Consider the following 131042-nt stretch of genomic DNA (forward strand, 5'->3'; position numbering starts at 1 on the left):
TTTTACGGTGTAGAAAGAACTATTTCTCAAGTCATTAGCAACTCCATCAAAAGTTGTGTAAGTGATGGTAGAGATGGTGAAATTGAAAATCTATCATCTCACTGCCCTTTCCAGTCTTTGCCTTCAAAATTCTACCCATTTTTTGAGACCCAGCTTAAAGACTTCCTCTTCCACGACATCTTCTCTAACTTCCCCCACTCATGAAAATCAAATATTTCCCTCTTCCGCTCTCCCAGCATTTTCACCAAACCTTGTGCCCATGACTCACCTGATTGTAACCCCCTTGAGACAGAATCTGTCCTATCTATGCCCTCATTCTCCCTCCCAAGATCCCTTGCCTATAGTTAATACTTACTAAATATCTGCTAGGTCACATTGAAGTTGCTCTTTATTGTAGCTCTAATCTCAGTCAGTCTGTAAACACACATTTGATCTCTGTTTTTTAATAGCTATGTCTAGAATCTAGTCCTCTGTGGCAGGACCTTTAATACCTCTTGTCCATCTCCCCGCTTAAGTCTCAGCCTCCTTGAGAGAGATCTTTCTAAGACACAGATATGCTCACGAGACTCCTCTGCTTAAAATCCTTCCACAGTTCTTCATTCATTCATTTATTTATTCATTCATTCATTCAGTCATTCCCCAGATATTTACAGAGCATGAGCTGTGTGCCTTGCATTGTGTTGGGAGCTGGGAATTCAGCAGTGAACAAAACACTCCAAAATCCTGCACTTGTGGAACTGATATCTGTGGGGGAAACAAACAATACATAAAAAAGTAAGTATACAGTATGTCAGATGGTGATAAGTACTACAGGGAAAAGAAAACAAGTGAGGGGGATCTGGAGCGAGCGAAGGGAAGGCCAGCACTACCCTGGCTTGGTCAGGAAAGGCTTCTGGGCGAAAGCCAATGAGTAGGGACTAGGGGAAGTGAGGGAGTGAACCAAGTGGAAACCGGGGCGAGGAAAGCTCCCCGGGTAGAAGGAACACAGAGGAAGGAAGGCACTGCGGTGGAGAGGAGCACACCAGTGTGCTTGGAATCGGAGGCAGAGGTCGGGAGAGATCACGCTGGATTTGGGGGGCATTGTAAGGACTTTGGATTTTACTCTGAGTGAGATGAGGAGCTTTGAATGATTCTCAGCAGAGGAGAGTTTTGATGTAACCTCAGCTTTGAAAAGATGACTCTGGCTATCCTACGTTACGTAGAATGCTGGGAGGGCTGCATAAGGACAGAAGTAAGGGGACCTGTTCAGAGGCTATTGCCACAGTCCAACACAGATGACAGTCACCTGGGCCTGGTGGGTCATACAGGTGGTGAAAAGTGGCTGGACTCGCTGTCTTGTAGAGGTAGAGCCAACAGGAGGACTTGCTATTAGAAGGGATGTAAGGGGGCAGGGGGAAGAGAGAGAGAGAGAGAGGCCTATGGACTTTTCATCGCAGTCTTCTATTTGGCCCACCTTCCAGTGCTGTCAGCTCCCTCTCGCTTTCTGTATTCTATGCTCTGTTCACACCCATCTTCTCCATGTCCCACACTCACATTCTTTCACATGTCTGGGTCTTTGCTCATAATAATCCATCCTACTGGGTGCCAAAATGTGGTCATTTGTTCACCAAGCAAACTCCTCTTCTTCCTTCAAGACTTCTGAACTGAAACATCCTCTGTGAGGTCTGCTTTCTTTTACACACACACACACACACACACACACACACACACACACCTGAGCAGGTTCATCCACAACCACCTCTCTTTCCTATAGACTTTTACAAATGCCTCTCCTCCACAAAGCTCACTTATTTGTTCATGTTTCAGGCTTTTGGGGCCTCCTGGAGAAAGTGTGTTCCCTGAGGGTGGGACTCTGTCTTCTTTATCAATCTTGCCCTTCCACAACAAGTGGAACATAGTGGAGCTTCGTTAAGTGTTTATTGAATCAGTGAATGAATGTGAGTCATGGAGGGATGTGCCTCTTCCTCTGACTCCCTCTTCCTCCTCTCCTTTCCGTGCAGAAAAATGTTTTGTTTTTTCCCCCCCTCTCTGTAACCACATAAGCACTCATGCTACCTGGCAGGGCATGTGACAAAAGGACTTGATCGGATAAACACTGACTTAGCTTGGAAACTCAGGAATAAAATTTTATTTGCATCTTAAATATGTTTAAAAATATCAAATGAATTTAAGACTGCTTTAACTATCCACCAAATCAGGCTGTGTTGTAAGGAATGACAGCCTCTAATTTCACTCCCAGCAAAGCTTTCTTAGAGGTCATGGAATAGAAAGGCTCATGGACCAAATTAAATTTCTCGAATAACATTATTTATTGAATCTATTTAAAACACAGAATGGGAAACAGGGGGACATAGATGGGGGGGAAGTTAACATCCTTAGGATGAGGGCAAGCAGCATGGAAGGAAGATCAGTCTTCTCTCTCTGCTTGTGTTGTAGTTAGAAGGACCAGAGTTGAGTTTGGACAAGGTAGGGGGGTTCAGTAGAAAGAACTCACCTAGAGCTACCCCATGCTTGCTTTATTGGAAAGACACAGGGCAAGTACACCCACACAGAGTCAAAGCGTGCCAATTAGTTTACTAAAGCTATGAGTTTCATCTGCATTTCTGGGGCAGAGCACACATGGGGCCATAAAGGATGATACTGAGATCACTGAAAGGTTACTGATTTAGCGATGACATAACTACCAGCCTAGAGGTAGCATAATCCATAACGTATGACATGTCTTTCTATCCCTTTTTGTCTATGAGTAACACTCTTGTTGATCTTTTTTAACATATAACATATTTTACAAGTTACCAATTACTACCTAATACTTAGCACATGTTATGAATTCTATGTTTCATAGGCTATTTGCTCACTCATGTGTACTTATCAGATCCTGTTTTCTCATAAACTACTCATTTACTTTCTATCTATGCTGAATCCTTCTTATGAGTTTTATCCACCTTACGTGTTTTTCTTTCTTCTATAGTAGAATTGGATATTCTCAAATAACGCAGCAAGCACATACACTATAGGCTGGAAAAGAGAGATTCTAAAATGCCAGTTTAGGTGTATCTGTGCCCTAATGCAATGTCTAAGGGAGATAATTACACCCAGCAATTTATGCCTCTCACCACCTGCAGTGCATCCCCATGATTGGCTTATTGAAGAACATGTTTAAAGGCAAAAGAAAATGAAAGTCATAAAACCTCTGGGATCGTTAATTACATAAACCCATGCTGGCTGGTTAATAATCATAATAGTTCATCGGAAATTTTTGTTTTCACTCATCTTAGTAACTCAGAATCTTTTTATTTTCTTGCTTACTCTCAAGAAGTCCTAAACTATTTCCGAAATGGTATTGCTCAGCTGAAAGAAAGGAATTCCAGGGGCAGTTATTTATTTGTTTGTTTATTTTGGATTCACTCATTTTTTATTGTGCAAATTGCTTTTTAAAAGTAAACTTTTTTGAGAGGTATACTTTGCATCCAATAAAACACACCCATTTTAAGTGTACAATTCGATGGGTTTTGACAAATATTTGCACCCATATAAATACCACCACAATCAAGACATAGAGCATGTCCATTATTCTCCCAAATTTCTTCATTCCCTAGCAGCAGTTTGACACAAAAAGGAAATCTCCGAAGCGCCCATTTTTAAAGGATTTCACTTTGCTTAAAGCCCAATTCGTGCCTTTGTGGGCAAATTGAGATAACTTTGTAAAACATCATTTAGCAATTTCTTTCCAATAGGCGCTGAATAGTGCTTATCCAACACATTGTTTTTAATTACTGGTGTCAATTAGGAGTACAGGTGCTTCTGATAATTGGTGTCAGCCTTGCCTTCTGCCCCTATCTTGAGAAATGTTCCAACCACCTTTCCAGCATTACTTCTTCCCACTTCTGGACCCACAGCCATGGTCAGACAGTATGTGTGATTACCCTTTACATGTACCACATTCAACATGCAACACAATACAACCTCTGTGCACTTGCTCATGTGACGTTCCAGCCCAGAAAGCCCTTCTCCAGGGACCAGGTCAAGCCCTGACTCTCTGAGAAGCCTTTCACAACCCACCCAAACTGTTGATCACCTTCTCTCCAGCACGTCCACACTGTACACGCTCAGTACACATGGTTAGTGTCGCCAGTTTAGTGTCTTTTGTGTACATGTCTCCTCCACAACTGGATAGTAGACTCCTCAAGGGCAGGGACCTCCCTTTACCCCAGTGGTGTCCAATGCCCAATGAATAGTCACTGAATGACTGAGCCCATGAGACTTTCCCTGGCAGGATATATTACATTTGAATAGGTCCCAAAACACTGCTTGACTCACAACAGATAATTGGATGTCTAGCCCATGCTCTAGCCCACAATCTCAGAGGGACACAATGGGAGTGTTGGGTCCTACACTCTAATATAGAAGCCATTCTGCCTTAAAGAAACCTGATATATGACAATCCAAACTTACAGAGTATATAAATCATGCATATTTTTTGGAGAGCAGGAAAGGGGTTGCACAAAGGGGAAGGAAGAGGAGGAAAGAGAGAATGTCCATAATTACTTTCCTTACAAATTGTTGTTTTACTGTACAGAAAGCAGTCATCACAGGGTTCCTGGAGTGCTTGATTCTGTCCTCCTATGTGCTCCAGTGGGACTTCCTCCATCATGCATCTTCTCTCTCTCCAATTCCAAACTTCTCCTTTCTACTGGGTCTTAGCCCCCATGCCATGAACAACTCCAGTGTTCTTTAGTTAAAAAGAAAAAAGAAAAAAAATGTATCCTACTGAGGTCCTTGATCTCCTCCAGCTGTGAATGTATCTCCCTCCTTCCCTTCTCATCCAATTTTCTGAGTCCCCTCCATTCATTGTCTTTACTTGCTCTCTGTCTTTTCACTCCTAAACCTGTTCCAGCCTGGCTTCATTCCAGACCACCTAACTGACTTTGCTCTTGCAAAGACCACTGAACTCATAACTGCCAAGGCAAATGGTCAATTTTCAGTACTATCTTTGTTTCATTCACAGAGCTGATCATTCTTTTCTCTTCCAGGTTTTCTTCCAATTCTCCCAAAGCTCTTTCTCAGTCTCTTTTTTGTACACCTCTCTCTTTATCTGTTATCCTCCAATATGTCATTACTCAAGATTCTGCCCTTGACCTACTTTTCTTTTCCTTTATATTCCTTTATATTTCTCTTCCTAATTACATTTATTCCCAAGCTTGAACGGTCACCTGTACAATGATAACACTGGAATCTGTTTTTCCAGCCCAGCCCAGATCTCTTTTCACAAGATTTAAGTTATCGTCTATCAAAACTTCAATGTCAACATGCCCAGATTCTACTCATGCTATTTTAATAGCACCACCACCCCCCCCTCCCTCAACACCCAAGTCAGAGACCTGGACATCATCCTGACTTCTTTCTCTGCTTTCTTCCTGCCCCTCATTCATTCAGGTCCCCCTCCAGGTAAACATTCCCCCCACCCTCCCCAAATTTCCCCTATAATCTGGACTGGAGTTGCATTTTACTTGGCGGAGTTTGAATCCCAAAAACAGTGAGCACAGTGACAATTGGAAGAGTTAAAATTAACCTGAAAGATTTTTGTTTCAGTCTATGAAGGATTAAATACTACGGGAATTTCCTTTTACCATAAACAACTGGAAAACCAGACAAGATATTTGAAACAGTTTCCTGACATTGGACAACGGGTTATGAATTGTAATCCCTGAGAAAAGGGAACGAAACAAGGAATGCCTTATCAGCACTCTGGCTCATTGTCTGGATGCAAGAAGAAGGAATCTAAACAACCTGATAATCTTGCCAAGTTGAAAGACAGAGATCAGAGTTTGGGGAATTTGTGGTGTACAGTACCAGAGTGGAGGGAGGTAAACAGAAAGAGAGCTCCAGAGAGCTCCAGGGGAGCCCCTTTGAGTCTTTGGCTGAGTACTGATCTGAACATGTATAAGAGGAAACCCCCCAAGGCCTGGGAATAACGGCCTTGCAAAAACGGTAGGGATGATCAATGCTCAAAGCCCACACAGGGCTAGGAGTAGTTGTATTTCATCCAGTCAGAATAGAGACCTCAGACAGAGTGCTTGCTCTTGTAGAGGGGCTAAATTAACTCTACAATAATGAGTCCTATGTAGTGCAGTTCTGCTGGTAATGAATTTTCCAGCTTTTGTCTGTCTGAAAACACTTTTTTTGTGGTTTGCGCAAAGATATTTTTGCTGCATGTAGAATTCTAGGCTGACAGTTTTTTGGGTTTTTTTTTCGGTACTTTAAAGTGTTGTTCCATTGTTTAACTGCCAATGAAAAATCTGCTGTCATTTTAATTGTTCCTTTGTATACAATGTATATTTTTTTTCCTCTCCTGCTTCTAGGATTTTCTCTTTATCACTGATTTTCAGCAATTTGATTATGATATGCCTTGGAGTAGTTTTCTTTATGTTTCTCATGCTTGGATTTTATGTTTTTGTTTTGTTTTGTTTTTAGAGCTCCTTGGATCTGTGAGCTTGTAGTTTTCATCAAATTTTGGAAATTATTTCTCCAAATATTTTTCTGTACCCATTCCCTTTCTTTGGAGGCTTTAATTATGTGCATATTAGTCTGCTTGAAGTTGTGCCACAGATCACTGATGCTTTGTTCATTTTTTTTTTTTTAATGGTAGGTTTCTGCTTTTAAGATTTATTTATTTATTTTTATTGATTGATTGATTCGTTGCTATGTTGGGTCTTCATTTCTGTGCTAGGGCTTTCTCTAGTTGCTGCAAGCGGAGGCCACTCTTCATCGCAGTGCGTGGGCCTCTCACTATCGTGGCCTCTCTTGTTGCGGAGCACAGGCTCCAGACGCGCAGGCTCAGTAGTTGTGGCTCACGGGCCTAGTTGCTCCGTGGCATGTGGGATCTTCCCAGACCAGGGCTCGAACCCGTGTCCCCTGCATTAGCAGGCAGATTCTCAACCACTGTGCCACCAGGGAAGCCCACTCTGTTCATTTTTTAAATTTCTTTTTTCTCTCTATATTTCATTTTGAATATTTTCTTCAATCTCACTAATTTGTGATGTCTAATCTGCTACTAATCTCATCCAGTGTATAATTTATCTCAGGTTTAATCTCTAGATTTGGGTCTTTTAAAACACCTTCCATGTCTTTATGTAACTTTTTGAACATACGGAAAATACAGTTTTAATATTTTCTGTTAATTCTCACATTTCCTCTAGTTCTGGATTGGTTTCAATTAACTGATTTTTTTTCTCATCATAATAGAGCATATTTTCTTGTTTCTTTACATACCTGGTAATCTTTGATTGGATGACCGGCATTGTAAATTTTACCTTGTTGGATGATGGGTATTTTTGAATTTTTATAAATATTCTTCAACATTGTTCTGAAATGCAGTTAAGTTACTTAGAAATCATTTGCTCTTTTGGGGCCTCGCATTTATGATATTTTAGAGTAAACTAGAGCAGTGTTTAGTCCGGGACTAATAATCATTCCCCATTATTGAGGCAAGACCTTCTGAGGACTCTACCAATGCTCCATGAATTATGAGGTTTTCTGTGCTGGCTGGTGGGAACAGACATTATCCTTAGCCCTGAGCAAGTGCCAGGTAGTATTCTCTCTGATCCTGTTAGATCGTTCTTTCTTCAGCCTTGGATCATTTTTCCACATGCTTGTGCTGATAAATACTCTTGAATATTTGAAGGTGATTTTCTGAAAATCTCTGGAGTTCTTTCTTTGTTCAGCTCTCTCTTCTCTGGCACTCTGTCCTGTGAACTTTAGCTGCCTTTATCTCCCCAGACTCTCGGCTCCATCTCCTCGATTCACGGGTCCAACAGGATCCACATGAGTTCGAATTTTCTTTGCTGTGGCCTGGGAACTTTTCAAGGCAGAAAGCTGGGACAATCATAGGACTCACCTCATTTGTTTCCTATCTCTCAGGGATCACTGTCCTTCATTGCCTGATGACCAATGTTTCATACATTTAACCTGATTCATTATTGTTGTTTCAGGTGGGAGAGTAAATCCAGTCCCTGTTACTCCATCATGGCTGAAAGCAGAAGTCCTAAAGCCTCCTCTAAATTTGCCCTAAAGAAGCTTAAAAGAAAGCATTGACAGGATCAAACTCAAATAACTTAGCTGCACGTCAGAACAAAGTCCCAAGCTCTTTAAGAATACAGCAAAATCTAGTGTCCAACAATGTAAAATGCACAATGTCTGGCATCTGATAAAAATTACCAGCCATACAAAGAAGCAGGAAAATATGACCCACACCAAGGAGAAAAATCAACCAGTAGAGACAGATCCAGAAATGACAGAGGTAATGGAATTAGCAGACAAAGAGCTTAAAACATCTATTATAAATCATACAGGTATATTTGACAATGTAAAGGAAAACATGAGCATGATGAGGAGAGATATGAAAGATACTTATTTTAAAAAGAATCAGGTGGGAATTCCCTGGCAGTCCAGTGGTTAGGACTCCATGCTTGCACTGCAGGGGGCACAGGGTTTGATCCCTGGTGGGGGAACTAAGATCCCACAAGCCTTGCGGTGTGGCCAAAAAACAAACAAACAAACAAAAAACATAAAAAGAATGGGAGACTTGGATTGTAACATTGATGCTTCCACAGGTTGGCTGTATGACCCTAGAGAATGACCTCCCCTCTCTGGGTTAATGACATCCTGCTAATACTCTCTTCCTCTAAATCTCTTTCTCATCCCAAAAATTCTCTATCCTAAATATCTACATGTCTCCGTCTCTATTTCCCAATCATCTCTGCCTAGACTATGCAAGTCTCCTCTCCTAATCATCACCAATCCTTTTCTCCCACAATTGCCGGAGAGATTTTTCTAAGATGAAAAATGAACCATGTCTCTCTCCTGGCCTTTCACTGCCCTAAGGATAAAGTCCACAGTTCATATTGCAGACTCAAGGCCCTTCCTGGTCTGGTCCCACCCTTCTTGCTCCTTTGAGCCTTTCTAGAAACCATTCTTTCCTTTCCTTCATGGCTCCACTCCTACCCTTTCATCTTGAGGCTTCCTGCCTAGAACATTTCCCCCAGTGATTTTTCAGTCAGTTAACTTCCGATCCTTCATTAAACTGCCAGGGTAAACTCTACTTCCTCACGGAAGGCTTCCCTGACCACCTGTATCCCTCCCCATGACTCTGTTAAGTGCTGCTCCTGCTATGCACTCTTATATGTCTCTGGTTCAATGGTCACAGCACTTATCTCACTATATTATAATTGCCTAATTGTCTCTCCCCATCCCAGCCTCTGTGCCTGTTCCCCATATTATCACAGCACCTAACCCAGTGTCTGGTTCTAAAAAGAATGAATGAATGTTTACCCTCCATAATATATTTCGGTTCTGCTCCTTCCATCCCACGCCCGGAGCCCTGCTCTAGGCCATGCGCCTGTAACCCTGCATTCCTGGAATAACCTCAGATCAGCCTCCTGGCCTGAGAGTCTCCTTCATCTAATCCACCCTGCTCACAGCAGCAAGAACCATTGTCCTCAAGCATCGTTTTGATCATATCACTCCCCTTCTTAGAAGCCTGCAATAGCTCCAATTGCCTCTTGAATTAAATTAAAACTCCTAATCATGGGTTTCAAGGGTCTCTACCAATTAACTGCCTGCCTTCCCCCACACATAACTGCTGTCATCTTTTCACAGGCCCTCAAGTATGGCTTCTCCTGCTGCCCCACAAATCTGCTCCATGTCCTCCTCTTTCCTAAGCCCGCCCCTATGACACTCTAGCCTCCTTTCTTAGCTTTTCCCCCTCCTCTTTCTTTGTCTCAAATTATATCCCTTCCCCTACTTTAAAAATATTGCTCAATAATTATTTTCTTTGTGACAGTTTCCTAAATCAACTCCACATGGCTTTGTTCTTTCTATCACAACTTGTTTTCATGTGTGTAGAATATTGGTGCTTATATGTATGTTGTTAGCATTCCATGCCCTGTGGCTTCTGCTTACTAATTTTTGGTACTGTCTGCCCTATTAGGGTCTGGCAACTCCAAGGAGAGGGATGACGTCTTTTCATCCCTTGTGACTTCTTGTTAGCCTCAGGCATGTTCTGTGCCTGAGGTCCTTGCTTACCTTTACAATAGTGATGGAGGGGAGACTGGAAAGTGGTAATTCCTAGGGAAACCTGATTTCCTTCAGGCTGATAGGTGCAGCCCTAGCTGAGCAGTAGATAGTGTGAGCTCAGCATTCCTGTCATGGGGGAAATCTTAGTGTGGTGGTGAGCAAGAGGGACAAAAACAAACATTTCTGAGTGCCTACTCTGTGCCAGACACTGTGCTAGGAGCTTTACATATGCTATTTCATTTCTGCCTCCCAATAACCTGATAAATTAGGAATGATTATTCTTGATTTACAGGTACATTCGGTGTCAGAGAGGTACGTATAATCTGCGTTGTCACTGATAAAAGTCTTCCTGATCCAAAATACATGCTTCTGTTCTCATACCAAGGAAAACATGTTTCTGGAAAAGTGGACCCTCTGGTAGAGTGGTGAAGAAGGGCACCAAAATCAGGACACGTGCTCTGACAATGCTGTGTTCATACTTCATATACAATGTTGACTATCGCTTTATGTTTGAAGAAGATGCTCACCAAGCCCACACCACATGGCTCTGTCACCCTGTTTGCTTGTCTTGGTCTTGTGAGATAAGACTCCTCCTATAAATGATTACATTTTAAATTTTAGTTAAAGATTCCTTTAAGAATTTGATGAGAGCCATGGACTCTTTCCCCAGAAAAGATAATAAACATATGACATTTATGTACAAATCAGGGTGTTTGCAGACACTTCCCCTCTTACTTCTAGCCATAGGTTTAACAAGACCCCAGTCCTACACAGAGAACTACATGTTCTCCTTATGCTTTTCCTATTTTACAGAATCCAGAACCTATTAATGGTAAAAATTTTTGAGGACTCTGTGTCAATGTCTTTTATGTACATGTTTCAAAAGATATGCTGCATAAGTCTTTAGTTACTTAATGATGCAAAAGCTAGCTTTAAGGTGGAGACCTAAGAGAAAACCTAGAGATTGAAAAGAAGTTAGAGAAGGGGCTTTTGGGAAAGTAAGCTTCAGGATCCTTCATTCTGGTTGTGCCCATATTAATCTGTGGTCCCTACTGTAGGTTTTAATCACAACACCTTAATTTCCAGATCAGCTTTTATCGTGATTGTAGAAAATATTATTATTTGTTTCAACCTAATTTTTTTTTTTTTTAATAAACATTTTCAAGACTTTTTGTAATTTTTTTTTTTTTTTAAGATTTATTTATTGATTAGCTGATTGATTGCTATGTTGGGTCTTCGTTTCTGTGCTAGGGCTTTCTCCAGTTGAGGCAAGCGGGGGCCACTCTTCATCGCGATGCGCGGGCCTCTCACTATCGCGGCCTCTCTTGTTGCGGAGCACAGGCTCCAGACGCGCAGGCTCAGTAATTGTGGCTCACGGGCCTAGTTGCTCCTTGGCATGTGGGATCTTCCCAGACCAGGGCTCGAACCCGTGTCCCCTGCATTAGCAGGCAGATTCTCAACCACTGCGCCACCAAGGAAGCCCCAACCTAATTTTTTGAAGCACCGAACTAGAGTCTGCTCTGTTTACAGGGGAAGCTCCTTTACAAACAGTAAACTCATTTCCCTGGGAAACTCTTCCCTTTGTAGTTGAGGAGAAAGGAAAAAATGAAAACACTGGCATCTTTTGGGGTGGCTTTTTGAGGCTGTTTGAGGCTGAAGAGTGACATCTTTCGGTGGAGAGATGGAAGGGGCTTCTTATTAGGCCACTTTTAATTGGGACATGTAGGAGACCAAGTGTCCATGGCTTCAGAGTATCTGGGAACTCCCTAAAGTTGTATGCAAAGTTTTGGGTGTAAAATGTGCATTTTTCTGAAAAAATGGTCCAGGGCTTTTATCAGGTCCTCTTTGATCATGAAAAGTTGGTCCACTGAGTTGGGCCTGTGTTTTCTTCAACTGTTTGAGGTCAGAAGATTACCTGCTGCAGAACCACTGGGAGGGCAGGGGGAGCGTGTTAAAAACTCAGATTCCTGGGCCCCATCTGCAATCTTCTGAATTAGAATCTCTATGGGAATGACCTGGGACTCTGATTCTTTCACAGTTACCCAGCTGATTTGGTTAAATTTTTGAATTAGCTAGGTTTCAAAAGCTTAACATCACCTGTCAGAATAAGATAAAAAATTACAATGTAGGGAAGTACTTACATTTACCTAAACAGGCCTGGGTTCAAATGCCAGCTCAGCTACTTACTAGCTATGTAACTTTGGCAAATTATGAATCTCTTTGAACCTTAGTTCCATAATCTGTAAATATGTGACTAAATAATTTATCTGTCTTGAGATAATATTGCCTAATACATAGTAGGAGTCCAAAAAATATTATTTACTGTTCATTGCTTCTCTTAAACATTGAATATTCCCCAAACTCTCCAGGTCTATTTTTTTCAAGTGCTTTATGAGGGTTTTTTCATAAAGATATTGTCAATAAACAAAACAAAACAGATTAATCATTTTCTACAATGATCCACATGCCATGTATAATGGGGTTCTCTTATGCCATCAAATATGCCCGAACTGTAAACTATAAATCGAAATTTTCTTTGTCTCAATAGACAAATTAGCAATATTCATATTCTGTAGGCTCTGCTATACTGCAGCTCTCTCTGTGGACTCGTGGTGAGTTTAGCAAATGGAAAGCATAAATACCAGAATTTACCAACAGGGGCAAAGTCTTCCATGCTTAATAGACACATTATTGAGAATGCTTGATTTAATTGAGAATCTACTTACTAGTACATCTCCAGAAGCAAAAGGAGGAAAGAAGAAATTCCTATTTTTGTAAAATTGGTTGTAAAATCCGAAGTTTGGTAAGAACACCCTCACGAACCCTTCTCACTCCCATTCCCACGCACACACACTGGACTGTTTTGAGCAAATTCCTTCCCTCTGGTGATTTTGCAGCTCTATTCTACTAGAGCTGTCTATTTTCTTTTTTTTATTTATTTATTTATTTATTTATTTTATTTATTTATTTATTTGGCTCTGTTGGGTCTTCGGTTCGTGCGAGGGCTTTCTCTGGTTACGGCAAGTGGGGGCCACTCTTCATCGCGGTGCGCGGGCCTTTCACTATCGCGGCCCCTCCCGTTGCGGGGCACAGGCTCCAGACGCGCAGGCTCAGTAGTTGTGGCTCACGGGCCCAGCTGCTCCGTGGCATGTGGGATCTTCCCAGACCAGGGCTCGAACCCGTGTCCCCTGCATTAGCAGGCAGATTCTCAACCACTGCGCCACCAGGGAAGCCCAAGCTGTCTATTTTCTATCATTAGGAACTCATTTACACAAATGTTCAGTTTTATACCAAAGAACATTTACCCTGGCTCACAATATAAGCAGAAAATCTAAAGGAAATACAATGCTTAAATAAAAACAACAAGCTCTTCTAATTCATTTTCACATAGAGCCCCCATTTGAGTAACTAAAAAAATCTAGGAGTTTGTCCCTGGTGCCTCTTCTGTGGCTAGACATTTATTTCAATTCCTGGTGGAAGAAGACTTGTTTGTTTGGAGCATAAGAAACTGTGGCTCTATGGAGAACTAGTATTCAAGAGGTCGAATGCAGTGGTGTGCCCACCTTCAATCTATCATCTTATCATTCTTCAACCAGTTGTCAAATATCTTGAATAGGATAAACTCAGGTTTCATATTCTTTGATTGCCATCTGCTGGTAATCCTCTGTACTAGAAAATAAAAATTCCCAGGAAGATTGCAACAATCTGGTTATTGCTTGGTTTAAGTAGTTCTCGAAACCCCAAAGAGAATGGTATTTTTCATGCCCACGGTGATACCAGAGAGTCATGCCAAAGTTCCAGAGAACGTACCTCTCAAAAAAATATATTTGTACATTGTGTTGTCGGTTCCTGGGAAGATGGTTGCACAGCTACCGGGCATCACTCTACAGGGCCAGGTGCTTGTTTAAAAAACAAAACAGACTTTATTGTTTAGAGTAATTTTAGGTTCACAGCAAAACTGAGTGATCGAGTGGAGTTTACAGAGAGTTCCTATGTGCTTCCTGACCTCACACGCGCACAGCTTCCCCTGCTGCCAACATCTGGCACCAGAGTAGTATGTTTGTTACAATCGATGAACTTATATTGACGCATCTTTGTCACCCAAAGAGATAAATAGTTTACATTCAGGTTCACTCTTTGTGTTGTAAGATCTATGGATTCTGGCAAATGTATAATGACATGTATCCACCACTGTAGTATCATACAGAATAGTTTCACGGCCCTAAAAATCCCCTTTGCTCCATCTGTTCATCCCTCCCTAACCCCTGGCAACCCTTGATCGTTTTACTGTCTCCACAGTTTTGCCTTTTCCAGAATGTCATTTAGTTGGAATCATACAGTATGTAACCTTTCCAGGTTAGCTTCTTTCACTTAGTAGTATGCACCTGAGTTTTCTCTTTGTCTTTTCATGGCTTGATAGCTCATTTCTTTTTAGCATTTGATAACATTCCATTGTGAGGATGTAGCACAGTTTATTTATCCATTCATCTACTAAATCTTGGTTGCTTCCAAGTTTTGACAATTATGAATAAAGCTGCTCTAAACATTCGTGTTCAGGTTTTTGTGTAGATATAAGTTTTCAACTTATTTGTGTAAATACCAAGGAGTGCCGTTGTTGGATGGTATGGTAAAGGTTGCTTATTTTTAAGAGGACTAAGTGGGCAGCACTGGCTGTAAATATCTGTTAAAATCTACTTAACCTTTAGTCCCTGGACCCATGATGGGCTTCAGGCATTCAGAAATCCCACCAAAATAATACACAAACTATTGGGTAATGTGCATTTTCTGGGGGTATGGTTCATTGTTTTCATCAGATGCTCAAAGATGCATCAGGAAACAGCTCCCTGGAAACTTTGAAAGGAGTGTAGCTGAGGTGCCCACACAGGAGATATGACAGGCCTATAGTGGTTCTCTTTGCCACCAGACATCCATTATTGGAGCTGGAATTAGAAAATAAGAAAACTAACATTTCTTGAGAACTTACCATGTGCCTGATGCTGTTAGCTCCCACATTAAAAAGAAATAATAATAATAATGCTAAAAACAATAGCTGGGACTTATTAAGAATCCACCAAGCTAAATAGTTTAACTTTATTACTATATCTACAATCTTACAATTATCCTATGTTTAGAAATTATTTTCATTTTATAAAAATGACCAAGGATCAGAAATATTGCATTGCCCAGATTTATACAGCTAATTATGGGGCTGAAATTCAAATGCAGACCTGTTTAGACTCCACTCCCAAATAACAAAGACAATAAACCCAAATTCCTGCCTTTGATGACTTCCATGAGGGAAGACAGAGCTGCACACCATCTGTGGTGAGGAATTGGACGTGGTTCCCTCTGCTGGAGTCGGGGGACCAGGGATCCCCAAACAGGAGGAGAAAATGTTGAGTTAAGTCTTCAAGAGCAATAAAGACCTGGCTAGGCAGAGAAGATGGAGGCAGAGATAGAGTTTCAAGTAAGGAAGCAGCACATGTCACGGCACAGAACACGAGAAAGAGGCTGAATATATAGTCATACTGCCTATATCACAGCAGCTCCTGACAAGAATGACATGCCAGCTCTTGGGGCAATAGGACAAAGATCAATCATCTCTGGTCTTAAAGAGGAGAAATTTCAAAAGTGAATTCAAAATAGATAAACCAGATTTCATCAAAGCTATAAACCTTTGTGTTTCAAAGGACACCATCAAAAAAGTGAAAAGACAACCCACAGAAAGGGAGAAAATATTTGTAAGTCCTATATCTAATATGGGACTTGTACCAGAGTAAAGACATTTTACAACTTAACAATAATAAGACAAATAACTCCATTTTAAAAAGGGCAAAAGATCTGGATCGACTTATCTCTAAAGAGGACATACATATGGCCTATAAGCGTAAGACAAGATGATTGACATCATTAGACATCGGGAACATGCAAATCAAAACCTCAATTAGTAGGGGGTTTCCCTGGTGGTGCAGTGGTTAAGAATCCGCTTGCCAATGCAGGGGACACATGTTCGATCCCTGGTCCGGGAAGATCCCACATGCCGCGGAGCAACTAAGCCCATGCGCCACAACTACTGAACCTGCGAGCCACGACTACTGAGCCTGCAGTGCTGCAACTACTGAAGCCCACGTGCCTAGAGCCCATGCTCTGCAGCAAGAGAAGCCACTGCAATGAGAAACCTGCACACCACAATGAAGAGTAGCCCCTACTCGCCACAACTAGAGAAAGCCCGTGTGCAGCAATGAAGACCCAACACAGCCAAAAAAAAAAAAAAAAAAAAACCCCACAATTAGTTATCATTTCATGCTCACTGGGATGACTAAAATTTTAAAAAAACTATAACAAGTGTTCATGAAGATGTGAAGAAAGTGTAACCCTTACACGTTGCTGTGTGATTGTTACCAGTCCAAGCTTATAGTGCTTGCCACACAACAGGCCAATAAATTGAGAGACAAGGGGTTGGGGCAAGGAATAGTGATCTTATTTGGAAAACCAGGAGACCAAGAAGATCGTGGACTACTGTCCCCAAAACCCATCTCACTGGAGTTAGAGTTCAGACTTCTTTTATACTAAAAGGGGAGGGGTTGTGGCTGGTTGTTGCCAACTTCTTAGTGCCGGCCAGACCCTGGGGAGTATGTGATGATCCTTTGTTCTTATAGCTGTCTGTATAGGTCTGCTAACAAGGTTTCTGAAAACCTCCAACAAGTAAATGTTCTCTGTTCCACAACTTTTTATCTCTGTATGAATGAAAAGTGTTATACCTTTAAAGGCCTGGGAGGAAGAGCCTTGAGTATGGGCTATTATGTATATTTCAGGCTATAGGCAGCATTCCTTTACAAAGCTGCAGAGCCAGCATGACTAAGCACAGGCAACAGAACAAGAAGGTTAGAGCTAAAGGACTAGATCTAATGTGGAGTCAGGTTTGTTCTTTGTTACAGAATTATAAATGGTTCAGACACTTTGGAATACAGTTTGGCAGTTCTTCAAAATGTTAAACACAGAGTTACTATATGACTTAAAAATTCCACTCCTAGGTATGTACCCAAGAGAATTGAAAACATGCAACCACACAAAAACCTATACATGAGTGCTCATAGCAGTATCATTCAGCCAAACAGTAGAAAAAACCCAAATATCCATCAACTGATTGGATAAACAAAATGTGGAATGTCCATATACTAGAATATTACTCAGCCATAAAAAGGAATGAAGTGCTGGTACAGCATGGATGAACCTTAGAAACATTATGCAAACTGAAAGAAGCCAGTCACAAAGACCACATGGTATATGATTGTATTTATATGAAATATCCAGAAAAGGCAAATTCACACAGATAGAAAGTAGATTATTGGTTGCCATGGGCTGGAGGGAGATGAGGGAGAATGAGGAGTGACTGCTATTGGTACCAGGTTTCTTTTCGGGGTGATATAACTTTAATCCCCTCAACCACCTACGAGGTAGATACCACTGTTATCCTCATTTTACTGATGAGAAAATTGAAGTAGAGAGAGATGGAGCTGATATTTAAATAGAAACCTAAGTATTATCCTTTGATAACACTTTATAACTTTTCAAAGCTCTTTCATGAAAATGGAATAATATACGCAGAAGTGCTTTGTGGATGATAAAGTACTATGCAAATGAAAGTAATTATAACTATTTTAATGTAATCTGATTTGACCTCTATGGTATTGCTGTGAGAGAGATAAGGTGTGTAATATTATACCATTCTGTAGACAAAAGCAAACACATGCAATTGTGAAGTGCAAAGTAAAGTGACTTGCCCAAGGTCACAAAGTTAGTAATGGTATATTCAGAACTAGTACCCACATTTTTAAAGTTTTGTACTTTTTTTAGGATGAAGTATTTTTCTTGCCAAGCGTATTTATAACTACATTAATTATTAGAGTTAAAAACAGGTTAGTGCTCATAAATAAATCTTCAAATTATCCCTTCTTCTGTATTTTCAATTCCACTCACCCCAGAGGTACCTTCCTTCTCCTCCCCATCCTTTCCCTATTCTCTAACTCCCAGTCACTGATAGACCTTCACATTCACACTCCAGGAATCAGGGAGGAGCCATCAGGCTTCAGATCCCTCCTAGTTAACTAACACAGGGAAGAGATATTCATCAACTTAACAGAATGAGACCAGATCTTAGCTCTTAAGATAGAGTCAGAGTGCAGTTACTAGGAGAAAGATGGATGTCTTAAGGTAACTACACAGCATTTGAAAATCACTCTTCAAGGTGATTAAATGTACTTGATTTGAGATGCTGGAGATCAGAAGGGATTAGCAATGTCCCCAAACGTAAGACCCATTAAGTACAGATGAGGGAATTCTCTGGTGGTCCAGTGGTTAGGACTCCATGCTTTCACTGCTAAGGTCACGGGTTCAATCCCTGGTCAGGGAACTAACATCCCGCGAGTGGTGCGCCCCCCGAAAAACAAAAAAAACCCCAAAAATCTAACCCTCCCCTCCCCAATCACGCACACACATAAATGATAGCATTTATTCTTCCCTTCATCCATGAGACCAGAGTTTGGCCCTTCACAGGCTATTGAGCACCAAAGCTAGAGGCTATGAGACTGTAAGATTTCAGAAAACCCTGCAGTGGGGATTTGGTTTGTGAATGCTGCCTGGGGGCAAAGTGTCTGGTTAGGGAACTGAGGATAGGTACCTTAACTACACTCCTCCCTAACTCCCATCCTCTGTAAAGCTTGGTTCTGGACTTCTTTCCTAAACCTTTGAGTAAATTACTGCCTAAACCTTCTGTAGGGATTGGAGATAAGGTTGTATCTAAAACTGAGAGGCCCCTGCTTGTAGGCATGGGAAGTTCATGGCTGACCAGGAGGGGCCCAGCCCCAGAGGAGATCAGCAGGGGTGATTTATATAATGTTCCACCCAGAAGAGCAGCTAGAAACATCTTATGAGGGACAGAAAACAGAGGGACTGAGAGCATGTCATATAAACATGGCAAAGTCATCCATGTTTAAAAAGAAGAAAACCTCAGCAATTGGTTCTCCCTCAGTCTCTCATTCCCGATCCATGCCCCTTCTTCCAGCTCTCGTTCCTGTTCCTTCCCCTCCTGACAGAACAGTGCAGATGCTGAGCACCCACACTTGTCTCTGTCTTTCCTTTTCCTTCTAATCATTACACACTGGCTTCTCCCCTCCCAACTACTCCATTGCAACTACTCTTGATAAAGTAATCCATCAGTGGCAACCATTTTGCTAAAACTACTAGACCAGCATTTCCCAAAGTGCATTTCTGTAGACCCTTGTCATGCCTATTTTTAAAAAGGAGGCAATGGTCAAATAATTTGAGAAGCCTCACCTTAGAGATTTACATTCTTATTCACAGACCAAAGATTTTGGGGTGAACTACAATCCCCTCTCTTCTCTGAGTTTTCTCTCCCTGCTTGATTCCAGTTTAGGACATCTTTATCTGACACCTTCAAGCAAGGGGTGAATCACAGCAGCTATCACATTGTATTAGTTAATCCTACCGTCCAGCAACTCTTCACTTGTTCTTACGTTCATTTATTGGAGATGGAACTCTCCATCTGAAGCACCTGGGGCTGCCCTCATCACTGGTGTTGGAACACATAGCATTGACAGCCTGAGCAAATGGACCTGAAATTCAGTCTTTTCTTCCTTTTCCCCTTTTTTATCCTCCTCATGCCCTGTCCATTTTATTAATGATATAGTCATAGAATTTGCCCATAGATTAAAGTCCAGGTTCCTTATTCTGATTTGACCTTCAAACCCTTTACAAACTGGCTCCATCATTATCATCTTAATTCCATAACTGGGTGACTTTGCTGGGCCAGAGGTGAGAGTCAGATACTCTAGGAGAAGGAAGCATGGTGACCCTCTTCACTGTGTAGTTATTTGCATTCACTGACATGTATCACAACTGGGGAGCCCTCTGGGCAAAGTACTTGAACCCTGTCCACAACTGGGGCTAAGACATATACAGACATGTCTGATTAACTGGGGGTTCCAGGTGGAAGCTAGGTTTCTGGGAAAACACACTGGTAAGTAAGAGGAATCTGGTGCAGGGAGCAAGATAGGGATTGGAGGCAAAGAGGAACATCTCTGTCCTGGAGTCAGACTGCTTGGATTCCAAACTCACCTCCACTGCTGACAACTTGTGTGTCCCTGGGCATATTTCTTTATCTCTTTAAGCCTCCCTTTTCCTCATGTGGAAAATGGGAGCACTTCTAGTACCTACTTCATAGGGCTGTTTGAGAATGAAATGAGCTAAAGTATGTAAAGTACTTAGTGAAGATTCCTGTTATCAGCCAAAAGGCTTTAGCATTAAGGAGCCAGTAGTGAGCAGTTCTGGATGGAGTGGTGGTTGACCCTGGAACTTCCACTACATTTGTGTGCTCTGGGGAGAAGGTGCCTATGTTTGTGGACTCAAGGTTCTGTGATCCTTTGGCACTCAAGAATCCTTTCTGTGGACTGCTCTGCTTGTTCCTCTATCCCCACTCTAACTTCAGAGAACTCTACTGCCATCACCAAATCCTGGACAAACAACATAGTAATACTAGGATATATTCTTTTTGCAAAAGCAATGGCATGGATTTCAACAATCAGATGCAAAGGATCTAGCATTTAGGCAATGACAGCAGTGGTGGTGAGGGCTGGGCAGTGGCCTCTCTGGGTTCTGTTGTAGTCTAAGCCTGAAGGGTTGTAACCTAATTAGCCATGGCGGAGAGCAATGAGCAAGTCCAAAATGGTCACACAAGAGAGCTCCCTCTTTTGCATGAGGCTGGATTTCCTACAGGCTGCCAAGCAGGAACGAAGAGCCATCAAGACTGGATGAATGCTATAAATGAACTTCTTTACAAACCAGAAACAGACTCACAGATTTTGAAAACAAACTTATGGTGATCAAAGGGGAAACGTGGCGGGGGAGAGGGATAAATTAGGAATTTGGGATTAACATACACACACTACTATACATAAAATAGATAACCAGCAAGGACCTACTCTATAGCACAGGGAACTCTACTCAATATTCTGTAATAAGCTATATAGGAAAAAAATCTGAAAAAGAATGAATATTCTATGTATAACTGAATCACTATGCTGTACACCTGAAACTAACACATTATAAATCAACTATACTCCAATAAAATAAAAAAAAAAAAGATTGGATGAATGAACCTAAATCTGGTGAAGCCCTGAACACTTGGGCTACAGTTGTATAGTTGTAACAATCATTTATTGAAGACCTACTGTTGCCAGGCCCTGGGCTGGGCACCTGTAATTTACTAAGCACACACACAAAGTTCTTTCTATTTCACAGATGAAATTAAGCCATTTCCCTAAGGTCACATAGGCAGTAAGTGGTAGAGCCAGGATTTAAATTTTAAGCTGATTTGGAAACCCAAGCTCTTACCTTCTATGCTACCCTGCTTTTCTCCATCTACACCCTGGCCATATTTTTCAGTATTGGACATACTCTTTAGTTGAACTTTGACTATCTCAAATCTGTCTCATCAGATTTGGTCTGCAGTTCTTTCCACCTGTGTTACCTCAAACACCATTTTTATGATGTTCACTAGGCTTTGTTGTGCCCTGCCTACATGAGAGTCACAGTCACCTGTCCCTTCTATCTTAGCTTATTTGCCATAGCTATATATACTCCTGCTGCTTTTATTTATTGACGCTAGATTTGGGGGACGATCTACAGCTTTGCTACTCCAAGTGTAGTTTGTGGTCCAGTAGCATAGGCATCACCTGGAGCTTGTTAGAAATGTGGACTCAAAGATCACACTCTGGACTTACTGAATTAGAACCTTCATTTTATTAAGATTCTCCATGGGATTCAAATGCGCATTGAAATCTGAGAGGCACTAGTCCAAATCTTTGAGCAGAATCCCTGAAGCCACCAAGCTTTGGGATAGCTCCTGATCTAGTCCAGAGCTTTCAAAAGCTAATAGGCTGCTGGCGTCAGCAGAACAAGAGCACTCAAGATCACCTGATAATACTTCACCTGCCCCAATACTTAAGTCTCCAATATTTAAACAGGATGTAGTTTTTCATCATGATGGAAAGCAACTGCATTAGGAAGAGACTGTGAAAAGTGCTTCAGTATGATGAGGGGTTTAACTTACATAAATGATTGTACTGGTTCTAAAATTTGGCTGCCAACTGGACTCACGGGGGAGATAGGGAGGAAAGTTCTGATATAATTGATATAGGGAATGACCTAGGCTTTGGAAGTTCCCCAAGTGGTTCTTACATGCAGTGAAGTTTGAGGACCACTTACCTACTGTGAATACCTTCTTCTTTCAGTTAATATGATTCTAGGGTCTATATTGTATTCAAAGATAGTTTTATTTTATATTTTTAAAATTTGTATTGGAGTATAGTTGATTTACAATGTTGTGTGAGTTTCTGCGGCACAGCAAAGTGAATCAGTTATACATATACATACATCCACTCTTTTTTGTATTCTTGTCCCATATAGGTCATCACAGAGTATTGAGTAGAGTTCCCTGTGTTATACAGTAGGTCCTTATTAGTTATCTATTTTATATGTAATAGTGTGTTTTAAAATGAGGTTTCCCATACTTATTTGATTTTAAGACTCACCTGGAGTAATTGCTAAAAATATAACAACCATGCTTCCTCCCCAGCTGTGTCAGAATCGCCAAGGGCCTGGGAGCTATAATTTTAACTAGCACCTGGGTGCTCTGCTCCTCCTCAGAGAGGAGGTTTGGAAGGCACTGCCTTCAAAGACCAGTGAATCAGGAGCTCTAAAACTTGCAACAGCTGCCTGATTTTGTCATCTTCCTGTTTCTGGAAGGGCACCTGATCCTCACCCATCAGGAACAAAATGGTTATAAAAGAACAGAAAAAGGGACTCAGCATCATTCCACAGCTTTTATTTTCTAATTTTTAAATTTCTTTTTATTTTTGGCTGCGTCGGGTCTTCGTTGCTGTGCGCGGGCTTTCTCTAGTTGCAGCGAGCGGGGGCTACTCTTCATTGAGGTGCGTGGGCTTCTCATTGCGGTAGCTTCTCTTGTTGCAGAACACAGGCTCTATGCACGTGGACTTCACTAGTTGTGGCACGTGGGCTTCAGTAGTTGTGGCACGCGGGCTTCAGTAGTTGTGGCACGCGGGCTCTAGAGCGCAGGCTCAGTAGTTGTGGTGCACAGGCTTAGTTGCTCCGCGGCATGTGGGATCTTCCCGGATCAGGGATTGAACATGTGTCCCCTGCATTGGCAGGCGGATTCTAAACCACTGTGCCACTAGGGAAGTCCCCATTCTACAGCTTTCTGAAGGGAACTGTTTTCTTATAAAATGCTCAGGCGGATGGTAATCTAAAGCCTAGCACAGATCTTGGCACAGGGTCACAAATATTTGTGAAATAAATGAATGTGTGGTTAAATAACTCTGAAAAGGAGCACCAGAGGGCTGGAGGAAGGAATCAGCAAGCAGATGGTCTCCCTTAATTCCTGACTTTTGACCTTCTGCTCAGACACAAATTATAGTCACACACATCCAACCACTACAACATATGTTGCTTCAGTAAACTCAACATATGACAAACAGACAAATTGGGAAGTGATTATTCATTGTGCAAAAGGATGATTTGATTTATAAAAATGATTCACTAAAACAGTGTGGTTTCCAGACTAGCAGCATCAGCATCACCTGGGAACTTGTGAGAAATGCAAATTTTCAGGCTGCCCTTTACCACAGCCTGATTCAGAAACTCTGGGGGTGAGGCCCAGCATTCTGAGCTTTAATGAGCCTTCTAGGTGATTCTCCTGCAACTAAAGTTTGAGAACTACTGTGCTAGAGCATTTCTTTAAATGAGAAGCTCCCCACCTGATAAAAGAATGTTCAAGATCATACTTACTGTCAAAGGAGACCTTATCTGTATTCTATGATTGAGCTTTTCTATGCATCTTCAGAAATCTTCCAGACCGTAGTTCAGTGTTTCTTTAATAAAGCATTTCACACATAAGTATAATTTATTACATATACATTTAATATGAATAAGTGTATAGTGTACGATAGAAAAATATCACACCACATTGCACATGGTGAGGGTTAAGTATTCTTTTATGACACTTGTACTGAGCCATAATGTAAAATACATCTATTGCTACGAATAATGGTCAAAAACAATTTTAAAAGCACAGCTGTATGTGGCACAAGGTTTGGTAGTTCTTCTTATCCGTACGAACAGGTAATGACATGTGAATAGGCATACAGAAGGGCTAATTATAAGGATCAAATTGGTAATCCCTGCTAAGGAAGAACATTCCTTAGGTTCTAAAAAGGCTTTTTATTTCTGTGGTCCTGTCTCAGACTCAGGCAGTGAGTTTGATTTCATAGGTTGGTTGGTTGGTTGTTTTTTCCTCAGTGTCTAGGTTTTAGTGGGAGTAGAGGTAGGCACTTGGCAAATCATGAAGACGTCTATGCTAGACTACTACTATGTGTGTAATACTATGTATACCTAACAACTGTTAAAAGCAATTCATTTAGTATTTACATAATATAGAAATAAGTGAAGATCTTCCAAATGAGAACAAACAGAGGCTATTTATTCAGACCTTGCTATAGCAAGAGATTCTGCCACCATTGTTTGGGTTTGGCAGAGACTCAAAGCCAGACAGGGGAGTGGGGAAGCTTTACAGTGAAAAAAGGGAAGGCTTCGGTGTGCTTTGATGGAGAAGCTGGAGACATGCTGACTAGGAGTTGGGTATCCTGCATGACTGATTAAGGCAGCATATTTGGCTGGTTGATCCTAATTAGCAAATGGGGGCAAAAAATTGGGAAGCTAGTCCTGACACTCTGGGCCAAATGCTGAAGAGGTTGTGTTTTGGCTTCCTGGATTGCTTGCTGTAAGGGTTGTGGGTTACAGTTCTATTGTCAGATTGGTCTGGCCATTGTCTCACTACCCATAAAGCAAGGCAACTACTGAACCTGGAAGGCAAGTTTATTCATGTATTTCATATTTATGGTCTCTAGCCAACCTGTCCAGTGAATCAGAGATTAAAATGAAGGTTGAATCTAGTCAGCCTGTAGGTCAAAGTTTCCCTTCCTTGATCTGATTAGTTAACATTGGCAGGGAGGGCAGACACCAAACTTTTGGTGAACTGGAAATGCTTGCTGATGCTGAAACCTCCTCACTGGCTATCAGTCAGCTCTAGGATGGCTACTCTGAGTCCGTGCTAATCTGACTGAGCCATGAGAGCTGAGGACCCCACAGTGACCATAACCACTCAGGCCTCTGCAGGCCAGCAGTAAGGGTAAATGGGTCTTGTCTCTACTGTTTTTGCAACTTCTTGTGAATCTATAATTATTTCAAAATAGAAAGTTAAAAGAAGAAAAGGATCCCTGGTTGCTGTGTAGAGAACAGATGTGAGGCAGGACAGAGGTGGGAACGCAGGATTGGAAGTAGAGAGTGAACAGGATGTGAAATATAGGAGCCAGCAGAGTGAGGTAAGGTATGTCAAAGAAATCTTTTTGGGGACATAACTATTGTATTAGATCTTAAGGCTTGACTGATATCAAAGAGTGGAAACTATATGCTCGGTAAAGGAGGAAGAAGAAAATAGTAGAAATCATGACCTAGTTCACCCTCTTGTTTTCTGCAGGCCCTTACTTAAACCATGCTAGTTAAAACCATTTCTTTTTTCTCTCTCTCTTTTTTTTTTAAGGTATCTAAAGGAGACTGCAATGTCTCCCACTTATGGACTCCTTTAACAAAGCTCATTAAATGGCAATATTGCTAACATGCTGCCTGTAACCTGGAAGCTGGACTTAAAAGTATTTTCCCACTTCTGTGATTGCCATTTACAACCAGACTGGACTTCATGCTATTCTTCAAATGTTCTCTGAGCTGATTCCACCTGGATTTTTTCCTTCAATTTCTATTTGAAGGCCTAGCTCAATTGCCGCCTCGTCCTTGAAGCCTTCTGATTCTCTCTGCCAAAAGAAAGGACTATTTCCTATGAACTTGGAAATAATTTTATTTGTATATTCCTTACAGCATTTATCAATTCCTTCCTCTGGTTTTTGTTACTTATTGAAAAAAGTATGTCCTTCTCATTAGACTATAGGCAAGTTTCCAGAGGTCAGAGACCCTGTCTTAAACATTCCTGTGCTCCCCACCCTCGCTAATAGTGTATGTGATTTCAATGAATGTTAAATGTTGAATGACTGATTTTCTTCCTCATAATAATCTGTATATTTGAAAGTAAGGGGGTACATTCATTTTGGAGTTAGGGTGATATTTTTATGTAGTTTACAGTTACTTCTGTGTATAGTTGTTAGCACTTCCAGGAATACTTCTTCCACCTCTACCCCTGGGGCAAACTCACTGAGCATTGCAACATGAAAGAGTGATACATCTTGATTCATGATATGAATATATTCCACTAGACCTGGTACCTGAAGTATGTAGGTAATAGAGGAGAAATATTGTTTGAAATGTACGGAGTCAGAAACTACTCTGTGGAAAATTCTTCCACTCATGAGATGTTAAAATTGTAAATAGAGAATTTGGTTGTCATTGAGCCTTGTCAAAAAGGAAAAATCTCTCTCAGTAGAAATATATTCAATATGCAGTTTATACAATTGTAAGTGTTACCATATTAAAAAGCATCCTGATGGAAATCATGCAAAAATAGAATTTATCCGAATTCTTTGTTTGTAGAACACAAACCTATAGCAATTATAATTATTATAAATATTAGCTATTTTTTAGTAGACTTTTTTTAGAGCAGATTTAGGTTCACAGCAAAACAGAGTGGAAGGTACAGAGATTTCTCACATATTTCCTACTCTCTCCCTCTCCTGGCCCCCAGAGCCTCCTCCATTTTCAACATCCCCCACTAGAGTGGTACATTTGTTACAAATGATGAACCTACCTTGACACATCATTATCATCAGAGTTCATAGTGAATATGAACTTTTGTACCTAATTTTATAATCATAATTTTATTTTTTTTTATTAATTAAGGCTCCCCAATTTTATAAACTTCAGGATCCACAAATATTTGTTTTTCAACAAGATGATTTATGTTTTCCCTTAAGTTCTAATCTCTGTTGAGATTTTTTTTTCTCCTTATTCAAATATAAACTTGAAATTGCCCATAGTGATCTCTCCTGTTTATTTATGGCCACTCTTCCAAATTATATTTCAATCTGGGCGGGAAATTTCATTAAGTGCTATTTTATGGCTCACTGTGAAACGTCAATCATTTCTTCTTTAAGCAGTTTAGATATGTTGGTAATGCATAAAATTAATTCATAAAGGAATAACCTAAGTTTGTTGATACATCGTTGACAACTGGTTTTAGTACAATAATTCTCAGCTTTGTAATCACAAAAGTAGGTATAGAACAAGAACAATATTGACAAGTCCAACATACTCATGAAAAGAAAGGAGCCAAAATGCAAACCTGCTCCCAACACTAAAGAAAACCACAGCCCTCAATTCCTCTTTTAACATTGTTTTCATGCTTTCAGAGTGGAGCATAATCCAGTTCCAATGTCTTTCTAACCCATACCTCCCTTCATATTCTCTCCAAGTGTAAGATTGGGGTTTCATTGGGTCATAAGGGCCTTAGGAAGCTAGGGAATGAAAGGATTGCGATGGGTTAGTACCTTTTACCTAGTCAAATTTCCAACATCTGGGTCATGCTTTGAAATTTCAACTGGAATAATGCTGAGGAAGTTTTTTGTAAATAATAAATGTTGTACAAAGGTTACTTTGTTGATGTTACTGTTGTCATTATGATGGGCATAACTTTTCATCTCTGTAAGATCAAATAAAAAGAATTGTTCATTTTGTATCAGAAGAGATTTAGCTCTTAATGGAGAAAATCCTGGCACTGAAACAAAGTAATAAGAGGCATAACATTAAAGATGATTTGCTAGGCTTTGACAGTGAAGGTTATTGTAGGGTAGAGAGAGGGGGAAAAGACTGGAAATAATTGCATGTACCTACTTATTAATTTGGTTCTTTCCAGTCTCTTTGAGGCTAACTACATTAAGCAGAAAATTAAATCATGTTGACTATAGCTACACAAATGTATTTTGGTATGTATAAATGTTAAGTCAACACCAGTAGCTACAAGCATGACTTGCAAGGAAGGAAAGATTCACTCTAAGGAAAAAGCAAATTATCAGGAAGAACCAAAAAATAGGCAGGTTTTCTACACTTGAGAGGAAATATCTACCTAGCAATTAAAATGAAATTGATTAAAATACTCATTTATAGACACATATAGAGAAAATGCAAAAATGCCTTTTAACATGTCCTATTAGACTAAACAAAATGTGTTTGTAGCTCTGGTTCTACCATATTCACTCAGTACTATTAAGTATTTCATTGAAATGATATCTTAAAAGAAACAACAGTTTAAAAAGCAATTAAAAAAAATCAGTCAGAAAAAATTGTGATTAATTAAAGGTATGATTCAGATTCGCTTTGGGGAATATTTGGGTGATCTGAGTTTATCTATGATGAATAACATTAAGTTCTAAGACAGACTGTGTTTACACATTTTCAAATCTTTAATCTTTTAATTTGGTTAAAAAATTCATATTTTGGATAGGTCTGGAGTTTAGCAAATAAATGTGATTTGTTCAAAATTTGGTTTCATGGTTCAGTTCTGTACAAACCACTCATATGCATGACCCCAAACTGCAGTGAAAAGATTACTCCTGCAGAAAAAAAGTCAGAAGGGGAATATTTATCATGAATAATTTATATTGACACAAGGTTATAAAACTGATGTATTATCTTTATCCAAATGCAGAGTAAAATGTATAATCAGAGTAATAAAAAACAACCAGTTCAGCATTATTAAAACAAGACTTAATAACAAATTCAACATAAACAAAAGGAACTTCAGGATCCTGCCCACTGCAGTTGAGCCAATTTTATGACAGGCTTGTTTCTGAAGCAAGGCAAATTGTTTTGGGCATATCAGCCTTGGGTGATCACAGTGCTGTGCTGACCTAATTGTCCAATCCTCTCCCCCTCACCTCTCTGTTTAATTTCTTCCCCTCTAATACAGTCTTTGAAAACTTCACACAGAAAAAAGTGAGGAGGGGGCTTCCCTGGTGGCGCAGTGGTTGAGAATCTGCCTGCCAATGCAGGGGACACGGGTTTGAGCCCTGGTCTGGGAAGATCCCACATGCCGCGGAGCAACTAGGCCCGTGAGCCACAATTACTGAGCCTGCGCGTCTGGAGCCTGTGCTCCGCAACAAGAGAGGCCGCGATAGTGAGAGGCCCGCGCATCGCGATGAAGAGGGGCCCCCGCTTGCCGCAACTGGAGAAAGCCCTCGCACAGAAACGAAGACCCAACACAGCCATAAATAATTAAATAAATAAATTTAAAATAAATGTGATTTGAAAAAAAAAAAAAGTGAGGAGGGGAATGCAGAGAAAATGATGTTCTGAAATTTTCTTTCAAAATGGGTAGTTACGACATTTGAGAGGGAAGAGAGAATACATGTGAATATAATCTATTATGAAGGAAGTCGTCACTGATTATGATAAATACTATTTTTGAGGACATGAAATAAAAGATGACATGTGACCAGATTTCGCGTCCAACAGTGGAAGGCATATTGAAAGGAACCTAGTAAATAGACTATATAGCCTTAAAATGAGTTTTTAAAAATACAGTGTAATATCTGTTTGTTGCATTGGTTTTCCAGTTTTTACTATAGCTCCCTTTAATCTTCACAACGATTCTGTGAGGTGACTCGGGTGGGCCTTTCCTTTTGGTCCCCTGAGGGGAGGGGGAGATGCTGCGATAGGCTCCAGCCGGGGCTGCCGCGGGACCGTGGGGGTCATTCACGGATCAGGGCGCCAGCCCCCTCGGCTCCCAGCTTAGCTGACACCAGCCTCCGGGATCTCACAGCCGGCGAGGGCAGAGGCCGCGGAGAGCGACTGCTCCCCCAGCCGTCTCTCCTCGCAGTGCGGATTCCTGCCCACACTCCGCACGCGAGGGCCGGCTGCTCTCAGGGAAATGCGAGGGTCGGCGACGAGGCGGTGGTCAGGGCACTGGCTTTGTGGTGTCAGCGTGATCTGGGTTTGAATCCCCAGACGTTTCTTTACTGTGTTTCACTCTAGGCAATCTCTCTCAGCCTCCATTTCCTCATCTGGAGAGCGGGCATGCTTTGATTCATTCCAAGGGGTTCGCCGATCATTGAATGATTTAAAGCAATGAAGGTCTTTGCCTACTGCCTGTGTCGAAGAAAATGCTATAAATATTATTAGCTCTGGGATAGGTAGGTCACCATCTCTACCGGCTTGGGGAATCTCCATCTGCAAAATGGGCGCAATGTAGATCGCAGTCTCTTAATAGCAAACGTTGCTTTGCCAAAAGACCCCTACAACCAAACCCCTTACCATCCCTCCCCACCGCCCTGCTCCCGCGCCCTATTCTGACGGACCAGTGTTTCCAAACTGGAGGAGCGGATCCGGAACTTAAGGAAACATTCTTATCAACCAGGGAAATTGAAAAGTGAGAGTGCAGGACAGGGTGGGTAGCGATGGGAGACAGGGGAGGCAAGGAAGCCTCACCTCTGCTTCGAATGCGTGCGACCCCGGTCGTAGTCAGGTGAACCGCCCGCGCCCACTGCTCGGCCCGGAAGCCTCGGCTGGGACCCTGTAAACCGACCCTCAGGACCCGGAGCTCGACCCTGGGAAAGGAAACTGAGGAGGGAGGGGGAGGTACTTTAGGGGTAGGGGAGGGGCCTTCAGGGAGGGTCTACCAGAGCTTGAGGGGCGGAGCTGAGGCTAAGCGGGCAGGGCCAAGGGCGGGAGCTCGCAGAGTTCTTCGGCTGCGCGCCACGTCTCTCTCAGCGAGCTGGTTGGGGAGAGGCGAGGGGCGGAGGAGGGAAAAACCGCTCGGGGAGGGAGCTATCTCTTCTCGCGAGAGCTGGGACCGCAGCGGCGGTGGCGGCGGCGTGTCCGTGAGAGTAGCGTGGGGGCGGGGAGGAGAGGCGGCGGCGCAGGAGCTACGCCACACGCGGCCGGGGCGCTGGGAGTCCGAAAGCAGAGCGGGGTCGTGGCGGCGGTGGTGAGAAGAGGGAGGCGGAGGAGGGGGTGCCATGGCGGGGCAGCAGTTCCAGTACGATGACAGCGGGAACACCTTCTTCTACTTCCTCACCTCCTTCGTGGGGCTCATCGTGATCCCGGCCACATACTACCTCTGGCCCCGAGATCAGAATGCCGGTGAGTCCCGCCGGCAGCAGCCGGTGGACCCGCGCAGGCTCCGCCGGCCCCTCGGGGCCGCGCCGCTCCCACCCTCTCCGGCCCAGCCCGGCGCGCCCGGGGTGATACCGCACGCGCTGCCGGGCCTCGAGTCCAGGCGTCCGCGGCCGGCGGGGCCCGGGCTCGGCGGTGTTTCCCTCTGTGCTTCTCCGGGTTCCTCTCCACCCCCTTCATTGTCCTCCTCGGGAGTTTCGCTTTGCACCCTGTCCCCCATTGTTCTGGACGCTGCTTGCGGCATCGTTTTGCCTCTTTGTCTTCTCTGCCTCCTGTGTTATTGGGTATTTTTCTTTACGGAGGGAGCAGGGTGGGATAGGGAGGATGGGAATTGGGAGGTGAGAGAAGAGTTGGCCAAGGAGGAAGCCGAGCGTGCAGGCTCCACTCTGAGCCCCCAAGCCACGGTCTTCTTCCCCCCACAGCCCAGTTTCCCTGTTGCAGCGGTCGTTACAGATGTTTCGGGCACCGTCTGAGCTGGGTGGCAGGTATAGGACTCCAGCTGAGCTCGCCAACCGCCCCTCCCCCCGTGCCTTTCCCCCGTTGCTTTTTCATTTGTTCACTCACACTGGGGGGGGGGGGGGTGTTGGAAGCGATGCCGTTATTACCCTTAGGAAAAATTAGGCTTTTCTCTATTTCCGTTTCTTTGGAGTTTCCTGTTGTTTATGGCGGAAAAAGTGCAAGTATGAAGGAAGGATTAAGTCTTCTAGGTAGTCCAGTTGTGAGGTAGCTGGTCCGTTTGCTTTTAGTTCTCAATCTTCACATTAAACAACATCGGGTTAGAACACAGAATTATTTAGATTCTTTGCAAGGCATTTTATGTTTGGGTTTTGGATTCCGTTTGTTGCACTCTACTAGGATATATGGCAGGTGATATTCTTATAACTGATAGAACTGCAAGGCCTTAGTAGGTTGTTTGTGGTAGCGTTAACAGTAACAAGTAGCTTTTGAGTAAGAACATTTAGGGAAGGCTTTCTGTTTCACAAGAGCTATGCTAACTTGAATAAATAGATTCTCTCAAGTTGGGTGTGGTGGGAGTCTAGGTCGTCCAGGTGGTATACTGTACTTTGGGGACATTGTTACCAGTGAAGCATGGAATCACATCGGAACTTGTTATGCTTTAAGACTGATTCAGTGCTTTTAACTACTTACAGTTTCACAGGAAAACTAAATAAGCTTCAAAAATCAAATATTAAAATATCCTGTTGTGTTATTCAAAATTACTACTACAGATCCACATGCTTTATTCAAAACGCTTGAGGACAGGTATGCTACAGAGTTTTTCAAATTTTTGAAAGATAGTACCTACCCTAACAAGCCTTTAAGGGTCTAAAACAGCACCAATAATCAAACAAATTAATATCCCAACAGCAAAATATGACTACTTTTTTAAGTGAGTTGAATAAAGATTATAAGTAGCCTTCTATCAGTCCAAGTCACCAAATTATTTTCCTGCAAACATCTAGGCATGTAATTTTGAATTTCAGAGTTCTTATGGCAATATTGACTTTTCAGGGGTATCTTCTATATGAAAGCATAAAAAGATTTACTCAGCAATTGTACAACATTAAAGTTGAGTTTAATCTTTGTTTAGCTTTTTTAAAAGATGACACATTTGGGGGCTTTCAGTTTCAAGGTTGACAGTTGTTTCAGTGTTGCTCTTTTGGAATTGTTGGGCTCTTGAGTCCATCAGAAAGCATGGCGCCATTTCAGATTGGAAAATATAGGGTTTGACAAATAGAAATAGCTTGGTCATTGGCATATTTGACGTGTTAATTGAAGTTACTCTGTTATCCAAAACATTATCATTGGACTCCTTTTGCCTTGATTTTTGTCTAATCTGTTGGGCTAAGTGCCCTTATAATTAATACCCCTTTTAGTAGTTGAAGGGTCCTATTTATCTTACTCTCTTGGTTGTTTGCAAATTGGCTGAATAAGATGACTGAATACTTTTTCAGACCTTTATGGGCGAAAGCTCTGTGTGAAGTAGTAATATGGAGGGTTTGGATTTCCTTAGAATAGTGGTTCTTAAACCTGACTACTCATTAGAATCACTTGGGGGACCTTTTAAAAACTTAGACCCATCACCAGATATTGTGATTTAATTGGTCTGGAGTGGGTGCTATGTATTGGTTTTTTAAAAAGTCCCTATATGATTGTAAATTGTAACTAGGTTTGAGTAGTGTTGCTAAAGTAGGTAGTGGTCTTTTGTTGGAGTTGTCATTTTGGGAGGTGGTGTATTTCTTTTGATATGTGCACTTTCCTGAAAACAAAAAAACCTCTAATGTCTTAGCTTTTTTATTTTACAAAGCTAATAAGTACTTACTGTAGAATAGGGCTGTAAAGTTCTTGTAGTTGAAAGTAGAATATTTTTGTTAAAGCAACTTTAATAGGTTTATAATGATATTTGAACAAGAGAAAAAGCTGTTTCTAATTATTAGAAATTCAAATAATCCAGAGAGGGCTTTTATTCTTTCCATAGGTTAAGGATTATAGATCCTTTGATTGAGATAAAATACATCACTGCTTTTCCCAGATTTTGGAGGTTTTTTTTTTTGACTCCTTGATCTTACTTTTTCAAAACTGCCTAGTTTTGAAACCTGGATCTGCCAATTACTGTGTTATCTTAGGCAGGTGATTTAATTTCTATGTTTTAGTTTACTCATTTGTGAACTAGAGACAGTAGTTATCTGTTTTATAGAATTAAATTAATAAAATAGATATATGTAAAATGTTTAGAACAGTGTCTGGCACATATGGGGGCTCTTAGCTCCTGTTGTTTTTGCTGGTTACTTAGACTTTCTGGAACAATTTGATTTGGTACACTTACGTACTCAGATTTTTTCCCCCATTGTTTGAAAGGATTAATGAAACTTTTTTTAAAAAGTTACATTCCTTTATTCTTCTTTGCTTGCTCCCTCTCAAATAGTGTACAAGTGGTTTAGCTCTCTGACTTGGTAATGTGAGTAGGAGTTCACTTTTAGTGCTTAGTAGTGAAGTAAAAAATGCTGTATTTGAAGTTAGAAGTTTTGGTTTTAAGTTCCAGCCTAGCCCCTGTTTAGTTGTTTCTGAACTTTCATCCTCATTTTCTAGGGGTGATAATAATAACCTGCCCTACCTACCCAAGAAGTGGTTATGAGAAGCAAAGAAATAAATGCATATAAACATGCTTGCTTGTAAAACTAAATGTACTGTAGAAATTCCTTCATTTTGCAAGTATTTATAGAGCATAATACTTTGTGCTAGATGCTGCTCCTAGGTGATGGATCAGGTTTTTTTTTTTAAAGCTTTTTTTTTATATTTATTTTTTTATTTTTGGTAGCGTTGGGTCTTCGTTGCTGCACGTGGGCTTTCTCTAGTTGTGGCGAGCGGGGGCTACTCTTCGTTGCAGTGCGTGGGCTTCTCACTGTGGTGGCCTCTCTTGTTGTGGAGCACAGGCTCTAGGCACACGAGCTTCAGTAGTTGCAACACGCAGGCTCAGTAGTTGTGGCTCACTGGCTCTAGAGCACAGGCTTGGTAGCTGTGGCTCACAGGTCTTAGTTGCTCCGTGGTATGTGGGATTTTCCTGGACCAGGGATTGAACCTGTGTCCCCTGCATTGGCAGGCGGATTCTCAACCACTGCGCCACGAGGGAAGGCCGATGGATCAGGTATTTAAGGGCTTATAGCTTTTTTCTTAGTAAGTTGCATATACTCAATGCAGAAAAGATCAAAGGAACAGAACAAAAACTGCTTGTAATTCCATCACCCAAATCACCCAGAAGTGATTAAACATTTTGGTGTGTGCATCCCCTTGGGATGACTTTAGACATAGTCCCTTTTCTTGTGGGGGGGAGACCCCACATCCTCCTCCAGTCTTAGATATTGTGATCCTCACCTCAGCTTTGCTGCTGTTCATTGAATGTTGACTAGCCTCAAAGATGGGTAGTGCTGAGTGCACTCACTATAGCACTTTAAACTAGACTCAAGTGTTATCCCAATTTTATTAATGAGAAAATTGAGCCCTAGAGGAGGTAACCAACTTGTCTAAAGCTGTATTGCTACTAGGTGGAAGATTGAGTGTTGGACCCAAATCCATCTTATGCCAAAGCTTCTCTTGTTAGCCACTACCTTATACTCTCTCCTGTAATTACTATAACACATTATAATAAGTATTAAAATGATAAGTGGAAAGTGCTGTGGGAGCACAGAGGAAGGAGAGAATAATTCTGTTTGGGGATTTGGGTGTTTTTTTTTAAATCTTTTATTTATTATTTATTTTTGGCTGTGTTGGGTCTTCGTTTCTGTGCGAGGGCTTTCTCTAGTTGTGGCAAGCGGGGGCCACTCTTCATCACGGTGCACGGGCCTCTCACTGTCGCGGCCTCTCTTGTTGCGGAGCACAGGCTCCAGACGCGCAGGCTCAGTAGTTGTGGCTCACGGGCCTAGTTGCTCCGCGGCATGTGGGATCTTCCCAGACCAGGGCTCGAACCCGTGTCCCCTGCATTAGCAGGCAGATTCTCAACCACTGCGCCACCAGGGAAGCCCGGGATTTGGGTGTTTAATGTAGAGGAGTTGATTTGAGATAGGTCTTAAAAGGTAATGGGAGAAGTGCGTTCCAGATGTAGGGGAAAGCATATGCAAAAGCGTGGAGACGTTCAGTAAGTGGTAAAGATTTAATGTGGGGCTTCCCTGGTGGCGCAGTGGTTGAGAAGCTGCCTGCCAATGTAGGGGACACGGGTTCGAGCCCTGGTCTGGGAAGATCCCACGTGCCGCGGAGCGGCTGGGCCCGTGAGCCACAATTACTGAGCCTGCGTGTCTGCAGCCTGTGCTCCGCAACAGGGGAGCCTGCGATAGTGAGAGGCCCGCGCACCGCGATGAAGAGTGGCCCCCGCTTGCCACAACTAGAGAAAGCCCTCGCACAGAAACGAAGACCCAACACAGCCATAAATAAAATAAAAAAAAAAAAAAAAAAAAGAGTTCTCATCACAAAGGAAAAGACTTTAAAAAAAAAAAAAGATTTAATGTGATTGGCACTTAGGAGCAAATCAACCATTTTATACTTTATCCTATAAGTTATTGGGTAAATAATGGAGGTTTTTAAGTAGGGTAATTTACATGGTCAGTTTTGCTTTTGTGGAGCTTTTAGTGGAGAATGGTTTGGTGGGAGGTGGTGGTGTCTGGGCGGGTAGAAACTAGATGGAGAAGGAGTCCATTTCAGAGGCTTATTAGTCCTTTGAGATGTCAGCATATAGGGGAATGAGCAGGTTAGAAAGAGAATTGTAAGATAGCATGGGCTGTTTGTGGAATATATGTACCGTGGAGGGAATGAGAGAGTGGAGTGCAGATTTTGAATTTTCACTCATTTCTGTTTTGTTTCTCTTCCTCTTAAAAGCTGTTTGGTGACTCGTCCAATAATAACATGCTAACTTTTATCAGTTTTAGGGTTGAGTGCAGGGAAAAGGATGGGGATGAACATTTTTATTTAAAATGAAATGTTGGCTTTATCTATTGATTTATCTAGATAATTTCTAATTACAGTAGAGTTATCTCAATCTGTTGTTGAGTGGATTTTTTAACAGAAAAAACTGGCTAGTTATCAGTTTTGTGTTCAAAGGAGTATATTTTTTGAATGTTCATATTGCAGTTAGAACATACAGTCTTCCTAAGATTTTAGATTTTGAAGGGGTATTAGAGATCTGAGAAGTTTGAGTCATTTTAAAGTAGTCATTCCCTCTGTGTTCTGTCTGGACAGAAAAGGTATCAGACGTGAGCATGTACACATTTAAGTCTCACGTCATAGAGGAAACTTGGCAGTATGAATTATAGTACAACATTTAGGTTTTATAAATGCGGTGACAGACATTGGATTAGTAAATGCATTTATAAAATTGTTTTTAAAGGTCATCTTGCATTCTTGCTTGATCTTGGAGAACCTGAAAGACAAAGATAGGCTTACTTTCATATAAAATAAAATTTTCAGATGTTCACTCCCTTACTTATACTTTACAGGTCATAACAAATATATCCATATTGTACTCAGACTTCCTTTTAAAAAAAGTCCCATTACCAGACTCTGTTGATGACAAATGTTGTTACACCATCTCACCGTCACATTGTTTGTTGAAAGGCGTTATTGTTCATTCTCTTAATAAGTGAAACCAAGTCCCCCTAAACCCCGAGTTCCTCTGCCGAGTTTATGATTAACCTCTCTATTCAAAACGTTATTCCCTTTCTTGTCCCGTAACTGTTCCCCTCAAGATTGAGTAGTATCAAAGGAAAGGGGGATTGAAACCAAGCAGGACCCTGCCAGGTACAAAAGCCCCTCCGTGTCCCCCATTTCTTGTTTGTAGAAAAAGACTTTAGTCTCCTAGGCCTTCCTTGAGTTCCAAAGAGTAGGCATAGGTAGTTACTAAGTAGGGAAGTGAGGGAATGCAGAAACAAAGGAAAAGCAGTTAAACAAGAAAAGTAATGACAATAGTTCAGGGATAAAACAGAGTCCTAGTTCCTCCTCAAGGGATATACAGAACTATCTGAAGGATCTCTTGGAGTTGTTCTTCAGGAACTAAGACCTACCCCCCCCCGCCCCCCCCCAACCCTGTGGTGACTTTGGAAGGTTGATGATTGAGATTCCTGAGACACCACCTTGTTACCTCACCACCAGCCAATCAGAAGAAAGCCATGTATCCTGCAGCCCTCACCCCCAGATGCTGCCTTTAAAAACCCTTGCCTGAAAACAGTCGGGGAGTTTGGGTCTTTTGAGCATGAGCTACCCTACTCCTTGCTTGGCACCTGCAGTAAATGCTGTACTTTCCTTCACCACAACCCAGCGTCAGTAAATTGGCTTTGCTGTGGCAGGTGAGCAAACCCAAACTTGGGTTTGGTAACATAAGGTGTTCCTTACATTTTGGAATTATATTTGTCAGTATGGATGAAGGAATTTTCTTGTATAGATTCCAGATGTTTTTCACTTTAGATTTTTGCCTGTTTAGTTAAATCTAGTAGTTATTGATTGAGCATTCACTGTTTGCCTGTACTAGGAGCAGCAGACGGTACAAAGATGAATGCAGTGTAAATATAGTCTTTTGATAGCGTTTATAATCTGGATGGGGTGGGAGAATTAGGATTAGACAGATACACAAATTATTATATCCAAAACGCAACAAAGAAAGTGTAAGAGAAGTGAAAGCAAGTGCTATGGAAGTTAGTTGGATAAAGTATTTGCATCTAGTTGGGGGTGGTAGTGGGCATCTAGAGATGAGGAAAGGCTCTTCAGAGTAAGTTGATTTTGACTGGACTGTTAAAGGATAAGAAAGATTTAATGGGTGGAATGGAGGGAGGAGGTGCAAAGAAGAAATCACATGAGCAAAAGTGTAGAGGCTGGAAAGCATGAAACATGTTTAAAGTACAGATCAAACCAGTTGCAGCAGAGTTCCCAGAGTGAAAAAGTGTGAGAAAAGGCCAGAAAACTTAAGTCATATAGAAAACCTTATATGTTCAGCTGAAGAGTGTATATGTGATTTGGTTGACAGTGTGTCATTTTGAACATTTTAGAACACTTTTGCAACTGTGCTATGTGCAAGTTAATGTAATAACATCTCATAGGATGAGACAGTATAGAGATTGAGAAGCAGACAAGAAATAATATGGGCCCAAACAATGGTGGTAGCAATAGGAAGGTAAGGGACATACTTGAGATATTACTTGATATATTACTTTTCTTTTAAAATTTTTATTGTGGTAGTATGTATATAAAACATAAAATTTGTAGTTTTAACCATTTTAAATATACAGTTCATTAGCATTAATTACATTCACAATGTTATGCAACCATCATCTTTCCAAAATTTTTCGTCATCCCAAATAAAACTGTGTACCTATTGAGCAATAACTTCTCGTTCTCTCTTTCCTTCAGCCCCTGGTAAACTCCAAGCTACTTTTTGTCTCTGTAAATTTGCCTATTCTAGATATTTCATATAAGTGGAATCATACAATATTTGTCCTTTTGTGTTTAGCTTATTTCATTTAGCATAATGTTTTCTACATTCATCCATGTTGTAGCATGTATCAGAACTTCATTCTTTTTATGGCTGAATAATATTCCGTTGTACAGATATACCACATTTTTATTCACTCATCTGTTGATGAACACGTGGGTTGTTTCTGTTCTTTGTCTTTTGTGAATAATGCTGCAGTGAACATTGGCATTCAGATGTCTGAGTTCTTATTTTCAGTTCTTTGGGGTATATTCCTAGGGGTGGAATCCAGTTGTCCAAATAGTATTTGTTGAAGAGACTGTTCATTTTTCATTGAATGAACAATAGCCTTTTCAAAAATCAGTTGGCTCTAGACACGTGGGTAGTCTCTATTTTTGTGGGATAATTTATTGAGCATAGTTTACCAGTGAGGACCTCTTAATTTTAGAATACCTCAAGGCTGAGTCCTTGACTTCTTTTCCATCCACACTTATTCCTTTGGTGATCTCATCTGGTCTCATGGCTTTAAATATCAGCTGTGTGACTCATAAAAACTTATATTTCCAAAACTTATATTTCCAGTCTAGAACTCTTTCCTTGAACTCCAGACTTCTGTATATGTAAGTTCCAGGTCCACATTTCCTTTTGCATATCTAATAGACATCTTAATATGCAAAATACTGATGTGATTTCTGTCTCCCCTCTCCCCAACCTTCTTGACCCATAGTCTTCTCCATCTCAGTTAATCACATCTGTTTCTTCAACTGTTCTGGGAAGAAGCCTTAGAGTTATTCTTGGTTCATGTCTTTGTCTCATAAGCCACTTCCAGACTTTTAGTGTGTCCTGTTGGCTCTACCTTCAAATTATTATATCTAGTCTGACCATTTCTTTTTGCTCCACCACCACCACCACCACCGTCCTGTTTTATTGCCTGGATTATCATTAGCCTTCTAACTAGTCTCATTGTTTCTACCCTTACTCCTTGCAGTCTTTTCTCAAAATAGTAGCAGAGTGATCCTTTTAGAACTGAAGCTGGCCCGTGTCACTCTTGTGCTCAGAACCCTTTAAGCCTCTCCCATCTCAATCACAGTAGAAGCTAAAGTCATTAGAGTGGCTGTGAAGTCCTTCATGAGCTTTTTGACTTCATTTCTTATACTTTCTCTCTTGTTTCTTCCATTCCAGTCATACTAGCCGCTCTGCTGTTCTTAGGGCACATGAGGCACACTTCTTCTTTTAAACCTTTATAGTTGCTGCTCCCTATGCCTGGAATGCTTTTTCTCTAGATAGCCACATTATGACCTCCCCCATCTCCATTATGTCCTTGCTCAAACACCATCTTCTCAGTGTTGCCTTCTTTGAGCACCTTATTTAAAATTGTTAAGTATTTTTCTACCTTCAAAGAAGCTCTTCCCTTTTTCTGTTTTATTTCTCTTCATAACACTTATCATCTTCTAATATACTATATAGTTTACTTAATTTGTTTATTGCTTTCTCCTCCGCTAGAATATATGGTGTGTGAGAGCGGGGTTTTTGTTTTGTTTTCTGCTGTATCCTCAGTGTCCAGAAACATCCAGGCACATAGTAGGTACCCACCAATATTTATTTAATAAAGCTGTTCTCTCTCTACATTCTATACAAATATTTATGTAGTGCTTGCTGTATTCTTGGCAACTGGAAAGGGCAGGGCTGATTATGTATATGACAACAGTGTCTGCCTCCAAGAGTTTGAGTACAGATTAGTAAAAATTGGATTTAATACCGGCTGCTGAAGAACGGCGGTGCCATTCATGCCAGCTGCTGAAAAGAATGTATAGTCCTACTTCCTTTTTTAGAAGAGAGCTGTAAAGATGTTAAAGATTTTAAATTTAGTAATTCCACTTCTGGGACAGTGTTCTAAGGATATAGTTCTAAATATTTGTAGGACCAAAGAAAGCTACTCTGATATTGTGACTTATAAAAATATATTTTGGTCATCTGAATGACCAGATATATGCTTCTTGTATATATTTGGCCTTTGTCCACAGTTCCTGCTCACAACTTCCAAAATCCTTGGAATTTCCTAAGTGTTAAGAGTGATACAGGTATCTTTTGTTATGTGAATGAGGTGACTTTTGGAAGCACTGAAAAGGGACTCTGCTGGTCACCAGGAGAACCAACCATGTGAGTAGGGGGTTGGAACTTTCAGTCCTACCCCTGATCTCCAGGAATGGTAGAGGGGCTAGGGATTGAGCTCAAATGCCAATGGCCAGTTATTTAATCAACCGTGCCTATATGAAGCCTCTATAAAACCCCAAAAGGATAGGGTTCGGAGAGGCTTCTGGGTTGGTGAACACATGGAGATTTTGGGAGAGAGGTGCACCCAGAGAGGGCATGGAAGCTCCTCGCCCTTTCCCCAAACCTTGCTCTATGCATCTGTTCCATTTGGCTTTTCCTCAGTTGTATCCTTTTATAGTAAACCGGTGATATAGTAAGTGAAATGTTTCTCTGAGTTCTGTGAGCCACTTTAGCAAATTAATCAAACCAAAGGAGGAGGTGGTTGGAACCCCCCCAGTCTATAACCTGGGCTTGCGACTGGCATCTAAAGTAGGGGGGCATGGGTGTGCAGTCTTGTGGGACCGAGCCCTCAACCTGTGGAGTCTGATGCTAACTCTGGGTAGATAGTGTCAGAACTGAGTTGAATTTTCGGACACCTAGCTGGTATTCCAAGAATTACTTGTCGAAGGTGTGGGGACCCTCCCCACCCCCACGTTGGAAATTGAGTCTCAGAACACCCTATTTAAATGCCCGTAATACCAAAAAATCAGAAACAATTTGTATGTCGAATTATAGGATGGTAGGTATATTATGGTGTCAATTCATTTGGTTATTAGTAGTAATTAAATGATGTTTACATTGAGTTTCTAAACATGGGAGATATTTAGAAATTAAAAAATTAAAAATTACAGGTAATGTGATTTTAACACAAACTTTAGCTTTATGTGTTTGTGTCTGTCAGTTTGTACGCTGGTACATTATAGAGTGCTGCCCTTAAATTAGCATTTGTATGTCCTGCTTGTTCTTCTGTCTGAGAAACTATCTCTTGGGCATCTGCTGCACTGGGGAGAAGTAGTAGATGTCATCATTACTGCAGAAGTGTCCTTGAGGGCCTTGATTGAGGCAGCCCCGCAGCCCTCTGATTGAGGGAAGCACATTGCCCCTAGAAATTAGTTGCTGGAATTTCCTTGTTCTTAGAGAAGTCTTTCCTGAGTATGTACCCTCAACCTTGCCAACTTTCCTTTCTTCCTTCCTCCTTCCCAGATGTTCTCCGAAAGAGGACTACAAAGGAAACACATTAAAATGTTATTATTGATTATTATCTGGGTGTCAGAATGGTGAATATTTTCTTCCTTCTGCTCTTATGTACATGCTGAGTTTACTGTATGAATTTGTATTAATGTCTGAAAGCTTATTCAAAGAATCTCTGGCTAGATTGGCTATGATGGAATGAGCCAATCATAGCCATAGAAGGAGGAAGACATTCTCTGTACCTCTTATGTCTGCAGGCCCTTTCAGCTCAGTGAATTGTTTTTACTTTGGGGTATGTAGTGTTTAAGGTCCCAGTGGGACATACATCCTTGTGTTTTTTGGGTTTTTAAAAATTAATTTATTTTATTTTTTATTTTTGGCTGCGTCGGGTCTTCATTGCTACATGCGGGCTTTCTCTAGCTGCGGTGAGTGGGGGCCACTCTTCGTTGCAGTGTGCGGGCTTCTCATTGCAGTGGCTTCTCTTGTTGCAGAGCACAGGCTGTAGGTGCACAGGCTTCAGTAGTTGTGGCTCGTGGGTTCTAGAGCACAGGCTCAGTAGTTGTGGCTCACGAGCTTAGTTGCTCCGCAGCATGTGGGATCTTCCCCGACCAGGGCTTGAACCCCTGTCCCTTGTATTGGCAGGCGGATTCTTAACCATTGCCCCACCAGGGAAGCCCCATCCTTGTGTTTTAAATTGCCATTTTTTTTAAAAGCTAGTATTTCTTTACTGTAACAGTATTTGAGTTTCTCTATTTCTTTTTCTCTTGTTTTGTCTTAGAAATAATTAACCTTTGACTTGGGCTATGGATTATCACTTGGGATAAAGGTGAAAAGAAGGATAGAGTGGTAGTGGTAGAGGATTGGATGAAGAGTAAGGTAGCTAACGGTAGCTGTGTTGTCGGCTGATGAGATGGCAGGGTAGAGAGGACCCTTTAGTAGGATCTTGGGTCATGTTTGAGAGTATGCTAAGGAGACATAGCATCCTTCTCAGAGACCCACTTGCAGCACACTATAATTCGTTTAGAATTCTCCACTATCTTGCATCTCTAGTTCAGTTTAAGAAATGTAACTTGAGGGACTTCCTTGGTGGTCCAGTGGTAAAGAATCTCCCCTGCAATGCAGGGGACGCGGGTTTGCGATCCCTGGTCGGGGAACTAAGATCCCACATGCTGCGGGGCAACTAAGCCTGCGCGCCACAACTACTGAGCCCGTGTACCTCAACTAGAGAGCCTGCGTGCTGCAAACTATATAGCCCACGAGCTGTGGAGCCTGTGCCACAACTAGAGAAGAGAAAACCTGCACGCCACAACTACAGAGAAGCCCATGTGCCGAAGCAAAAGATCCTGCATGCTGCAATGAAGATCCTGCATGCTGCAACTAAGACCCGATGCAGCCAAAATAAATAAATAAATAAATAAATAAATAAATAAATAAATAAATAAATAAAATCTGTTAAAAAAAAAAAAAGAAATGTAGCTTGAAATGAATCGTTCCTGCAGTTGAGACTCCCCTTCTTTCCTTAGTATTATCTTCTGGCTTAGAGACAAATGGCTCACAAAAACCCCTGTGTCCTACAGATATAAAGGATGGTTTGCTTTTCTTTTGGATCTTGACACTTCTATAGCAAATTGAGCTAAAACAAACAAAAGAGAACTGGTTTGCCATCCCCTCCCCCTCAAATTTATGTACTACATTGCCTTGTCCCACACTCTTTAATACTGAAGTCCTTGTGGCAGTTTTATTTGTAGTACTTTTTTTAAAATAAATTTTTATTGTTTTTGTTTGTTTGTTTGTTTGTTTGTTTTGGGCCACGCCACACGGCTTGCGGGATCTTAGTTCCTCCACCAGGGATTGAACCCGGGCCATGGCAGTGAAAGCACCAAGTCCTAACCACTGGACCGCCAGGGAATCCCTGGTCTGTTAACTTCTGTTTCAAAAGTTTAGAGGTGTCACCTAATCAGTTGTCTTTAGCTACTCCTTGTTCTTAAATATTTTGACTTGAATTTCTTCATATTACATTTTCTGCTTCGGAGATATAGTCCAGTCTGGTTAAGTTAATGAGAATAGGGATATAATATATTTTAGCTGCTTTTGAGAATTGTCAAGGCAATCTAACTATTCTCTGATTAGGAAAGACAGTTAAAGTGATTATGTGCACAGACCTATGAATTTAAACCTGGGCACAAGTCTCACCTGTATTCTTTAGTGGTTATTTGCAATTCCTTTGGTACCGTCTGTAACTTTGGGCAAGTTACTTAACCTCACTGAGCCTCAGGTTTTTTTGTTTTGTTTTGAAGTATAATCATCCATACATACATACGTACCCCCAGGGTGGTTGGGAGGTCTAAATGAGGTAATTAAAACAGTCAACAAATATTTATTAAGCACCTACTATTTGCCAGGCATTATGTTAGGCAATGGAATATGGGAGTGAACGATATAATATAGACAGGATCCCGGCTCTCTTGAAGCTTACATCTTAGTGTGGCGGAGACGATTGACATCTAAACAAACAAACAAACAAAATCAGATAGTGATAAATACTGTGTAGAGAAGTAGAATATTCAGAGAAAATCTTCCTGAGAAAGTTTCTTCAAGCTGAGTGACAAAAGGGAGCCAGCCATTCAAAGATCTGAATTGAGTGGAAAGGCATGTTTCAGGCTGGGGAAACTGTACAAAGTCTTCAAGGGAAGAAAGAGTTGGACATATTCCAGGAACAGAGAAGACCAAAGTGGCAAGAGCGTGGCAGGTGAGGAGAAGAATCTGGGATAAAGTCAGAGAGGGAGCTGGGGTGCTGATAATATCTGTAAGCCTGGTACGAAGCTTGGATTTTATTTTAGGTGCAGTTGGAAGCTATTGAAAGTTTCTAAGCAGAGAAGTTGACAAGGTCTCCTATTTCTTAATGAGGTGAAAAAAGTTTTTTGGCCAGCTTGGATATATATCCTTTTAAGGATGAAGTCGTATCTACTTAAAATATTTAAAAATCATATACTATAAAATATAGTACTTAAAAATACAGTTTTATCTCCTTACATTTCAGGAAACAATTATTTTCAAACTTCTCATGTATTCAACCTCAGTGTCTTTGTGATCACCAGAGCTATTTTATGAGTCATTTAACAATTTTTCAGAATGTATATGTTTCATCTGCGTTTGTGATATAGCACTTTTGGGCTCTGAATATGATACCATCACTGGAAATTTTATTCCAAGCCACAAGTGCAGCATTATATAACATTAGGTGTTTGATCATCCTGTAAGTATATATTTTTAATCTCCATAACGTAGCCACTTGCTAAATTTTTCAAGTGGTCTTTACAAAGGTTGCTTACAATGACAGCTTAACACTTGTAATTGTGAGATATACCCCCAGGGATAATTATGGAATATCTAAATATTTTTGCCTTCAGATGACCTCTAAGTGTGCTAAACTACTATTAATTGAGATTGTTGTGGGCTTTCTTCCTCCAGCTTTTTTTTGTTGTCTGGCTTTTTTCTTCTTTTGAAATAATCAAGCTCCCCAACCTCCCCCTCCCTCAAGGTGTTCGTAAGTACTCAAATATATAGTGATTCTCTTTGCCTGAAGGATACTTGTAGGGGAATGGAAAAAGAGAATTGTTGCCTTATCACCTCTGTTTATTCTCCCAACCTTTCCTTTCTTCTCCCTGTGTCCCTGATCTTCAGGCCATATCATTCAGCTGCTTTCCATGACCCCTCTATAGCCATGTGTTTTGGTGTGTGTGTGTTTAATATTGTCTCCAGTGGGGAGGTGCTCTTGGCATCTAGTGGGTAGAGACCATAAAGCTGCCAAACATACTCTAATACACAGGGCAGCTCCCCACAACTGTTACCTAGTCCAAAATGTCCATAGTGCTGAGGCTGAAAAACCGTGCTCTATAGTACTCATTTCAGTACTCTAAAAGGGAAAATAAAATTGAGGTGGGTAAGCATATGGTATAGTTGTATGCTGCTGTCCAGTCAAGCACCAGCTGAATCTGTTTGAACCACTTGGTTTGTATTGGTTTGCACTTATGTTGCACTTATATAATCCTTAGGCATTCCTGAGGATTATGAATTTTGGTGGTGGTGGGGTGGTTCCACTCTGATCCAAACATTTTCAGTTGCTTTCTGGGTTTCCTTCTCTGTTGCCAGGGTATGCATAGGGGGTAGGTGGCAACTGAACCCAAGTTTCTGAAATCCTTCCAATTTAGGTAATCTGTGATTGTGTGCACTGGGTGGTAGTGATGGTGAGTAGTGTTTAGTCAAGTGTCTTATCTATCCCAAATCCAAACAGTTCTGACCTCGCCTTGAGAATGACACACTATGGCTAACTATTCAGATTCAGGTTAAGAGCATAACAGAAGCTTTAGTTTCTCTTAGTCTGTTTTGAGATTAGGGTGACTAGGTAAGCTATAGTTTTGGTGGTCTGGAGCACTGAATTCCCAGTTTTTCATTTCCAAATTATCATTTTCATGCCTTTTCTATTTTGAAGTATTCTGGGAACCAAACTGCACTATTATAGTGAAACGTGTTTTCTTGTTTTTTTTAAGTAAAAGAACAAAATTGTCCCAATAACGAGTGAGCCAGTGTCATCACATTGAGGTAATATATTCTCAGCTAGCTGCAAAGAGACTTTGGGTAGCTAGAAAACTGATGTATAATGTCTTCTAGACTTTTTGGAATATTGAATATAACCTTTTGATTCTTGGTACTATTTTCTTGGACCCCTTAGGGATTTAGGAATAGTTTTTAGGAGTCACTGAATTTTGGAAAGAAGTGTGGTACATTTTTTTCTTTTAAGTAAATTATGTTATCTCTATATCATTTAGCTTTATTAATTTTAGTAATCTATATTGCAAGGTATATTATAAAATTTATTTCTCAGTGATTTTTATAATCCTCAAAATATCAAAATATATATTGATATATTTATTTGAACTGAAAAATGAAGTCAGACTTTTTTTGGACCAAGTTTGATTTGCCTAATTGGTTTAACAGTGAGGACTGCCTTTGTCAGTTAGGTTATGGAGCATGTTTTTTCTATAAATTGAATAACTGAAGATAATCTGCAACTTCCAAGTTTTGAAAAAATATACTTAAAGTAAAAAAGCTATTTTACCTAACATTGTGCCATATTGACAACAGTGTACTTTTTATTTTTAAAACTAAGTTTCAGTGTTTAGAATTTCAACTCTTTGAACATATGGGATATTTACAGGTTGCTTATAAGTGAAAGCGTAATGGATGTTTTACTCTTATTTCAGTAATTTATCAATTTGTAATATTTATGTTGCCTTGATAACACACACACGTGTGCACACACACACGTGCGCACACACACACATATGGATAAAAGTAGCAGCAGAAATTTTTTTTTTTTTTCCAGCGGAAATTTTAACACATAAAAAACCTTATGGATGTGTTAAACTTCACTGTGGTAAAATTACTGATGTCCTTTGGTCATGCATGCCAAAGCATTTGGAGGTGAAGTGTCTTGATGTCTACAACTTACTCTAAAAAAAGGGGAGAGGGAGGGAAAGAAGGAACTAGAGATAAAGCCAAGAGTTGCAGAATGTTAATAGTTGGTGGATTTAGGTGAAGGGTATTGTTCATTGTAATATTCTTTCACCTTTTCTGAAGGCTTGAAAATTTTCCATATAAAAATTTGGGAAAAATAGTCACAGGGAATAAAACAAATTAATTTGAAGAAGTATGTGTCAGTATTATAAGAAATGACTTACCAGGATAAAAATATATTACATTAGGATAAAATTATGTGGGGGAAGTAGAATGAAGAGCTTCTGTACATGGATGATGGTGGATATGAAATTGCTATTATGATTTTTAGATTTCATTGGTACATTTAAAAGCAGTGAAACTATTTTATTTTAAAATGTCAACTTATGTCAGAAACAACATCTTTTGCAACTCTTCAAACTTACGATGAACATTTTAGATGCCAAATTAGAACTCTACAAGAGGGTACATGATTTTTAAAAATTCTTTTGTGGTAAGCAGGCACACAGGTTTGAAGACCGGATCTGACTAACATTCTTTCAGCTCTTCAGATTCTAGGAATATGGTGCTAAGGGTTCACTCAGTTATACTACAGACTGACAGATCATTCTGCATGACAGGTGGATATGACTGTTTTAGCAAAGGCACTGTATAGCTTATGAAGCATAACCATAATAACCTGCCCCCAAGCCTGGACTGCTCCTGTGGACATATAAACTTCATGATTGCTGAGAGCAATCATCATATGTTGCTATTTTTTTTTAAATCACAGAATTGTTTTATGACCTTGTAATTTCCCTTTTCTATAAATGTGAATAATTTCTTTAAAAACTATATTATAAGTTAATGATATTACTTAGGTAATTTTTGCTAGCCATGAAACTAGTAATTCTATAAACTAGAAGTTGATAAATGAATTTCTTTTTATTCTAAGTGTCTTTAAAAAACTCTCAAAGTACTTTACTTTTTTCTTCTTTTCCATTATAGTTTATTACAGGATATTACATATAGTGCCCTGTGCTACACAATAGGACCTTGTTGTTTTTTCTATATATAATGGTTTGCATCTGCTAGTCTCAAACTCCCAATCCATCCCTCCTTGTGGAAGGACTTTACTTTTGATAGTTACTTTGACTTGAGGTCATTAGTATAGAATTTTGGAATGTGTACTATGAATATTGAGTGGTGCTGGATGTCACTGTGTTACTGTGTAAACTATACCCCATAGTACCTACTGATTATTTAAATATTCTACTAAAAGGTTAAGATATAAATTTTGGATTGGAAGAGTGAGGCATACAAGGTGCATGTACACATTGTGCAAGACTTTGGGGGCTGAAAACCATGTGTACTTTCTCTTGGACAGAAACATTGGGAGAATATCATTCCTTTGAATAGATCAAGCCATCTGGTTAATAAAGAGACTTCAGCATGTTCTTATAACATGTTTCCTTGGTTTCATACTTAAAATGGGAGACTGTGGAGGCTTAATTTAATGAAATCCAGATTAAAAAATCACCAGTGGTGTTTTCAAAAGTGTCCATAATTTAACTGTGAAAATCAGAAAATTAACATTACTACCATTTCATTTTCAGACCTATTCAAGTTTTGTCACTTGTCTCAATGATGTCCTTTATAGCAGATGATCCATTTCAGAATCACACATCACATTTAGTTGACATGTTTCTTTAGTCTCCTTCAGTCTGGAACAGTTCTTTAGTTTTTCCTTGACTTTAAAGATCATAGGCCAATTATTTTGTAGAATGGACCTGAATTTTGGTTGTCTGGTATTTTCTCATTATTAGATTCAGGTTATGTATCTTAGAGAAGAATTTCACAAAACTGATTCTGTGTTCTTCTCATTGCATTCTGTTAGATGGTATATGATTGCATTTTGTCTCATTGCTGGTGATGTTCACTGATGACCTGGAAAGATGGTGTCCACCAGATTTTTTGTATTAGTTTCCTATCATTGCTGTAACAAACCACAACCTTAGTGGCTTAATATTACACAAATTTATAATTTTGGAGGCCAGACTTCCAAGGGCGGTTTTACTGGGCTAGTGATTGTGTTGGCAGGGCAGGTTCTTTCTGCAGGGTTTAGAATAGAATCCTTGCCTTTTCCAGCTTCTGGAGACAGCCTGTATTCTTTGGTTTGTGGCCTCTCCTTCCATCTTCAAAGAACATCGCTCCAACCTCTGCTCGCATTGTTACATCATCTTCTCTTTGACCCTCCTGCTTCCTTATAAGGACCCCTGTGATTATATTGGGACCACCCAGATAATATAGGATAATCTTCCCATCTCAAATCTTTAATTTAGTCACATCTGTGAAGTCCCTTTTGCCGTGTAAGATAATATATTCACTGGTTCTGGGTTTTAGGATGTGGTGGACATCTTGACAGGGGGCAATTATTCAGCCTATCACACTTCCCCACTGTAAAATCATTCTTTCCCTTTTGTAATATTTTGTGGGAAGATACTTGGATCTCTGGTTCCTGTTCGCGGAGAATGCTATTTAGAAATCAAGATCTGGGTACTAGGTGTGCTCACTGATATTGAGATGTCATTGTTCCTAGGCTCACTTAATAGAGTTAGGGAATGTGTATGTATGTGTATAGATCTACATCTATATTTCTATATTAAAAGATATTAATTAGCTCTTACTGATATCTTCAGTTCCACTCTAATACCACAGAGTTCATTCATGTTTTCTAATTTTTCACATATGTAACTCCCTTCTCTGACAGTGAAAAACTGACTGCAGTTATCCTTAATATATTAACTTACTTGATAATTCTCCCTGCATATCACCCGTCTCCTTTTCTGCCACCACCCCTCCCCCTATATGGATCCCTCTTCACCACACCTGTTTCTGATACCTCCTGCCACATAGCTCTCTCATGTGGATTCTTTCCTGGAAGCATGGTGATAACAGGGTTGGTGGACTTCTTATATGGCAGCTTTGGAACATTCTATTATATGCAAAGTTCTTTTACTTACCTGAGATCTCATTTAAGGACTTTGGTTTTGTAGTTTTTTAATATTGTGAAAAAATTTTTATTTAGTATTAAGCAGCTGGACTCAGTTTAGATGATCTCAGTTTTGTTGGCAACATCCAAAGCATCATAGTCAGTAGCCAGTTGAACATATACCTTCTTATCTCCATCAGCCTTGATCAGGGTGTTGACCTTGGCCATGTCAATGTTGTAGAGCTTCTTCATAGACCGTTTGATCTGGTGCTTGTTGGCTTTGACATTCATAATGAACCCAAGTGTATTGCTGTCTTCTTCATGACCATCTCCCTGCTCAAGGGGAACTTGATGATGACATAGTGGTTAAGCTTGTCGCTCTTCTAAGGATAAACGGGCTGCCTTCGGGGTGTCTTGGGCCACCCAGAAAGTGGGTAACGTGCAATCTTCTTTCTTTGTGTGTGGATATGGATGCTTTTTAGCACTGCCTTCTTGGCCTTCCAAGCTTTTGTTTTTGGCTTTGGCTTTGGAGTGGCATGGGCTCCTTTCTTTGCTTTCTATATGCCATCTTCATGAAAAGGTAGATTTTTATTTTAAAACTTACCTAAAAGTTTTTTAAACTTGGGAGAGTTATTCAAACCAAGTGATTGTGGTGAGCTTAGTAAAACAGTATATGATATGTTGGCTTTGGTTTAATTCCTTTTTAATTGAATTACAGATTTTTCCTGGGGACTAAAATAATACCTTTTGTTATAACTCTTATATAAACCTATTTTAACTTCTTATGGGTTTGGATGACTTTTCTCATTTAACATAATTATTTTCATATTTGAAGACTATCATTTCTGCTTGGCTTCCCTAATAAAGTGCACGTTCCAACTATTTTGCACTTTTTGTTACTTTTTATTTATTTATTTATTTATGGCTGTGTTGGGTCTTCGTTTCTGTGCGAGGGCTTTCTCTAGTTGCGGCAAGTGGGGGCCACTCTTCATCGCGGTGCGCAGGCCTCTCACTATCGCGGCCTCTCTTGTTGCGGAGCACAGGCTCCAGACGCGCAGGCTCAGTAATTGTGGCTCACGGGCCTAGTCTCTCCGTGGCACGTGGGATCTTCCCAGACCAGGGCTCGAACCCGTGTCCCCTGCATTGGCAGGCAGATTCTCATCCACTGCGCCACCAGGGAAGCCCAACACTTTTTGTTACTTTTATAGCAGAAGGGAAAGGAGGAGAGAACTCAGAAATTACTGATTATATAACTAAATATTTTGGGTTCAAGTCAGTTTTTAATTTTTTCAGTTAGAAGTTAAGTCTCACATGAAAAATGATTGCCTGGTAGTTGAATAAAATTTTCCAGATAGATCATTTGTTCTAAGTGGTAGAAAATTTAGCCTATCTTGTGAATTTTTCTTAAAAGTTTAAGTGGAGAGTACTTTGATGTTCCAATATAATATTAGCATGATAATGAAGGTTAATATGGTTTTAACTCTGGTTTTTTGCCTTCACTGTGGAAATCGTTGAACTTACCACCTTATTTTTCTTTTTTTGACAGAGCAAAATCGATTAAAGAATATCAGAAAAGTATATGGAAGATGTATGTGGTATCGTTTACGGTTATTAAAACCTCAGCCAAATATTATTCCTACAGTAAAGTAAGTAATTGATTTCAATAAAAAACATACTTAGTGCTTACTCTTTGCTAGGTATCATATAAAATAGGGGTATAATGATGAATAAAAACATGTGTTTGTAAAGAAATTGTAACCTTACTAGGGGTAAGATGTGATTAGTAAATTTGAGAACAATCTGACCAGAGTGGTTTAGAAGTTCAAAAGAGAGAGAGTGTACTTCTGACTTGGGGGAGGAGGGGAGAAAGAGAAGTCAAATCTTTTTTTTTTTTTTTTTTTTTAATTTATTTATTTATTTTTGGCTGTGTTGGGTCTTCGTTTCTGTGCGAGGGCTTTCTCTAGTTGTGGCAAGCGGGGGCCACTCTTCATCACGGTGCGCAGGCCTCACTATCGCAGCCTCTCTTGTTGCGAAGCACAAGCTCCAGACGCGCAGGCTCAGTAATTGTGGCTCACGGGCCTAGTTGCTCCACGGCATGTGGGATCTTCCCAGACCAGGGATCGAACCCGTGTCCCCTGCACTGGCAGGCAGACTCTCAACCACTGCGACACCAGGGAAGCCCCGAGAAGTCAAATCTTGAAGGAAGATCTTGTATATCTTGTGTCAGGATTTGAATTTTGTCTTAAAGACTATGGAGGAATCTTTAAAAGGTTATCGAAAGCACAGAGGTGACAGGGTCAAGTTTGCACTTCATGGTGATTGAAGTTTTTGAGCACATACTGTGTGCCAGGTGCTGTGCTAGGATTTTATATGTTATCTCATTAGTTTTATGTTAACTTAAAGGTAGATATTTTTGCTTTTTCTCAGATGAGGAAACTGAGACTAAGAAGATGAGGTAACTTGACCAAGTTCCTGCAGCAAGAAGTGGTGGAGTAGGGACCTAGTTACCCTTTATTTTTGCAGGGCCATCTGCTTAAACAGGCCATTAGCCTGTTTAATTAGAGTAGGTGTCTTTGATTTTTTGAGGCTGTGGGGTATGCTGGTTAGCTTGGGCTTTGGACCTTCACCCTAAGTCATCAATTTACAGGTAACAGATGAAACTGAGGGGAAGTGAAAGAGCTGCCATTATTGGAGGACTATATCCTGTGAATTACCTACATATATCTATCCAGTAGATAGGAGGGCAAGACCTAGCAGAGGATATTAGTAAAAGTGGATCCAGTTATTTTTAAAAATTGGTTTAAATGATGATGATAGTTTTCAACATATGTGCCTGGTTTAGTTCCTTTGTAGAGGGAGGGAAGTCTTAGCTTTGGTGTTAAGAGTTCTTCAATCGTGTGAAACTAAAAGGCAAAATTAGTGTTTACAAGAGTAGTTTCATGTTCACTATGTATTGCTTGCTATTGCTTCTCATTTTTTGTTTTGTTTTGTTTTTTAAATTTATTTTTTTTTTGGCTGCTTTGGGTCTTCGTTGCTCACGCGGGCTTTTCTCTAGTTGCGGCAAGCAGGGGCTACTCTTTGTTGCGGTGCGTGGGCTTCTCATTCAGTGGCTTCTTTTGTTGTGGAGCACGGGCTCTAGGCACGTGGGCTTTAGTAGTTGTGGCACGCAGGCACAGTAGTTGTGGCTCGCAGGCTCTAGAGCATAGGCTCAGTGGTTGTGGCGCACGGGCTTAGTTGCTCCGTGGCATATGGATCTTCCCGGACCAGGGCTCGAACCCATGTCCTCTGCTTTGGCAGGTGGATTCTTAACCACTGCACCACCAGGGAAGTCCTTGCTTCTCGTTTTTTTTTTTTTTTTTTTTTTTTTTTTTTTTAATTTTTATTTATTTACTTATTTATTTATGGCTGTGTTGGGTCTTCGTTTCTGTGTGAGGGCTCTCTCCAGTTGCGGCAAGTGGGGGCCACTCTTCATCGCGGTGCGCGGGCCTCTCACTATCGCGGCCTCTCTTGTTGCGGAGCACAGGCTCCAGACGCGCAGGCTCAGCAATTGTGGCTCACGGGCCTAGCCGCTCCGCGGCATGCGGGATCCTCCCAGACCAGGGCTCGAACCCGTGTCCCCTGCATTGGCAGGCAGATTCTCAACCACTGCGCCACCAGGGAAGCCCTTTGCTTCTCGTTTTAAATTAAACTTTTATTAGGCAGCAAGGCAGGTATTTTTGGCTTTCCAGTCTCTTCTGTTTTGGGCTTTGGTCAACACATTGTGGGTATCTGAACCTCAGTTTTCAAGAAAAAAAACCCAACTTTGTTCTATTTAATAATTAGTAAAGAGATTTACTTAAATAGAAGTACAGATTAATGGATGTTTAAGTAAGGAAGAATTAAATAATACGGGTAAAATTTTAGATAAGGTCAGGAACCATCAAAACCTTTTTGCTACTTAACCCTGAAGCATTCTTTCAAGATTAAGTAGTCAGTGTGTAATACTCTAATTTCTGGAAGTTGCTTAAAAGAAAAAACACAACACCTCAACTTAATTACTGAAGCCATATGTAGGGAAAATGTTTGTCTTTTAAGAGAAACCAAACATGTTTTTAAAAAATTGGGCACAGAGCATGATATAATCTGTTATGTTTCTACCTTTGGTTTGGCTCTCCAGAAATTAGAGCGTGGTTTTATTGGTTGTGGTAGTTTTCATCAGCCTGGGGATTCTGTCATGAACCTCTTCTCTCCTCCCTTTATTCTTTGGCTCAGAGAGCTAGATGCTACATGAAGAGCATCTAACACAGGGTGTAGTGTGTTTTAGGTGTTTTGTTCCCTTTCTCTTCTACCCTTGTTTGCTTTAAAATTTTACTTTAGTGGTTTTCAATTTTACTTTTATCTTTGTTTTTTGAGCTTTGTAGCCTTTTGGGGAAGTTCACAAAACAAAATGTGGAGTTACTAAGTTTGTGTGGAAATAAAATATATTTTCAAGTATTCTTTAGCATATTGAGGGTATTAGCAAACTTTGGGTTTGAGTCAAAAGTTACTGTTTTAAATTATTTTCATTATTCATAAAATAAGTAGTTATTGTGTGCTATGTATGTGTCAGGTATTACACTAGGCGCTGATATACTGAGAGTAACAAATACTAACAAGTAAACAAGTGATGATAATAGAGTTTAGTAAGGGTTGTAAGGGGCGGGGAGGGTGTGCTATAAAAGAACTTAGGCAGGGCTCTTAACTGGCATGAGATAGAGAAGATTTCCTTGGGTAAGTGAGGTCCTAGTTGAAAGCTGAGACTTGGGTAAGAGTTACTAATAACAGCAAATAGCTACCATGAATTGGTTGTTTACTATCTGTGACGCACCTTTTAGGGGCTTTACATACCTAATCTTATTTAATTCTCAAACCCACCCTAAAAGTTGGAAATTGAATTGTAAAAGGCTAAGCAGCTTGCCAAGATCTCTCAGTTAATAAGTGGTAAAGTTGGGATTTGACTTCAGGTAGTTTTTGCTCCAGAGCCTATGTTCTTAACTACCTCTCCCTAGATAGCCAGGTAAAAGTGGGAGTATTCCAGGTAGGCCTCCCTCTTCATCTTTGGGCATACAGATAGTATGGAAAGCAGCTTGCAGTATTATACCCTTAATAAGGTTTAGAGCATTAATTTGGCCAGGTAGAAAGAAATTTGCATCTGAGTGCCATCTCTTTGTTATGCTGAGGTTGGTCAGAACTGAATAAGATCCTGTCCACATGCTCAAGGAGTTTGCAACGAGCCAGAGGAGGAAGGTCATGGTTTGTGCTTCTTTGTGACTGTAACCATGGTCTCCCCATTGATCATCTTAACAAGAGTTAATGATTGCTTCTTGGAGGATAGATAATTTGAGTTGAGTCTTGAAGGATGAATATAGTTTGGATACGCAGCAATGGGGAATGGGAATTCTAGGTAGAAAGACCCAAGAGAGCAAAAGCATAATGGTGGGAAAAGCTTAGGGAACTGTGGGATACGGGGATTTATTTTGTTTGAAATACTAGGGTGATAAAAGTAAGGAGGTAGGTTGGAACTGGATCCTGGAAACTCCAAATAAACACGTTTAAGCTAGGTTCCTATCAAGAGAGCTTAAACACACGGAATGTTTTCTTTCTGTATTTGAAAATAGGTCACTTCAGTTTTGTTTGATTAGGTCTCCTATGATTCATTTATGTCTTTGTTTAACAGTTCCTACCTAATGTAACAAATTGTGATACAAAAGGTATAAAAAAATTATTCAATTTCATCATTAAAGATAACCACCATTAAGATGATTTACCTTCTATATTTTTACTTATAATAAACTTTTATTTACAAAGAATAGGATTATATTATACATACAGCTTTGAAAGCTGTTTTTCTAATTTAACAGTACAAGGTAGATAATCTTCCACAGCAAATATTTTTAGTGTCTAGATAGTATCTTTCTATGGATGTACTGTTATTTATCTGTTCAGTACTCTATTGATAGACATTTATGTGTGTGTGTTTTCAGCTATTAATTATACCTGTAATCACCCTTTTATACGTTATAAACTTAATTTTAGTTTATTTCCTTCTAAATTTCTTGAAGTGGAATAGATGATAGTTAAAAAGGTATAACTTCTTTAGGGCTTTTGATAACCTTATTGCCAGATATTCCTTCAGAGTGTAGAATGTATGAGAGTTCCTTTTTACCTTAGCCTCTCCAACACTGGTAATATCAATCTTTCAAATATTTTTACTAAACAGAACATATTGAAGAGAAAAGAAATTAGTTGTTTTTCAAACTATATGTTCTTTTATATCTTTTTTTAACCTGTTGTGCACGTCTTTCTATATCTGTTAGCTAAAAATGTTCTATTGTGTGGCTATATCTTGGTTTATTTAGTCTCCTATAAATGGTTTATTTAATTAGTTCCTTATAAATGGACATTAAGGTTGTTTCCAAATATTACTGTTATAAACAAGGCTACTTATTCATCTTTGCACAACTGACCCATTATTTTTCATACTTTATCTTACTAAAAGTGTAATTACAAGGTCAAGAGCAATTCTTTTTTACATTAAATGGTTAACTGAATACTAAGTATTAATATATTTTGATCTAATGGAATGGGTCCAATAAGTTAATGAGTACATTAACTTCTTACTTAAAATTCTGCAAATAGTAACTGAGAGAATATTATATGCCAGGCACTGCTAGATTCTAGAGAATTCAAAGGTGAAAAAAGATGCTGTTCTTATTGTGTCTTACAACCCATTGGTTATAGAATTTGAGTCAATAGCACAGTGACATGAGACTACTTAAGATTGTTTTATGCCTTGCCATAGTGTCTTTAGAATCTTAAAGGAAAACCATATAGTTGTATTTATTTATACTTCACTTATCTTTTTTCGAAACAGGAAAATAGTTCTGCTTGCAGGATGGGCATTGTTATTATTCCTTACATACAAAGTTTCCAAAACAGACCGAGAATATCAAGAATACAATCCTTATGAAGTATTAAATTTGGATCCCGTAAGTAGTATTTTATATAGTCCCTTGAAAATATTCTGGGCCCACAGCCTAAAAGAAATTGAGCTGTGCCTAAAGAAATCAGACTCTGGTCAGTTAAAAAAGATACCTAATCCATTATTATTCTAATGCATATATGTTTTTTAAGCCACAGATGTTGATTGCCATCCTATTAAGGGTTGGTTTATAATTGCTAAAATGTAAAAATATCTGAAGATGAGATGAGAAGTTAGTATATTTTTAAAAGACATTTCTAAGGTTGGTTTAATGCAAAGTTAGAAGCAAGGGGTTTATTTATGTTAGTTGGGTGGGACCCTGTGTTAGTTGACACTAAGGCAGTGTGTTGGTATCTTTGTCATAGAAATTCAGGTTAATCTTGAGTGTACCTGTTAGCTGACTTTCTTGACTGAACTTGAGTGATGGGTCCCAGTAGAAAACTGGTCTTTTAAGTTAATCAGTGGCAAGTTAGAACTGAAATGAATGGTAGAGATCATCTAGCCTTTTTTTCTCATGGAGAAAATGAGGCCTGGAAAATTGTGTTTTGTCTGGGGTCCCATAATTTAGTAACCAAGGTGAATCTAGTGCCCTTTCCATTTTTTCCCCCATACTACTTTTTTTTTACTTCTAGTCTCTCCTCAGTAGATGGCTTGATCCAGAGGTTCATATGATACACAGTAAGGAGTGTGTTTATCTTCTAGTTTTCTGCTTTGTAGAAGAAAAGTTTGCATATCACCTGAGTTTTCTTATTGTGATGATCATGGTCATCAAGAGAGATTTTTTAAGATTACAAGGTTTGGGGGCAATTTAATGCCATAAAAAATCAATGTGAAAAATTTATTCATAGAAATTGAGTCTAATTAGGAAACAACTAAGGTAAACTTATTAAATATTTACTTAATATTAAAATATTGACAAGCAGGTGAAACCAGAAATTCTTCAGATTTTTTCTTAGAAAGGAAGTTAACCTTTGATTTGAGTTTTTTTCAGCCAGACTTAATTTACTGTGATCATTCGTTGATATTTAAATGTCACTATCATTTTATTTTATTTAAATGGCATTATATAGTATCAGTCTCAAATCGTCGGTGCCTAGGGTACTGCGTGGCACATACTAGGTGCTCAATAAAATAAAATATATTGGACAAAATGAATATTTTTATTTAAAAAATATGGAGGTGAAATTTATAGGACAAGGTATATATAGGATGAAAACTTCATTTTCTGTTTCTGCAAATATTGAGTAGTTCAATATTTTAAGTTCAAAGTGGGATGGATTATGTTTTTATAGCATTGTGCTTATTTTTACTAAAACAAAGTCTTTTCTTTTAGGGGGCAACAGTAGCAGAAATTAAGAAACAGTATCGTTTGCTGTCACTTAAGTATCATCCAGATAAAGGAGGTGATGAAGTTATGTTCATGAGGATAGCAAAAGCTTATGCAGCGTAAGTATTATAGGACCCATTACACATTTTTAAGAGTGGTAAAGATAGTTTTCTATTTGAATAAAGTAGTAATAAAATAGTTGTCATACACTTTTATTAAGTGCCTCATATGTTGAGTCTATCATTTATGGAACTACCTGGCAACCATGAAGTGTTAATTTAGCCAAACCTTAATTTTAAGTAACTTACAGTAGTGCTTTTGCCATGTAAGTTGGTTAAATTAATAAGTGATGTGTTAATTGAGCTATTTTCAAAGCATCCTGATTAGAAGAGATACACTTGCCCCTTGTTTTCATTTCTAGGCTTTTTGTTAGGCTAGATCTATTTCTTTTATTTTGGCCTGTAGCTTGTCTCATTTAAACTATAAACTAAAGATGAGTTTAATTTTGGGGAAACAGGATAGGGTATATAAAATTTGAAGTAATTCCTTGAGTATTAATATTACAAGAGTTAAAAAGTTAGCTGGACTCTTCCGGAATCATAGATATATCCCACACAGCTCTGATGTTGAATTAAAGAGTAAACTACAGACAAGATGTTATCTGTTTTTTTGGGGACTCGGTGATGTATATAATTTTGTAAGCTAACTTAAAAAATATAAGTAAATAATAGGATATGCAGATATAATAGCAGGCTGTGAAAGTGGTATGTGAATGACAGAAGTTTGGGAAATATCATCTTATGCATTTTTGTGCTTAATAAAAGTATATTGACCGTGTTTCCTCTCTGTCTAGCCCGCCCCCCCTTTGTGGATTGCTTGTTATCTATGTGAATATGATTCTGTAGTAAAGCAATACTTTCAGGAGCTTCTGAAGTGTACACTACATTTTCTTTTCTACGCAGCAGACGTCCTCCAGATTGCTGTCTTTCAGTTGGTGTCTCCTTTTCCCCTTTTTTCAGTGTGTCTCCTTTAAGCATTTACCCTTGTTGCACAAGTATTGCAGTGCCTTAGTTGCTGTCTTCAGGTAATTTAAGAACTGAAGATTTCCAGAGGAAGTCAGATAGCCTTGGTTTCCCTGTACAATTGTCCACCCCACCCAGAGCTTTAGCTATTGTTTCTTTCAACTTTCTGTCTCCTAATCAGATTCTTTTCCCCAAAATAATTAGTAGTTTTAATTTTAGTGCTTTTGGTACAGTTATTTTTTTCCCCCCTGAGTTTTCAGGTATTGTAACACTTTCAAGTTCATGATTTTGTTCTCAGGTTACTGGAAATCTGACTCTATGATGTATGGTCACTATTCTAAGAAGTACAGAAGAATAATATATGGCCTTTGGTTTTAACTTAGTTACATGTTCAAGATGTAGAATGTTTTGTATGTAAAATGTCTTAAATAGTTGATGGTCTATCAGACAAATGAAGAAGTAAAATGATTATGGGACCCAGAACTTTGAGTTATTGTAACTTGGACAAGTATAACTAGATTAGTTAAAAGGGTGCATTTTACTGAATATAGATTCTGAGTGATTGAAGCTGCTATCTTACATATAACTCTACCAGCCTAAGTTATGTAATTCAATCAACTTGTAGAATGCAGTTATAAAAAACTGCATGATCTACAAAGTTTTTCAGAATTTGCCTTGGTTATTCAGGCTAGTTTCTCTTCCCTTATTCATTCATTATAATAAACAAGCTGGGTCATTCCTATTTCTTCAGACCAGATTGTAACTTAAAGGAAAGGAGGTATGGTTATTTTTGAGGAGTTAGACCAACTATTGATATCTGATTCATTCTTCTGGATATAGTTGGGATTTTGCTTTTGTGTATAAAATCTATGTTTAAACTACTTTATAACAAGTGGGCAGCATGATTTACATCCTTAAAGATATTTTGATTTTTAAAAAGTATGTTTTCATGTGTTCTTACATATGAATATGTAACTTAGCTCTACATAGCCAACTCAGGCCCCTCACATATAATTTAGTGAAAGCATTCTCTGGGTTAGGATTTATAAACTGAGGTCCCTGAAACTGTATACAGAATTTATGTGTGTTTGTAAATGTGCATTTTTTTCCAGGGCAGGAGGGGCATAGGTTTCATTAGATTCCTAATAAGATCTATGATATAACCTCCCACCCCCAAAGTCAAGGGATATAATCATGTTTAGGAAACTTTATACTCATTGAATTTAAAAAAATTATGTTAGCACCATTGGTGTTGTTTAAGCTTGTTATATATAAACTATACTGAAATCACATAGCTTTTAAGTACCTTAAGTCTTAGGAATGGATACTGAAGCACTAATAAGTAGCCAAAAATCAGTTGCTTTCTTACACTGACTTTTAAAAAAATGGATAATTCCTTTGAGTATACAAGATGGTTACACAACAGTTGTACAATTGGTTTAATGAATGAGTTAATGGAATTAACTCATTAATCAGGTGTGTATGCAGGTTGAAAAATCAAGTGCTTCTCTGATGAGAGCTGTGCTTTATTTTGCAAAACCTAAGGGCATTGTATAGAGAACAGAACAGTTCATGGTGCTGCCATCATTAGAAAGTCAGGAGGGGACAGAGATAATTATTTTGGGGAAAAGACTCTGATTTGGAGACAGAAAATTGAAAGAAACAATAGCTAAAGCTCTGGGTGGGGTGGACAATTGTACAGGGAAACAAAGGCAAAAGTTTTTGAAAAACATCCCTCCCTTAGCAGAAAGGAATCTTAGCACCACTCCTTATTAACTTGCAGTCTCTCTAATAATGCCTTTCATTGGCTCCTGTATTTTACTGCGGCCTTAGGTCAAACAGTGTAAGTGGAGTTATAGTTGAATAAGGACTAAAGACATCAAGGTTCTTGTTTTCATAAATGACTAAATTGATAAGTTTAAAAATATTTTCCAGTCATTGAAAAATTTTGCAATTTTATTAAGGTACTTCTGCATTCTCTCTCTCAATTGGAGCTTTGTTGAATAGAAAATGCATTGTATCTTAAGTGCATATGTTCTGGGAAATAGAAATATGGCTAAAATTAGATTTGGACATAAACATAATCTTTTGCCAATTGGTCTGCAAGAATACCTTCCTTATTATGTTATTGGTCATTTTGTGTGTATGTGTCTGCCTTGTCTCCTTAACAGCATTGTAAAGTTTTTGAAGGAATTGAAAATTTCTTTTAATTTTTTTTTTAACATCTATACTGGGACCTGGAATAAAACCACTCTCACCCTGTGCCTTGAGCCATTGCCCAGGTCAGGGGTTATATTTATGTTTAGGTGTTTAAAAATCACTGTCACTTTCATATTGCTTGGGTTAAGAAGCTGTTGCTTTAGCAGGTATTTTCCTAGTCTTGCTTGAAGTTGGCTTAGGAGAAAATTGTGATCTTAGCACAATGCAAATGACCTTTTCCAAAGCAGTGGAATTTTATAGGTGTTATTATTTTTTTCTTTGAGAATGTGGTGCCAGTTTTGGAGCGATTATTATTAGTCATGTATTAAGTTTATATTTAAAAAATAGATATATATCATTATTAAAGTAAAAACATGCCCATTGAAGAAATTTTGGGAAATATCTGAGTGTATAAGATTTTAAAAAGTAACCTATAATCCTCCCTGCCTCCTTAGAAAATGTAGTATCCTTTAAAGTTGCATCTTCTGGCTTGAACTGGCTAAACCTGAGAACCCGTGGGCCAACTAGGAATTTGTATCTGGGCTCAATAGTTAACATTTTCTGTTAATGCTGAATTTCTTATTTTTCTCTCCCCCTTTTCTGATTTCAGAGAGTTCTTTTCTTGATTCTCTGAAATTATCTTTAAGAAGTGAGTTGGTTAGTTAATGGAGTTTGTGTATATGGGTACTTATTTTTCAGATGTGGCTTTCTAATTTTGCACCTTTGTTCCTTTTATGCTAGTTTAACTGATGAAGAGTCCCGGAAAAATTGGGAAGAGTTTGGAAATCCAGATGGGCCTCAAGGTGTGGTAAATGATGATTAAAAAATACTGGGGTTATGATATGTGTACATTATAAAAATGTTAACTAGATCGAAAAGAATGTTTTGATTTTCTTAGTTTGTGAATAGGAAAATTACAACCACAAGGAGTTAAACAAATATGTAAATTGAGTTCCCTTTAATTAATTTTTACTTTATTCTTCTTTCTAGAGATTGGTTTGAAAGATAGAACTTCAATTGATTTCATGAGGAAAGTAGTCACTGTCATTATTCTTCATTTCCAGTTAGTAGTTGATAAAAATTGGATGAAAAAAATCTGTTTTTCTTTACTGACTAAACATTTTCTCATATATTCATAGTGTTTACATAAACTCAGGACATATAAAAGAATTTAAGTGTTCTGGGAAGAAGGAATTCACGTACTTAGAATTTTTTTTTCTTCTGGAAAAATTTAAAGTTTCAAATATAAACCATGTCCATCAACTTTTGTGTAATGGAAACACATAATAAGATAATCTTAAAGCTTTTTTGGAGGGGGTGGGGGAGACAGAATTTGGGGATATAAAGAAATAAAACTGGAAATGGAGACTCTTCAAAAATATTCTTCCTATTTTAGCCACGAGCTTTGGAATTGCCCTGCCAGCTTGGATAGTTGACCAGAAAAATTCAATTTTGGTGAGTACATTTAAATAAGACACTGTAATGTGTTCGATATATCTTGGTAATATAAAGAGAGCTTTACAAAGAAAATACTGGTATGCTGTTTTCAGTTTAACTGTGGATTGTGAAAACTGTTTTTGCATAATGGAGAAAAGAATTGGTTCCTATTATTAGGTTGTTGGTTTGGGGCAGTGTGTTCTAGTGTAGGGTTCCCCCCCCACTGTTTAAGGAATTCCTTACAGTTGTGGTGATTTCTTGTGGAGGTGGTTTCAGATTGGGTCCTACCCTTGGTTTAGGGAACCACTGTTTTTTTATGGTATCTACATTTATCTTAAGTAGTGCTCAAAATTTAAGTTATCTTTTATTCCACATTTACCCAGGCTAAATTAATTTTAATGTGTGCTAACATAATGATATATATTATATATGGTACTTCAGGAGGCAGTAGGTTATCAGACTTCAGTCCGTAATAGAGGCTGCAACTCTTAAAACATCGGGAGTTACCCTAACCTATTGTTCAGGAATTCCCTACTTCTCCTTTCTTGAAAATAATTACCTAGGAGCTATCTTTGAAGCAATAAAAAAAATCCATGTTTTGTTTTGAAAATGGCTATTTAGTGTTATTTTATGGCTATTTATTTACATGTTATTTTCCAGAGTATATAGTTGTTGTATATAAGCATGTTTATTATGCTTAGGGTTATTCAGGGAATACTAGAGAAGAGAAAAGATAGTTAGCTACCAGATTTGGAATCAAGCAGTAGGACAGACATCTAAGACCAACAGATAGAAATTACTTGCAAACAGAACATTATGTGTTCTGTTTGATATTTAGGTAAAGAAACCAGCTTCTACCATTTATTTCCAAGGCACTAACTACTTGCCAAGGTGTGGATATATAATACAGTTGACCCTTGGACAGCAGGGGCTTGAACTGTGTGGGTCCACTTAATACATGGATTTTTTCGATAAATACAGACTACAGTACTGCACAATCCATGGTTGGTTGAATCTGCGGATGCAGAACCACAGGTAATGGGGGGCCAACTCTGAAGTGAGAGGTGGATTTTCCACTGCAAGGAGGTCGGGGAGCCAAGCCCCACATTGTTCAAGGGTCAGCTGAAGTTGGCCCTCCCTTTCGGCATGTTTTGCATCCATGGATAAAGAGGCCCTACTCTTTTATCACCATTTTATATAAAGGACTTGAGCATCCCTGAATTTTGGTATCCTTGGGGGCCTTAAAACCAGTTCCCCATGGTTACCGAGGGATGACTATATATGCTGCAGGTTCCCTACCTGCAAAAGGAAAATAATAATGGTACCTTCCTCTTAGAGTTTGAAAATAAGGATTAAATGAAGTACTGCATGAGGAGTGCTTTTAATAGTGCCTCCCCCATGTAAGCCTCAAAATAAGTGTTCATGGATGTTGTCATAATTTACCTGATGAAGGCCATAATTTTTTCTTTCCTTTTCAATTCAAGGTTTTACTTGTATATGGATTGGCATTCATGGTTATCCTTCCAGTTGTTGTGGTAGGTTCCAGCTCTTTTTATTAACATTTTTTAGGGAAGGGAATTGGTGCGTGCTTTGGAGTCTCTTTATAAGATTGTAATTTGTATTAGAATATAATCCATTAATCCTTGAATTTTAATAATCTTATATTCAGTTATACTTTAAAGGTCTTCTAAAGGTGACATCTCTTTAGTATGTTAAAATGAATCTCCTCCTGATCCAAAAATTACACACAAACGAGATAGTACAGATGTATTTAGAATTTAAAATGAGAATCTTCCGTTACCACCTCCCCCAACTCCATTTCTCTGTCAGAGATAATCACGGCTAAGTTTGCTTCCTTTTCAGATATTTTTCTATGCATTATGTATATATACACATGCACATTTTTTTAAAAAATGTGATCTTACTATATGTATTGTTCTGTGACTTTTTTTGCTTCATATAGGGGTACAACATGTAGAACAACCTCATTTTTTTTTTTTAATTAATTAATTTATTTTTTATTTTTGGCTGTGTTGGGCCTTCGTTTCTGTGCGAGGGCCCCCTCTAGTTGGGGCAAGCGGGGGCCACTCTTCATCGCGGCACGCGGGCCTCTCACTATCGCGGCCTCCCCTGTTGCGGAGCACAGGCTCCAGACGCGCAGGCTTAGCAGCTGTGGCTCACGGGCCCAGCCGCTCCGCGGCATGTGGGATCCTCCCAGACCAGGGCTCGAACCTGTGTCCCCTGCATTGGCAGGCAGACTCTCAACCACTGCGCCACCAGGGAAGCCCCGAACAACCTCATTTTTAAAAACAGTTGCATAGTACCTCAATATGGAGGTACCATAAAGTTTATGATTTTATTGTTTATTACTCTTATGACTGGTGGTGTTCTTACTGATCTTACGGTTCCTATGGGTCCCATAGTGAGGCTAACAATTAACTTGTCTTGCCTTCTTCATAGGATTGTTGTGCGAGAATCCACTTGTGTGGAATAATGTGAATGAAAGTAGTATATCAACTATAAAATTGCTCCTACGCTTATTTGTCAAATATTTGTTGAAGACATGCTATGTGTGAGGAACCAGCTTGTTGCTTATAGCAGTGGGTTGTTTCATTCCTATTTTGTCTTTAAACAATTTCTAGCTGAAACTTAAATGTTTTAATCATATATATGTAATGAGGTAGGTTGGTGTTTAGGCCTCAGGCAGCATAAATATTTACCAAATAAATCATTTGAAATATGTAACAAAGGCATTTTTTCTAAAGAGCAGATCTTTTTATTGGTTTATGAACATTTAGAAAATTTGACCATTCTGCATCAAAGTTAACATTTATCATGGTTTTTATGCTTTATTTCTGGTTTAATTTTGTGTTTTAGGGCTCTTGGTGGTATCGCTCAATACGCTATAGTGGAGACCAGATTCTAATACGCACAACACAGATTTATACATACTTTGTTTATAAAACCCGAAATATGGATATGAAACGTAAGTAAATTTAAGTAACTGTAACATTAGATTATTTTCTGAGTCATTTATGTAGAGTTGCTATATATTCAACTGGAGAAATTCCATTTAATAGTTTTAGGGATATTCAGTTCATTATAGCTAAAGCTGGAGGAAAATGCTAACACCCTTTATCATATGTCTTAATCTGTAGTTCTCTTATTCCCGTTTTACTCAGCTATATGTATATATCAATACATATTTTTTTCCCTCCAGAAATTTTATAGTAAAACTTCTTGTGGGCTAATTTTGTAATAATAATACCAGCTAACATTTCTTGAGTATTTGTCGTTGCCAGGCATTGCTAGCCACTATGCATGTATTAACTCATTTAATCTTTGTATGCCCCCATAAATAAGTGCTGTTTTTAAGCACATTTTATAGATGAAGAAACTGAGCCCAAGGATATACAGTAAGTGACAGAGCTAGGATGGAACTCAGGTAATGTGGTTCCCAAGCCCTAAACCAGTACATTATACTGTGTTAATCCATGTAAAGTATGTAGAGGTCTTGGGTGTGTTAAAAGAAAACTGCCAGAATATTTCATTCCTAGAGTCTTATTTCAAAATTTATTATGAAAAACAAAAAGTACCATCCTAAATAACTTTCTTTGATCCCATAAAGCTAACATTATAAATTTTATCCCTGGAATATATAGTGTTGCCTTTCAGAATCACTGCTCTGTGGAAATCATACACATTTCCCTTCCCTTCCCTTCCTTAAAAAAAAAAAAAAAAAGTAAGTTTTAAATTGTGCCTCACTGGAGGATGTATTTTTTTTTTTTTTTTCAAACATCTTTATTGAAGTATAATTGCCTTACAATAGTGTGTTAGCATCTGCTTTATAACAAAGTGAATCTGTTATACATATACAATATGTTCCCATTTCTCTTCCCTCCTGCATCTCCCTCCCTCCCACCCTCCCCATCCCACCCCTCTAGGTGGTCACAAAGCACCGAGCTGATCTCCCTGTGCTATGCGGCTGCTTCCCACTAGCTATCTATTTTACATTTGGTAGTGTATATATGTCCATGACACTCTCTTACCCTGTCACATCTCACCCCACCCCCTCCCCATATCCTCAAGTCCATTCTCTAGTAGGTCTGTGTCTTTATTCCCGTCTTGCCACTAGGTTCTTCATGGCCTTTTTTTTTTTTTTTTTTTCCCTTAGATTCCATATATATGTGTTAGCATACTGTATTTGTTTTTCTCTTTCTGACTTACTTCACTCTGTATGACAGACTCTAACTCCATCCACCTGATTACAAATACCTCCATTTCATTTCTTTTTATGGCTGAGTAATATTCCATTGTATATATGTGCCACATCTTCTTTATCCATTCATCTGTCGATGGACATTTAGGTTGCTTCCATGTCCTGGCTATTGTAAATAGAGCTGCAATGAACATTTTGGTACATGACTCTTTTTGACCTATGGTTTTCTCAGGGTATATGCCCAGTAGTGGGATTGCTGGGTCGTATGGTAGTTCTATTTGTAGTTTTTTAAGGAACCTCCATACTGTTCTCCATAGTGGCTGTATCAATTTACATTCCCACCAACAGTGCAAGAGTGTTCCCTTTCCTCCACACCCTCTCCAGCATTTATTGTTTCTAGATTTTTTGATGATGGCCATTCTGACCGGTGTGAGATGATATCTCATTGTAGTTTTGATTTGCATTTCTCTAATGATTAATGATGTTGAGCATTCTTTCATGTGTCTGTAGGCCATCTGTATATCTTCTTTGGAGAAATGTCTATTTAGATCTTCTGCCCATTTTTGGATTGGGTTGTTCGTTTTTTTGTTATTGAGCTGCATGAGCTGCTTGTAAATCTTGGAGATTAATCCTTTGTCAGTTGCTTCATTTGCAAATATTTTCTCCCATTCTGAGGGTTGTCTTTTGGTCTTGTTTATGGTTTCCTTTGCTGTGCAAAAGCTTTTCAGTTTCATTAGGTCCCATTTGTTTATTTGTGTTCTTATTTCCATTTCTCTGGGAGCTGGGTCAAAAAGAATCTTGCTGTGATGTATGTCATAGAGTGTTCTGCCTATGTTTTCCTCTAAGAGTTTGATAGTGTCTGCCCTTACACTTAGGTCTTTAATCCATTTTGAGTTTATTTTTGTGCATGGTGTCAGGGAGTGTTCTAATTTCATACTTTTACATGTTCCTGTCCAATTTTCCCAGCACCACTTATTGAAGAGGCTGTCTTTTCTCCACTGTATATGCTTGCCTCCTTTATCAAAGATAAGTTGACCATATGTGTGTGGGTTTATCTCTGGGCTTTCTATCCTGTTCCATTGATCTATATTTCTGTTTTTGTGCCAATACCAAACTGTCTTGATTACTGAAGCTTTGTAATATAGTCTGAAGTCAGGGAGCCTGATTCCCCCAGCTCCATTTTTCGTTCTCAAGATTGCTTTGGCTATTCGGGGTCTTTTGTGTTTCCATACAAATTGTGAAATTTTTTGTTCTAGTTCTGTGAAAAATGCCAGTGGTAGTTTGATAGGGATTGCATTGAATCTGTAGATTGCTTTGGGTAGTAGAGACATTTTCACAATGTTGATTCTTCCAATCCAGGAACATGGTATATCTCTCCATCTATTTGTATCATCTTTAATTTCTTTCATCAGTGTCTTATAATTTTCTGCATACAGGTCTTTTGTCTCCTTAGGTAGGTTTATTCCTAGATATTTTATTCTTTTTGTTGCAATGGTAAATGGGAGTGTTTTCTTAATTTCACTTTCAGATTTTTCGTCATTAGTGTATAGAAATGCAAGAGATTTCTGTGCATTAATTTTGTATCCTGCTACTTTACCAAATTCATTGATTAGCTCTAGGAGTTTTCTGGTAGCATCTTTAGGATTCTCTATGTATAGTATCATGTCATCTGCAAATAGTGACAGCTTTACTTCTTCTTTTCCGATTTGGATTCCTTTTATTTCTTTGTCTTCTCTGATTGCTGTGGCTAGGACTTCCAGAACTATGTTGAATAATAGTGGTGAGAGTGGGCAGCCTTGTCTTGTTCCTGATCTTAGTGGAAATGGTTTCAGTTTTTCACCATTGAGGACAATGTTGGCTGTGGGTTTGTCATATATGGCCTTTATTATGTTGAGGAAAGTTCCCTCTATGCCTACTTTCTGCAGGGCTTTTATCATAAATGGGTGTTGAATTTTGTCAAAAGCTTTCTCTGCATCTATTGAGATGATCATATGGTTTTTCTCCTTCAATTTGTTAATATGGTGTATCACATTGATTGATTTGCGTATATTGAAGAATCCTTGCATTCCTGGGATAAACCCCACTTGATCATGGTGTATGATCCTTTTAATGTGCTGTTGGATTCTGTTTGCTAGTATTTTGTTGAGGATTTTTGCATCTTTGTTCATCAGTGATATTGGCCTGTAGTTTTCTTTCTTTGTGACATCTTTGTCTGGTTTTGGTATCAGGGTGATGGTGGCCTCGTAGAATGAGTTGGGGAGTGTTCCTCCCTCTGCAATATTTTGGAAGAGTTTGAGAAGGATAGGTGTTAGCTCTTCTCTAAATGTTTGATAGAATTCGCCTGTGAAGCCATCTGGTCCTGGGCTTTTGTTTGTTGGAAGGTTTTTAATCACAGTTTCAATTTCAGTGCTTGTGATTGGTCTGTTCATATTTTCTATTTCTTCCTGGTTCAGTCTCGGCAGTTTGTGCATTTCTAAGAATCTGTCCATTTCTTCCAGATTGTCCATTTTATTGGCATAGAGTTGCTTGTAGTAATCTCTCATGATCTTTTGTATTTCTGCAGTGTCAGTGGTTACTTCTCCTTTTTCATTTCTAATTCTATTGATCTGAGTCTTCTCCCTTTTTCTCTTGATGAGTCTGGCTAATGGTTTATCAATTTTGTTTATCTTCTCAAAGAACCAGCTTTTAGTTTCATTGATTTTTGCTATTGTTTCCTTCATTTCTTTTTCATTTATTTCTGACCTGATCTTTATAATTTCTTTCCTTCTGCTGGCTTTGGGGTTTTTTTGTTCTTCTTTCTCTAATTGCTTTAGGTGCAAGGTTAGGTTGTTTCTTCGAGATGATGCCTGTTTCTTGAGGTAGGCTTGTATTGCTATAAACTTCCCTCTTAGCACTGCTTTTGCTGTGTCCCATAGGTTTTGGGTCGTCGTGTCTCCATTGTCATTTGTTTCTAGGTATTTTTTGATTTCCCCTTTGATTTCTTCAGTAATCACTTCGTTATTAAGTAATGTATTGTGTAGCCTCCATGTGTTTGTATTTTTTACAGATCTTTTCCTGTAATTGATATCTAGTCTCATAGCGTTGTGGTCGGAAAAGATACTTGATACGATTTCAATTTTCTTAAATTTACCAAGGCTTGATTTGTGACCCAAGATATGATCTATCCTGGAGAATGTTCCATGAGCTCTTGAGAAAAATGTGTATTCTGTTGTTTTTGGATGGAATGTCCTATAAATATCAATTAAGTCCATATTGTTTAATGTATCATTTAAAGCTTGTGTTTCCTTATTTATTTTCATTTTGGATGATCTGTCCATTGGTGAAAGTGGGGTGTTAAAGTCCCCTACTATGATTGTGTTGCTGTCAATTTCCCCTTTCATGGCTGTTAGTATTTGCCTTATGTATTGAGGTGCTCCTATGTTGGGTGCATAAATATTTACAATTGTTATACCTTCCTCTTGGATCGATCCCTTGATTATTATATAGTGTCCTTCTTTGTCTCTTGTAATAGTCTTTATTTTAAAGTCTATTTTGTCTGATATGAGAATTGCTACTCCAGCTTTCTTTTGATTTCCATTTGCATGGAATATCTTTTTCCATCCCCTCACTTTCAGTCTGTATGTGTCCCTAGGTCTGAAGTGGGTCTCTTGTAGACAGCATATGTATGGGTCTTGTTTTTGTATCCATTCAGCCAGCCTGTGTCTTTTGGTGGGAGCATTTAATCCATTTACATTCAAGGTAATTATCGATATGTATGTTCCTATTCCCATTTTCTTAAATGTATTGGGTTTGTTATTGTAGGTGTTTTCCTTCTCTTGTGTTTCTTGCCTAGAGAATTTCCTTTAGCATTTGTTGTAAAGCTGGTTTGGTGGTGCTGAACTCTCTCAGCTTTTGCTTGTCTGTAAAGGTTTTAATTTCTCCATCGAATCTGAATGAGATCCTTGCTGGGTAGAGTAATCTTGGTTGTAGGTTTTTCTCCTTCATGACTTTAAGTATATCCTGCCACTCCCTTCTGGCTTGCAGAGTTTCTGCTGAGAGATCAGATGTTAACCTTATGGGGATTCCCTTGTGTGTTATTTGTTTTTTTTCCCTTGCTGCCTTTAATATGTTTTCCTTATATTTAATTTTTGACAGTTTGATTAATATGTGTCTTGGCGTGTTCCTCCTTGGGTTTATCCTGTATGGGACTCTCTGTGCTTCCAGGACTTGATTAACTATTTCCTTTCCCATATTAGGGAAGTTTTCAACTATAATCTCTTCAAAAATTTTCTCAGTCCCTTTCTTTTTCTCTTCTTCTTCTGGTACCCCTATAATTCGAATGTTGGCACGTTTAATGTTGTCCCAGAGGTCCCTGAGACTGTCCTCAGTTCTTTTCATTCTTTTTTCTTTATCCTGCTCTGTAGTAGTTATTTCCACCATTTTATCTTCCAGGTCACTTATCCTTTCTTCTGCCTCAGTTATTCTACTATTGATCCCATCTAGAGTATTTTTAATTTCATTTATTGTGTTTTTCATCATTGCTTGGTTCCTCTTTAGTTCTTCTACATCCTTGTTAAATGTTTCTTGCATTTTGTCTATTCTGTTTCCAAGATTTTGGATCATCCTTACTATCATTATTCTGAATTCTTTTTCAGGTAGACTACCTATTTCCTCTTCATTTGTTAAGTCCAGTGTGTTTTGAGCCTGCTCCTTCATCTGCTGTGTGTTTTTCTGTCGTCTCATTTTGCCTATCTTACTGTGTTTGGGGTCTCCTTTTCACAGGCTGCAGGTTCGTAGTTCCCGTTGTTTTTGGTATCTGTCCCCAGCGGCTAAGGTTGGTTCAGTGGGTTGTGTAGGCTTCCTGGTGGAGGGAACTAGTGCCTGAGTTCTGGTGGATGAGGCTAGATCTTGTCTTTCTGGTGGGCACGTCCACGTCTGGTGGTGTATTTTGGGGTGTCTGTGGCCTTATTATGATTTTAGGCAGCCTCTCTGCTAATGGATGGGGTTGTGTTCCTGTCTAGCTAGTTGTTTGGCATAGGATGTCCAGCACTGTAGCTTGCTGGTCGTCGAGTGAAGCTGGGTCTTGATGTTGAGATGGAGATCTCTGGGAGATTTTTGCCGTTTGGTATTACGTGGAGCTGGGAGGTCTCTTGTGGACCAGTGTTCTGAAGTTGGCTCTCCCACCTCAGAGGCACGGCCCTGATGCCTGGCTGGAGCACCAAGAGCCTTTCGTCCACACGGCTCAGAGTAAAAGGGAGAAAAAATAGAAAGAAAGAAAGAAAGAGGCTATAATATAGTGAAGTAAAATAAAGCTATTGTAAAGCAAAGCTATACAGACAAAATCTCACCCAGAAGCATATACATATACACTCACAAAAAAAAGGAAAAGGGGAAAAATTAATATCTCCTGCTCCCAGAGTCCACCTCCTGAATTTGGGCTGATTCGTTGTCTGTTCAGGTGTTCAGCAGATGCAGGCACATCAAGTTGATTGTGGAGCTTTAATCCGCTGCTTCTGAGGCTGCTGGGAGAGATTTCCCCTTCTCTTCCCTGTTCGCACAGCTCCTGGGGTTCAGCTTTGGATTTGGACCCGCCTCTGCGTGTAGGTCGCCTGAGGGCGTCTGTTCCCCGCCCAGACAGGACGGGGTTAAAGGAGCAGCTGCTTCGGGGGCTCTGGCTCACTCAGGCGGGGGGAGGGAGCGGTACGGAGGAGGCGGGGCGAGCCTGCGGCGGCCGAGGCCGGCGTGACGTTGCACCAGCCTGAGGCGCGCAGTGCGTTCTCCCAGGGATGTTGTCCCCGGATCCCGGGACCCTGGCAGTGGCGGGCTGCACAGGCTCCCGGGAGGGGAGGTGTGGAGAGTGACCTGTGCTCACACACAGGCTTTTTGGAGGCGGCAGCAGCAGCCCCAGCGTCTCACGCCCGTCTCTGGGGTCCGCGCTGATCGCCGTGGCTTGCGCCCTTCTCTGGAGTTCGTTTAGGCGGCGCTCTGAATCCCCTCTCCTTGCGCGCAGCGAAACAAAGAGGCAAGAAAAAGTCTCTTGCCTCTTCGGCAGCTGCAGACCTTTTCCCGGTCTCCCTCCCGGCTAGCTGTGGTGCGCCAACCCCTTCAGGCTGTGTTCACGCCGCCAGCCCCAGTCCTCTCCCTGCGATCCGACCGCAGCCCAAGCCTCAGCTCCCAGCCCTGCCCGCCCCGGCGGGGGAGCAGACAAGCCTCTCGGGCTGGTGAGCGCCGCTCGGCGCCGAGCCTCTGTGCGGGAGTCTCTCCGATTTTCCCTCTGCGCCCCTGTTGCTGTGGGATCCGCGCTGATAGCCGCGGCTCGCGCCCTTCTCTGGAGTTCGTTTAGGCGGCGCTCTGAATCCCCTCTCCTTGCCCGCCGCGAAACAAAGAGGCAAGAAAAAGTCTCTTGCCTCTTCGGCAGCTGCAGACTTTTTCCCCGGACTCTCTCCCGGCTAGCTGTGGTGCGCTAACCACTTCAGGCTGTGTTCACGCTGCCAGCCCCAGTCCTCTCCCTGCGATCCGACCGAAGCCCGAGCCTCAGCTCCCAGCCCCGCCCGCCCCGGCGGCTAAGCAGACAAGCCTCTCGGGCTGGTGAGTGCTGCTCGGCGCCGAGCCTCTGTGCGGGAACCTCTCCGCTTTGCCCTCCGCACCTCTGTGGCTGCGCTCTCCTCCGTGGCTCTGAAGGTTCCCCCCTCCGCCCCCTGCAGTCTCCGCCCGCGAAGGGGCTCCTAGTGCGTGGAAACCTTTCCTCCTTCACGGCTCCCTCCCACTGGTGCAGGTGCCGTCCCTATTCTTTTGTCTCTGTTATTTCTTTTTTCTTTTGCCCTACCCAAGTACGGGGGGAGTTTCTTGCCTTTTTGGAGGTCGGATGTTTTCTGCCAGCGTTCAGTGGGTGTACTGTAGGAGCAGTTCCACGTGTAGGTGTATTTCTACTGTATCTGTGGGAAGGAATGTGATCTCCGCGTCTTACTCTTCCGCCATCTTCTCTATCATCCTGGAGGATGTATTTTTGTTCCAAAACCTGAGTGGACTTTTTCGTATTTCATATTTGCCAATTTTTTAAAAAATTAATTAATTAATTAATTTATTTTTGGCTGTGTTGGGTCTTCGTTTCTGTGCGGGGGCTTTCTCTAGTTGTGGCAAGCGGGGGCCACTCTTCATCGCGGTGTGCGGGCCTCTCACTGTCGCGGCCTCTCTTGTTGCGGAGCACAGGCTCCAGACGCGCAGGCTCAGTAGTTGTGGCTCACGGGCCTAGTTGCTCCGTGGCATGTGGGATCTTCCCAGACCAGGGATCGAACCCGTGTCCCCTGCATTGGCAGGCAGATTCTCAACCACTGCGCCACCAGGGAAGCCCCATATTTGCCAATTTTACTAACTTTCTTGGTAGTGAGAAAGAGATTCCTCAGGATCATATGACTGTGTGAGCTGATCTTGTGTTTCTGAAGAATGAACTGATCTTATATTCCTGAAGAATGAGCAGATCTTTTATTTCTGAGGAATGAGTGAATGTTACCTTCCCTTATGTACATGTATGGCTCTTCCTTACTCTGGGTCGAAATATTAATATATAAACATTCTCCCTTATGAAACTGTTTCATGTTTGTAACCTGTTTTAATGTGTTTTTTGGATCAGTGATCTTGATTTCTATTTCATTTCTGAGGATGGTACTTGGCCTTAACAATTAATTCTATCAGAAAAGCTTTGTTTAGTTGGTGGGTTTGGTTATATATCCTTGGTTTTTAGCATTGGCACCATTTATATAACTGTCTTAGTTGTTTTCATTCAAACATTTGAGGGTAGTAATAGTAATAGCTCACACACATTACTATGCTGACTGTGTGTCAGGCACATATAAAGAAACCGAGGCCCACAGAGAGGTGAAGAATATTGTTCTAGGTCATTCAGCTACGCACTTAACCTCTGTACCGTCCTGCTTTTTGTGAGGATGTTGCATGTATTTTCTGCTGTAAGGTAAGATTGATGACTATAGTGCCAGTCATTAAAGAACTTGTATAGGCCAACGAGAGTAATGCTAATATATGTGACCTCACATCATGTGTATTTCAAGGAACACTATTCCCACAAAACCCTCCAGGGTTCCATAATAAAAATTTCTGCAAATTACAGTATATTTTAGTTTACTCAAGGCTCTGAGGAGTCATGAAGTGAAGAAACCTGAAACTCTTTTTTTTTTTTAATACTAGGTGTGCTTTATTTATTTATTTATTTATTTATGGCTGTGTTGGATCTTCGTTTCTGTGCGAGGGCTTTCTCTAGTTGTGGCAAGCGGGGGCCACTCTTCATCGTGGTGCACGGGCCTCTCACTATCGCGGCCTTTCTTGTTGTGGAGCACAGGCTCCAGACTCGCAGGCTCAGTAATTGTGGCTCATGGGCCCATTTGCTCCGCGGCATGTGGGATCTTCCCAGACCAGGGCTCGAACCTGTGTCCCCTGCATTGGCAGGCAGATTCTCAACCACTGTGCCACCAGGGAAGCCCTGAAACTCTTTTTAACTCTTATTTCTCAGCTTTATTTAGCCATGGAGTTCCCCCCCGCCCTTTTTTTTTTTTACAAAGCAGTTAGTAACATCACATAGAATACTTCCTGCTATAAATTTCTGTGGAACACATGCTTAGGTCTAGAAACCGATGCTATTTGTAGTGATTTTAACGCACCTAGTTGCTTCTGGGCCCTTAATTTTTTTTTTTTTTTTTTAATTTTTACACACTTTACTTGCAACACACATTATATATTTAACATAATGTTACAGAACTTAACCTATACACACCGTTAACACTGTGGTAGCCTATGCTCTTCTTTCTTTAATTTGAACATGAGTGGTATGTCCTATTTCTCAGTTCTTTATCATTGTTCCAAACCTGTCATTTCTACTTCCAGGCCAATATCCATTTAGAGTCAAGCCTCCAGAAAACAACTCAAAGACAATCGTTTTTTGTCAGCTGAAATTTTTTCAGCTCTGAGTCCTTCCACTCTTTTTCTATAAAACTCGTTTCTTATTTGTTCTGTATTGCTGGCTAGCAACTTATAACACACATCCATGAAAGCAAGCAGCCACCCAGCCTTCCAAAGTTACTCTCTATCCTTTAAAAACTGTGTAAAGTCAATATGTTTCAGATGGTGCTAACATTCTAGACTAGGTCATCCTCAGTGTTAACTTCTAGCATATTCTTCACTTCACTGTCTTCCTCAAAAGACCACAGGTTAACTTAGCTATGTCTCCTCTTACAGTAACCCAGTGTTGTTAAGTAACTTATTTTTTTTTTTTTTCCTCCACTGTAACAGCTCCTTTACTTTGCAGTGAAAATTGATTTGTATATTCTTTTCCTCTGAGTCCTTGTGGGATTTTTTTTTTTTTTTAATTCAGACAGAAAGTCACAAAAATTATACTCATCCTCATCAGTTCACTCAGTCCCATGTAATTAATTTCTTTTTTTTCATCTTGATCTTTTGTTAGCACTTTTATGAATTCATCAGTTTTTCATTAGAGTTCTGAAAATGCTTATTCATTCAGTTCAGCAGTACAGTCAGTTACCAGAAACCTGTACTTGTCAGAGTCTTTTCCATGAATTTCTTGAAGATGAAACTCTTTTATAGGAACATATTTGCAAAATCATCAGAGTACACCCAGAACTGTCTGTAAATGACAAAAGACTTAAAAATGACCATGGTTAAAGATTTGATGAAAGTTCATAATAATGCAGTTGACAAGAAAATTAGTTATTTCTGAGATATACATTTTAAAGTAATAACTAGGGTTATTACTTATAACATTATACCAGAACATATAAGATTTTTAGAAGTTTCCTGTAATGTCTGAAACATTTATATTAACATATTTCCATACATATTTCCATACAAATACAAATATAAGATTTTTAGAAATTTCATGTAATGTCTGAAACATTTATATTAACATATTTCCATACATATTTCCATACAAATACAAATATAAGATTTTTAGAAATTTCATGTAATGTCTGAAACATTTATATTAACATATTTCCATACATATTTCCATACAAATACAAATATAAGATTTTTAGAAATTTCATGTAATGTCTGAAACATTTATATTAACATATTTCCATACATATTTCCATACAAATACAAATATAAGATTTTTAGAAATTTCATGTAATGTCTGAAACATTTATATTAACATATTTCCATACATATTTCCATACAAATACAAATATAAGATTTTTAGAAATTTCATGTAATGTCTGAAACATTTATATTAACATATTTCCATACAAATAACCCAATGAAAGTTTAGTATTAGTTGTTTTGTTTGTTTTTTTTATACTGCAGGTTCTTATTAGGCATCAGTTTTATACACATCAGTGTATACATGTCAATCCCAATCGCCCAATTCAGCACATCACCATCCCCACCTCATCGCAGTTTTCCCCCCTTGGTGTCCATATGTCCATTCTCTACATCTGTGTCTCAACTTCTGCCCTGCAAACTGGCTCATCTGTACCATTTTTCTACGTTCCACATACATGCATTAACATACGATATTTGTTTTTCTCTTTCTGACTTACTTCACTCTGTATGACAGTCTCTAGATCCATCCACGTCTCAACAAATGACTCAATTTCGTTCCTTTTTATGGCTGAATAATATTCCATCGTATATATGTACCACAACTTCTTTATCCATTCGTCTGTTGATGGGCATTTAGGTTGCTTCCATGACCTGGCTATTGTAAATAGTGCTGCAATGAACATTCGGGTGCACGTGTCTTTTTGAATTACGGTTTTCTCTGGGTATATGCCCAGTAGTGGGATTGCTGGGTCATATGGTAATTCTATTTTTAGTTTTTTAAGGAACCTCCATACTGTTCTCCATAGTGGCTGTATCAATTTACATTCCCACCAACAGTGCAAGAGGGTTCCCTTTTCTCCACACCCTCTCCAGCATTTGTTGTTTGTAGATTTTCTGATGATGCCCATTCTAACAGGAGTGAGGTGATACCTCATTGTAGTTTTGATTTGCATTTCTCTAATAATTAGTGATGTTGAGCATCTTTTCATGTGCTTCGTGGCCGTCTGTATGTCTTCTTTGGAGAAATGTCTATTTAGGTCTTCTGCCCATTTTTGGATTGGGGTGTTTGTTTCTTTGATATTGAGCTGAATGAGCTGTTTATATATTTTGGAGATTAATCCTTTGTCCGTTGATTCATTTGCAAATATTTTCTCCCATTCTGAGGGTTGTCTTTTCGTCTTGTTTATGGTTTCCTTTGCTGTGCAAAAGCTTTGAAGTTTCATTAGGTCCCACTTGTTTATTTTTGTTTTTATTTCCATTACTCTAGGAGGTGGATCGAAAAAGATCTTGCTGTGATTTATGTCAAAGAGTGTTCTTCCTATGTTTTCCTCTAAGAGTTTTATAGTGTCCAGTCTTATATTTAGGTCTCTAATCCATTTTGAGTTTATTTTTGTGTATGGTGTTAGGGAGTATTCTAATTTCATTCTTTTACATGTGGCTGTCCAGTTTTCCCAGCACCAGTTATTGAAGAGACTGTCTTTTCTCCATTGTATATCTTTGCCTCCTTTGTCATAGATTAGTTGACCATAGGTGCGTGGGTTAATCTCTGGGCTTTCTATCTTGTTCCATTGATCTATGTTTCTGTTTTTGTGCCAGTACCATATTGTCTTGATTACTGTAGCTTTGTAGTATAGTCTGAAGTCAGGGAGTCTGATTCCTCCAGCTCCATTTTTTTGCCTCAAGACTGCTTTGGCTATTCGGGGTCTTTTGTGTCTCCATACAAATTTTAAGATGATTTGTTCTAGCTCCGTAAAAAATGCCATTGGTAATTTGATAGGGATTGCATTGAATCTGTAGATTGCTTTGGGTAGTATACTCATTTTCAAAATGTTGATTCTTCCAATCCAAGAACATGGTATATCTCTCCATCTGTTGGTATCATCTTTAATTTCTTTCATCAGTGTCTTATAGTTTTCTGCATACAGGTCTTTTGTCTCCTTAGGTAGGTTTATTCCTAGGTATTTTATTCTTTTTGTTGCAATGGTAAATGGGAGTGTTTCCATAATTTCTCTTTCAGATTTTTCATCATTAGTGTATAGGAATGCAAGAGATTTCTGTGCATTAATTTTGTAACCTGCAACTTTACCATATTCATTAATTAGCTCTAGCAGTTTTCTGGTGGCAGTTTTAGGATTCTCTATGTATAGTATCATGTCATCCGCAAACAGTGACAGTTTTACTTCTTCTTTTCCAATTTGTATTCCTTTTATTTCTTTTTCTTCTCTGATTGCCGTGGCTAGGACTTCCAGAACTATGTTGAATAATAGTGGTGAGAGTGGACATCCTTGTCTCGTTCCTGATCTTAGAGGAAATGCTTTCAGTTTTTCACCATTGAGAATGATGTTTGCTGTGGGTTTGTCATATATGGCCTTTATTATGTTGAGGTAGGTTCCCTCTATGCCCACTTTCTGGAGAGTTTTTATCAGAAATGGGTGTTGAATTTTGTCAAAAGCTTTTTCTGCATCTATTGAGATGATCATATGGTTTTTATTCTTCAATTTGTTAATATGGTGTATCACATTGATTGATTTGCGTATATTGAAGAATCCTTGCATCCCTGGGATAAATCCCACTTGATCGTGGTGTATGATCCTTTTAATGTGTTGTTGGATTCTGTTTGCTAGTATTTTGTTGAGGATTTTTGCATCTATATTCATCAGTGATATTGGTCTGTAATTTTCTTTTTTTGTAGTGTCTTTGTCTGGTTTTGGTATCAGGGTGATGGTGGCCTCATAGAATGAGTTTGGGAGAGTTCCTTCCTCTGCAATTTTTTGGAAGAGTTTGAGAAGGATGGGTGTTAGCTCTTCTCTAAATGTTTGATAGAATTCACCTGTGAAGCCATCTGGTCCTGGACTTTTGTTTGTTGGAAGATTTTTAATCACAGTTTCAATTTCATTACTTGTGATTGGTCTGTTGATATTTTCTGTTTCTTCCTGATTCAGTCTTGGAAGGTTATACCTTTCTAAGAATTTGTCCATTTCTTCCAGGTTGTCCATTTTATTGGCATAAAGTTGCTTGTAGTAGTCTCTTAGGATGTTTTGTATTTCTGCGGTGTCTGTTGTAACTTCTCCTTTTTCATTTCTGATTTTATTGATTTGAGTCCTCTCCCTCTTTTTCTTGATGAGTCTGGCTAATGGCTTATCAATTTTGTTTATCTTCTCAAAGAACCAACTTTTAGTTTTATTGATCTTTGCTATTGTTTTCTTTGTTTCTATTTCATTTATTTCTGCTCTGATCTTTATGATTTCTTTCCTTCTGCTAACTTTGGGTTTTGTTTGTTCTTCTTTCTCTAGTTTCTTTAGGTGTAAAGTTAGATTGTTTACTTGAGATTTTTCTTGTTTCTTTAGGTAGGCTTGTATAGCTATAAACTTCCCTCTTAGAACCGCTTTTGCTGCATCCCATAGGTTTTGGGTCGTCGTGTTTTCATTGTCATTTGTCTCTAGGTATTTTTTTATTTCCTGTTTGATTTCTTCAGTGATCTCTTGGTTATTTAGTAACGTATTGTTTAGCCTCCATGTGTTTGTCTTTTTTACGTTTTTTTCCCTGTAATTCATTTCTAATCTCATAGCGTTGTGGTCAGAAAAGATGCTTGATATGATTTCAATTTTCTTAAATTTACTGAGGCTTGATTTGTGACCCAAGATGTGATCTATCCTGGAGAATGTTCCGTGTGCACTTGAGAAGAACGTGTAATCTGCCGTTTTTGGATGGAATGTCCTATATATATCAATTAAATCTATCTGGTCTATTGTGTCATTTAAAGCTTCTGTTTCCTTATTTATTTTCATTTTGGATGATCTGTCCATTGGTGTAAGTGAGGTGTTAAAGTCCCCCACTATTATTGTGTTACTGTCGATTTCCTCTTTTATAGCTGTTAGCAGTTGCCTTATGTATTAAGGTGCTCCTATGTTGGGTGCATATATATTTATAATTGTTATATCTTCTTCTTGGATTGATCCCTGGATCATTATGTAGTGTCCTTCCTTGTCTCTTGTAACATTCTTTATTTTAAAGTCTATTTTATCTGATATGAGTATAGCTACTCCAGCTTTCTTTTGATTTCCATTTGCATGGAATATCTTTTTCCATCCCCTCACTTTCAGTCTGTATGTGTCCCTAGGTCTGAAGTGGGTCTCTTGTAGACAGCATATATATGGGTCTTGTTTTTGTATCCATTCAGCCAGTCTATGTCTTTTGGTTGGGGCATTTAATCCATTCACGTTTAAGGTAATTATCGATATGTATGTTCCTATGACCATTTTCTTAATTGTTTTGGGTTTGTTTTTGTAGGTCCTTTTCTTCTCTTGTGTTTCCCACTTAGAGAAGTTCCTTTAGCATTTGTTGTAGAGCTGGTTTGGTGGTGCTGAATTCTCTTAGCTTTTGCTTGTCTGTAAAGCTTTTGATTTCTCCATCAAATCTAAATGAGATCCTTGCTGGGTAGAGTAATCTTGGTTGTAGGTTCTTCCCTTTCATCACTTTAAGTATTTCATGCCACTCCCTTCTGGCTTGCAGAGTTTCTGCTGAGAAATCAGCTGTTAACCTTATGGGGGTTCCCTTGTATGTTATTTGTCGTTTTTCCCTTGCTGCTTTCAATAATTTTTCTTTGTCTTTAATTTTTGCCACTTTGATTACTATGTGTCTCGGCGTGTTTCTCCTTGGGTTTGGGCCCTTAATTTGATGTGTATTTCTATTTACTTGTGATAGGTAATATTGCACACATTTTAAAAAGTGAGACGTTTCTTTTGTTATGAGAGAGATTACTGCTTATTGATAGTGGAGTTCAGATGATTTTAGCATTGTGTGTGATTGGAAAACTGCCTCACTCTAGGATTAACCAAGTATCATGGGAGGCGGATTAATGGGTGAGCAAATTTATTTTTCTTCATATTTCTTTTGTTTTCTTAGGGCTTATCATGGTCTTGGCTGGAGCCTCTGAATTTGATCCTCAGTATAACAAGGATGCCACAAGCAGACCAACAGATAATATTCTAATACCTCAGGTTAGGCCTGCCTCCCAAATTCCTTGATAAACATTTAAGTATATAAAGTTAATGCTTTTTTAAGTATACATTTTTAAATGATTATTTTATTTACTCTAGCTAATCAGAGAAATTGGCAGCATTAATTTAAAGAAGAATGAGCCGCCACTTACCTGCCCATATAGCCTGAAGGCCAGAGTTCTTTTACTGTCTCATCTTGCTAGAATGAAAATTCCTGAGACCCTTGAAGAAGGTATTTGTGATTCTAATATCTGTAGGGTTTTAGTGGTACAGAAGAGGTGGATTTAATTAGACCTCATGGTGCTGTGTTTTCTTGTCACTGTTCTTTTTTGCTCAATCAGATAATTACTCAAGGACCTTTTAAAAACAAATCTATATGCTACGTACATAATTACTTCACAAATTCTTTGAAGGTATTAGTAAGTCAGATGTTTTGGCAAATGTTAAAATGTTGTATTTCAAGGTGAGAGAATACTCTCTATGAAAAATGTTAAGTCAGTTGCAGATTATACAATAATTCCTGATGATTTTGTAAGGATTTTGTAAGCCTTTTGGGGCAAGAAAAAAATGGATTTTCACAAGAGATGTCTCAGTCACTGCCACCAGTACCACCATCATACTCCAGCAGTAGTTACCAATAAAGTGTCTGTTTAATCTTTATTTAAAGCTTCATAAGTACTTGAAGCCATCTATTCTACTTAAAAGAAAAGCAGTGGATTGGGACAGTGGTGTTTTCAGGGATGTCATGAATTTGAGTGTCATCTCTTTTCACTTGCATTATTTCAATTGGAAGTTTTAAAAGAAAGTTATTATCCTTAGGGAATTTTCTTTCTGAATGAACCAACAACCACCCCCCCCCAACCCTGCTTTAAGCCAGCAATGCAATCAAATGCCTTTGAAAACAAGGTCAGTTGATGCTCAGTGATTAATGATAGGATAGGCTGCTTATGATGGAATCAAGGAGCGCTATTTAGACATTGTTTATTGAAGTTGCAAGTTAACTAGTAATTCTGTTCCTAATGTTCTGTACAGATATGAAACCATCTCCATTTTTACCAATTATCTAAGAAACAGGGAACAGATTTTTTTTAGGTTGAGTACCAACCCCAATGGATGATCTTAATGGTTAACTATTATATGCAGTATAAATGAAAGTGTCTGTCTCACTCCTCCTCCTATCCTCCTCTCTCCATTTAGTTGACATTTATTCTCAATCTTAGTCTTTGGACTTATCCATAATTATACTTATAGGAATTTAGGTACACAAGAAGAAGAATTTTGAAGTTCTTAAATTAGTAAGATTATGATTAAATTTAAGATTAAGGCTATTTCAAAAAAAAAGGTAGGGAGTAATTTATAAAGGCCAAGACCATAATATTAAAAGTTTGCCTTTGAAACATCTAATTTGAGGTAGGGTTTTCTGATTGATTTTTGACATAGTGCTGCCGAGGAGAAACTATTGTGTTCAACCTGTAATATTCTGAGGTCATGTGAAAAATTTGTGTGACAGCTTAAATTTAGCATTCGTCTTGGACTACAGGTGATAAAGATGTTTTAATCATAAAAGAAGAATGATTTGTTTCAGGTGTTTTATTGTTTTGCAGATCAGCAATTTATGCTGAAAAAATGCCCTGCCCTACTTCAAGAAATGGTTAATGTAATCTGCCAACTAATAATAATGGCCCGGAGCCGTGAAGGTGAGGAGGAAGCATAATTATGTTGTACTTTTTCTTGCAAGCACATACAGATTACACTTCATAGTTTTAAGATTTTTGGGTGCTTAGTATAATTCTGTCTGTAAGGTGAATCAGTTTTCCCAGTTTTGTTCATGGTTTTTCTTCTTTCCTGTATTTTTCATTATGTAAAGTATCGTAACTTATGTTTCTTGAGTTTAATTTTTCATTGTTTTATTGTTATTTATTGTTTGCAAAGATTTAAAATACCCTTTTCCTTCCTCTGAGTAGTTTTAGAATTAGGTTAACAATGAGTTTGAAGTAATTCTTTAAGTGATGTTATGATGATTGATCTGACATGTAGTGTTTTTTACATAATGGAAAAAAGAACGAGGGAGTTTATTTATGGTCAGTAATGGAAAGAGAGACCCTTAAAAAAGAGATACTGGTTGTGTTTTGTTGTTATGGATGATGTCAGTTTTTGGCATGACATCAGTATGTACATTTGATCAAGTTTGTGTATTTTCTGTGTCTTACCCAGTAACTTTTAAAGGAAATTCAACACTGTGATCGTAAAGTTTGAGGTGTTAAGGATGTTCACATGAATTTGGTTTTGTGATGAATTGTGTACTCCTGAACATATAAAAAGTCCAGACCTGTTTTTGCTTTTCTTCTATTCTTTCTAAGAAAGGGAGTTTCGTGCTCCAACTTTGGCATCCCTGGAAAACTGCATGAAGCTTTCCCAGATGGCTGTGCAAGGCCTTCAGCAGTTTAAGTCTCCCCTTCTGCAGCTCCCTCACATTGAAGAAGACAATCTTAGAAGGGTTTCTAATCATAAAAAGGTAATTTGCTACTTTAAAATTAGTTTTAAGCAGTTTGTCCTGTCACTTAAAGGTAACATGAATGAAAATTTTTCTAGAAATGGTTACTATGAACTTCTTAGATTTACAATGTTTTAAACATTCTAAAACTATCCCTCAAGTGATTCTGTTAATACTTTCTTGATTAGGTAGCTGTTTTGTAATATTTTACTACTGTAGTGGTTTACTTTGGCTGTCAGTTCATTTTAGCAGTCAACACTTTGTTCTTTATGTTGCCAAAAATAAATGTACTAAGTAAAAATGCACTGTATACTTTCCATTTATTTCATTCGTGGCTTAAAGGGCTGGGCAATAGTTTATTGGTTGAGTATGAACAAAAAAAATTAAGCATTCAAAAAATAAGTAGATCAAATACAGATAATTCTTATTTAGAAAATACAATCTGTATATAGATTATGATAATGAATCTTAAGATACTTAAGAAATGTAATATAAATGAAAACTTGAGGAAATATAAGAAAAAGTGGAATGAAATTTAATTTTGCTAGGAGATTTTAAACATTACTTTGTATATATTGATATTAGACAAAGTAGGCAGAAGATAGACATTGGATTTGATAGTGTTAAGGTAGAACTAATAAATATATATTAGAAATTTGCATCAGAGTTCTCTCCTTTCGAGTAAGTGTGTTACTCTTATAAATTTGATCACATTTTAAGTCATAATTGTAAACTTCAGAATTCAGAAGCAGGCATTTCACATGCCTCATGAGCTAATCCCTATCGGTGAAAGTAAAAATTAATAACTGGCACCAAATACTCAGAAATTAAAAAATCCTCTCCTGAGTATCCATTTAGCCAGGCTGGGTATTACTGCAATAACAGATAGCTGTACTTAGAAAATAACAAAAATGAGAGTATTGCATAGTAAAACTTAAGGGTGCATGCAGCTGTTACTTGGACATAAATTCATACTCTTAAAGGTTTTTATCATTAAAATTAAAAATAAATGTCTGCAAACTGAACAAATCAAATGACAGTCATTCTTGCTTGGGTCAAGAGTTTATATGAATGTTATTATTTTTTTCCTCTAACTTTATTTTTTTCTAATTAAAAAAAAGTAACTGTGTATTAACTTTGTAATAAAGAAAATTCTTAAATTTAAATTTCCTTGGAGAAAAAGGCCATGAAATGCAGTGAAGTTGTATTTTCTGCTTTGAAATGTATATAATCTTAATATTTTTCTAAAAGTTTTTGGATTTTGTTTTGGTAAACATGCTAATAATTTTCCTTTTATGTAAAGTTACATGACTTCGGGATTTATTTTCTTTCTCTCTCTTTTTAAATTTAGTACAAAATTAAGACTATCCAGGATTTGGTGAGTTTAAAAGAATCAGATCGTCACAATCTATTGCACTTCCTTGAAGATGAAAAGTATGAAGAGGTTATGGCTGTCCTTGGGAGTTTCCCATTTGTGACCATGGACATAAAATCACAGGGTAAATGGGAGGTTTCCCATTGCTTCCCTTTTGATAGATTGGCTTTTGCTTATTTGGCTCAAGGTCCTCAAAACACTTCATTTAATAACTTTTAATTAGACTTTGCAGAACTGTAGTTTACCTGTCAGATTTGCTGTGATGGAAGATGTTGTATACTTACTAGTTTTGAGAACCCTACTTTTATTATCCTCCTAATGGGCTTAGGTTTGAGGATGCTTCTGTTCTGTAGTTCAGCTTTCAAGAAGATCTTAACTTTTCAAAGAATGAAAGAGATTTCTAGATGTAATGAAGGATATTTGAAATATATCTATTGTTAGTATAAGATACCTGCTTAGTTCTAAAATTAATTTTTAAAAAACCTAACTTGTTTATATTAATTAAATCTTGAAAATCACCATGCTCTGTGGCACATTTCATGTGTTTTTCTTGACTGACTTCTGTCTTTATGTCTGCTTGGAGTGAAAAAAATAGAGATTATTTTTCTACCTACATAATTGTCCTGTGAGTTCCCATTTTAGAGCTGAATATAGTATCTTAGAATGGTGACAGAATTAGAGATTATTCTGCTCCATTCCTTCATTGTGACATTGTTCTGAGCTTTGACATTTACTAAGTTGCCATTGTGAAAACATTCTTGTGGGACCAAGAATACAAGGATGTGTTAGGAATGGTCTCTGTTTTTAAAGGGCTTGTAGTTGAGTTTTCTTATTATTAGACTTTTGGGGGTGTGTGTAGCAAATGTGGTTTTAAAAAATTAAACAGTTGCAAAAACATTGCAAAAAATGTTTTTAAAGTGTTTTTTAATATAAACAATATTTTCAAGTTCTTGCCTTAAAATATCTTTACTGTTGTTCAGAATACTAGTTTTAATTATTTTATTCTTACAGGCACACATTTTTTCATATAGGTAAGATCTTGTGAGTATAAAGTTCGCACAATTTAATAGAGTGACAGAATTCTATTTTTATATCACTGTGAGAGAAAGCTGTTGTAGTCCTAACATTATACTCTGTTTTAAAAGACTTGGGTTTGAAACTTGGCAGTGTCGATGTAGCCATTTTGTGACCTTGGGCATTTTACTTTATTTCTGAACCTCCGTTATCTTCTTTAAAGAAATAATAATAATGCTTCATAGAGCTGATTTAAGGATTAAATGAGTACATTGTTGAAGGCATCTACTAGAGAGCTTTTTATAGAGTAGATAGTCAATGAATTATTTTTTATTTAGTAGGTTTAAAACTCTGTATGTTTGAAATATTGAAATACCAGATTGATTTGAATAAGTTAAGTTTTGCTGTTTGCCTTGACATAGAGCTTGATTTTTATTTATTTATTTTCCTTTTATCTTATAGTATTGGATGATGAAGATAGCAACAACATCACAGTAGGATCCTTAGTTACAGTGTTGGTTAAATTGACAAGGCAAACAATGGCAGTAAGTAGTCTGTTTGTATTTTTATGCTTTAAGAGTTAATGTGTTAAGGTTTTTATATTCTTTCATTCTAAGTTATACATTCTCAAAGTCAAAACTATTGTAGATTTTTTAAAAAATTAATTAATTTTTTTATTGTAGATTTGAAAATCTAATTTTGCAGGTTCTGTTAGCTGTTTTGAAATTTTTAATTAATTTTTATAATTTTCACATTAGTTTTTAACACACACACACAAAGTTGAAAAATACTTTAATTCTTCCTGTGATGATTTGTTAATTCCCTATAAAACATTATAATTACAAGGTAGTGTGGGTATCTTGAACTGTAAAGTGTTATACAGAGATTAATTATTGATTATTGTTGAGAATTTCATTACCTACTTTTTTTTGAATTTTTGAATTTTATTTTATTTTTTTATACAGCAGGTTCTTACTAGTTATCTGTTTTATACATATTAGTGTATATATGTCAATCCCGATCTCCCAATTCATCCCATCACCACCAGCAACCCCCACCACCCCCCGCCACTTTCCCCACCTTGGTGTCCATACGTTTGTTCTCTACATCTGTGTCTCTATTTCTACCCTGCAAACCAGTTCATCTGTACCATTTTTCTAGGTTCTGCATATATGCGTTAATATACGATATTTGTTTTTCTCTTTCTGACTTACTTCACTCTGTATGACAGTCTCTAGATCCATCCACGTCTCAACAAATGACCCAATTTCGTTCCTTTTTATGGCTGAGTAATATTCCATTGTATATGTGTACCACATCTTCTTTATCCATTCGTCTGTCGATGGGCATTTAGGTTGCTTCCATGACCTGGCTATTGTAAATAGTGCTGCAGTGAACATTGGGGTACATGTGTCTTTTTGAATTATGGTTTTCTCTGGGTATATGCCCAGTAGTGGGATTGCTGGGTCATATGGTAATTCTATTTTTAGTTTTTTAAGGAACCTCCATACTGTCGTCCATAGTGGCTGTATCAATTTACACTCCCACCAAGAGTGCAGGAGGGTACCCTTTTGTCCACACCCTCTCCAGCATTTGTTGTTCGTAGATTTTCTGATGATGCCCATTCTTACTGGTGTGAGGTGATACCTCACTGTAGTTTTGATTTGCATTTCTCTAATGATGTTGAGCATCTTTTCATGTGCTTCTTGGCCATCTGTATATCTTCTTTGGAGAAATGTCTATTTAGGTCTTCTGCCCATTTTTGGATTGGGTTGTTTGTTTTTTAATATTGAGCTGCATGAGTTGTTTATATATTTTGGAGATTAATCCTTTGTCCGTTGATTCATTTGCAAATATTTTCTCCTGTTCTGAGGGTTGTCTTTTCGTCTTGTTTGTAGTTTCCTTTGCTTTGCAAAAGCTTTGAAGTTTCATTAGGTCCCATTTGTTTATTTTTGTTTTTATTTCCATTACTCTAGGAGGTGGATCAAAAAAGATCTTGCTGTGATTTATGTCAAAGAGTGTTCTTCCTATGTTTTCCTCTAAGAGTTTTATAGTGTCCGGTCTTACATTTAGGTCTCGAATCCATTTTGAGTTTATTTTTGTGTATGGCGTTAGGGAGTGTTCTAATTTCATTCTTTTACATGTAGCTGTCCAGTTTTCCCAGCACCACTTATTGAAGAGACTGTCTTTTCTCCATTGTATATCCTTGCCTCCTTTGTCATAGATTAGTTGACTATAGGTGCGTGGGTTTATCTCTGGGCTTTCTATCCTGTTGCATTGATCTATATGTCTGTTTTTGTGCCAGTACCATATTGTCTTGATTATTGTAGCTTTGTAGTATAGTCTGAAGTCAGGGAGTCTGATTCCTCCAGCTCCATTTTTTTCCCTCAAGACTGCTCTGGCTATTTGGGATCTTTTGTGTCTCCATACAAATTTTAAGATTTTTTGTTCTAGTTCTGTAAAAAATGCCACTGGTAATTTGATAGGGATTACGTTGAATCTGTAGATTGCTTTGGGTAGTATAGTCATTTTCACAATATTGATTCTTCCAGTCCAGGAACATGGTATCTCTCTCCATCTGTTTGTGTCATCTTTGATTTCTTTCATCAGTGTCTTATAGTTTTCTGAGTACAGGTACAGGTCTTTTGTCTCCCTAGGTAGGTTTATTAGTAGGTATTTTATTCTTTTTGTTGCAGTGGTGAATGGGATTGTTTCCTTAATTTCTCTTTCTGATCTTTTGTTATTAGTGTATAGGAATGCAAGAGATTTCTGGGCATTAATTTTGTATCCTGCAACTTTACCAAATTCATTGATTAGCTCTAGTAGTTTTCTGGTGGCATCTTTAGGATTCTCTATGTATAGTATCATGTCATCTGCAAATAGTGACAGTTTTACTTCTTCTTTTCCAATTTGTATTCCTTTTATTTCTTTTTCTTCTCTGATTGCCGTGGCTAGGACTTCCAAAACTATGGTGAATAATAGTGGTGAGAGTGGACATCCTTGTTTTGTTCGTGATCTTAGAGGAAATGCTTTTCAGTTTTTCACCATTGAGAATGATGTTTGCTGTGGGTTTGTCATATATGGCCTTTATTACGTTGAGGTAGGTTCCCTCTATGCCCACTTTCTGGAGAGTTTTTATCATAAATGGGTGTTGAATTTTGTCAAAAGCTTTTTCTGCATCTATTGAGATGATCATATGGTTTTAATTCTTCAGTTTATTAATATGATGTATCACATCGATTGATTTGCATATATTGAAGAATCCTTGCATCCCTGCGATAAATCCCACTTGATCATGGTGTATGATCCTTTTAATGTGTTGTTGGATTCTGTTTGCTAGTATTTTGTTGAGGATTTTTACATCTATATTCATCAGTGATACTGGTCTGTAATTTTCTTTTTTTATAGTATCTTTGTTTGGTTTTGGTATCAGGGTGATGGTGGCCTCATAGAATGAGTTTGGGAGAGTTCCTTCCTCTGCAATTTTTTGGAAGAGTTTGAGAAGGATGGGTGTTAGCTCTTCTCTAAATGTTTGATAGAATTCACCTGTGAAGCCATCTGGTCCTGGACTTTTGTTTGTTGGAAGATTTTTAATCACAGTTTCAATTTCATTACTTGTGATTGGTCTGTTCATATTTTCTATATCTTCCTGGTTCAGTCTTGGAAGATTATACCTTTCTAAGAATTTGTCCATTTCTTCCAGGTTGTCCATTTTATTGGCATTGAGTTGCTTGTAGTAGTCTCTTTTAATGCTTTATATTTCTGTGGTGTCTGTTGTAACTTCTTTTTCATTTTTAATTTTATTGATTTGAGTCCTCTCCCTCTTTTTCTTGATGAGTCTGGCTAAAGGTTTATCAGTTTTGTTTATCTTCTCAAAGAACCAGCTTTTAGTTTTATTGATCTTTGCTATTGTTTTCTTTGTTTCTATTTCATTTATTTCTGCTCTGATCTTTATGATTTCTTTCCTTCTACTAACTTTGGGTTTTGTTTGTTCTTCTTTCTCAAGTTCCTTTAGGTGTAAGGTTAGATTGTTTATTTGAGATTTTTCTTGTTTCTTGAGGTAGGCTTGTATAGCTATAAACTTCCCTCTTAGAACTGCTTTTGCTGCGTCCCATAGGTTTTGGATCATCGTGTTTTCATTGTCATTTGTCTCTAGGTATTTTTTGATTTCCTCTTTGATTTCTTCAGTGATCTCTTGGTTATTTAGTAACGTATTGTTTAACCTCCATGTGTTGTGTTTTTTACGTTTTTTTCCCTGTAATGGATTTCTAATCTCATAGCATTGTGGTCAGAAAAGATGCTTGATATGATTTCAGTTTTCTTAAATTTACTGAAGCTTGATTTATGACCCAAGATGTGACACTTGATTTATGACCCAACATTCTCTATCCTGGAGAATGTTCCGTGCGCACTTGAGAAGAAAGTGTAATCTGCTGTTTTGGGATGGAATGTCCTATAAATATCAATTAAATCTATCTGGTCTGTTGTGTCATTTAAAGCTTGTGTTTCCTTATTAATTTTCTGTTTGGATGATCCGTCCATTGGTGTAAGTGAGGTGTTAAAGTCCCCCACTGTTACTGTGTTACTGTCGATTTCCTCTTTTATAGCTGTTAACAGTTGCCTTATGTGTTGAGGTGCTCCTATGTTGGGTGCATATATAATTATAATTGTCCTATCTTCTTCTTGGATTGATCCCTTGATCATTATGTAGTGTCCTTCCTTGTCTCTTGTAACATTCTTTATTTTAAAGTCTATTTTATCTGATACGAGTATTGCTACTCCAGGTTTCTTTTGATTTCCATTTGCATGGAATATCTTTTTCCATCCCCTCACTTTCAGTCTGTGTGTGTCCCTAGGTCTGAAGTGGGTCTCTTGTAGACAGCACATATATGAGTCCTGTTTTTGTATCCATTCAGCAAGCCTGTGTCTTTTGGTTGGAGCATTTAATCCATTCACGTTTAAGGTAATTATTGATATGTATGTTCCTGTGACCATTTTCTTAATTGTTTTGGGTTTGTTTTTGTAGGTCCTTTTCTTCTCTTGTGTTTCCCACTTAGAGAAGTTCCTTTAGCATTTGTTGTAGAGCTGGTTTGGTGGTGCTGAATTCTCTTAGCTTTTGCTTGTCTGTAAAGCTTTTGATTTCTCTGTCGAATCTGAATGAAATCATTGCTGGGTAGAGTCATCTTGGTTGTAGGTTCTTCCCGTTTATCACTTTAAATATATCATGGCACTCCCTTCTGGCTTGTAGAGTTTCTGCTGAGAAATCAGCTGTTAACCTTATGGGAGTTCCCTTGTATGTTATTTGTCATTTTTCCCTTGTTGCTTTCAGTAGTTTTCCCTTGTCTTTAATTTTTGTCAATTTGATTACTTCGTGTCTCGGCGTGTTTCTCCTTGGGTTTATCTTGCCTGGGACTCTGCGCTTCCTGGACTTGGGTGGCTATTTCCTTTCCCACGTTAGGGAAGTTTTCAGCTATAATCTCTTCAAATATTTTCTTGCATCCTTTCTCTCTCTCTTCTCCTTCTGGGACCCCTGTAATGTGAATGTTGTTGCATTTAATGTTGTCCCAGAGGTCACTTAGGCTGTCTTCATTCTTTTTTCTTTATTCTGTTCTGCGGCAGTGAATTCCACCATTCTGTCTTCCAGGTCACTTATCTGTTCTTCTGCCTCAGTTATTCTGCTATTGATTCCTTCAAGTGTATTCTTCATTTTAGTTATTGTATTGTTCATCTCTGTTTGTTTGTTCTTAATTCTTCTAGGTGTTTGTTCTTTAATTCTTCTAGGTCTTTGTTAAACTTCTCTTGCATCTGCTAGATCTTTGCCTCCATTCTTTGTCCGAGGTCCTGGATCATCTTCACTGTCATTATTCTGAATTCTTTTTCTGGAAGGTTGCCTATCTCCACTTTATTTAGTTGTTTTTCTGGGGTTTAATCTTGTTCCTTCATGTGGTACAAAGTCCTCTCCTTTTCATTTTGTCTGTCCTACTGTGAATGTGGTTTTCCTTCCACAGGCTGCAGAATTGTAGTTCTTCTTGCTTCTGCTGTCTGCCCTCTACCTACTTCTTTTTAGTCAATTCTTGAGAATTTACTCCCTTTTATTTTTATTTTAAAAAGTACAGTAAAATTAGCTTTTTTTCCTAATTATGTGAAACATTCATGCTGTGTGGGGAAAAAAATTGAGGCAATGCAGAAAAGTATAGGAAGAAATTAAAATCACCTAAAATTCTACCACTCTGAGATCATCAGTTTTGAAGCTCATCCCTTTAGCTAGCCTAATGCATGAATACCCACAGAGTTAAATGATAGTTTTATCATGGATCCCTTATCTCACCCCTGCTCCCCCAGGAAACCTCCTGGTCAGACCCAGATGACCAGAATTCAGTCTTGTGTTAATCTTTTTGTATCTTTCTCCATGCTCGTGTTTACTATCTGGACCTTTTCAGTGCATATATGTACATGCATGTATATGTATATTGGTACTTTTCTCATTCTTTTTCATTAAATCCAGTCATAATGTCTATGTTTCCTGCATCTTGTTTTTCTCAGTTTCTGTTACATATTTATATTACCTCTCAAGCCAAGTATAACTCCCAAGTTTCAACTATAGTCGTAACCCATTTTTAATAGACTGTAGTATTTCAGCTCAGTTTTATTCAGCCAGTGGTAGATTTTAGCCTATTCTACTCTGAGGTCTATTGGCATCTGTAGGAAACCTATGCTACCTTTAAAACCCATGTCTAAAACCTCTGGTAGGAAAAGCATATTTTGTTGTAGGACATATCAAATCAAAGATACTGTTTATGGTAGCAAGTGGTAAGGAAGCATTTGTATCATGGACTCTGGATGAGACGTGCCTCCTGGGAGAAGAGGCAGCCCTAAGCCAGTGGTCAGGATTGGGTTTAGAATCTAGACTTACACTGCCCACAGGCTTTGAAATTCCCAGCCTGAGAAATGAGCACAAAATTGGCCTTGGGCTGTTGACACTTCTCAGGTAATTAGTAAAAGAAAAAGCAAAAGTGCCCTGGAGGAAGGGAAAGAATCAAGTATTTATCTTTCAGTTCTTTCATCAGTTGTATCGCAGCATAATTAAGCATTAGAACCCAACTAATAAGTGAAGAAATGAAGCAGAGATGATAGAATTAGGCTAGAGGCTGGCAGACTTTTTCTATAAAGGTCCAGTTATTAAATAATATGTTCAGGATTTCCCTGGTGGCGCAGTGGTTAAGAATCCGCCTGGTAATGCAGGGGAAATGGGTTCGAGCCCTGGTCCAGAAAGGTCCCACATGCCACGAAGCACATAAGCCTGTGAGCCGCAACTACTGAGCCTGCGCTCTAGAGCCCGTGAACCACAACTACTGAAGCCTGCATGCCTAGAGCCCATGTTCCACAGCAAGAGAAGCCACAGCAATGAGAACCCTGCACACCGCAACAAAGCGTAGCCCCCACTCACCGCATCTAGAGAAAGCCTGCGCATAGCAACGAAGACCCAACGCAGCCAAAAAGAAATTAATTAATTTTAAAAAATATTGATATGTTTGGTTTTTACAGGCCATACGGTCTCTGTAGCAACTGCTGAACTCACAAATGGGCATAGTTGTGTTCTAATAAAACTTTGTTTAAAAAGCAGACAGTGAGCCATAGTTTGCTGACCGATGCATTAGGCCAACAGTTTGAGCCCAACAGTTGTTGTTTTCACTTGTTAGCTTTAATAATTCTAGAGAGTTTATGAAACACAACCCATATCACTTGTCGTCTTCTAGTATAGATTCTTGCTAAGTTCTTACGGGATTTCAAATCCTAAATTTATAGCTCCTGTACTGATTCTAAATGGATTATTTGGTGGGTGGGTATGTCTTTAGGATATGTAGATTTGGTGTTCCACTTCTTAGTTATATCTAAGTTATATCAGTTATATCAGCAATATCACTTACAATCATAAATAAACTAATATTGGTCTCCTGAAGTTTTAATGTTAGAGAATAATGTAATATATTCAAATTCTCATAACTTTAAAATAGTCATGTCTGATTACTATTAGAATAAAAGTAAAAATTTAAATTATGAAATATGACTGACTTATAATGAGTTTACATATTTTAAGGCATTGCATTTATAAATTTAAGTAGAACGTACTTCTCAAAATATATTCAAGACAGATGTGAGATATTTCAGAAGGTAACTTCTAAAGCGTCATTTAGTGATTGCTAAATCTGCACACATACATCATTTAGTAATTGCTTCAAGTCTTCTGTCTATCCATGGTTTTGTCCCCACCCCGTGCGGTTGTCAGCAGTTAAAAAACTTACTGATAATATATATTGAAAGATTGCTTTATCGGAAAGGTAAATATAGGTTGACAGACTTTATATTTTTCTTCCCACTACCTGTAGGAAGTATTTGAAAAGGAGCAGTCCATCTGTGCTGCAGAGGAACAGCCAGCAGAAGATGGGGTAAAAACTTCAGTTTTCCTATCTATCTTTCCTGGTGAAAGAACTGTTTTGTTTAGTTCTCTGATTGATTTATATTGCTGTGGGAGACTAATTCACTTTACTACAACATTTATTAGTTTAGCCATTTCCATCTAAAATTTACTATGACTTCCAAATGAAACTAGTGCTACAACTTCTGAGTGTGCATGTGTGTTGTGATTTACAGCAGGGTGATACTAACAAGAACAGAACAAAAGGAGGATGGCAACAGAAGAGTAAAGGACCCAAGAAAACAGCTAAATCAAAAAAAAAGAAACCTTTAAAAAAAAAACCTACACCTGTGCCCTTATCACAACCAAAGCAACAGAAACAAAAGCAGGCTAACGGAGTCGTTGGGAGCGTAAGTTTATTATCTTATGTAAAGATTATTGTTACTATCATCTTTATTGAGGTCTAACATACACTAAAATGTTCAAATCTTATGTGTATAGCTCCTGAAGTTTTACAGTTGTGTGTACCCATTATACCCAGATCAAGATATAAAACCTTACCAGCACCCTAAAAGGCTCTCTTGTACCCTTCTCAGTCAGTGACCCCTCCATCCACCCCCCACGGCCTTCCCCACTGTTCTCACTGTTAGGACCATAGATTAGTTTTGCCTATTCTTAAAATTCCTATAAGTGGAATTGTTTGGCTGCTTTCATTCAACATAGTGTCTTTGACATTCATCTGTACAGTGTGTAGCAGCAGCTGTGTGTGTGTTTGTGTGTGTGTGTGTGAGAGAGAGAGAGAGAGAGAGAGATATTCCATTATATGAATATACCACAATTTATCTGTTCTGTGATTGGTGGACATTATGGGTTTTTCTGGTTTTTGCCTATTCTTAATAAAGGTGTTCTGCTTTTGTACATGTCATTTTGTGGACATTCATTTTTCTTGGGTATGAACCTAGCAGTGGAATTGCTGGGTCATAAAATAGGTGTATGTTTAACTTGTTGAAAGAGCCCATTTTCTAAAGTTTTACCATTTTTTGGTCCTACCAGCAAAATATGAGTCCTGTTCCACATCCTCACCAATACCTGGTTTTACCATTCTTTTTTATTGAAGCCACTGTGATGGATCTGTGGTGGTATCTGTGTGTGTGGGTGTGGGTGTGTGTGTGTGTTTTTCCTGTGTGGTTTTATTTATGTTCACCTGATGACTAATGATTTTGAGCACCTTTTCACATACATACTGGCCATTTGGATATCCTCTTTTATTTTGGGGTTGTTTTTCTTCTTATGGATTTGTAGGATTCCTTTATGTATTCTGGATATGAGTCCCTTTTAGCTCTTTTAATGGAGCTTTTGATGGTTCTTAATTTTAATAAAGTCTGTTTCATCAGTCTTTATGGTTAGTGCTTTTGTGTCCTGTTAGAGACATCTTTGCCTATCCCAAGGACACAAGGAACGGAAGATATTTTTGTTTTCTTCTGTGAGTATTATTATTTTACTTGTTAAATTTAGCTCTGTGTTATATCTTAAATTTTTGTGAATAGTGTGAGATTGGGATTATGGACTGCTTATTTTAGCACCATTTATTGGAAAGATCGTTCTTTCCTCTCTGAATTGCAATAGTGATTTGTTGTAAAAAAGTTACTGTAAGTGTATATCCGCAAATCTGTTTATGGACTTTCTAGTCCATTGCATTGATTATTTGTCTCTTCTTGTGCCAGTACCACACTGTCTTAATTATTGTGGCTTTATTTTAAGTCTTAAAATATGGTCATGTAAGTCCTCAAACTCTTATCTTACTTCTTCAAAATTGTCTTGACTATTTTAGGTCCTTTGCATTTCCAGCTAAAATTTTAGAATAAGCTTGAGAATTTCCACCCAAAAAAAGCTGCTGGAATTTAGATTGGTATTGTGTTTACTCTGTGATTCAATATGGGAAGAATTCACAGGTTAACAGTATTGACTCTTTTTATTCATAATTATGCTTTATCTTTATTAACTGGATCTTTCTTAATTTTTCTCAGCAGTGTTTTGTGATTTCCATTGGCAGAGGATATGACACATCTTTCATTAGATTTACTCCTGTGTGTTTGATCCTTTCTAGTGCTATTGCAAATAACATTAAAAAAATTTCATTCTTCAGTGTTTATTGCTGGTGTATAGAAGTGTAGTTGCCTTCTAAATATTTGCCTTATATCAAGGATTCTTGATGAATTGACAGTAATTCTAACTATTTGTGGATATTTAAAGAAAAAGATTTTCTACATACACAATCATGCCATCTGGGAATAAAGACAGCTTTACTTTAATCTTTATGCGGTTTCTTCCTTTCTGCCTTACTGTACTGGCTAGAACTTTCAGTGTAATGTTGATTAGAAGTAGAAGTGACGATGGTAGTCACCCTTTTCTTATTGTTGATCTCATGGAGAAAGCAAACATTATTTCACCACTAAGTATGAGGTTAGGTATAGGGTTTTTGTAGATATTCTTTATCAAGTTAAGGATGTGTTCCCTCTATTCCCAGTTTGGTTTTTTATCATGAGATGATTGTATGATATTTCTCCTTTCTGCTAATATGACTAATTATACTGATGAATTAAAAAATTTTAAACTATCCTTGTATTCCTGGAACAAATCTCATTTGCTCATAACATAATATTTTTTAAATATTTATCTGGATTTAGTAATATTTTGTTTAGGATTCCTGCATCTATTTTTATGAGAGAAAGTTGGTTTGTCATTCTTCTTTCTTGTAATATTCTTGCGAGGTTTTGGATCATGTTTATGCTGGCCTCATTAAACAAGTTAGGGATTATTCTCTCTTTCTTTTTCCTGGAAAGGTGTATAAGATTGGGTTGTTTGTTATTTGAAAGAGTTACCTAGAGAAGCCATATGGGCTTGGAGTTTGAAAAAGGATTTAATTGTAGAGTCCATTTATTTAACATATTCCACTTTTTTTCTTATATCAGTTTTAGTAAATTGTGTTTTTCAAGGACTTTGTCCATTTCCTCTAAGTTGTCAAATTTATTGACAAAGTTATTCATAATATCCTTATTTTTCATGTCTTTTGGATCTGTAGTTATGTCTCTTTTATTCCTAATATTGGTAATCTGTATTGTCTCTTTTTTTCTTCGATCAGTCTTGCCTAATAAAATCTATCAATTTTATTAATCTTTTTAAAGAACCAGTGTTTGGTTTTGTTTGGGTTTCCCTTTTGCATATCTGCTTTCTCTTTAATTGATTTCTGATCTGTATTATTCACTCCTACTTTCTTTGCATTTAATTTGCTATTCTTTTTCTTGCTTCTTGAAACGGACTAGTAAGTATTTTGTCTGGGACAGTGACTTTCCTTACTACATTATACTCCTTATTGAAGATGATATTAAATTCCTAAAGCAGTACTATAAACTTCTCATTTCTCCTTCTCAAATAAAATATATTGTATAATTGGTGTTTGTGAAAGATGAGCCATCTTAGCCATTGTGGTAGTATATTTTGCAAATAGAAATAAAATATTTTTGTTTTACAAACTATGAAGACTGAATAAAATAACTGACAAAAAGACAAATAAGCCAAATGTTAAAAGTCTTCAGTCTGACTCCCACATATTTATACATAAAAATGTTTATAATTCCCTAAAATTCTGCATGAATAGTGAAATTGTAATCTTGAGCCCGTTTAATTATAATGACAGTAAATTAGTTTCAGGGACTCAGAATGGTATATTCATTGAGATATTCAGAGCTTTTGTGGTTGCTTTTTCCTTTTAGGAAGCTGCAGTAAAGGAAGATGAAGAAGAAGTTTCTGACAAAGGCAGTGACTCTGAGGAAGAAGAAACCAATAGAGACTCTCAAAGTGAAAAAGATGATGGTAGTGACAGAGACTCTGATAGAGAGCAAGATGAAAAACAAAACAAGGATGATGAAGCAGTAAGACTTATAGGTTTAAATAATTGGAATTATACCTCTGATGATAGTTTTGGTTTCTGTTGTTGTTTTTCCTTTGCTTGCTTACTTTTTTTGCTTGTCTTAAGCAATACCAGTATATTTTATAATCTTATATTACTTTTACAGAATGTTTTTGAGGGATGGTAGTTGTAATTATAAAGAAAAATTATTTCTAACAAGATTGGAAATCCTAATTTTCTTAAATCTTAAATTGTTAGATGGGGTAGGACCTGGGTCTGAGGTGAAGTCAGTTTGTTCTCTTAAGGCAATTTTCTGTGTTATCTGGAAATATGAGTAAGGAAAGGTGGATTATGAAATAGGTAGCATTTACTTGGAAGAGGATCTCAAAAGTTCCAGGAAATGTTTAGGGTGAAGAAACATTACTGTGGGCTGTAACGTCAAGAAGTTGGTTAAGGTAAAATCTAACATTTACGGAATGCCACCTCGTTTCAAGAGGTATATAAGACATTAAGGAAAGGGCTGTCACTAAGGAATTAAGATTGTGAGGGTAAAGGGAATAGAAAAAAAATCTCATGGCATGGCATTAAGTTGCACATGATTTATGAAAAGGCTGTAGAAAAGAATATTTGGTGGACAAATAACGGTCCTTAGAGGCTCACTGTAAATGAACTGTAACCTGATCAGCCATTTTCTTTATGTTTGTGGTGTTCTTGACTGGACCATTGATCTAAAAGTAACCCTTGTGGTTTAGGAATTTAAAAGAGATTCCCTGAAGAGCCTCTGAAGCAAAAGCAGAGGCCAAAAAAAGGAAAAAGTAAAAGGGCAAAGGATAAAGGTATATAGAAATAATGTACTTGCCCTTGGGAATGGTGGGAGAAAAATAAGGATGACTGTTTTTAGCAGTTGCTGGCCCTTGAGTGTTTTTGTACTTTGAGAATTAAGTTGATTGCCAGGAAATTAAAACCTATCAAAGAAATTATTCCCCCACCCTTGTTTTGAGAAAGAGTTGACATATTTCTTTCTGGCTGTATTAGGGTTAGTAGAAGTGACTAGGTTAGTAGGGTTTTGATAAACTAGTTTCTTCAGATGACCAAAAAATACATTCATTCAATTGACAAATAATTATACAAATAACAAATAATTACTCATTATCTGTCACACTGCAAGCGCGGTGTTAGATGATAGGAATGCAAAGCTAAATGTGCAATAGTTTCTGCCCTTGAATGATAGTAGCCTAATGGAGAAGGCAGACTTGTAAGTAAGCACTATAGTACCAAAGAGACTATGCACGTTGTGCAAGGGGCAGTGATGGCACAAAGGAAGGAGTGATCAACTCAGCTCTGGGGTAGAGGACGATTTGTGGGACTCAGGAACTCACACTTTAGACTTTAGCTGCTCCTGAAAGAATAACGAGTAGGAATTTGCCAGGTAGAGAAAAAAGAAAACAAAAATCCAAACAGGGTTTAGGAGGAGTGAAATAGCTGGTGAGGTCAGAGAAGTCTAGGTGGTTGGAAACGACTAGAAGAAAAAGTGCAGGGAGGAAAACAGTGACAGGAGACTGGAGAGACAGGTCCAGGTCAGGTCATGATTGGCTGTGTAGTTCATACTAGATGGGTTAGAGTTGATTTATGAAAAGAAGCATTGTAAGTCTGGGGCAGGGAAATGATCAGATTTGTGGAACTGAACTCAGTAGTAGTTAGTGTTGTCAGGAATAACATCTGGAAGAAGATGGACACCCCTCAAAATGATTGAAAACATGCTTGATTTCAAATATTTAATTTTCACTTTACAGGAGTGGCAAGAATTACAACAAAGTATACAGCGAAAGGAGCGAGCTCTACTGGAAACCAAATCAAAGATAACACACCCTGTTTATAGTCTTTACTTTCCTGAGGTGAGTTATACACAGCCTAGTGTTTTCCTTATTCTATTCAGATATTTCTTAGTTGCTTTTTCTCTCTCTGTAGTGTGTATTGGCTCAAATATGCTGAATGTGGTCTATTCTTGATAGGCCACATTTTTGAAGCCTATATTTCAACATAAATCATTTTTGGTGAATGTGTTGTTTAAAAGGAGGGTTGTTAACTTTTTAAGTACTTCTGTCTTTTCTGCGCCCAGATTACTGAGAGTTGTGCTTAATGATGATTTTTCATTAGCAGTTCAGGCAGTCCTAGTCGGGCAAACGCATATTTTGCCTATGACTATGTGGCTGTTGTGAATCTCACACTTCGGTCATGTTTTAAATAGGATGAAAATGTCCTTAAATTTTCCCCATGGGTTTTCTCTGAGGGTTCTCTACTGGCCACCTGTAGCCACTAGACTTGCTCTGATAATTGCCCTGGTCCATGGGAAGAGGCAAGCCCATGGCTGAGGGACCCGCTAAGTTCAGTAGTAGCCAAGCCCCAAGCTCAGGACAGATCATTGCAGTGCTGTTTGTTCCCTTGTGCTTGTTTACTTTGTGACTGTGGCCTGTTCAACTTTTGATCTCTTTGATACGCTATGTTGTTTGTCTTTCAAATGAATTTGGGATCTGCTTGACGTATTGCATTTGTGGATGATTTTGTCTGTGGCTAGAGATCAAGGACTGGTTGCCTCTTAGTTTAGCGAAGCTGTTCCCGTAGACTGCCTTGCAGCTTTGCCACAGAACCTTGTGCTTACCACTCATGTTTGGCAGGTGATTTCATGTATAAATCTGCTTTCTGCTCTAGAACATCAATCTCTAGTTGCTGGGGGCTGCTGAAGGCAAATTCCTAAGTGATTTGGCTCTCCTAATAATAAATGAGTGGCTCTGCACAGACTTTTGTTTTGACTTGGAGAGAAGTCAGCCCAGGATTCCATCTTACTGTGTACACTGATCTTCTGGCATGTCCTGAGCTATAGCCCATCTGTTGGGGCATTTTGCCCATTGCAGTGTCGTCTGCCAACACCAAAGCTCCTGAAAGCAAGCGAATAAATTCCACTCATTGATTGGTTTTAAAAGTACCATGGGATGCTGTAAGCTGCATAAGTTGTACCCTTATAATAGACAGCTTCATTTTAGACCATGCTTAGTTAATAAGCAAAGCATTCATTTACTCCCTTAGAACATTTTAGCAGTGAAAATGCCTTCTTGTAATTTCATCTACATGGTAAATATCTCAAAGTGCCATTTATCAGATAAACTTTATTTAGGATTTTCCTAACATCTACCTGTCTACCTTCCCATGTACCTACCTAACCACCATACTACCCACTTAAATTACTTAAAGTTTTATGTTAATAATTGACTTACATGTTAATTGCAGCTCATGTTTATTTAATAAGTTAAGAATGGTTGGGAATCTCACACAACAGAAACAGTTTTGTTTAAAGTACAAATAACTCATGGTAGAACATCTTTTCCACTTTTCACCATGTGCATCAAGAGAGCGTAGGTGCAGTGCCGTAGATTGATAGTCACTAGCTTCTTTTTTTTTTTTTTACACAACAGATCTGCTCTTTTTTTTTTTTTTTTAATCTTAAATTTTCTTTTATTTATTTAGGCTGCATTGGGTCTTTCTTGCTGTACGCGGGCTTTCTCTAGTTGCGGCGAGCGGGGACTACTCTTCATTGAGATGCACGGGCTTCTCATTGCCATGGCTTCTCTTGTTGAGGAAAACGAGCTCTAGACATGCAGGCTTCAGTAGTTGTGACACGCGGGCTCAGTAGTTGTGGCTCGTGGGCTCTAGAGTGCAGGCTCAGTAGTTGTGGCACACAGGCTTAGTTGCTCCACCACATGTGGGATTTTCCCGGACCAGGGCTCAAACCTGTGTCCCCTGCACTGGCAGGTGGATTCTTAACCACTGTGCCACCAGGGAAGTCCCAGATAGTCACTAGCTTCTTAATAAATAGTATTCTTGAATGAATCTCATTTTAATCAAATAGCGTGGGTAGGGGGTAGAGGGTGGGAGGCATTCTCTAAGTGGAGATAAAGAATAAATGCATATTTTGAATATACCCCTCTGCTTCTCATATTAATATATGTTCTGGTAATGAAATGTCAGACCACTTAAATAGTAGAGATGTTTACCTCATTTCATTAATAATCATAACTTTTAAAATTATTATTGATATATAGTTGAAATACAACATCACGTTAGTTTCAGGTATACCATATAGTGATTTGACATTTGCATACATTATGAAATGGTTGCCACAATAAGTCTAGTAACCATCTGTTCCCATACAGAGTTATTACAATATTATTGATCATATTCCTTATGCTGTATATTACATCCCCATGGCTTATTTATTTTATAACTGGAGGTTTGTACTTCTTAATCTCCTTCACTTATTTCTCCCCCTACCCCCACCCCTCTGGCAACTACCTGTTTGTTCTCTATGTCTGTGAGTCTGTTTTCATTTTGTTTTGTTTTTTAGATTCTACAAATAAGTGAGATCATATGGTATTCGTCTTTCTCTCACTTTACTTAACATGATATCCTCTAGGTCCATCCACATTGTTTCAAATGTCAAGATTTCGATTCTTTTTTATGGCTAAGTAATATTCTGTTGTATATATGTACCACATCTTCTTTGTCCATTCATCCATCAATGGACACTTCAGTTGCTTCCATATCTTGACTACTGTAAATAATGATGTGGTGAATTGCTGTGTAATTGCGTTAATTGCTTTTCAAATTAGCAACTTTGTTTTCTTGGGGTAAATTGCCAGAAGTGAAATTGCTGAATCATATGGTAGTTGTATTTTTAATTTTTTGAGGATCCTCCATACTGTTTTCCATAGTGGCTATATAAATGTAACTGTAATTTTATTGTGCTCTGTGTCCTAGGCAGTTTTACAGATATTTTACTTGTATTATCTCGGTTTATGTTCACAACACAGCGTGAGGTAGGCATTCATCACTTAACAGAGAAAAAAGTGAGGTTTAGAGAAGTGAAATAATCAGGTCTGGATGGCTTTAAAACAGGCATTGGCAAACTACTGCCTACAGACAAATCTGCCTCCCAGCCTGTAAATGAAGTTTTATTGGAACAGAGTCACACTCATTCTTTTTGCAATACAGTGGCAGAGTTGAGTAGTTGCAGCAGAGACTCTGGCTCACAAAGGCCAGATGTTTATACAGTTGGCCCTCGGTATCTGTGGGTTCTGCATCTGCAAATACGGAGGGCCAACCGTACCATGACACTTTATGTAAGAGACTTGAGCATCTATGAATTTTGGTATCCTGGAGGTGGGGTGGTCCTGGAACCAATCTCCTGTGGGGTACAACTGTACTCCATTTTGAGTCTGTTATGTTTTACACATTTTGTGTGTTCAAAACACACATAGACGAACATATATATACACATATACCTATTGTGGTAGTCTTAACCCTTGGGTTAAGCAGAAGTTGGGTTAATCATGCACTTGTGATCTGTTATTCTGCTTATTAATGTTGCAGTGCCTTGTAGTTTAAGGCATTTAAACAAAAACTTTTAGCTGAACTTAGTGTAGCATTTTTAGAAAGATAATAAAACAAATTTTAATGTCTTAGGATTGAAATGCAATAGAAAGTGCAAGTGATTTTGGCTTAGAAGCATAAACATTCTTCCTACGAAACTATTTTCAGTAAAAAGTCATTTTTTTAACCTTCTTTTGGATAATTGAGACTTTAGAATAGTCTATTGTTGTTTTGGTTGATTATTTGGAATATCCTAGAGTTTATTTTTAGCTACAAAACATTTTTTTTTAAAGCCATTTTAGAAAGATATTGTCTCTATCCAGTTCTTAAACAGTGGATGCGAAGCAGATGACTGTTTAGTTACTGACCTGTGCTGTAATACAGTGATGGTTGCTGGGCACACTGAAGTTTGGTACTTCCAGACTAGTCTTCTAATTTTTGTTTTAATAGATTTTTGTCTCCTGTCAGTGCTCTCTGCTACCATTGTGCATTCTGGTGGCAATTTTTTTACCCAGCTCTTTTTCTGTTCCTAATCTTTTATGAAGTCAACTAAAAATGCTGAGCTTATTAAAATCATGTGCAGTAAAAGGTATAAACAGGCTCTTAGAATCTGAGATGCTCTCTTATGAGTAATGTGTTTTAATATATTGATTTCTGATATTGTTGCGCAAGTCCCTTCCACTCCTACTTTCTGGCTTTTGCTTATTACTAGGTAACATTACTAAGATTATTTGCTAAATGATATTGTAATAGTTCATACTGTTTTCTTTTTTAGCATATCTTTTGTCATTTACAATTAATCAGGGATTTTTAATACAGAGGTTCATCAATAGCGTTTAAGGGGCCATTTGAAACACCAAAATTACATACAAAAGTGTTGTGGAGAGCAGATCTACAAATGGTTAAGAACAATTTATTCATTCAGTAAATATTTATTGACATCTATTTTGTATCAGGCACTGAGTCTGTGCTGGGGATACAGCAACGAATAAAACAAGGAAAATACAGTTGGCCTTCTGCATCTGTGGGTTTTGCATCTGTGGATTTGACCAACTGTGGATTGAAAATGTTAGGGGGGTACATTCCAGAAAGTTCCAAAAGGCAAAACTTGAATTTGCTGGGTACTGGCATAGCATTTACATTGTATTAGATATTATAAGTAATCTAGAGATGAAACAAATCATATGCAAATACGACACCAGTTTATATAAAGGATGTGAGCATTCATGGATTTTGGTGTCCACATTGTGGGTGTGGGGGGGGCGTGTCTGGAACAAGTTCCCCTCAGGTACCAAGGGATAACCATACTGCTAAAATGAGACAAGGCAAAATTGTATTTCTCCAGTTCTTTTTGGTTATTTATACTCTTTTTTTCTTTGCAGGAAAAACAAGAATGGTGGTGGCTTTATATCGCAGATAGGAAGGAACAAACGTTAATATCTATGCCATACCATGTGTGCACACTAAAAGATATGGAAGAGGTAATTATCCAACAACATCATTTAAGTATAGAAAACAGTATAGAAATCAGTTTATCGTTTGGCTTATTACATTTTATTTAAGACACATTTTATAACTATTCTCTGACATCTTTTTGAAGAGAGCTCATTGGAAATTTATAAAGTACTGAACTACAACTTGGTAGTCTTCTAAAACCTTGTTCTCAACTTATTTTGGGGAGTTTTCACTGTTACTATCTCAGGACACATGCCTTACCTTATCTCCAGAATTTAATTATGTTTTACAAAAATTTATGATTTTTATCCTCTTTGGGTTAGTGCTCAGATATATACCTTTTGTCTTAAAAAACAAATATAAGAACTGGTGATTCGTGTTTTAGAGTGGAATTTTTTATTACATTGCATGGTCCACTGTCAGTGACATCACTAATATAGCTTTGTGATGAACATATTTTGCCTTGGATTTTCTTGTTTTTCTTCTTGATTTTTTATGTTATTTTTCTAGGAAGAAGGTTCTGTCTACCTGGACTTGGTGGACAAGAGCAAGGCTTTGAATTTCAAGATCTATGATGATGATTTTTAATCCAAAACGTTTTTTCCCACCTTTCTAACCAAGTAGTACATGTATGAAGTAGTTTCTTGTTTATTTGACACTTAGAGTTGGTACCAACTTAAGGGTATTTCTTTGACAGAGTAATTTTAACATTTTTTTAAATTTAAATTTTACCTATTTTTGAATGGATAATACGTTCACCTAGTTAATAGTTCAGAAGATATACAAAAGTGCACACACTGAAATATCTTGTATCCCTGTCTCTCAGTCACCCATTCCACTTCCTGGAGACCATCAGTGTTATCAAAATTTTATCTGTTCTTCATGTGGTATTGTAAATTACAAGCAAATATGTAGGTGTATTCTCTCCAGTTTTGCACAAAAGGTAGCATATACCATGTTCTGCACCTTACCTTTTTCTCTTAGTGACATAACTTGGAATTTGCACCAAGTTATGGTGCAAATTAATTTCTGTATTAATTTTTGTTAGTACAGAAAAAGCTTCCTCATTTGTTTTTACAGCTGCATGATATTCTTTTGTGTGGGAGTTAGTTTATTCAGCACTCAGCTGTTGGTGGACTTACAAGATGTTTCTTGTCTTTTGCTGCAGTGAATAACCTCATGTCATTTTGCACATGTGCAAACATATCTATAGGATAAATTCATAGAGGTAGAATTAATGAATCAGAGGCCCTGCATATTTGTAATTTTGATATTGCTAAATGTTTATTTCTCCATAGGGAGAATGAATGTTCAAGTGTGCCCATTGCCTCTCAGTGTGTGAGACATATAAAAACGTGGCATGCACGTTATGCCCCCATAGACCCTTCATCTATGAGTTTTGACCTCTTTCTTTTTTATTTTTTCATGCCATTGACATTTTTGAAGAGTCCAGGCAAGGTATTTTATAGAATATCCCTTAATCTGAATTTGTCTTATTGGTTACTCAGGCTTATATTCTTCTCAAGTATTTTTGGCAAAAATACTGCGTAGGTGATGTAATAACCTTCTTAGTGCATCACATCAGGGGCACATTATATCAGTTTGCCTGATATTGGTGATATTATGGTTGATCATTTAGTTAAGGCTTTTCTCTGTTGTAAAAAGTATGTCTTCCTCCAATCTGCAGGGTGATACTTGGACACTATGTGAATACCCTGTTCTCCAACAGTCTTTAACCCACTCATTTTAGTATACGTTGATGATTCTTGCCTGAATCAATTTTTACTATGCTGGTTGTATTCAGTGTAGTTTTAATTTTATATTTCTCTTAAGAGGGAAACTGTACATCTTTCAGTGTGTTTGAGTCATATTTCTTTGTGTGTGTGTTTGTGACCATTGTTCATTTTTGTTGGGTTATTGGTCTTTTAAATTGGTTTTGGGAACTTTTTTTGTTTAAATATTATGAAATCAGCCCTTTGTGATGTGTATTGCAGATATTTCTCCCCAGTTTGTTTTACTATTGTGGCTGTTTTTATCAAGCAAAAATAGAAATATTTACTCATTTGTTTATCCATTGGTTTATTTGGGTGTTTGATGGTGTCATTTAGTAGTTTTTTTCTTTTATGATTTCTAGGTTTGATGTTACAGTTAGAGGGGCCAAACTTTGAGATTAATTTAAAAAAAAGTTCTCCCATGATGTTTTCTAACTTGTTTGTTTTAATGGCAAATTTTAATATATAATCTTGCCAACAAAATCTGGATTTTGGAAAGTGGAGGCAGATTACCAGAACATCTAAATGTCATCATAAAAATGTATTCTTCCTTTGTCCAAGTGGAATAGAAACTTCTAAGAGTTCGTAAATTTTTGTATTTGAAGTTCATTAGTATATGATAGGAAATAACGTATCTTTTTGACCTGGTAAGGCATTGGACATCTGTAAAGAAAATAATGTATTTCTCCCGTGTGTTTCTCCTTTACTCTAACACTACTGCCACACTCTACACTTCTGATACCAGTTTGTGGGCTTTTCCCCACACCAAGCAATTCGCTGTGACACCAGCTGAGTGTCCTGTAGTTTAGCTCAGTGCTGACACTGTCTCCCTGGATATCTACCTCAGGTTAAGGGTTCAGTCCCACAAGACTGCTGTTCCCCCACTCCCCACCTTTAGATGCCAGTCACAAGTCCCAGGTTGTCACCTATACTCTGACCAACTGGCTGTAAATCGTGGTTCCCGTGATCCCCCTCCTTGGGTTCAGTAATTTGCTAGAATGGCTCACAGAACTCAGGGAAACATATTTACCAGTTTATTATGAAAATAGTATGATAAAGGATATAGATGAATATCCAGATGGAAGAAGTACCTAGGGCCAGGGTATGTGGGAAGGGGCATGGAGCTTCCATGCTCTTTCTGAGCAGTCCACTCTCCCAGCACTTGCACATGTTCACCAACTCGGAAGCTCCCTGAACCCCTACTTTGGGGATTTTTATGGAGGCTTTATCACAAAGGCATAATTGATCATTAGCTCAGTTTCCAGCCCTTCTCTGGAGAATGGGGGCATGGGACTAAAAGTTCTAAGCCTCTAATCATGGTTTGGGCTTTCTGGTGACCAGTCCTCATCTAGGAGCCCACCAAGAGCCACCTCATTAGAAGAGAACTCATTCTTATCCAGGAAACGCCAAGGGATTTATAAGCTCAGTGTCAGGAACCAGAGTCAAAGACCAAATATTAGAACAAAAGATGCTCCTTGTGCTCTTATCACTTAGGAAATTACAGGGGTTTGAGGAGCTCTGTGCGTGGAACTGAGGGCAGAGGCCAATAATATATATTTTCTATTATCTCACAACATTTGTCGTAGAAATAAGAAAATTTGGCAAGAACTGTTTCCTCTCTGGTGAAGTGTGTTTTAGTCCATTTCATTTATTTTACTTTTATACCCAACTTCATTCAAGTTGTGAAGATGTGATGGTCAACATAGAACTTGGTTGCTTTAAATATGCTTTCTTGAATTGTGGAGATAGAAATTAACCCCATCAATTCTGCCTCTTTTTGTTTTCTTTTTGTATAGTATATATATGACATAAACATCATATATGTATGTATTTGTTGTTGTTAGAACTTTTGTAACATTTATTAGGACCTCCTGTGTCATCTGAGTAAACCCTAGCTATTAAATACTCTAGTCTAAATATTTAGGAGTGAGCTGTTGTTTCTTCCACTCCTCAAAATACAGATTTTAAGTGCTGATTTTATATTCTAGGTAGAACTGAAGTTTCCTGCACCAGGAAAGCCTGGAAATTATCAATATACAGTGTTTCTAAGATCAGACTCCTATATGGGTTTGGATCAGATTAAACCATTGAAGGTAAGAATAATGACTATGCAGTAAATATGGTTGTCTATTTGAATAAGTGCTTAATATACTGGGGAAGATTTTCTAGTTTTGAAATGTAGAATAATAGAAAAAGAGGTCATCTCATACTTTTAGGTAATATACTTGATGGACTACTCTTTCAATAATAAACTTAAGTTGTATTAACGGAGTATAATGATTTAGAACCTTGAGTATAACTTACGTGATACATTTTAATGTGCTGTAATATGCTCTTACTTTACAGGGCCTCACCAAATGGGTTCTGTTTTCTTTAAAAAGCACATGTGTTTTCCCACAGATTCCATTGTAGTGTTTGTTGATTTCCAAAACTAATTTGTTTTTGATCATTTTAGAGTATACATTTGTGTATCATTTGAAGCACACTCCCATCAGTGTTTACCATTTCACTTGAGCTTTTTATAAGAGGCATGCTATTGTGTTAGAGAGACTGTGCTGAAGAAGTATTGTTGCACTCTATACTGGAGACCTAAGAGAAGGGAGCCAGCAAAGACATACCTTTTTTTCCCCCACGAGAATACTGTATTTCTTTCCATTGGCTGTAGAATGTTACTTCATGCGTCTGGAGGCTGCAAATACCTCTTTGGAAGTCACACTTGAGTTTTTCTTCATCAGCAGAAGACTTATTAAGACATTACTCAGTGTTCTCGCTCAAGAATAACAATTATTCATCTTCCATGTCACAGAATAAATAGTATAAGCTCCTAAAATCAAACTATCAAACTACATTAGAAATTTAACTATACTTACATGTTAGTCGATTCACCTTTTTATTTCTGGGATGAATATCTGTTCTAAATCTGTTAAATTTAGAGTTAAAAGCATAAAATCTATCTCTTTATAATTGCTGCAGTCAAAGAAAACCTTTTCTTTACCAGGTATTTCTCCCATTATTCCTCCCCAAGTTTCTGAAGTCTACATTTAATTCTTTTTTATAGTTGGAAGTTCATGAGGCTAAGCCTGTGCCAGAAAATCACCCACAGTGGGATACAGCAGTAGAGGGGGATGAAGACCAGGAGGACAGCGAGGGCTTTGAAGATAGCTTTGAGGAAGAGGAAGAAGAGGAGGAAGATGATGACTAAGCAGTACTATGAATGGACCACAACATTTGCACATATTTGCAAATTTTTGCTGTTTTGGAAGTGTGTAATAAACCAGAAACAGTGCAGAACTGATGTTGAGGGAGGTGTTAGTTCTTTACTAGAAATGGGTGCATAATATAACTAGGCAGTGGTGGTGCCTTGGTACAGTCTGAAAAATGCTTAAGGCTTGTGAAAGCCTTTCAAGTATGGGCTGGTGCATTTATTTCATCTGAAAATGATAATAAACCCTTTGTTATAACTGTCCAGAAGTGTGGGCTATGTATTATCTGATCATTTGTGGTCCCAGTGAAAGTAAAGGTACATGAAAAACAATCTATAAATGAGCGACTTTTCTTTGTTTAGCTTTAGTTTTAACAAACGTTAAAGTATGATAAACACCACAAATGTTTTAAGTAACATCTGCTCAAGTTTTAATCTCTTGGTAAGCTCTATTATTCATTTATTGACATTTTGCAGTGATACAAGAGTATTTATAACAGCTCCATTCATAGCTTTAAACATTTTATTTTTGCCTATCTTGGTCGTAAGTTGGCATTCTGTCACATTCCACATAATATAGAGGGCTACGTTTTGGGATTTTCCTTTTCTTAATTGCCCAGAGTTATCAGATTATAAAAATGGCTTTTAATGGCTTAAAACATTTTTAAGCCTCTATTTTAGCAGATCAATACAGGATCTAATTCTTTTTATAAGCTATAGATCTAAAAATGATTGTGGGACCATATGTTCTCTGATATTGGTGACTTACGTTATTAAACCTTTTTTAAAAGGTTCATTATAAAAGCTGAAATACATTCTTAGCTTTTAATCTACCTGACTCTATCAGAAGCCTTTTAAGGAAAAATATAACATGCAAACGAGGCATTTTTTTGTATTCATTTTGGACTCCTGTCAATAAAATAGAAATTTGACTCACTTTACGTTTGTAATGGTGTGTCTTTTTACTCCCAGAAAGGGATATGATAGGATAACTCATTCTTTTATTTTTCAACTAAAAATTTAATAATAATGTACATGACTGCTGAAGTGATTGCTATTTCTGTATACTATAGAAAAACCCATGATTGGGAGGAATTTCCCCCTCACACTCCCACACTGTACAACCTGGAAGGGTAGTGCGTATAAAGAGCAGAAATGTGTACATGATGAGTTATTGAGGTATTAGTATTACTAGATACGGAGGAAGCGTAAGTCTCTATTATAGGACTGATTGTAGTAATCCTCTCCTATCTAAATCTCCACAGACCAAAGTACTCTTGGAATACTAATTTGTGACCTTGTTTACTTAGAAGGTTGCCACTTTCCATGCAGAATTACCACTGGTGTTTTGTAACTGCAGTAGTTGGAAATAAAATTTGAAACTTAACCAAAAACATGAATGGGGTTTTTTTTGGTTCTAAATTTAGGTTGGTTCTAAATCCTATAATATGGTCAAACAGTTTTTTCACTGGAACCTCCATCACCTATTTTTCTTTTAAAGGTGTTAGTGAGACCTTTCCTTGGGAAGCAGAAGCGCCACTGAGGATTTGTTTCATTTTATAAGTAGAGGATGGGTTTAATTTTCGAGTCAGGTTTTGCTGGGAAGCTGCTGGTCACCTAATTGAGGTGGAAGGGAGTGAGCCAGCCTGTAGCATCCAGTGAAAGGAGAGGTTAGAGAAAACGCAGGTGGCATGAAGGCAAGGAAAGTGAGCAAATGAAACAACGTATAGTATGCGCACTCCTGGTTTTCTTGAAAGATACTTTTCAAGAAAAGTATTTCTATTCTAGTGGCGATTTTGTCTTAAAGAGGCTTTGTAAGTTATTCAAACTGGCTTCTTTCTGATTTTAAGGCTAGAGGATGATTTTACAACCCAGTAACTCACCACAGTGCTTAAAAAAACAACATCACCTCGTTAGGAAACCCTACTAGCCTGTTTTCCTTTGCCATTTGTGAGATATATGTGTACTTCCTAACCAAATAGTACATTTTCTTCTAATGAGTACTTTAGGTAAGCTCTTTCCATATTGCAATAGTGAAAGAACTGAGCCTTCATTTTATAGTTCTCATCTTTCCAGCAAGTCTCTGAACTCTACATCCCTTCTTTCTTTCTCTATTATTGAGATTTAATAACTAATTTACCCTGGTTTGCATTTAATCAAATGGAAACTTTCATTGAGTGCAGTTTCAGTTTTGTTCCCATCAAGAAACACTGACATTTTGTCAACAGAATAGATGAACATATAGACGAAAACATTCAGTGTGCATATACAAAGTGAAACTGGTTATTTATGAAATTAAGCTACTTAAATTGTATAATATTTTTATCTCTTTAAATTGGTGAAGTACCTATTAAACGGTACTCGTCCAGAGGAGACCACAATTGAAAGTCTTTCAGTTGTAAATTTTTGTGTTACGAAACTTGATTGAAGCCCCACCTGCATATCTCAATCTCGAAGTCAGGTGTTCATGTCCTTTAAAATTAAAAAAAATTTTTTGGTGAATATTTTTGAAAAATTGAGTACATTGAATAAGGTTTTCTGTGTAGAACATTACTGTCTTCTAGTTCTCCCAGCTTGCACTGAGGGGTGCAGAAGGATAATGCGCCTGGTCTGGCTGCAGGGCTCCACGGTGAGGTGGAGGCTCAGGCCCTGGGGGGAAGCAGGGCAGGTGGACACCAACGGACTGATGTGGAAAACGGGGGCAAGGGTGTTGAGGAATGTAATGAGGTTCTCTGAGCATATTATTCTCGACCATAACATTTATCCAGTTATTCACTTCAGCCAACAAAAACCAGATACTGGAGTGGTCTTTAGCAACAATTGTTATTTCAAATGTAATTCAGCAAGCACTTCACATATTTTTCGAGGGGTTGTTCGTCATTCATCACATATTTACTGAGTTTCAGTGTGGCTGGGTCTGTGATTGGACACTGGGGCTCTAAAAATCAGAGAATTTGCGTTCTTAATGACTCACAGGTATTAGGGCAGGCAGATGTGTGGCAGTCTGTTTTAATCCATTTGCATTGGCTAATGACCATTGTTTGGAATGCCTTTTTTTGTTTGTCTTTCCACTGTAGGCAGAGGAGTTTTTTTAGGTGCTAGCTACTTGTTGGCTTAAAAAAAGAAAAAGGCAAACCTTCATCCTTTATTATTAAGTATTTCTTTAAAGCATTTTCCTCCCCAAATATTCGTATTCAACTCCATGAAATCCTCTATTTAATCTGCCTTATGGTAACTGAAACAGCTATCAGTGAACCATAATGTGACATTTTACCTACCAGCTGTGCAGTGATTAGCCCAAATATGTCTTAAAAAGTTAGCATCAAGCATCTTCACACATTTAAACTTGATGCTAGGGCTATTTTGCAAAACTAAAAAAAAAGCTGTGATCTTGTACATTTTTCTGTAACTTGAGCTAAAAATTCAAGTCTAGCAATCATTGGCCTGCTTTAGGGCTGTGGTTTCAGGTGGGGGCGTGTACATCCCAGGAATATGCAGGTAATCAGTCCACTGGGAAAATGTTAAAGCGGTTGTTTGTATTTAATCTCAGCCTTTTAAATTTCTATTTTTATGTGTTTTATAATGTACATAATATATTGTACAATTGTACACTTCTATAATTTGTAAATAAATAATACATTTATTGGTGCATTATACATTCTTTTCTGATTTCAATGCATGATCAAAATATTTGGATATGCTGCTTTGAAGTGTTGATATACTGCCATTTAAGCAAAAAGGAAGGTTTGGACCTTTGGCACTCACCATTTGAGTTCACAAAACAATGCTACTCTGCTGGAGTCGAAGGGTTGGCATTCACTGTGTAGCAAAGTGATATTTTTTGAGGTGGAACTGAGTAGGCTTGGTGATGGGGTTAATAGATGAGGGGAGGGTTCTAAGCAGCTGTTGTCCATGGAAAGAAAGTGGGACAGGTGAGGGGCAGAAGTGCTAGGTGTGGCTTCCAGGGACTTCCAGCAAAGTCTACAGCTCTGTTAGTGGTCCCTGCAATCAGTGGCTGCTACAAATTACAGGTGAGCGTGAGAAGGACTGTCCACTCTTTTCGGCACTAAATGGTCCAGCATTAACCTGCCAGGCTGGGTTACTGGACACCTGAAGTGTACACTTTAAAATCTGGATAATTATGAGCAGATTCCATAAAGAACTTTAAACTATTTCCCTGTAGTTTCTAGCCTGGTTCCGGTAGAGGGCGATAGGGCTATAATTTTCTTTAGCAAAGAATGGTTTAGTTTGTGACACAAAGAACCAAAATTAAAGACATGGCTGTGTAATTTATTTCTATCTCCACCTTCTAGGCTTACTTCCTTCCCTTTAATGTTTTGTATTCCTGTCGAGCCCTAGCCTTTATTACATGTGTCCTTTAATATATTAAATTTACTTCTCGGTTTTCTGGCTAGAAACATTAAGCCCCTTTGCAACAAACTCCCGAGGACAATCCACGTTTATTAATACAAATGTATTAGATTGCTTGAGAGAGGTAGGAAGTCAGGTAGGACAAAAAAATCCTTTTATTCTCCAAAATTAATTTTTGGATGGTAGGTGTCAAAAACTATTGAAGGGTCTGAGATTTTTACTCTGTGTGCAAGCTAACAAGTTAACCTGCCACAGTGCCATGGATGCTGGCGGAAGACAGGAGACTCCCAAGTCAGAGGCACTGGAGGCTGCGTGAGCTTCCTGTTCCCCATCTGCTCCTCTGTCTCCCGAGTTCCATGGGGCTGGTTGGAGTAGCTCAGGTGGATGCTGCACATGCTGAGGAATTTCGAGCTCAGGAAACCTGCTCTTTAAAGAGTATGCAAGCAAAGCTGCCCAAGAGGGAGACACTCTTTCTTCCAAGGCTGTTTCCTATGCACACATAAAAAGATAGTCTGGAACAAAAGCAGTGTGCCTCTGCTCACAAGGTTTGCAGAAACATGAGATATTCATAGAAAATTGTCTCTCAAAAGTTGGAATTCAAAATATATAGTAACTTCTATTTACAAAGAGGTATAGAGTTCTTATTTTCAAAGAGAATGAGTTCTATTTAGTGACCATTAGGACCAGTGAGGCCATGTTCCTTGAGAATAATGTGCATTTAAACCTCTTGCAAATGTTTTATTGTCAAAGATAGTTTTATGTTACAATTGAAGACCGTTCACTTAACATGTGCACCAACTAAAAAAAATACAGAATTTTCCAAATTGAATCCAGAGCAGTGTGGTAATGCAAACAGGGTGTCTAAAAATGAACACTATAGCTGTTATATATTGTAACCATAAAAGATTTTGATAATTGCCTCTGTACCTTTGCCCAAAACCTCAACCCAAAACGTGTCCCTCCCCCCCTCCCCCAAATCCCACTCTTCCCAACAAACTGAACGTGTGCCTCCAAGTGAGTGGATCCTTGTAGAACAGCTGCCATCCCTTTAGTGGTGTCCTTTTTCCTAAGATGCTATCCAAGTCCAGGGAGTCTTTGGAGTGTCTTTGGTTGAAATAATTGAGGAACCTCTGAAATATTCTTCTGAACAGCTGTGCTGGCATCTGACCATCCTTTGAGAGAATATTTATTTTTTTACTGTGAAAAGTCATTTAGAGATGATGCTGATGAATTGGGAGGGTAGTCAAATTTGCTGATATTTCGATGAAAAATTAAGCATGTGACTAAGATTCAATGGGTGCCTTTTTAAAAATCATGATTTTTATTTAAAGTGCATCTGAGGACTCCCAAGGAGACATTCAGTAATATTACTGGGATGACTCTAGCCTCCCTCATTTATATGAATTACTCTGCATCTATATCTTCGTAAAAATTAGTCTACTTGCTTTATAATCACATCTAAAGTTTCTCCAGCTTTTTATAATTTCTTGATTCTCTGCCACATTCCTGGGACTCCTGTTGCTGGCTGTGCTGTACCTCAACTTTCCACATTTTTCCAGAAGACTCCTTGATGTGACAACACATATATGAGAGAGAGAAGGGGAAGCACCAGAAGAGGTGCCCCAAGTTGAGGGGAAGCAGGGCATCCCTTCCAAATGTCTCAGAGTTGCAGTTTTCCCCACAACCAGCTCCTGGTTCCGGACTCTGCAGTTCCTCTTTCCCACCGTCCTGAGATCTTGCTCCAGCTACCCTACCCCACTCACAAAATGCTGATCCGGACCCATTATCATGCAAATTATGAGGATTGCTGTGATTTTCAGAATAGTGCTTTTGAGAATTGGAGATGAAACTAGTGTTATGACTCACAGTATTATTTCTTTATACACTGAACCTCCACATCTTTCAAGTCTGCTGACTTGATGACAGGGTATCCCTCCGAGCGTCAGGAATGACACATTAGGGGCAGCGCACTTTAGACGATTTTAGGTTTGCTAATACTAAAACTGAGTTTTGAGTAGAATTGTGACTGTTTCAGTGTGTTGAAAAGAATAATTTTTAGAGCGAGAAAAAAAAATCTTTTAAAAAAAGCCTTCCTCCATCTCCCTGTGTATGATTTGTAAAATTTTCTTTGCATAATTTAGTGCTAGGTACTTCTGATTGAACTGAGTGCCTGTCCCCCAATCCCTCCACAGCCTAATATAAGCAGAGAGAATGTAGGTATGGGAACAAAATCCATGGATTTTAGTCTTGGTGCTACCTCCATGGGGTGGCATTACCATGGGGAGTTCATGACAGCGTGTATGCAAGTGCTGAGAACCTGGGAGGCCCCTTCTCAGCAGCTCTGGTTTGAAGTAGATCACACTTCCAGCTGCGCCCACAGAGGGCCAGGCATTGACGTGAGGGAGAGACAGGGAAACAAAGACTCAGATAAGAGATGTGGGGCTTCCCTGGTGGCGCAGTGGTTGAGAATCTGCCTGCCAATGCAGGGGACACGGGTTCGAGCCCTGGTCTGGGAGGATCCCATATGCCGCGGAGTGACTAGGCCCGTGAGCCACAATTACTGAGTCTGCGTGTCTGGAGCCTGTGCTCCGCAACAAGAGAGGCCGCGATAATGAGAGGCCCGCGCACCGCAATGAGGAGTGGCCCCCACTTGCCGCAACTAGAGAAAGCCCTCGCACAGAAACGAAGACCCAACACAACCATAAAAAAAAAAAAAAAAAAGTAGAGGAATTTAAACAAAAACTCCTAAAGAAACTCAACACTTTCTGAGTCAACAAAGTTGAGCCCTCATATTAACTGATGGCTCACAGTGAGCATTTAAAAAAAAAAAAAAAAAGAAGTGACTTGTCACAGTTGGTGACGGAGCTGGAGCTGGGACCCAGGCACCTTCCCCCACAGGGGCTGCACTGTACAACCCACGTGTCTTTACTTGCACCACTGCTTCCGACAGCAGGGCTACCCCGGAAGACCGTCACTGACGGGTTCCTCATGGGCTCAAGGTGCAGGGGCCTGAGGCCGAGGGGAGGGGCGGAGGACAAAGCTAAGAGTAGACTGTGCTTGGGATACAAAGAAAACAGAAAAGAACAAAAGCAAATAAAGACCCCTGCTGTACATTCTAAAAGAGGAGAAAAAGAATGAACAATAAACATAATTGATAAGTAATTTAAATAGTATAATTGAAGGTGATAAGAGTGATGGAAAAAAGAAAGTAGAGAAAAACAAGGCAGGCAGATGGAGGACAGGTTTCACTTTTTGTGGTCAAGACGGGTCTCATCTCATTTGGACCAAGGCTTGCAGGAGTGGAGAAGTTAGCCGTGCAGATATTTGGGGAAAGAGTGTTCCAGACAGAGGGCAAAGCTGACACACAGGCTGTAAGACAGGAGCGGCTGGCAAGTGCGGGGAACATCAAAGAGGCCATCAAAGTGGCTGGATCCGCTGGAGCAGAGTGAGCGAGGGGAGAGCAGCAAGAGATGAGCTCAGAGAGATATCGAAGGTCAAGGTCGCAGAAGGCAGGGCCTTTCAGGTTGTTTAAGGACTTCGGCTTCTACTCTGAGTGAAGGGGGAGCCACTGCTGGGTTTTGAGCAGAGGAGTGACAGAGTTTTGTCTTAAAAGGATACTTCTGGCTATTATGTTAAAAGAAAAAAAAAAAGACTAAGGAGAGAGGGGTTGAAGTAGGAAGACCAATTAGAAGGTTACTGCAGAATTCTCCCTGGAATTTTTACATGTGTTATAAGGCAATGGATGCTATACAGGCATACCTCAGAGATGTTGCAGGCTCTGTTCCAGACCAGCGCAATAAAGTGAATATTGCAATGAAGTGAGTCATAAGATTTTTTTTGGTTTCCCAGTTCATATAAAAGTTATGTTTGCACTATACTGTAGTGTATTAAGTGTCTATTATGTCTAAAACACCATACATACCTTAATTTAAAAATACTTTATTGCTAAAAAGCAGATCATCATCTGAGCCTCCAGTGAGTCATAATCTTTTTGCAATAGTAACATCAAAGATCACTGTCACAGATCACCGTAACAAATATCATAGTGAAAAAGTTTGAAATATTGTAAGAAATGCCAAAGAGTGACACAAAGACACGTGAGCAAATTCTATGGGGAAAATGGCTTTGATAGACTTTCTTGACACAGGGTTGCCACAAACCTTCAATTTGTGGGAAAAAAAAAAAAATCTGTGAAGCACAATAAAACGAGGTATGCCTGTATAGCTATCCCTTTGTCCTCATGGAGGCTTCGGTGGGGCAGCAGCCGTGGAGGTGGGGTGCAGTGTTTGGATTTGGGATGTGAATATCTTGAAGGTAAATCCAGTAGGATTTCCTAGTGAAGTGAATGTGCTGTTATGAGGGAAAGAGAGGAGTAAAGATCCTTCTACGGTTTTTGCCTGAGCAACTAGAAGGATGGAGTTGCTGTCAGCAGAGAAGATCAAGGCAAGACGTGGAACAGATTTGGGGGAAAAGATTAGAAGTTCTGTGTTGGATATGTTAGTTTGAGATTCTTCAAATGAAAAGTTAGGTGGGCAGCTGAGTGTGTAAGTCTGGAGCTTAAGAACAAGGTCCACCTCAAAATAGAAATTTGGGTTGAATATGGCATTTACTCACTGAATGAGATCAACAAAGAAATAAGTGAGAGACGTCCGGGCCCTGAAGAGGGGTAACACTATCAGGCTGGAGTGAGGAGGAGGAGATGGCGGAGGAGACAGAGAAGGAGCACACCGTGTGTTGGGAGGAAAACCAAGAGTGTGGGGTTCCGGCAGACGCTGTCAAGGAGAAGGAGGTATCGTCACTGGTGTCAACTGCACCGAGAAGACAAGAAAGGGGTGAGAACTGAGTATTGACCCCTGGATTAACCAGGAGGAAGTGTTGCTGATCTTCATAAGAGCCATTTCATTGGAACAACTGGAGACAAAAACCCCACTCCAAGCAGCTTTGAAATTCAGAACGGGAATTATGACGTGTGGTATTGGGACAAGAGCAGACAAGGAGGCCAATGATACAGAATGGGAATCCAAAAACAGCCCCACACGTGTGGATAGATTCACGCACTTGATATATGTGAGAAGTTGGTGCTGCAGAGCAGTGGGGAAAGGAAGGCATTTTCAAAATATGATGCTGGGACAATAGGATATCCATTTGGGAAAAAAGAAAACAGATACATGGCTTCTGTCTCACGCTTTATACAACAATTAATTCCAGGTGGCATATAAGTCTAAAATTGAAAGGCAAAACAATAAAAGCTTTTGGAATATAGGAGAATATATTCATGACCTTAGGGTAGGATGCAAAGAGCATGTCTAAAAAGGAAAAAAAAATTGAGAAACTGAATTACATACAAATGAAGGACTTCTGTCCAAAGACACAATAAAGAAATGAAGAAAGCAAGCCCCAGAGTGGGAGAAGATATTTGCCATACATGCAATTAACAAAGGAGTTGTATCCATGCTAAACAAAAAGCACCAACAAATTGGTGAGAAAAAAAAAAGGCAGACACCTCAACAGGAAAATGGGCAATAGGCTTAAAAAGACACTTTGTGTCACAGATTGGGTTCTTCAGAAGCAGACCCTGAGAAGGAGTTTGTGGTGCAAGATGTTTTTTAAGAATCAAGACGCTTATGGTGAACAAAAGGGGGAGGAAGCAGGATGGGGCAGAGAAAAGACTTGAACTTCGATGTAGGCCCAGCAAAGCCCAGGCTAACTTGGTGGAGGGTGCTCATTAATGTGTCCTGTGTCCAGTGTCAGGCTGGTACGGCTGTACCTTTATAGTCTGCCTTGCTCAGTCAGAGAATGGGCTCCCCAGGAAGAGCGCGACCTTGGACAAGGTGGTTCTCTACAGTCGAGGCTGACCCTGAAGGAGCCACTGGCTGGAGGCTGTCTGGCGACCACTCCGCTGCTGGGCAGGAAGTCCTTCCTGGAAGGAAGAGCTGAGTGCCATGTCTCCACATCTACTACAGTTCACAAAACACTATATCCCAAGGTCTTAACACATATATAAAAAAAAGCTGTTCAAGCTCTTTATCCATCAGGGAAATGCAAATGAAAGCCACAATGACACATCACCACATGCTCATGAGAATGGCAGAATTTGACGAGATTGACAATACCAAGTGGTACTGAGGACATGCAGCAACTGGAAATCACATCTACTCCTGGTAGGGTTGTAACTTTGTAGATCACTTCCTAAAACAGTTTGCCATTAGTTACTAAACTTGACCTTATGCATAGGCAGTGACCTAGCAATTACACTTCTAGGTATTTATCCAGCAGAAATGCATGCACATACACACCAATAGACATGTACAAGAATGTTCATAACAGCCCCAAAATAAAAGTGACCCAAATATTGATTGATTATAGAAAGGATAAATAAAGTTTTCTATGTTTATACAAAGGTTGAGGTGGGGAGCCACCAAGATGGTCCCCAGTGATCCCTGCCTCTTGGTGCTCATGTCCTTGGGTGGTCCCTTCCCACACTGGACCAGGATGGTCTGTGTGATCAATAGCAAACAGCAGCAGTGACAGTGTGTCACTTCTGAGATTAGGTTATAAAAAACATTGCAGCTTCCATCTTGGGAGCGCCTTCACTCACATTTTTTCTCTTGGACTATTTGCTCTGGGGAATCTATGTCATGAGCAGCCCTATGGAGAGGCCTAAGTCTTGTCAACAGCCCTGTGAGTAAATTTGGAAGTGGATCTTCCAGCCCTAGTTAAGTCTACAGAGATTATAGCCTTAGGCGACAGCTTGACTGCAACTACACGAGACACCCAAAGCCAGAACACCTCGCTAAGCCACAAATGATCCCTGACTCTCAGGACATAGGTGATATAATTAATGTTAGTTTTTAACCTGCTAAATCTTGGGGTAATTTGTTACACAGCAATAGATAACTAGTGCAATGGGATTCTATAAAGTAATGAAAATAAATGAAATGCAGTTACATTTGTCAACATGGGTGAATTTTGCCAACATGATATTGCATGAAAGAAGCCAGCCACAGAAGACATTTTTTTTATCCTATTATTTAAAGTTCTAGAAAGAGGTAAAACTAAAATACAGTGTTGAGGGATGCATGCCTAGAAGGTAAAGCAATAAAATAAATCAAGGAAGTGATGATCATAAAAGTCAGGATGGTGGCTACCTTTGGGGACAGACAGGGGAAGGAAGTGGAAGAAAGCATAAGGAAGAACTCTGTGCTCTTGCTAATGTGCTATTTTTCTTGACCTGGATGGTGGTAGCAAGGGTATTTGTTTTGGATAAATCATTAAGCTGTATGGTTCTGTTTTTACCCTCCACTCCCCCTTGTTTTGGTATATGTGTTGTATTTCACAATAAAAAAGGCAAACAAAGAGAATGGGAGGAGAGACTTGGAGACAGAGAGCACACACAACTCTTTAGAGGAATGTTGTTACAAAGATGACCAAAGAAAGAGAGTAGCAGCTGGAAGAGAAATGAAATCAAGATTTTTTTTTTAAAAGATGAGAGCAATAACAGTATGTTTTATGCAGAAGGAAATCGTCTACTGGAGAGGAAAAACTTATAAGGCAAGAGAGGGGTATTGCTGGAGCCAAGTTCTGGAGTAGGTGAGAGGGATGGGTCTGGGCTGAGCAGGGTGCCAGCCAGATATAGATATGTCTATATCTATGTATGAGAGAGAGAGGGAGAGAAAGAGGTGTTTTAAGGAATTGGCTTACACGATTGTAGAGGCTGGGCTGGTCCAGAATCTCCAGGGTGGGCTGCTGGCAGGCTGGGAGACAGGGAAGAGTTGATGCAGTCTTGGGTCCAAAGGCAGTCTGGAGGCAGAATTCCCTCCTTCCTTGGGGGAAGTGAATCTTTTTCCTTTTGAGGCCTTCAACTGATTGGATGAGACCCGCTCACATTATGGAGGATAATCTCCTTAAAGTCTACTGATGGAAATGTTAATCTCGTTTAAAAAATACCTTCGCAGCAACATCCAGTGTTTGACCAAACACTGGATGTTGGCCAAGCCAAGTGGACACATAAAAAAACCACCCACCATGAAGACCTTGACAGTGTTTGTCAGTTAACTTGCATTGGGTGGAGAAGGAGGGAGAGAGAGAGACAGTCATTTGGTGGTTAGGACATCTCTTGCCCTTGGTTTTCACTTGGAACATCTGTTTCTTGATTTTTCTGTCTGCCTAGAGAACGTCTGCACAGCATTGTGAGAAGGGGAGAGGATGGAATCATTGTGTGAGTAAGGTAAAACAAGACACAAGACCTTCATCTTTTTGTTTTGCGTTTGCAGCAAGAGATATTACTAATTTTGACTGAGCAAGATGTCTACTTGTATTTTTCTTAGTTTGGCAAGTCTTGTAGTTAAAAAGATGGATTCCCTATCACACTTACTCAAGGTGGTCTAAGTGATGGGGCCAGCGGAGCATTAAGCTACCTAACACCTGCGGAAGACGAGGGCAAAGATGCTCCCAGGAGCAGTGCGATTGTCCCTAGGAGACTTTCTACCAGGAGCTCAGGTCTTCCCTTGTCTCTGAAGACCCTGAAAGAGGTGTCTTCGGTGGAAACGGTCACTTTCTTCTGCCCTGCCCCACGAAACATTAGTTTCCCCAGGACTCTCGACCTCCCGTGCAGGTGCTCCGTGCAGGTGTCGGGATTCAGGCGGAAGCGGACTCAGCGAGTGAGCGGCGTGTCCAGCTTCCGCCGCCAGGGGGCGCGAGGCGGCCGAGGAGGCCGGGAGCAGGCCGTCGGGAGCCGGGACATCCGGGGCGCCTTCCTGTGAGCCCGCGGCCGGAGCCCCTGTGGCCGGAGCCGCGCCCGAACTACGGGCGACCCGGAGTCCCGACCATGTCCCCTTTGCCCACTCCCAGGACCGAGCTGCTTCTCCTCGGACCCCTGGAAGCCAAAGGGAGTCACTGCCGCTTTCGTTGTTCGTCTCTCGGGTGGATAGACCTGGCGCCCCGTCCTCGGTGGGGGGGGGGGGGGGCTGCCCCACTGTCCCCAGGATTCAGCCCCGAAACTCCACCCTGGGGGCCGACAGCTACCCACGGTCATTGCCTCGGAGGGGTAACCCAGTGAACTTCAGGGCCTCTCGCTAGAGCATCGAGGAAATACAGCCACCCGCCTGGATAAATATAATCCTCATTAGGACTCACCGCCACACCTTCCATCGGAGCTGTCAGGGGCCTGGCTTTGGGGCCAGGAACAGGGTTGCCAGATTTAGCACACACACAGAGGATGCCCAGGTAAATTTGAATTTCAGATAGACAACAGATTATTTTTTAGTATTTAAGTGTGTTTCATGCAATATTTGGTATATACTTACACTAAAATGTATATTAAATATATTTTTATATTATATAGTTAGGAAAACACTTATACTAAATATATATTACATAATATATATATAAATCTATTTATTAATAAATATGCATATATGTGTAAGGTATATACATTTGGTATACTAAATGTATATGTGTGTATGTGTGTGTGTTCCTTGTTTATCTGAAATTCGAATTTGACTGAGTGTCCTGTATTTTTTCTGGCAACTCTAGCCAGGAATGAATTTATGTGGAGGGAGGAATGGAAAGGTGTGGGCGAATGAAAGAATGCGTGAAACCCTCATCGTGAGAGACATTCATTTCTGTTTTGTCTTTTGAATGTCTTCTTATCTATATATTTTAAATTCCATTTATAAAAATCTGGCTGGTTTTTAAAAAAATCCAATCTCTGCTTTGTTTCAGTTAAACTCAAGTACAACCTTGTCTGTGACTTTTTTCCCAAGCCATCAGCGTTCTTAACAGATTTTAAGAAAAAGCAACCAATCATTTAGATCGTGAAATTCAGCTAAAGCTGCTGCTCTTTATATCTATGGAAACTTCTTTTTGAGAAGCTTAATATTTTTACAATAATTTATTTTAATAGACAAACCTGTATTTTGCTATTTTGGCAGAGAGGTTTACTTTTTTTTTTTTTATAAATTTATTTATTTATTTTTGGCTGCGTTGGGTCTTTGTTGCTGTGCGTGGGCTTCCTCTAGTTGCAGCGAGCGGGGGCTACTCTTCATTGCGGTGTGCGGGCTTCTCATTGCGGTGGCTTCTCTTGTTGTGGAGCACGGGCTCTAGGTGCACAGGCTTCAGTAGTTGTGGCACACGGGCTTCAGTAGTTGTGGCTCGCGGGCTCTAGAGCACAGGCTCAGCAGTTGTTGGGTAGGGCAGAAATATGGAAGTCATGATACCACCTGTGCACCACCCTGAACAAAGCCTGGTGGGAGCCTTCTGGGGACCTCACTTCTGGATAAGCATTTTACACCCACTGTCCTATGGGACACACACACACACAGTCTATGTGTCCATTACATTTAGATTTTGTGTCAAAGGACTCAATCCCCTATGAGGGACCAGATCCCTTATAATATTCCTAATAACACTGCTTGGCCCTTGTTGAGCTTGTTTCCTTCACTCCACTGTTGAATCCCATCCAAAATAGGACTGACTCAGATGTAGATATGCTCCCCGTTGCTCCTGACCTGCTTAGTCTTGGAGGAGAGAAAGCCAAGTGTGTTAGTTTCCTAGGGTTGCTATAACAAAGTACCACAAACTGGGTGGCTTAAACAACAGAAATGTATTGTCTCTGTTCTGGAGGCTAGATTTTCAAAATCAAGCTGTCAGCAGGGTTGGTTCCTTCTGAGGGCTGTGAGGAAAAGATCATTCCAGGATCTGTCTTTGGCTTGTAGATGGCATCTTTCCCCTGTGTCTCTTCACATTGTCTTCTCCCAATGCATGTCTGTCTCTGTGTCCAAAGTTCTCCTTTTTATAAGGAAACCAGTCATATTGGATTAGAGCACATCCTAATGACCTCACTTTACCCTGATCCCCTCTGTAAAGACCCTATCTCAATTAAGATCATGTTCTGAGGAACTGGGGGTTAGGATTTCACCATATTTTGTGAGGGACACAATTCAACCCATAACACCAAGGAAACCCTGATAAATGAAAGTGCAATACTTTGGTGCCTGAGAGATGACTCTTTTGGCGGCGGGGAGGGGTCCCATCAGCACCTTGATAGACAGGGGGTTGGCTGCCAGGCTGGAGCTTTGGTCAGGAAGCTCCTAGAACCCAGGAAGTGCTGGCTTCCTGGGAGAGCACATTGTTCCTGTCAGACACTTGAACTTGGTCTGAGAGATCAGCTGAGCTCCTGGCAGGAGAGGCGCTTTCCTCTCCACAGTGAACCTTTCCATGGTGGAGATGCTTGCCTCAGGGAGCGGTCCTTGTCTTCCCCAGGGCAGAGGCCCACTTGTCTCTTCTCACTGCAGGTGGGAAGAGGACCCTGAGCAGAGCATCCTCCACGGATGTGTCCAACACATGTGGCACCCAAGTTCACTGAGGAGCTGGGAATTGGTCCAGGAAAGAAAAACAAGGGCAGGCATTCGGAGGATTTGAGGTAAAAATTTAATAACGTGTAGTACATGTTCATAGCAATCTGGGTCTCATAAAACCCAGCCTCCCTGGACTGTATCCTCTTACTCTGATGATAAAACTCTAATGCAACTCCATGTTCTGTCACACACAATTGAAATCTGAGGATTCAAAATAATGCCTTGCCTAATTCTTTCTAAGTGAATATAGTCACTGCAGAGTTTCAAACTCAGACTTTGGTCACCATTTTGTTCCATAAGATTTTAATATTCTAATTAGTAACAGGAAATCATGCAAGGGAGACAATCCCAGTTCCTCCACTGGTTTATGGAGACAAAAAGAATCCAGTCAACTATTCTGTAATTTCCAGAGAACCAGCACCTTTCTAGTAGCTGCTAAGTCCAGTGTGAAAACAGGCTAATAGCACATGCAATTTCCCACCATTACTGGTCCCCCTGGGAGAGTCTCCAGGCTCCAGCAATGCTAACTTAGTAGTCAGGGCCATCACATCCTGCTGCATTAGGACAGATTTTTTCACAACCCATCCCCCCAGGCATAATTTCAAATGGTCCTTTTTGCCAAAATGAGATCCTTTGTCTCACTATGTAGGGGATATGAATTTTTAATCTTCCTAAAATATAATATATTGGAGGTGCAAAATTTGGCATCTGAGCAAATGGGATGGAGAATTGACCTCAGGGAGGGAGTCCCCTTGCTGTGACGGCCATCGCCATTTGGGGCTCCGGAGGTAGTTGTTTGGAAAATGAATTGGATTCTGTCCTTAAAAATAAAGTTATTTGGCAAAGTGAGGAAGCCTCGGTCCAGCTGAGAGCCCAGGAGCAGTTGGGGGCTTAACACCCTTCTGCACACCTTTAAGACTTGTGGCTGCTAATTAGTACCTACTAATCATTTAAATCATCAGTTTCTTGATCCACTGTGAGCACATTAATACTTTTTCTCAATACATTTGAGGTAAAAAGAGATTGCGGGTAGAAGACTAATTCAATCACTTGCATACAAGGGTACCAACACCATTTTTCCTGCCTTCCCTCCTTGGCAGCCTCCTTCAACAACACATATCCCCATGCTGTTGTGAGTCAACCCTGCTCCAGAAGACCCATTCACCCTTCCATAGCCAACATGTGCTTTCTTCCTGTCAGTCTCTTGATTTCTTTTTCTCCTCCCAACACACATTCACATCTGTTTCCCATCACGTAATTGTTCTGTATCATGGTGTACATTTTATTTTTCTATTTTCCTATCATGTTACATCTAACTTTTCTTTAGCAAACTCATACTCATTTCATCCTGATACCGTATCCTTGATTGTTTCCCCTACTCAGTTTGCGATTATTATAATTTTTCTTTGTCTCTTTTTTTCTGTTGCTTTGGTTTTTCTCTCTCAGGGGTATGGAAACCAGACTCCAGGTGCTGAAGCTGGTCAACATCACCAGCAGCCCTGGTGCCAGCAGCCCCGGTGCCGTACCTTCCAGTCTCTTCACCAGTGGGCTCTCTAATTCTTGTGAGAGCAAGTGTGGTAAATCCCCTTCCCGCCCCCTCCAGCCTGTTTCGGGAAGTTTGAGTGGGTCATTCCCACCTGGAAATATGTTTCGTCTCCTTCCCTGAAGCTGAATGTGCCTACAGGTGTCCTGCTCTTCTGCAGTCCCCCGCTATAGGGCCTGTGGGGGGAACAGCTCAGAAGTCACTAGCAGGGTTGGCAGGCAGAGCAGGCAGGTTGATGAAGAAGCTGGTAACAGAAGTGTACAGTGTGTGGGGACTTGTTTGCCTGGATTACTTTGAATAACGCGCTTCTCTAATGTGCTCAAAAGGCATGTTACTAGAAGTTTTAAGATTGCTGCAAAACAGATGCTCTAAGTTTGGTGAAGTCAATTCTATTTTCTTTTTTTTTTTTTAATTTTGGATTGATGGCCTTCTAAAGGGGCACTGGAATGATGTTTCTGACTACTCTTTTAGAGTCTCCTGTCCTCCCCAGGGAATGTCATATGCCTTTTTTCTCTGGCTGCCTTTAACATTTCCTTTTCATCTTTTATTTTCAGCAGTTTGAAAATGATATACCTAGGTGTGATGTTTTTGTTTTCTGCTTGATGTTTCTGAGCTTTTGGATTTGTGGTTTGATGTCTGTCACGAATTTTGGAAAATTCTCAGCCATTAGTTATTCGAATATTTCTTCTGCCTCACTCTCTCTCTTCTCCTTCTGGTGCTCCAACTGCATATATATTAAACCATTTTATATTGTCTCATTTTAAATATGAAAACATACATATATCATGAGTAAAGGACAAAAAATAAATATGCAAACACTAAATAAAGCTGGAATAGCTGTATTATATATTAATATCTGAAAGAGTACACTTCAATATAAGGAATATTACCAGGGATAAATAGTAATGTTACATAATGGTAAAGGACTCAATCCTCCAAGAAGACATAGCAATCCTAAATTCGCACATATCTAACAACAGTGCTTAAAAAGACATGGAGAAAAAACTACTAGAACTGAAAGGAGAAAGGGGAAAATCCATAATTATAGATGGAGACTTCAAGGACTGATAGAAAAAGTAGACAGAAAACAGTAGACAAAGAAGATCTGAGTAATATCATTAACTGACTTGACCTAATTGATGTTTATATTGATAGAATACTCAGCAAGATCAGAAAATACATTCTTTTCAATTGTACACAAAATATTCACCAAGGTAAACCATACCTTGGCTCATAAAGAAAACCTTAACACACTTTTAAAAATGGAAACCTATTTTTGGTTCCTGGAGCTTTGGCCTATGGGCAAGAGTGGTGGTGCTGCCTAGAGAGTGTGCAGGGTGCCTCCACTGGGCCAGTGGGATAGAGGGCAGGTGGACAGGTTAAAAAAATAAATGAA

At 39.0% G+C, this 131042-nt stretch overlaps 1 protein-coding gene and 1 long non-coding RNA gene across 2 annotated transcripts; one reads left to right on the top strand and one right to left on the bottom strand.

Annotated features, from left to right (window-relative positions):
* Window positions 1–29437: 29437 nt before the first annotated feature.
* Window positions 29438–30898, bottom strand: LOC130704753 (uncharacterized). Its single transcript, XR_009005221.1, has 2 exons — window positions 30655–30898; window positions 29438–30315 (listed from the first exon to the last, which is right to left on the bottom strand). It is a non-coding gene; the product is annotated as an uncharacterized LOC130704753 (long non-coding RNA).
* Window positions 30899–31045: 147 nt separating this feature from the next.
* On the top strand, window positions 31046–113316 carry SEC63 (SEC63 homolog, protein translocation regulator). The gene is made up of 21 exons (XM_057527935.1): window positions 31046–31308; window positions 52609–52708; window positions 57955–58069; window positions 59396–59508; window positions 63352–63413; window positions 64007–64065; window positions 65532–65582; window positions 66925–67033; window positions 83219–83313; window positions 83413–83545; window positions 84918–85010; window positions 85674–85828; window positions 87159–87306; window positions 88659–88741; window positions 96584–96643; window positions 96849–97022; window positions 100386–100544; window positions 102316–102417; window positions 107329–107427; window positions 111162–111266; window positions 112232–113316. Exons 1-21 carry the CDS (start codon window positions 31185–31187, stop codon window positions 112373–112375), a joined length of 2283 nt encoding a protein of 760 aa, XP_057383918.1. The 5' UTR covers window positions 31046–31184; the 3' UTR covers window positions 112376–113316.
* Window positions 113317–131042: the final 17726 nt, after the last annotated feature.

This window comes from Balaenoptera acutorostrata, chromosome 14 (genome assembly GCF_949987535.1).
Source record: "Balaenoptera acutorostrata chromosome 14, mBalAcu1.1, whole genome shotgun sequence".
In the NCBI taxonomy this organism is placed as follows: domain Eukaryota; kingdom Metazoa; phylum Chordata; class Mammalia; order Artiodactyla; family Balaenopteridae; genus Balaenoptera; species Balaenoptera acutorostrata.

Excerpts from the sequence above, each read along its gene's own strand:
- SEC63 (XM_057527935.1), top strand. The coding sequence starts at position 31,185 with ATGGCGGGGCAGCAGTTCCAGTACGATGACAGCGGGAACACCTTCTTC. Across the intron at positions 59,509-63,351 it reads ATAGCAAAAGCTTATGCAGC|TTTAACTGATGAAGAGTCCC; the intron begins GTAAGTATTATA and ends CTTTTATGCTAG. Across the intron at positions 64,066-65,531 it reads ACCAGAAAAATTCAATTTTG|GTTTTACTTGTATATGGATT; the intron begins GTGAGTACATTT and ends TTTCAATTCAAG.